At 42.0% G+C, this 144179-nt stretch overlaps 1 protein-coding gene across 3 annotated transcripts; it reads left to right on the top strand.

Moving 5' to 3' along the window:
• The first annotated feature begins 36654 nt into the window (after positions 1–36654).
• On the top strand, positions 36655–114267 carry LOC105276834 (MDS1 and EVI1 complex locus protein). Of its 3 annotated transcripts, none has more exons than XM_011334765.3 (8): positions 36655–37067; positions 84221–84592; positions 84911–85107; positions 99842–99973; positions 101518–101644; positions 107436–107535; positions 109947–110103; positions 110185–114266. In XM_011334765.3, exons 1-8 carry the CDS (start codon positions 37031–37033, stop codon positions 112177–112179), a joined length of 3117 nt encoding a protein of 1038 aa, XP_011333067.1. In that variant the 5' UTR covers positions 36655–37030; the 3' UTR covers positions 112180–114266. The 3 variants fall into 3 exon arrangements, with proteins under 3 accessions (XP_011333067.1, XP_011333068.1, XP_011333066.1); XM_011334766.3 differs by lacking the exon at positions 36655–37067 and adding an exon at positions 78631–79598 and having other exon boundaries at positions 110200–114267; XM_011334764.3 differs by lacking the exon at positions 36655–37067 and adding an exon at positions 78631–79598 and having other exon boundaries at positions 110185–114267.
• The last annotated feature ends 29912 nt before the right edge of the window (positions 114268–144179 follow it).

The raw sequence follows: 144179 nt of genomic DNA, 5'->3' as shown, positions 1-144179 counted from the left end.
TTCTCTGACATAAGTGTGGTGCCATTGAACCCGCCACGTCTACGGACCGCGTGTCGCGCACGACACACACGCACGCACGCACGCACGCATAAAACGGACAAATACTCGGGCAGATACCCGCCTGTGTCCCGCCAAGACGAGCGATAGTGCATACTCGTAGGCGTGCTGGATATCTTGGGATGGGACAACTCCGGAGGATGAGAGACCCTCCAAGGGGTAACGTAACAACGCAATAACTGTCAGCCGGGCGAAGGAGGACGCCAACGACCATGACACGACTTTTATGTGCCGTCGAACGCAGATCGAATAATATCGCTGTATCGTACGAAAGAAATATTATCCGCGACGTTAGGCTTTCAGGACCAGGTTATTTCGCGGGAGTGAATCTGTCTGTGAACGTGCTTTGACGACTGCGCGAAACAACCACGGCTATCGAGGACGATTATTATTGCTTTATGATACTGAATGCGATGATCTTGGCACTTGCGACGCTGGATATACGTGGAACCTGTATCAACAAATGATGACTCTCATCCGAGATAAGTTCTATTTCATCCGAGCGTTTTTAAAACCGAATATTGAGGAATTAAATTATTAAAAGCAGATGTTTGCAACAAGCTCTTGGCTTCATTCATTGGATATATTATGTATCAAAAAGGAATATCTACAGAGTATCATTTTTTAATTTCTATATTTACGCTAATCTTCTATATCTTCACACAATTTTTGTAAAACCACGGTAAATATTTTAGAAACATTCGAGAAAATCATAGTTCCATTCTTACGTTGCACCGTAAGGTGGTCTCGGCGTTAAACTATCTTCGAGTACATTTCATTGCGCGCAACCATGCAGCGTTAAAAATAAGTAATAAGACGTAAGGAGGGAACACTGCGCCCTGTTTATACGGCACGATATTATCTTCGAAGTATATTTAAAGGGCCGCATGGGTTTTCGCGTACAAACTTTCCATGGGAATAGAGGGAGCATCGCGGCAGCGGAGACTCGTAAAAAGCGCCGCGAACGCGCCGTCTTATGAGTTTTAAATCGTGAGTTATAACGCGGAGCGAGGAGCAGCTTAACTTTCTGGAAGGGATCCAAGTCACATTACCTCAAAACGCTTACATCGCCTATTCTGGGCAGCAGGCAATTTTACATAATTAGGTAAATAAACACAGAACATAACACAAAGCCCTTGCAATAAAATACGACGCCATAGTCTGCTATAAAAAAATTCAGTTCCTCACTTTTTTATCTGCGTGTCCACGATATGTGTATTCTCCTTCACGTAGCTATCCTAAAAACGTTTTTCAGACATTTCGCAATAAATTTGCTTTGCAAATCACAAACTAATTATGCGTTAAATTATACAGAGTCGTTTCATTCGCCAGGAGTTCGATGAACACAGAAATCCTTAATTTCGACCAAACTGGCAATTTATTTTATGGCAAAAGCACAACGTTTCGACCTTGAATTCAGATCCTTTCAAGTGATTAGTTAACAGTAATTTTTGATTGAAAATAACCGAAAAATTTTATCTGAGATATCATTGTCCTCGATAAAACAACTCTAAATATTCGCCCTATAACAAGACTTCTGATCTCACTTGAAAGCTAAGTGCACATCACGTAAAAAGTCTCGGAGTTAAGGGTTAAGTTTTCGCATCATGCGAAAAGGCGTTGCAAGAAAAACTCTTATTAAATCATCATACAAAACTGCGTATAAAACAGAATCACAATTGCAAATCAACATGATAGACGTCGCATTCTTGATTTGACGAATGTTGTTTTGGCAATTCTCGAATAAACGATGTAACATTTAAAATTCTTCCTCTTTATCATCCTCTATTTTTATCCCCGATCTAAAGTAACGCGAGACACAGACTCGCTCACAAGTTAACAGCGGGAGGAGAGGAGAGAGGCGAGGGACGGAGGAAACAGGAGGCCAGGCGAGAAAAGTAATCTTGTCTGCCTAATTATGCGAAATCGGCCACTGCGGTGACGTTACCCCGAGTTTGCGGTCCATGGACCGTGGTCCAACGATGTGCCCCAGTAATTTACTTTCCCGTGCTACTAAATCGGAAAAAGTAATTGCGCGCGAATATGGCACGGCAAAAAGAGGACCGCGTTTCCGCGTTTCAACGGCCGTTCACATGTACGTGCGTTTTAGCACGCTTTAGCGCGCGACAGCAAACCCGTTATTATTCAGGCAGATGTATTAGGAGTGTGATTTAGTTTTGAGGGTTTTGCAACGGATGGCTGTAGTGTCAGTTTGTTCCAATAGCTGTTTCCGATAACTGTTGTTTCTTACAGTCTTGACATTATCCATCACATTTAGTAGCATTATAGCAATAGATGCAATAACAGTCGTGTTTATATCATCGTAAAAATGCAACTTCCGAAACAGCATTTTCCACATGCGTTGCTTTTGTTTTTTAATCAAAACAAAACTGCCGCTGACGGTTATAGAATTCTTGTGGAAACTTGTGGTGATTCTGCCCCATCAATTAAGACGTGTGAATACTGGTTTAGACGCTTTAAAAGTGGTCATACTGATGTGAAGGACAAAGAACGCTCGGGACAACCAAGAAAGCTTGAAAATGCAGATTTGCAAGCATTATTGCACGCAAATCCAACAGAATCCACTTCAGAACTTGCCAGAGCATTAAATGTTGATCGTTCAACAGTTACGAAACATTTACATGAAATGGGAAAAATTCAGAAAGAAGGGAAATGGGTTCGACATGAATTATCGGAAAGTGCCATTGCGAACCGGTTGAACATTTGCATTTCGTTGATCGCCAGGCAAAAAAAGAAGAGTCTTTTGTCTCGGATTGTTACTGGGCATGAAAAGTGCATCTATTTTGATAATCCGAAACGCAGAAAATCATGGGTGGATCCAGGCGAACCATCAACATCCACTCCGAGACGCAATATTCACGGTTCAAAAGTAATGCTCCGTATTTGGTGGGATAGTGTACTATGAGCTGTTAAATCCGCATGAGACTGTCACGGCTGATCGTTATCGACACCAATTGTACAAGTTGAAGGAAGCATTGGACCAAAAACGACCAGCAATTGCGAGTAAACGACGGAAAGTGATTCTTTTTCGTGACAACGCTCGACTCACGTTGCGTTATCAGTGAAAGAAACACTATTAGAGCTTGAATGGCAAGTCTTACCGCACCCCGCGTATTCTCCATGCGATTATTATTTGTTCCGGTGGATGCAACACGCTTTAGAGGATACACACTTTGATAATTTCGAAGAAGCGCGAAAATTCGTCGACGAATGGATCAACTGAAAAGAAGAGTCATTTCATCGTGGTGGAATCCATCTCTTGCCAGAGCATTAAATGTTGATCGTTCAACAGTTACCAAACATTTACATGAAACGGGAAAAATTCAGAAAGAAGGGAAATGGGTTCGACATGAATTATCGGAAAGTGCCATTGCGAACCGGTTGAACATTTGCATTTCGTTGATCGCCAGGCAAAAAAAGAAGAGTCTTTTGTCTCGGATTGTTACTGGGCATGAAAAGTGCATCTATTTTGATAATCCGAAACGCAGAAAATCATGGGTGGATCCAGGCGAACCATCAACATCCACTCCGAGACGCAATATTCACGGTTCAAAAGTAATGCTCCGTATTTGGTGGGATAGTGTACTATGAGCTGTTAAATCCGCATGAGACTGTCACGGCTGATCGTTATCGACACCAATTGTACAAGTTGAAGGAAGCATTGGACCAAAAACGACCAGCAATTGCGAGTAAATGACGGAAAGTGATTCTTTTTCGTGACAACGCTCGACTCACGTTGCGTTATCAGTGAAAGAAACACTATTAGAGCTTGAATGGCAAGTCTTACCGCACCCCGCGTATTCTCCATGCGATTATTATTTGTTCCGGTGGATGCAACACGCTTTAGAGGATACACACTTTGATAATTTGGATGAAGTGCGAAAATTCGTCGACGAATGGATCAACTGAAAAGAAGAGTGATTTTATCGTGGTGGAATCCATCTGTTGCCAGAAAGATGGGAAAAAGTTATAGAAAACGAAGGAAAATATTTGGATTAAGGTATTCATCCATTATCATAGTTAAATACATGCGTTTTTGAGCAAAAAAAACCCTCAAAACTAAATCACACCCCTAATAGTTCGTACGTTCAAATAAGAATAACGCCGATCGTGGCATTTGGGTGTGCAGGAATTTGCATGCGAGCGCAGTGTCGAATTTCTCTAGACATCGTCGTCGCACTTGGTTGTGCGAAATCGTCGGAGGAACGTTAGGAGGAAGTCGTCGCGATTCTCGGGGCAACCGGTTGAGCCTTGCAAATGAGCCGAGGTCCCGAGGAACACTGACGACCCGCTAATTGCAAGCACGTGTAACGTCCGCGGCATGTTCAAACCTGTATCTGGCTCGGTGCGTCTCCGACTCTGCACTCGGGCACCGTGGCTTCGCGAGCTGTTCAAGGTTGCCAGGAATGAGACCTCTTTTATGTACGTATGCCTGTTCTTGTCATGCCTGGTGGAAATAACGACGGCAAGTAGGCCGCTTTATGCATAATCGTACGGCAAACATCCTTCGCGATACGTGTTGCGCGAGGGTTCCTCCTTGTCGCGCCACATCGCCTGTGTGGATTTTTATGCAAACGCACGGTTTTTTACCGCCGATTTACCTGAGCGATACTCGAGTAAACCAAGGGATTTTCGATCAGACTACGGACTAGGAAAAACACGCATACACGTGTGCGTATCGCGCGGCTTTCGATCGTACGTCGATTGTTATTGCATCAATTTCCCGTGTGCGGGAAGGAAAACAACGATAAAGCGATACAATGCAGACTGCAATCTATGACTGGCGTTCTGAAACTGTGACTCGCTCGCCTATTCCGTGTTTTGTAACTGTCGCGATTGCTCCTAAGCAAACAAAAGTATTATATAAGTTATGCTTCGCATTTGGACTTTTTTTGTTCGGCACCTGACGCAAGAACACTTTCCATAAGATTAACTCCATTTCCTGCTCTCAGTAAGTTTTTTTCTTTTTATTCTAATGACTTCTTACAATATGTTATTTTGTGTTATGTTGTTTTTTTTATTATTTTATTTGCGGACCTGACTATTTCACCCGAGACATGCGTATAATTTATTAAGAATTTATTTTGAAATGTTTCATACTGTGCGTTTACATTTACTTTAGCTCAATATTATATACGTTAGCTTAATTTTTATTGCGCGTGTTTATTTATTCTTGCTCAATCTTGAATTTTGTATTCTTGTATATTGTTACATGCGGCTAAGTTATTATAATTATGTCTTTGTGTGAGTTTTTATTTATTCTTGCTCAATATTGAATTTTGTATACTTTTATTTTTTCTTGCTCGATATTGAATTTTGTACAATTTTATTTATTCTTGTGCAATATTGAATTTTGTATATTTTTATACTATTACATCCGGTTAGGTTATTATGATTATGTCTTTATACCTTGCATACTTATACACTGTTACATGCGGCTAGGTTATTGTGATTATGTCTTTATGCCTTGCGTTTGTATCAGGGTTTGTATTTACTTTAGCTTACTTTTATTTTGCATACGTTGCGTTCGTATTTGCATCTGTCTTGCCTTAATGTTGTATTGCGTTCTTGGACTTTTTTACTTGCTATAAGCGTTTATTAAGTTTAAGTTACATGCGTTTAATTAATTTTATTAGGCTGTATCTTTATTCTTTGTGTGCAATCGAATTTAGTTGTCTTGATATGCGTTTATTAAGTTTAAGTTACATGCGTTTAATTAATTTTATTAGGCTGTATTTTTATTCTTTGTGTGCAATGGAATTTATTTGTCTTTTTTAATGACTTTAATCAGAATATTTGGTTGGCATAATGCCTTTTTTCTTTATCCTGCTTTCACTCGATTTTGAACTTTTCGGTTCTGGAGTTTGCGATTTGGATTATTGTATTGCTTATTTGATTATTTACGTTCATTGTTATCCTGCTTATGATCTTTTGTGACACTAGAGGGTAATTTCCCGTTCATTGAATAAATTAAATTATAAATATAGAAGAAAATCCGTACTCTCGAATTTTCGGAGTCGCGATATCCGCGTGACGTCAATTATATACAGCCCAGAGCGACGAAAATCTTGACTCGAGCTCCTCGGGTGGGAATTATATCAGCGTAGCCGAGCATGACGTTCTCATTTATGAGCCACAAATCTCGCAGCGGAAAAATTTCGAGCGGGCTCGTAGAGCGAGCGAGAGTGTGACACGATGCAACCCGATAAACGCGCGTGTGCTTGTATGCGTGCGTACCGTTACCACAGTCGCGGAAAATCACCCGCAGCACCCGGAAGATGAATCTCGGCGGGAGATCGCGCGCGCGACTCGAATTCCGCGCTGCGCTTCCGTTCGCGAGATCGGCGCGGCAGAAAAACAGAAAGAAAGAGAGAAAGAAAGAGGGAGAGAGAGAGAGAGAGAGAGAGAGAGATAACATGACACGCATCGCAAGAGTAACTCGCGCACTCACCTTGATCGTCGGTCCAGTTTCGAACGCTCACCCCCGCGTCGTGGGCCTCCACCTTGCACTTCTCCTTCTGCCCCTCCTCCTCTTCCTCTTCCCCCTTTGCCTCCTCACCTGCGATCAGCGGGCGTAGACTCGGTGACGGCGACGGCGTCGACGGGATACGCGGCAACGCCACGAGGAAGGGAACCCTGCCCCTCGTCGGTAGCGCGACCGGGTTATCGCGAGCGCGAGAACAATCCGTCCATCGGAGCGCGAAAATCCGGACCTCCCTCGCGTCCCCCGCGTCCCTCTCGCTCCGCCCGTGGCGACCCGCACCGAGAGTCGTTCCCTCCTTCTCTCTCGCTCTCTCTCGCTCTCGCGGTGTACTCCGGTACTATCGCCGTACAACACACGGAAAATGGCAGCCCTATTACACTCGGGCAACCAGTGCCTGCCAACTCGCGCACTGACACGCACTACTCACGGGACTGCTCCGCGGGAACGACGTCGCGCGGTCGCGGCGCGCTCCGGGTGCACTCGCGGGGAATCGCCGCGCACCGTCGCGGGCCGAGTCGACGCCGAATTCGGAGGAGAAACCGTCCGCCAACGCGAGCCGTTGTTTACGACGCGACACCGCGCACGGTCTGCGCTCGGTCCCGCGTCCCGTTGGCACCCCTGTGCACGGCCGCTCGCCAGCGCGGTGATTGGCGGCCGCGACGCCAGATGGCGGTACGCGCCGCGTTCAACTGCCCGCGTCGCAACGGCAAGTTAGCTCGCTGCATGCACGCGCGCGTTATCCGCGCGGTTCAAACGAGCAACTCGGACTCGAGCAAGTCCGGAACGCGTTGCAGATGATCCCGTCTGGCAAGTTTTTCGCCGCTTTTCTGAGTAAATGCGTCGTATTGTCTTCGTGTACACGTATGTCTTGACGCGACTCTTGTTTTGCTTAGGTAAGTCTTTCAGATCGCAATAACAAATTTGATTAAACAACACAAATTTGTTACGAAAGGTTGTTACAGGATTGTGTGACTCGAGGGCTGGTCAATGGTGGGAGCGTGATTTTATTCTTCCTCACGAGTGCAACAGCATTGAGATTTCAGGGTAATGTAATTTTTGTACAATATTGTTTTGTCATATATTTACGATTTACGATTATTATACTTGAGATGTGGTCCACTCAAATGTTTTAAAACACTTTCTATCCTTCTTTTTATTTGAAAGAAGAAAACAGACGGGAAATGTTTTGACGCATTCGTAGTGTTAAGTAGCTCGCCAATGATAGTAAAAGGCTATATGTACAATTAAATACGTAACGTATAAAATGCATAAAAATGTAGAAGAAGTACATGTTAATACTGTCAGTTGTTAAAAACCGCACATCACTATAAACGCGTTGATACTATCATATCGCGATAATACATTTGAAAAAGTGCGCTGCAATTTTAATATTTTTAAATAAATTTAATTACTTAAGAACAAAGGGATAAACAAAAGACAAAAATATTCTTTTCGAGAAACGATCGCTCGAATTTTACCATAAAATTAAGCGCAATGTGACTTTAATAAATTTATAGTAGAGCGGATAATGTATCGACCGAATTTTAGTAGTCCAGAATTATTATTTGTGATATTCGTTGTTTTATGTATTATAATATAAAATAAAATACAGAATAATTCGTATCGAAATTTTTTTGTTATAATGACAAAATTAATTTATTAAATAAATAATTATGTATTGTAGAGTTTACTAAATTTAGTATTATACGTAACATCTAACAGATGCCACTTGTCGTCGGTTTCTTCACATGAATCTATACCATTTTTATATCGCATTTATTGTAATAATTTTATGTTGTCTATATTTTTCGTAACAATATCAAAGAGCATTTTTGAATTCTATGACATATCTGTTTCTAAATAATATTTTAAAATATCTTTATACATACAGAACTACAAGAACTACTCTTTTAATAGTAAACTAATATTAACAACAAAAATCAATGTTAAGCAATAATTTATAAACAGTTCTAATTTTCCAGATTCAGATAAAAAAATAGACGTTTCTCTCTCTCTCTCTCTCTCCCTGTGTATGTGTGTGTGCGTGTGTGTGATTTTAAGATTTCTAAAATGAGATAATCTAATTTAATGCAATTAAAATGCATTAATTTGTTTCTCTAACATCGCCTATGTATTAATGTTACAAAAATACCAAAAATTGAATAAAGAAAACTGAGAAACTTTTAGACATTAAATTAATGTTTTTTTCTCCTGCAAAATATCAGCGTGACTTGAATTTGCATTAAAAGCAGTTTACTATTGGTTACTCGGCTGACAAAATGGGGGAGCATATGCAGGATGTGTTTGTCAATGTTGTTTAGGTATCGAAACGTAATCGAACCGGAGAACCTCGGGGGTCCCTCAGACATAACATCACGCGCCACGGGCCCTTTGTTAAAGTCTTCTCCTTACATCTCAGTTTTCTCGTTTTTCTTACTTCCGTTTCACTCAAAAACTTCAATGGCTTTAAGCTCCTCGAAGCTTGTTAACGTCTGCTCGCTTCAAAAATAGTACCTTGGCAAAATTATGTATTAAAATCTTATACATCGTTTTCACGGAAAACAATATTCATTAATTATAAGCATCATTGCTTTTTGGCAATCAAGTCAACGTTAGCGAGACAATAAAGTTATAGCTAAAAGTAATCGAAATTTTAATTTGAAATTCGTTCTGTGTATCTCCTTTTATTGATATTACAGCATATTATCGAAAAATTCATTAACAAATCATGTATCATATGAGAAAGCTAAAGCTCCGTTCAGGAATAAAGTGTATCTTCTCCGATCCAGCCATAATAAATCCGTTTATCATTCCATCTACCTAGACGTGGCATTACGTGGCTGGAGGATACAGAAGCGAGCGACAGAGGGTGGAGATGTGTGTGTGGGAGATGATGGGAATAGCGGGAGGGTTGACTCCGTGTTGAACCTTTGTAGCGACCTGCTGGTCGCGGCGATGGTCATTTGTGGGAGCTGAGCCAACTCCTCGGCGAGGGGAAGAGCGAGAGGGTACGAAATGTCTCTTGCGATCCCACAACGAGATACCGGACACGCTACGGCCCCTCTGACCCCCGGGTGATGTCCACCGCGACACGCCACCCCCGCCGGAGACGCCGAGATTGTCTTCGAGGGGGTTGCGCACAAAAGAACGTACGCGGGTACTCGAGGTACTTTTACCACGACCGCGGAAAGAATTGCCTCGACACGCAAGAAACTGCCTGTCCTTCACGAAGAGGAATACTGACTAGCCGCCCGTAAATAACGTCACGTTTAACATCGTTATTTATGGCGCCGCGTATGCGATTTACAAAACAGACGGACTGACAAATTAATGTTTCATGTAGCCCGGGGTGGCCGAATCTCGACGTTCATGCAAATCGTTAGCCGGTCTCGATTAGCTGTTGAATCTTGGTCTCTGAATTACGAGTATCTTATTTTTTATTGTTTGTAACAATTGCCCGTTTCTGCCTTTCTCTAGAAAGAATCTCTAATTATTTAATAATTTAATATCGTCATTTTTAAAGTTCTCTTACGAAGTTTCATAAGACTTTCTTTCTAAGAAACTATTTTTGCGTAGGGGTAGGTAACGCCTGAAGGAAGCGAAACACGTGCAGGGGGGGTGTTCCACCTCTGATGGTTACGCGCCGATGCCTCATAACGTTTCTGTCGAAGGTTCATGCCGACGAAAGCGGGTAAGATTCTACGTGCGAGGGACACGCGACTTCTTCCGGCCGCATTGTGTGTCTACCTTATGCTTCCCTTCCATTTTCTCACTCAGCTATTCTTAAATTAAATTCACATATATTTCTTTTCTGCGATTTTTGCGATATAAGAAATTGCGCTTCTTTTCCGAAATAATATCACAGTTATATTTACGTTTTCTAACGCACCAATATATTAAATATATATTTACTAATGCACCAATATGTGACACCAACAAATAGTTTATAGAAATATTTATATTCTCGAATAAAAAACTATACAGATAATATTATAAAAGATTTTATAAAAATGCAAAATTAGCTAATAATGTTTGATAACATTTTCAAGAGTAACTATGACAAATAATCGCAACGTGAATTTTTAGTGTACATAAATATCGATAATGAATTCTCAGAGTGCAAGTGAATATTGACGGGAGATCGTGAGATTGAATCTAGTTAGGTGTTTCGCTAGAGCACATCGCTGCTGCTGCATAGTCATAGTAAAGAGCAGGAAGACCGTATACCGGTCACTCGCAAGCAGTATGATAAGGGGCGCACATACTTGCCGTGAGTACCCGCTGTACTCGCGCGGGTATCGTGTAGGCACACTCCGGTATCAACGTGAGACACGGCAACGCAACTACTGGACATGCCACCGAGATCACCGGTCCGATATCGCCCGCTCCTATTTATGGTCACCGAGATTTCGCATTATTAGAGCCATTTACCGTTTTCGCCCTATAATATTGCGGCATATGCTCGCGCCGAGATTGCCAAGAGGCGCCTCGAATCGTGAATCGCGAATTTAAGGGTCGATAGAGGCCCAAGGTAATTTCGGAAGACTTAGAGCCTATCAGATATAAGTTACGTCTTAAGCCCAACTACCCTCGACCACGGCACAGTATAAAAGTACGAAGAAATTGTTCCGTACGTGATCTGCGTACTCGGAGGTAAGACTTGTTTTACCAAAAATGTCGCAATAACAATTGAATGAATATGTTTTTGCAAACGCGACAGGTATTGTGTGGACGTACATAACAATGTGCACGTCAAAATGTCTCCAATGATGATAGCTGCTCGATACGAAGTATGTAATGTATGATAATTGAATAAGGTAAACCTTTCTTTGTACACGAATAATTAAATACAATCGAAATTAAAAATTCACTTCGAGGTCTTGATAATAACTGTGTTGGTAATGATTATACGATTATCGTTCATCACATTTACCGTTCGACAAAGAAAATTACAGATGTCTGGGACGACACTAGTTGACAGTGTACCGTTATTACGTACAATTATATGTCGTAAGTTACAAAAAGAGAGTTAAGTAAGTTCGTTAAGTCACTGTTACACGTGCCACAAACAGAGAGGCTCATCCGCTTTCGCTGGAAACGATGACACTTATTCAAACACATTACCAAGTAAGCGACCCTCCATGCTACGTTTAGCCGTGACGATAAAATAAGAAGCCAAATAAGGGTGATATCCCTTTACGACAAATTGTGTCATTACGTGTCTTCGCTAAGCACAATTTTTAATGACCTTCAACATGACGACTATTAAATATGCTTGATAATTCTTTACAAGATAACTCTTTATCGATTAATATCCAGAAGATCCAAATTTTTATTATTTTGCAAAATATATTTTTAGTAAAATTTCCATTCATATTCATCAAATATTACCAAGTACCTTCAATACTCTTTCAATATTCTTTACAACAAATTTGCAAACATAGACCTGTTTATCAGTTTAATCTGTTAGCGAATTTCCTGACATACTCCATGCAAATAAGGCAAAATCAGCCTCAATTTTAGCGGCAGTGGCGATGATGGGAGATTCGGGGATGCCAACAGGAGAGCCGAGAAACCATCCATTTCTGCATTAAACCACGTTATCGCCAGCGTTAACATTCGTCTTCCAGGATGCATTGTCCTGCGAATCCAGCTGGGGCAAGGTCCTCATCCGTCTCCCATTCAGGATCGTGGGTCTCGACATTTCCGAATCTCCGAGGCGGTCCATTGTGCTCGGCCCTCGCGTTGCTCTCCAGCCCTTTCCTTCTCCTCCCGACCCCCGGCTGTTGCCCGTCCTCCTCTCGCCCTCATCGCTTCTCCTGTCTCACTTTAACCCACTCGGGTCTTTATACCGCTGCTCCGTTTCCTCGATCGTCCTCTCTTTCCATGCTCAGAATCCTCTCGGCCAGAGGTAATACGGAGCAGCCTCGAGGAGCACCAAAGGGGTGGATCGAGGGGGAGGGAGGGGGGTCGCGCTCAGTAGATGGGGTTTTTAGGGGTGGCGACATGGAATCCGGGAATTCGTGTCTCGCGGGGTAGTCTCGGTAGGAGCTCTATCGATTCTCAACCAGACACACCATCCTCCAAGCTGAGATATATCTCGCGCGATATATCTCAGTGTATATAACGCGTCTCGTCCACGATAACAATTTTGTTGCGTTCCAAATAGAACATGAAAAGTTTCAAAATTATCAATAAATAACTACTAAAGGTAGGAACAGTAGGAGAGAATTATGCAAATTTTGAATTCGCCGCTATTTGACACGATGCGACGAGTGCATTCTCGAAAAGAAAGATTTTGCAACCGTATATCGGCATTAAAACACTGCGTATCAAATAATCTGCGATCGAATCAACGGCAGTGATGAAAGGAGTAAAGGAAAAGTAGACGTAAAATAAAACTACCAGTACCGCGAAGGAGAAGCGAGAGTAACCGATAACCAATAAATTCCTCTTTAGTGCATGGGCCACTCGAATACCGCAAACTTAATACGGATCCTCAAATTGGCCATTCGTTATTTCTGATGCGTTTACTTTTCGCAAAAAGGTACTTGTGTCATTAATAAACCATTACGATTACAGTTCTTACTTTATAGATATACATCAGTAATCAACGTGAAAAGTGGAAGCATCCACATAAGAATTATAAAATACACACAGTCGTAAGTCGCAACATACACGTGACTAATAAAAACTTTCAAACGTCATTATACAGGGTGTCCCGGGTTTTAACCGACAAACTGCGGGAGCATATTCTACTAGTGGAAATAAGAAAAAATTCTTATATCGAGTTTGCTTAGAAATGCTTTATTACAAAGTTATAAACCAATATTGAAAAGAAATATCAGATAAGTAACAACGGAACATAGTGTAGAATTTGGAAGGTCGAAGATGTTTATGTTACGTGTATTCACATGTATTCATGTGCACTATGTTGAAACGATTCAGTATGATTGTTACTTTCGCAACAGTAGCTGTTAGATTTCAATCGTCGTGTCAACTAGCAATTACTATCAGAATGCCAAAAGTGTTTTCAAATGAGGAATACACCGATATTCATTTCGTGTACGGATTCTGTGACGGAAATGCACGAGCTGCCGTACGAGAGTATCAACGTAGATTTCCTAACAGGAGAGTACCAGATAGATTTAAAGCAACGAATTACTAATTCAGTTACTGAGATGCAACAAAATTTTCAGGAATGTCGTACCGTAACAAATTCTGTACTACGTCGATGTCTAGCTTGGATCGATGTGCAAGGACAACATTTTGAAATGCGTCACTAAATCATTGCGTAGATAATTTTTATTTTTGTGAAAAAATCCGTTGTTACTTATCTGATATTTCTTTTCAATATTGGTTTATAACTTTGTAATAAAGCATTTCTAAGCAAACTCGATATAAGAATTTTTTCTTATTTCCACTAGTAGAATATGCTCCCGCAGTTTGTCGGTTAAAACCCGGGACACCCTGTATATGATGTTTGTAATTCGTATTCTACGTTATTCGTGACCATTGGAACTATGAACATTTACCCTATATCCGTCTGCTCTTAACAGGAGGACGTCGATTGGGGATTGTAGAAGCAGATTGTGGGAAACGACGACGACGACGTGAGTATCAGGAGGAGGGAAAAGAAAGGTAAGGGAGGACCGCAATATCACAACGATAAATCCATCGAGAGTTGATCAGCCGACACTCTGCAGCCAGTGCACGTATTCTTGGCATATCCACTTGCCGTGACCAAGAAGGGACGCCATCTTGAGGATTTCCTCGCTCCACCTGCGGGGGTGATTCTTTATTGTTTCAATAAGCACGGTACAGGCCCAGTCTTATTAGCGAAATAAACCTCTCTTAACGGCGTTGCCGCGCACCGCTTCTCGCTCCTTCTCCTCTTCCTTCTCTTCTTCATCTTCTTTTTCTTCTTGTTCCTTCTTGCTCCCTACTGCTCGCAAGAGACGCGCGAAAGTCAAGCACGCCCGTGAGAGAGGAAAAAGCTTCTCCCTGGCGAAGACGAGAGAGATTCAGCGAGGATAAGAGAGGAGCGGAAAAGGGACCGAGGGATTCTTGAAAGAGTTCTCTTTCAGAGGAGTCCAAAGAGAGAATCGATAGGTTTTTCCGCGGGTTTCCATGGAGACCGCGAGGCGAATCGGACTGTACACGCGATAAGCGACGAAGACGTGGAAAGAGCATCGTCGCAGTAGCGTAAGCACCATCCCCTTTTTCGTTTCCCGCTGCCTTTTCCTGTTGGCGAGATTACATAAGTTCCCTCCTGCGCGCCGTGCGCGCACAATGAGACCGTTTCGCGTCGCAGACGTAATGCCACGAATGAACGAATAAATGTAACTTACCGTACAAATGCCATCACGGACGTTTCTTGCGGAAACATCTTTAAAAAGAAAAGAATATATATTGTTTGTTTTTAAATAAGAGAGTTACACTTATTCTCTAAATTGTTCGTGCAATCAGAGCCCTGAATGAAAAATTGCTTTCATTTCGTGAGAAAATATCATTCAGAGCACGTTTAATAAATGCCTGCATGAATTATAATTAATGTCAGCGATGTCAAAAGCGTTCCACAAAATACAAAATGGCGGTCAACTACAAAATTGCGCGGCGAGAAGTGAATCCGTTGAAGGATCCACCTATCAATCCTATCCTCTGCACTTATGTCTCTTTCATCTTAATCTTTTTTTCGTAACTAAGTGCGCGGCATCGTAACTGCCCTTGTTTGACGCGTGATCGCCATCAGGCCGAGCACAATCGTGCTTCAACGCATCGTAAGACCGGCCATTTTGCTAAGGTCGTTTCTCATCTTTTACGAGTTCGCGCGACACAGACGCCTAGCTGTCGTCGTCGCCGTGTGTCGTTTCGTCTCCCGCGAGAAACAATTGAATGTCCCCCGGTTTATTTTCGGAAGCCTTAATTTGATTTTCGTCCCGCTGGGAGAATGCACGAGAAAGACGAAGAATGAGAAAGAGAGAGAAAGCATAGGTAGGAGTGCAGAGAAATGAAACGAGAGACCGTAGTTAAGAGACGAATCTTTTGTTTCTTACCGCGTTTCTGCTTGCAATGGTCCTTTTGATTCAGTCGGGTTTCCCTGAAGACAGGATGCTGACGTTCACACCGTTCATCAGATAAACTGTAGAAATTACATCCTGAGGATAAAATTTATTTCGTGGATTTTGCACATTTGCAAGATCAACCTTCTTTTCATTTCAACTTCAAATACTTATCATTTATTATAAATATACTATTCTGCTTGATTTTTATACATTATTTAATTGAAATAACATACATTAACATATTTTATACATTATTTAACGCTATTAAGATGGATTTATTACAAGAATATGAGTGCTCGCTCGCGCGAGTGTCATTCATGTGTTTCTTTTAACAATTCTCGGAAATATCACTTTGAGTGCCACCCAGCAAGTGCGTAGTCCCGGCAGCATCTGATTCCACAGCCTGCGCAGTGACTGACGGCAAAAGAAAAACGAATTCTTTATGAAACACAAAACGTTGCGTATTCGAAAGAAAAGAAATGAAAAACATAAAAAATTCATTTCATAAAATTTTATAAAATTTAAATTACATCTCCATTTTATGGAGATACCATAAATCAATTTTTGTCGAATACTATAAAGAACCAATATGCTTTAGGATAATTTCATACAAGTTTACTGCCCAATAATAAACTGCATCTTCGAGCTTATCAGTCCAATAGATATTGATAAAATGGTCGCACATATCTCTCTCTGCACCGCGATCTGTAAATTGAACCACGTTTTCTAATATCCGACGTGCCGCAAAATATCCGCGTAACGTCTGCCATTCCCAATCTCGCGTTGCCCTCCTCGACATCCTTAACGACTCGGCCTGGATGCTGAACCTGAGATCAAACGGCCGCGGGTAAAAGACGAAATTCGTCACGAGCGGAGTGTCGGCTTAGCGGCAGCGATAGACCGGAAAGGTACTTCGCAGGCAGTGTCTCGCAATGCGTGTTTGTAGTGACGCGGCACACCGCCCTCAACGACACACGCACCTGTCCGTGTGTCGCGTATAAGTTTTACGTGCACGCGGGCACAACCGGCACGTGTATTGGTGTGCGGTAGCTTTGCCAGGAGTCAGTGACACCTCTCGCATCGTCGGTGGCGGCGACTGCGGTTTCTGGTAGCCATGGTAACCGCCTCCCTCTGCCTCCCACGTCCTCTTCATCCTCCTCCTCCTGCTCCTCCTCTGCCTTCTGAGGGGACTCCGTGCGCTACCTCTGTTCCCCATCGGAGTCCCCGTCCTCCGTCTCTCGTCGATCTCTCTTTCTCTCTCGCGAATCTCTCTCCTCCGTCTCCTCCTCCAATTATCATACCATCTCGCTCGGTCGCACTCTTCGTGGATGTCACTGCACCTCCTCCTCCTCCTCCTTTTCCTCCGGCTCTGTCCTCTCCTCCCTTCTCCTCGTCGCTCTGGCTTTGAATTCCTCCGAGAGAAAGACTGAGTTGAGGGAGAGAGGAAGAGAGAGAAGCGAAGAAGAGAAGAAAGGAGACAGAGAAGTGGCCACTGTTGCCAAGCCTGTCTTCCATTCTCTCTCTCTCTCTCTCCTTCTCTGTCTTTCTCTATCTGCCTCTCTTCTCTCTTTTCCACCTCTCTCTCGTCAGTGTTCCACGCTGGATACGCGCAAGCCGCGCTGCCCATGCCGTTGACGTTGGTGAAGCCGACGGTGTGTATGAATAGATGCAGCACCGTGTTACTGCCGCTGCAACGACCACTCTGCCGGTGCAGTCTCCGTTTCTCTTTCGTTCTCTTCCTCGCCGTCCCTCCGAACGTTCTCTCCTCCTTGTTCCCGATGTCTCTACTGCCTCTCCCGCTTCTCTTCTAGCATGTCTGCCATAATGGCGTTAGACCGTCACGGCGCCCAGTTATAGCGCGATGTACGACAGGATGTATGACTAACAGTTTCTGCTATTCTGGGAGACGAGCTCGGTGCCGACGACGTTAAAGGAGAATGTCGATTTCGTCCGGCAGCGAGAAGATTTCGCCAGCGCGATGTTTGTCGCGAAACTTGCTTATTGTCAAATTTCATCGCGTTGTAATCGAACCCGATGCGATATCGTCAGATATCCATGAACATTTATTCAGAATCGTTGTTTAATAAATTATTATTTATACATATTTACAGCTACAATGAAAGCAAATCAGATAATTTTATCTCTGTTTCTTAAATTATATTTTTCCCCAATGACTATGTACGTGCATCACCAATCTTTTTTATTCTGTAAAGTACTTTTTAATGTTGAAGCGCGTCATGTTATGAATAACATAAATAATGGTAAAGCCAGAAATTGTCGGGATAGGAAAGGCCTCCATTTTGAGTGATGCGCCCATTGATATGCGGAAAGAGAAATCATTGTGGTAGCGCGCGCAACCGAGGAGATGAGCAGAGATGCTTTCGCTGGACCAATGGGAAACGGAGGATGCTCCCCTCGGTCCAATCCTGGCGGCGGGATGGCACCACGCATTCACCCCAACTATCCCGAAGAGTCGAGCGACATAGGAACACAGGAGGACGGCTCTGACGGGCGAGGGAGGCATCGCCGCGAGTGGGTAGATCATCGACCAATGAGAAGTCTTCTCGACGGAGATAACGATGGGTCGAGTTATGCGCCGGAAGAGAATAGGAGAGGTAACTCAGCAAGGGAGCAAGAAGAGGAGCACGTGGGTGGGAGAAGATAGCAACTGACACCGCGCCAATCGTGATCGCGAAATCCCTACGCGTGTTCACGATGAGTAACCAATGTGCAACAAGCGATGATAAGAGGTAAAAGCGTAACGCGGCACAGGAAAGTGACAGTTTATTTCGTGAAAATATTAACTCATAAAAAGATATTTCCTTCCAGAATTACAGTGAAGGTGACGTGTTATCAGAATAATACATTTATCCGTCGTTAAAGTTGCATGGCTTCCATTATTCCTCGGAGTTAAGAAAATCAGAATAAATATTCTTCTTTAAAAGAGCAAAATATCGCGCCACCGGTTTACTCCTCTCGTCTTTAATACTATCCGCTTCACGTGTTAAATGTGATTTCGTCACAAGTATTGGGTTGTTCGGAAAGTTATTTCGTTTTTTCAAGGAAAAATGAAAGGCGGTTTTTTCATATTTAGAATAAATTTTATTCAGTGATGTATTGGCCATTTTGTTCCACTACCTTTCGCCATCTTTCTGGCAACTTTAAGATTCCACACTCATAGAAGTCCTTCTCCTTATTGACAAAAAATTAAAGCAAGTGATTTTTAACGTCTTCATTGAATCGAAGTTTACATTGTTCAAAGAATTTTGTAGAGACCGGAACAAATGGTAATCGGATGGTGCCAGATCAGGAGAGTATGGTGGGTGTGGTAGCACATCCCATCCAAGCTGTAAAAGCTTCTGGCGAGTGACCAAACTTATGTGTGGTCTGGCATTGTCGTGATGGAATACGACACCTTTCCTATTCGCCAATTCCGGTCGCTTCTGCTTGATGGCAGCATCCAATTCATCCAGCTGACGACAATACACTTTCGAATCAATCGTCTGGTTGCTTGGTAGTAGCTCGAAAAATACGATTCCCTTCCAATCCCACCATACAGAAAGCATCATCTTCTTTTGATGAATATCTGCCTTGGATGTCGATTGAGCAGGTTAATCTTGCCTGGACCATGATCGTTTTCGCTTAACACTGTTGTAAACAATCCATTTTTCATCTCCAGTTATGATTCGCTTCAAAACTGGTTCATTTTCTTAACGTTTCAACGATGAATCGCAGATGGTAATGCGTCGAATCAAGTCAATTTCCTTTAAATTGTGTGGAACCCAAATATCGAGCTTTGAAACGAATCCAAGGCGTTTCAAATGATCGTAAACGGTCGAATTCGATAAATTTAACTTTTCAGCACTTTCGCGTGTTGTTATGCGACGGTTTGCATCCACCAGAGCCTTTATTTTCCGTCATCAGCTTTAATTGGCCGTCCTGAACGTGGCGCATCTTTCAAATCGAAATTTCCAGTACGAAATTTCGAAAACCAATTCTGACACTGACGTTCACTCAATACATCTTCTCCGTACACGGCACACAATTTTTTTCTCGCTTGCACTGCATTTTTACCCTTTCGGTAGTAAAAAAGCAAAATATTACGAAAATGCTCACTTTGATTTTCCATGTTTGATGTGATGCCAAAAAACATTACTTGACAGATCGCAACACAATAAGATACTAAATGACGTCTGAAATGTCAGTTGTCAAAATATTAAACGAATTTGCCGCTTAGAGTAAGGTTAAGTATCGAAGAACGCGACTAACGACATCTCTTTATGAAAAACGAAATTACTTTCCGAACAACCCAATAAGAGAAGTCCACTCGCGGTTTCCGGTAGAAACTTTTGAAAAACCTGAACCCTGAGCAGCGGACACATGAATTAAAGTTGACGGTATTTCCGTTTTAGATCCTTCTGGTAGCGTATTGCTTTCTTCCTCGCGCTCGCGCTGTGAAAAAAGAAAGAAACAAGAATCTAGACGCCACTCCATCGTATTAATTGAACGTTTATACAGCAAGGAAGCTGAGGATGAAAACATGCCGGATTGTAAAATCAACAAACGCTACGAGCTTGATGCAAAGAGAAGATACTGCATTTTGTTGTCGCATTTATAACATTGTCGAATAATATCAGCCAGCCGGTATATCAATGGTTCTCTTTCTCTCTCCCTCTCTCTCTTTCATGGCAGAGCGAGAATGCTACCGAGGATGAGGTGGGATGGAAGACGAGGTGCGCGCGGCTCCTCGGAGGAGGATCAATAGAGACAGGGAGACGAGACCTCTTTCCCACCCTAGCTGCTCTCTTCTCTCTCCTCCCTCATCCCTCGGTAGCAGCGCTCTTCAGAGACCTTCCCTCCGAATCCTCTTGCGCGGTTCTACTTCTTCACATTTTCCTTCTTCTTCGTTGTTCCGACGATACTCTGCTGATAAGAATCAGAAGTGAAAGACGAAAATAACAGAATATGAAAGATTGCACGATACATTTAAATTAAATATAAATTACATTATTTAATGCTGTTGTTGGCAAACAAAGGAACAAATTATCTTAGTACTAGTCAATAATAATTTATTCAATCAAATAATAAAATATAAAAGTTAAGAATTGAAATAATATCAATATTCACATTTGTCAACTTACATGCGAAGCCAAGTGTCGTCGCGATTTTAAGACGACACACGTTTTCCACATCCGAAGAATAGAAGGAAAAAACAGTCGCTCTGAGGGGACTCTATAGAATCCGAGGAAAAATACGGAGGAGTGGGCTTAATGTTGCGTGGCCGGGATGCAAGAGCTGCCGACGGAGGCTGCGGGATGGCTTGGATGGGGTGGGAACGGAGGGAGGACGAACACCGCGGTGCAGGGGGGCTGATGGGAAGAGGAGGACGGAGGGAACCTGGGAGTCGCGGAGCCCGGTGGGTAATGTTGCGTGATGAGACGCCTCGCGGATTCATCGAGCAGAGGAGGAAAAAGGAGGAGAGAAGGGAGGAAAGGAGGAAAAAGCAGAAAGCGAGAGCGAGAGAGAGAGAGAGAAAGCTGGTAGGATGGAAAGAGAATGCGGCTGCGAGAAGGAGAGGCGCGGAGACTTGCTCCGCTCTAATTCTAAAGAGCACTCTCGTCGGACTCGCACCCTCTCCGCGCCGCCAACCCTGCGCCTTCTCCTTTTTGTCTTTCTCCACTTTCCGACCCTACGAAACGGGCGCTGCAGCGCGACGAAAATCTAACAGACCACCGGTAGCCGTGTCATGGGGATGAAAAACGCTCTTTCTGCGTTCTGCCTTCTTGTGCTCCTCGTCTGTCCCTATTCCTCTCTGACGCAGCAGAGCGTCTTGCCGTGATTTCCGGTCCCTCGTTTAAGCATCAGTGAAGTCGCAGAGCAAATAATTCCATCAGTGTTTTTGACGCGTCTTTGTTAAATCAATTCTTAACGATCAACGACAACGTATGGTAAATATAAAAAATGTTTTACGTAACAAAAAGGTTAAAGTTAACTAACATTTCTCTCGAAGGAAATTTAATCGCATCTAACTAGAAGATATATTATTTTTACTAAACTCACATGATGAATTTATTCATGAATTTTATAAAACAATGCAACTCGAAAGCAACTTATCAGGATACGCGTGATTAAAGATGTTTGTTCCTGTTGGCAGACCCGTTGATACTCACGAAGCAGAGAGTGGGCGTAAAGGGGTGGTGGTTCGGACTAGCTCGGTTGTGATTAATTTGAATCAGCAAATGCCTTCGAGGGTTTATACTGACTGAGCTGAAGGCATCGCCATGTCGGTTATATGCCGCGATTCACGAGAGAAAGAGGCAGACGGTTGCAGCGGAGAGGGATGAAGAGATGGCAGAAGCAGGGTGTACGGATATGTTCACAAGGGAAGGAAACATTCCCCACGTAAACCACAACGAAAAGCCAACGACAACCACGAAGCAACCCCCTGCTACCTCTCTTCGGGGACGATGCATGCACGGGGGATGAGATAGAGAGGCGCGGGTGGAGGGACGAGGGTAGAAGCCTCGAAAACGAGGAGGCAACAGGGTAGGAGAAAGGCAGGAGACCGTCTTAAATCACTTCCCGCTCCGTCTCGTTTCTATTTAGAGATCCGCGAATAACAACCCCCAGTGTTGCCGAAGGGGTGGGCTGATTCTAGTTTACAAATTCGATTATAAGTTGCGATTGTGTCTTATTGTTCCGCGCTTCAGGATCTTTTTACAAAATAGTTGCTGCCAGCAAAAAATCTTTTGCAAATTCATATTTATTAAACATATAAAAGCAATGTGATTGATTAATGTTTTTTTTAAAATTGCAACTAAAGTTTTATGTTAATTGTTGCTTACGTATTACGTATCGACGTAGTTTTTAATTAAAGAAAAAAATTACTTTGTGATTTGTTTATGAAATATGCCAGAAAATATCTTCTCTAAATGCAGCGTAAACTGATCAAGAAAGTCCCATTAATGAAGACTTTTTATGACCATTCATCTATTGGGTCGTCGGGAAGTTCGTGCCGATTTTTAATAGATGGCGTTGGAACATGTCTGAATATATCAATGTTATTGAAAACATACGATTTATATACATATGCTTAAAGGTGACATTTCAACGCATCTTTAGGAAAAAAGTTGTTTCAGATAAATTGATTCGTGTCAGTTTTGTACTCTTTTGAAGATGGAAGAAAACAAAGAACATTTTAGACACTTGATGCTTTTCTATTACCGGAAAGGCAAAAATGCCTCACAAGCAACAAATTCGATATGTTCTGTTTACGGAGAAGGCGCTTTAGCTGAAAGAACCGTACGTAAGTGGTTCGCTAAGTTTAGAGCTGGTGATTTTAACCTTAAAGACCAAGAACGCTCGGGCAGACCCTCTACTACTGATGATGACCAAATCAAGACACTGATCGAGAATAACCCGCGCTACACGACACGCGAATTAGCAGAGATACTGAAAATATCGAAAACCACTGTCCACGATCATGTAGTGAAGCTTGGTTACGTAAGTCGCTATGATGTATGGGTTCCGTATAATTTGGCCGAAAACATTTAATGGATCGCATTTCCATCTGCGACTCGCTGTACAAGCGCAACGCAAACGTACCATTTTTGAAGCAATTAGTGACGGGTGACGAAAAATGGATCATTTACAACAATGTAGAACGAAAAAGATCCTGGGGTAAGCGAAATGAACCAGCATTAACCACTCCGAAAGCCGGGCTTCATCCAAAAAAAGTCATGCTCTGTGTCTGGTGGGATTGGAAAGGAATCCTATATTATGAGCTCCTACCACACAACCAAACGATAAATGCAGATAAGTACTGCTCGCAACTGGACGAATTAAAGACAGCGATTCAGGAAAAACGTCCAGAATTAGCTAATAGGAAGGGCGTCGTGTTCCATCGGGACAATGCCAGACCTCATGTTTCTTTGACTACCCGACAAAAATTGTTGGAGTTTGGCTGGGATGTGCTACCTCACCCATCATATTCACCAGACATTGCACCTTCAGACTTTCACTTATTTAGGTCTTTGCAAAATTCTCTTAGCGGCAAGAACTTCAACTCTTTGATCGACATAAAAAACCACCTTGAGGAGTTTTTCGCCGAGAAACCTAAGAAGTTCTGGGAGAATGGAATCTTCCAGTTGCGTGAAAGATGGACAAAGGTTGTGAAACAAAACGGTGCATACATAAGTCAATAAATATTTATCGACATAAAAAAATGTTGCCTTTGAATTTTCCTTCAAAATCGGCACGAGCTTTCCGGACGACCCAATAGTTTCATAATGAAACATTTGTGATACTTATGTTAATACAGACGCTCCTTCGCCTTTTGTGGTCGATCGAATAATCAGATAGAAAGATAGGGGCAACTATGTTATACCTGTATAAATATGTTTGTTGTAAACTAAGCGAGAGATTTCGTAAATCAAACGATTGATCGATTTGTTTTCTCAGTAGTAGATCATTCTTTAAGCTACTCTTCTTAGAAAGTCGAGGCTTCCAGGAAAATTGCTAACAAGTTACTCTTCAAGTCATTCTCGTTATTAGATGCTTTTATACAGATAGATCCAAAAAAAATTGAGCTCATCATTCACTCATTTGTAGCAGCTAATTTAATCTGTCGTTGCTTCACTCTGGTGGAGTTCATATTCTGTTCATTATTATTTTGCCTCTCGAGAGGATCTCAAAACAAATGCGATCAACGAAGTCGATCGATCGATATATCACTCGTTATCGACAATAGCCGTTTTATATCTATATTATCGTTTACAATAATGACAACTGTTCGAAAGATTGAATTCTGTTTTGAAAACAGTCGCAATGAAACTCGAAACGCGCTGTTTTATTATACCGTGCGGACGCTCTTCGAAGAACAAGGGTGCTCTTTGTTGGATTTATTGCCACGAATACTGCCGGGCAATAGTAAGAAACATGATCTGTCATTCTCAAAATTCAATTTTCACTTTGATGTTTATAGAAGGTGCATAGCTACCAAATGAGCTACCGAATTTAAACAAAACTTTATACATTCATCCTTAATTCATCATGTTATCTTTAATTATTCAGACAAATCACGCGAGAGGGGATGCACACTAGAGTTTTCTAACTAACAAAGAAAAAATGAACAGAAATACGTTAACGACGATAACCATCTCTCACGTTAAACTGGAACAGGCGAGAAAGTTTGACATGAAACTCTTTCCTTGTTTTTTTGAATGCTTTCCCAGGGCAGTATGTATCATGAAAAAAATTGCAATGCCAATTAAATAAGAAGATACTTTAGAATTTAATTATAAATATATTACGTACGCATTTTCCAAAGTTTACTTAATTAATTCGTTTCAAAAAGTGTAAGAAACATATGAAAAGTTGCACGCTCAATAAATTATTTTGTTATACGTTTTTTTTAATTGATAAATTCTTTGCGATTTTTGACATTTCAATTTTATATCAAGAGAGCATTAGTCGCTAATGTTGTCCACGCTGCTTTGCAATAAGAAATATAAAATGCTTCGTGTTCGCGCATTTAATTCGTGATAACGTTGCGGAAAGTGGAAAATACGGGAAATATTTGGACAAAATAATAAACATAGATTCGTCCCTGGCGAGGCAAGGGTGTCGACGGACCTCTAGTGCGGTTCGAAACCTACCTCCCTTGGCCTTCCAATTACTCGCGTTTAGTTGCGTTTTTCCGCACGAATGCTCTCTCTATGATACACTCGCGCACTCTTGACCCACGCTTGGCTTTTAGTTACCCGACTCACACTTACTACACACTTACACAACGAGCACCCTCGCACTCGCGCAACTACACCTGATCCGACCATATGTGCACGCGCGTGCGAACTCGCGGCGGAACGCATACGTAGAACGTGCGACACATTGCACTTTCAGCAGCTTTACATGACGAAAGGTAATGATTGATCGGTTATGCATTTTGTCAGTCGAATCTTGAGTCGAACACCGCTACGGGGAGGTCATTAATTTTGTCGCAATCTCGTCTCGAATCATCGCGACCAAGATATTTTAATTGCGCGGTTCGCCTTTCCGTGAGCGCGGTTTCAAGGATGTTTTCAATACAAATACACGTTGGCGCACGATACTTACATTTTCCTGACTTATCCATCGACAGATGTTACGCAGAACGCCTGTAAAAATCAATATGTCACGGTAACATATGTATTAAACGCGCCAGAGATCGAAGATCCAAAGTGCAGTCATTACCTTAAATTACCGTAAATCCTTACCTTGCCTCGTGGGAGATACGTAGGTCCCCGTGTGTATCTCGCTGCGATAAGAGCAATGTTCTGGCGATAAATACACGATGCCTTTTACCCAGTCGCGTAATAATATAATGACGAAATATATTGTCTTGACCTGAAACACGGAAGTCACGCCATAGTTCTTTGTCCACCTTATTGAGCGCGCATAATTTGCGCCACGGAATGAGCGAGAGTACCCACGGCGCACACTTCGTCTCCTTCGAAACACTTAATCCCAACGTATCGCTAATGGGTTTGGAGAATACGCAAATTATTCATTCGCTCGTAATTAGATCGAGAACGGATTTAAAAAATGCCAGATTCTTCACGCCGAGATTAAGATGAGAATAAATCCACAATGAGGCGCGATTATCTTTGATGTATACCTGCGTTCGTGTAAAAAGATAAGCTATCGAGTTTATCACCCTTGTTTATTCAGTCTGCTCGGGCTAGTTATAAATGCATGGCGACTAAGGTCACATAAGTACCCCATTAACCATTAACCCCTGTAGGTTGTTTCAAATTAATAGTCATGCCACATTTGTTCTCTCTCCCTCTCTCTCTATCTACCTCTCTTTCATTTTCTCTATATCCTTTAAGGTATATTTTAACTTAATATCTCATATCGCATGATCATTAATTGTAACACATCTCTGTTAGCGAAATTATTCTTTTCCATTTGACGTTTGGTCCTCGTTTTTTAGATTTGCGCGTCATACTGTACCTCGTAAATACGTCCGTCACGCTTGCTCAGAACGAGCAAGGGTGAGATAGTTTAGTTACATGATGGCAGCGTGTACCGACGAATACTAATGAGGCTCTTAATCGCTCCTAAAAACGCTCGATTTTATAGTAACATTCAAGGATCCGGGGGATAACGAGTTAATTTAAATACGAAACATCAGAAGCTTTTAATCTTCGCGCAATATGGTCAACCAGGCAACCTACTTTTTTTTCAACGCTGATACACGCTACCTCATTCATATACATCGCAGCGAATATCCACGACGTATATCTTCGTGCTTATTGAACAATCAGATATGTTAACGAGGAAATGAATAGAATCGCTAGATTTCCAAAGAAATCGCGCAGAGATCGCCGTCGATACTCGTATGTACACTTATATCGTCGAATATGATCTAGATTTACATTTGCATGATTTCTTCTTCTGCCGCGCTAGACCGATTATTCTCTAATTTATTTATAATTGTGCTTAATGTCCCGCAGTCATTTTTCTCAAGTTGTTGAGCGAAAAAGATTTATTATCTCAAAATATATATATACATATACATATATATTTATTTTCGTAATTAACGTAATGATTTTTTTCTACATCTACTAAAGTTTTCCAAGCAAGATGTGTGCGGGAATTTGCGAATAATTATTCACAATCTTGATTCTGAAATTAATTATTATATTACTTCTGAGATATCTGGGATATAAAATTCACCGCGCCAACTGCAACGTAGAATTGCTTTTATAAAGTAACTCGCTTGCATGCCACTGCACTGGTCGGATCTCGGTCACCGCAGCTATCAGGGGCATTAGATATAAATTAAGTATGCACGAGAATTATACATCCCGTCGGATTCCTCCCAATTTCTCGCGTTTCCACATCGAGGACTGAATAACGCAGCTCCGAACGTCGCGATAAGCCCGTTACCTGCGCGAGTTTCGGCCGTATCGATTAATTAATAACAGTTACGTATTCGTGATCAGGAACATCTCTGATATTTTTTTGCACTCGGATCTCGGAAGGCGACAAGGGTTGCGCGTACATGGCGGCTCGCATGTCTCAACGAGGCGGTCTCCGTGGTCACATCAGTCTCCGAGCATGCGAGGGCTCTCGGGCTAAATCCCCGTAATATACACACAGGGGTACCGACGAGGTACTATCGCGGCATTATACAGACATACCTATATCCCAGCCCGATGACTGCTGATATGACATGCGACCGTCTTAGATATAGGCTGCACGACATGCCTCGCTCTCTCACTCATTCCTGCCGCCGTCACAATTCTCCGCCACCCTCTCGACTCACCCTTGCGCTCCCTGCCCCTGTCTTCCCGCTCGCGCGCTGCCATCGCCGATGGAAAATATGCAACTTGCACGACGTGCAATCCGCTCGCGTTTATATGTTCTTCGCGTTAGAAACGTAAGCGTCTAACAAAACCAGCAAGGTTGGATTTATTATTTCGATAGGATCGTCAACCCTAACCAGCGGACGTGCGGCATCTGACAAGTGCTTCTTAATCTTTTAATTAGTTATGATAATTTGTAAAAGATTTACTACGTACAAGAATTTAAGTTTGTTTTTGTTAACTTTAAAATGCTCTCTTGTTTGCTCTTGAGATTAGGATTTTGCTATTTAGTGTCCTCGCCTAGGAAGGTAATTAGCAGCACTGCATTGTTACAAGTAAACGTGATCTAATTCATCTTCCTCTGGTCACTATCCCGACGACGATCAGCATGCTACACGCACTCGAATAAAAAAAGGTTACGAGCTTCTACTCCAGTTATGTTAATATACGCTAAGAGTAAAAGCTCATTCTTCTTATTCATAGATGGTTTCCAGATAATCGCGTGTATGCGCGCACAACGGTATTATTCTACCATTTAATACCGTACTAACGGCGTATTAAGCATTGTTAAGGGGATGCAAATTTTCGGTAATGCGGTATGTTACGTTATAGCCATGCCGACACGTTTGCCGATAAATATTTCTCGAACGTTTCGATAAATATTTGAACGCTTCCAATGGTTACACTTAGCGATTATTGGCGAATGGACTTTAAAACTTTTAAGCATAGAAACGATAGCCAACCGCTCGGGAATTTCATGCTTCCGCGAAGTCGTACGAGGGCGGAAAGCAGAAGGATGTAAAAGCCGGTGTAAAGCCTCGTACAATCTTCAGGTAATGTCTCAAGTGGTATTGATTATTAGCGAAGGAAAGAGGACTCGTGGAAAAAAAGCGTATAACATTAGAGTAACGTACCAGTATAGTTCCACCAGTAAGTAAATAGTTCATGTATCGTTAGAAATTGCAGATTTACATAGATTTAGAAACTGCTGCATTTCTCCGCTACATATAATTAAATTCATCGACTATTACGTTGGAGTAAAATCAAATATTCAAGTAACGAGGATCCGCGTAATCAAGGAGACGATATCAAAGCAGGACAATACCGATAAGAGGTTTAGTGAACAAAATCCGCAAGTTAAAGAGTAACCAAACGCACGTTTCTCGCGGATCGATAAGGGTGGTAGGGCGGATTGGCCTTTTAGCTAAGGGTCGAGAAGGAAGGCGAGTGGTTTTTATAGCCAGCGGAAGGACAGGGAGGGTCCTGGATCCTTGGGTACCCTACTCGACCAGAGTATCCCTAATATACGTCATCCGTTAACGGCACCTTCACTCCGTCCCTTCACCAGACCATCTCGCTCTTTCGCACAGAAGTGGTCGAATTGACTTCCCTCCTCCCTTTTCTCCACGGCAATATCGAGATCGCGAGTGGTTGGTACAAGGCTACTCCGAAAACTGGCCCTTCCATTCGTCATCCTGGTGATCCTTGACCAAAATCGAATCATACGCTTCTTCCATATGAACGAAACGTCTTGCGAACGTCAATCTGCTACACTGTATTTCGACAGATTTGCTCGAGCCGATATCTTGAAGAAGATATTGCGATGCGAGCATTTTCCGGAATGAAATTTATATAGGATATATCGAGCTTCTCTGAATTTGTCATTTATTATGTATCTTGCGACGGCTGCGAGTAATAATTATACGTCCACATGTACCTATATTTTTAAGAATAATGCATGTATACAGCTATCTTTTGTACGTTAAACGTGACACAGGCTGCGCTCAGATCGCAATGAGTTCTTCGAGTCCTTTCTCTGGCATGAAGGTCGTAAAGTCCACGCTGGGAGGGCTCGTCAGGAGGGAGATTAATTGAATATACTGAGTACACAGCACGGCAGGGCCGCATGTTGCGTTCCGAGAAATCTTCAACCTCAAGGAACCGGATGCCTCGCCCACTCGAATGCATCAGATCAGAGCACGAAACATGTGAAATGCTCTTCCAAAAATTCACCCCCATTAGGTATTTACATGATGTAATTAAAATATCTATGAAAGTAATTAAAATATCTATATTCGAAGAGATTATTTTTCTTCTATCTACTCTTTCTTTCTTTCTTCTATTCTATTTTTTTATCAATATACAAACATCACACATATTATAAGACATTTATCATTTCTCATGTAACGAAGTAATCATTAACAAAGTAGTCATTTTGTAGAAAATGATCATACCTCCTGCTCGTTCGCCATATGTTAATGCAAAAGCAGGAGCACTTTATAAATTTGGATACTTGAAACTATCCGCTGCTTGCACGTTGATATATACCAGCGGTCAAATCTCACCCCCGTTCCTACGCCACTGACAAGCGCGTATTCAATTCGCATATAGAACGTGTACGCTCTCGCCGCACGCAGATACGCATACTCGGACGAGATCGCGTACACGCGTGAGTTGACCCTCACCAACACCAGCGACCAACACCTGCCTCTCATCGGCGAATGCATAACGTGACCAGCACGCACACGTAATACTATATCCATTTGAATATGGATCGCTTATAAAGTCACACATATCCTCCTTCCACCTGGTCTTCCCTCTCTTGTCCCTCCCTCTCTTTTTTCCGTTTCTTTTTTCTAATCTTCTCTCTCACTCTCTTCTTCCTCCTCCTCTTTCTTCCCGCTCGCTCGTGCTTTTTTCGCCCGTGCACGGGGGCGCGGGTGGAGCACATGCAGCGGGAAACAAAGAAAGTCTCGCGAAGAAGAGAGGTGACGCGAGAGGTGAAACCGGGAGAAAGAGAAGGTGAGTCGGGTTATGGGACGAAGAGAAAAATGATGTTGCGAGAGAGGAGGAGCGCGGGGACTGAGCGAGAGTATGCGAAATGGCCTCCGACGGCTGTGCGATGCGAGGGAATGAACGGCGAACTGGAGCGAAGATGAAAATACACGTTGGAGATTGCCGGATGAACTCGTCGGAGGAACTTGGCCGTACGTTGCTGCTCGCGGTGGAACGGTAAATATCAAGTACAATCATGATACTGGCGAACTATACGCGATTTGATTTGACTGTGGGATTTCTCGCCTGCGATTTACCCACCGCGAACGTCGCGCTACGTTAATGTGAAATATTAGGGGTGTGATTTAGTTTTGAGGATTTTTTTTGCTCAAAAACGCATGTATTTAAATATGATAATGAATGAATACCTTAATCCAAATATTTTCCTTCGTTTTCTATAACTTTTTCCCATCTTTCTGGCAAGGGATGGATTCCACCACGATAAAATCACTCTTCTTTTCGGTTGATCCATTCGTCGACGAATTTTCGCACTTCTTCCAAATTATCAAAGTGTGTATCCTCTAAAGCGTGTTGCATCCACCGGAACAAATAATAATCGCATGGAGAATACGCGGGGTGCGGTAAGACTTGCCATTCAAGCTCTAATAGTGTTTCTTTCACTGATAACGCAACGTCAGGTCGAGCGTTGTCACGAAGAAGAATCACTTTCCGTCGTTTACTCGCAATTGGTGGTCGTTTTTGGTCCAATGCTTCCTTCAACTTGTACAATTGGTGTCGATGACGATCAGCCGTGACAGTCTCATGCGGATTTAACAGCTCATAGTACACTATCCCACCAAATACGGAGCATTACTTTTGAACCGTGAATATTGCGTCTCGGAGTGGATGTTGATGGTTCGCCTGGATCCACCCATGATTTTCTGCGTTTCGGATTACCAAAATAGATCCACTTTTCATCCCCAGTAACGATCCGAGACAAAAGACTCTTCTTTTGTTGCCTGGCGATCAACGAAATGCAAATGTTCAACCGGTTCGCAATGGCACTTTCCGATAATTCATGTCGAACCCATTTCCCTTCTTTCTGAATTTTTCCCATTTCATGTAAATGTTTCGTAACTGTTGTACGATCAACATTTAATGCTCTGACAAGTTCTGAAGTGGATTGTGTTGGATTTTCGTGCAATAATGCTTGCAAATCTGCATTTTCAAGCTTTCTTGGTTGTCCCGAGCGTTCTTTGTCCTTCACATCAGTATGACCACTTTTAAAGCGTCTAAACCAGTATTCGCACGTCTTAATTGATGGGGCAGAATCACCACAAGTTTCCACAAGAATTCTATAACCGTCAGCCGCAGTTTTGTTTTGATTAAAAAACAAAAGCAACGCATGTGGAAAATGCTGTTTCGGAAGTTGCATTTTTACGATGACATAAACACGACTGTTATTGCATCTATTGCTATAATGCTACTAAATGTCATGGATAATGTCAAGACTGTAAGAAACAACAGCTATTGGAACAAACTGACACTACAGCCATCCGTTGCAAAACCCTCAAAACTAAATCACACTCCTAATAATAAATTGTCCCACGTATAATGCGAGAACAAGCCTCGTGCAATTTCAGATTTATAAGAGGAGCGGGATTTACGACTCGTTAAATGAATCGCAATGAAACGGTAATCCGAGCGACGCTCGAGCGGGTGGCCTCGATTAATCCGTCGCGAATCATCGATCAAGGATCTAAGAAGCGAGTCCAACCACACGTAATAAATATCATTTGTCTCGCTTCTGATTCCGCGCTAGATGGAACGTTTCTCCGTAGCGAGCGGACCGTCCGATACATTCGTCTGCTCGCAAACGATATCAGTACCCTAACGAAAGCATCCTACACAGTAAATAATAAAATGTTAATTTTAACATTTTTGGCATGTCCCAGAAAGTCCACTCTAAATTTTAAGTTAAAGTAACTCATTCGTCATATGTTACTTCTTGACAAACTAGAAATGTTAAGTAATTAACACAATACTTTACATTTATTTTTGTTATTGTAACTTTAAGTGTGATGTAAAAATAACATACAAAGTAATTGAAAACTACATGGAAGAGAAGTTACGATAACTCATCAGAAAAGTTGATAGAACATTTTCGTTCGTACAACATGAACATTTACTTTTTATGTTATATTAACACATGATAGTAATTATTTCAACTTAAATTAGTTTTGATAGAAACATTTAATTTTAGTAAATTTGATTATTTTATATGTTAAAGTTCATGATTATTTAAAGATTTACTTTAACTTCTTTTAGAATGTTAAACTGACTTTGTGACATGTTGATTGTTTAAAATTATTGTGTTAAAAGCATTTCAAATAATATTCCATTTCTAAGAGACATACACAAAATGTTAAGTCATGAAGTTAACATTAATGTAACATAAAATTGTTATAAAAATAATAACATATTAGTTGTATGTTAATTTTACATTGAAGTAGTAATCAAAACATGGCAACACAAGACAATTTTAACATATGGACGCACAATTTTTAACGGTGTATAGAGTGCGATATCGCGGTGTGTTCATACATCAATGGCAGATCTATCTCCGCGATCATGCGCGGAGATCGACGGAGGTCGCGGAAATTCTTGTGTAGGATTTACTTGGGAGCATCCGATCGAAGCTCTTCGAGGCCCGCGGCGGCTTATAATTTGGAATCTCGCGCGGAAATAGAATCGGCGCGAACGAGCCGCACGATTAGATCCTTTGATCTGGCAGCAACGAGTCGCGGCGATAACCGTACCCCTGGAAGCCGTCGCTCGTATTCGCCGTTTCTTCAACGACGCGGGGATACAGCGGCGCGGTCTTTTACGATTTTCCAGGATGAAAATAAACGCGGAGCGGCGAGGCGGACGGCCCGCGCCGCGATTCGCCGCGATATTTCTGCACCGCGCGCACACCACGACTCGAGAGCCAGGAACTTCGGGCGAACCGTCGACAATAAGCGAGTCGCAGCCAGTTCTCGTTAAAATAACGAGTCCTTATGATTCGCGAGGCTCGTACGGCGCTCATACGCGCGTAATTATAACGGGAAACGATACACCGGCACATTTCGGCTATTCCTGTTCCTTTCAGTAAATTTCGGCGCCATTTTCGTCGTGGATTCAAGTATTTATAATGCGAGTTCCGCAGGAAATGACATTCGTGTACTACCAAAGCGCCAATTCATCCGCACCATTTTGACTCATGAAATTAAATCGTTATTTATCCAGTTCACGATTGTGTGGAATCATTTTATGGACATTGTAGATTATTCGTGAAAAAGTTTCGAAACTCACGAATTTTTGTAATAGACAGTTATTTATTAACTATAAAAGTAAATTAACGAACAGCTTCGAAACAGCTTTATAGCGTATTAGGTTTATATCGCAAATTGCATCGCAAATTTGTACAAACGATATATTACTCTTAAACAGATTTTCACGTGATATTGAATCAAACAAAACAAAGGAGATGACTCGCCTAATTAATGACTTCCCTCTGATAGGAGCAAATGGTATTCTCCGACCGCATCCGAATGAAGGCGCCAACGAACTCGGCGGGATAAAGCGAGAGGAAATGAAAAGACGGTACGAGAAGCGACCGATCCTAGGTCCAAAAGGATGAAGGAGCAGGGCGGAGCTGCGCCCGGAAGGGTGCGCGGGCGCGTTTCGCGCCGAACGGCCGTTCGTGGGGTCGGAGGTCGCGTTCAGGTGCGACGAAGACGGAGAGGAGAGACGCTTAGTCGAGCAAACGCACCCAGAAATGCAAAGTCGAAGTGCTGGCGTCAAGCAAGTTGCTCGCCGAGGTTCGACGTCGTCGCGGCGTCATTTCGTTCGAGCGACTTCACCGATTCCTCCCCCACTCGAGTCCGGCGATCACGCGATTGAAAGACGGGCTGCCTGATCGACCAGGGTGGCTGGTGAACGATTCAGATATAATAATAAATTGTTCGAGATCGCTGAAAAAGTGTGTTAATCAATACGAATTGGCGGATGCCGTAAATTGTACGAGAACAGTGCTGCTACCGTTCATGGACAGTGAATACGCGGTTTCGGACATCGACCGGAATATCAATCGATACTGTTGTTTGCTGCCACGTGTTCGCCGACAGCGTGGTTGTAGCTATCTCTGGCGTAACCACGCGAATTAATAGCGACACGATTGCGAGACTGATTCTCGTACCGGCATGTAAATTGCGGTACATTAACATTTTGAGTGATATGCTAGAAACGTTGCTATCGTGTACAATTTTTTTCCACTTTCCTACATTGTTCTTTGCACGATAAAAGGAGACAATTTTTGGCAACTTGCTAAATCAATTGCACAAAAATTCATGTTGTGCGTTACATGGATAGGCAATTATGATTACGCTATCACAAAACTTAATAAAAATTCTTGGACGTCGCAAAGCACGAAATTCCCAAGCTACGTGATACCTTCATCGAACAGGAACGTTTATAATCTGTGCACGTGGGGAATACTTCGTATCGGAGCGCTACAGACTGCGCGTCAGCAATCGACAGCGATAGCGACTGGACACGAAGGCGTGAATCAGTAATCAGCATCGTCAGCAAACGAGGAAGCAGCCTGCGAACACCTGTTCCTAACGGATGCTGTCGCTCGTCCAAGCACAGACGTAAGAAGAGATGCTACGAAATTGGATACTACACGTACATCGAGAGAAGTTAAATGACGCTATATGTATAATACTTCAAACAGTACAGGGACTCGCGATAAACTAGAGTCAATCGCAACTGATTCTGAAAAGCGCAATGGAAACCTCTTTTCCCATATTTATGAATTAGCATACCGCAAATTGAACTTGCTCAAGCAAATTCTTTCGTCACGTAATGCAATCTGTAGAAATAAAAAAAACAATCGATCTTTCCGTAAAGTATAATAAACTAAACCGAGGCGGGACGATATCTAAAACTAGATAGTTTTAGACACGATTAGAAACAGAATTACGTTTCCCCGTTTGAAATAATCGAATATATGGTACACGAGGTGTTCTGGCTAATCCTAACTACTCCATCGATTTCAAATAACCCGTTTGCGTTTCATTCATGCTGAAACTTTGGAGGGCGTTATGAGAAGGAGTCATGACAATCGCCGTGCAGCAGGGCATGAATGAAAAGCTACGTCCAGGTGAGGAGGTTCTTGCGAGAGATATCGATCGAGAGCGCGATACGTCTCGTTATTGACGGGAGCGCGAGATACGAAGTCCAGCGGCTTCCGGCGTCTTCCGCCTCCGACGAGACTGCATGAACGGCCGACAGAGAGGCAGGTAGGACAGAGGCCCCAGGAGCGAAGAGGCGAGAGGTTGCGAGAACCACCGTGTGCACGGCTCGCACCGCGGAGGAGAGACAGCCGCTGATCATTGGTGGACAGCGGAGCCGGGTCGCCTAGGTGGTGGGGAAGCCACCAGGTCGACTCTGCAGGTGGGGAAGGCCGGGAGAAGGCTGAGGAGGAGGCGTCGTCGACGCCACTGTGGCGGTGGTAGTGTCACGGGCCATGGTAGTGGTACCGGTAGCGACACGAAGAGGAGGCAGAAGAGGGCGGAAGAGCAGGCGGTGTAACGACGGTGCGGCGGTGGCGTAGGAGAGGAGAACGGGTGAGGGGTAGGAGGGTGAGAAGAGGCCGAGAAGGAGGATTCGCGGGGAGTTCGGTCGCGGAGAGAGGGTGAACACCGCGGGGGTGGAGGACGAGGTGGCGAAGGAGAAGGAGGAGACGCGCGAAGGACAGGAGAAGCCTCCTCCGCGCTCTGTCGGAGGACAGATCCGACGCGCGTCAGGATCCCAGTCGGACGGACGGACGGGTCGACCGGGTTCTCTCTCACCGCCGTCGGATAAGCGGAGGAATCGGACAAAGAGGACGCGACCGGCGGTCGCGGTCCGCAACGGAAGTCGGCCGCAGAGCGCGGGCTATCCTCATCGACACCGCCGTCCGGTGCGCGTCCGGTACGTGCCCGTCCTCGAGCGTCGTGAATTATTTCTCGATCATTTCCGCCGAGATCGATCGAGGGTGAGATCCTCTCGTTCGCGCTACCGCTCGCGTGTCGCGATACTCGATTGGCGATCCACGAAGGGAGGGGTGGACCGAGTGTGACACGATCGACAGGATAATAAACCGGTGCGCAAACTCGCATGGCTCGGAGGACTGTCAGCAACATTCTTACAGTTAGTGTTTTGTTTTCGAATTCGCCACCCGCCGTGCAGCGATGAGATCCAAGCCGGTGGCGAGGAGATTGGCACAGGGTGAGTACTGTCCTTTTGTTCGTCATTATTAGCGATAAATATCCGATTATAGATGGATAATTATTTGAAGATTGACTAGAAAAATGTATATGTGTTTATTCGTCTGCGCATATGGAAAAGATGTAAAATATACATATATATAACTCTATGATTCTCATCTTTTAATTTAATATTATGCTCAGGAATCTATATAAAGCTGTATAAATATGCTGTGTTCTTTTCTATATATTTTATAATATCTTTTTGTATAAAAATTTACAGTTACAAACCTACTATATTTATTCGCAATACTCACTATTTACATATCTTTATAAGAGTGAGTTCCTAAATTATTCTCATTTTACGATGAGAAAAAAGATAAATGTCTCTGTGATTTCAAAATAATCATGAGCATTTAATATATATATTTATATATCACTCAAAGTCATTTGTGTGCATTTACCGTCTTGTGCAATGCTTTATAATTTTATTCACACGCTAGAAATATACAGATGGTAAAATGCACACGCGAGGGAATTGTAATTACTATTTAAATTGCTCGACGAATAAGAGCGTTAAGAACTCTCTCAAGAAATATGTCGTGGTTTTTAATTTCTCACATAAACTTTATGTATTACAAACGGTGTATGACATTTTCCACATTCTTTAAAATACCATGCGCGGTCTTTAAACAATTCCAATCTAGGTTCCTAATTATTACGAAAAATCTAACTTTTATATTTTCATTAATTTCCATAGTCAATGCTATGCAACCGCTCTCTCGCGAATCTTCACGATCGATGAAGGAAATCAGAAATGAAACTCGATTCCATCGCGCTCCTGGAAACTGCTATACTGAAACGGAAGACATTACAAGTCTTTCCGCGGAACTTATTTAACGAGGCAATAAAAGCAAACCATGGCATGGGTACTGTATAAAACTCATTTTCAAGACTTTGCCGTTGCAAAACGTACTTGTGTCTTGGCCAAGTCGAGACTTCGCGATATTATCCGTGATCATTCGACAGACTTTATTTTTGACAAATCAAGTTGCATGACGAACGTTGCAACACACACATAACACACTGTATCGAATTTTTTTCTACCGATAACTGCTATTGATTCTTTTCTAATCATTTCAGGCTTGAGGCATAAATTTGATAATTATATTCATATGCATATTTTATAACATTAAGAATTCCTTGCAACTGACTTTAGCAATTAGATTTGTTAATAAATTGCATTTTTATGTGGAAATAAATGTATATAGATTTTTGATCAAAGAAATTGCGTAATATCTTCTGCATTGAATAATCGTGCTTTTAGTGAGGAAATTCTGACAGAGAAGGTATAAAATTTTGTCGACAATGTCTCGTTGTCTCTCATTATCCTAATTCTCTACAATCTAATCTCACATGTATTGTCGCGACCAGCTGATTGGTCCCCAACAAAATCGACGTGGATTTATGATAACGACATGATGAACAACGAACGCGTCACTGTCCGTGATGCCGTTGGTGGTGACACAACGAGGACAATGTGGAAGACGAGTAGGCGGTTCTCGCGCTGGCGCACCAGCAACGTCGATATCATTCCTTCTTTCCTGTCTTGTCTAGTCACTCTGCTCGTCCTCTCGCCATTTCATTCCCTTGCCATCGAAAGTCCCGCCCATTCATGGTTGACACGATATTTTGTTCATGGTGCTTTAGTAAAAATTATTTGTAATAATTTCTGTATCAAGTTGAAGCGCACTGATATGGGAAAAGAAAGTTATACCTCTGTTCAAGATACATAATATTTGTACGAACGCTGTTTCCTCAATGGAAAAATGAAATTTTGCAAAGTAAATATTGGATGATCACGAGTTTGTCCAACAAAAGTGCGAATCAATCCCTCTTTGTACGTTGGTTAACAATGCAGCATCGCACGGTCCACAAAAGATTCGCTCGCGCAACGAACCAGCGTTAATTTATTGTTGCATTATGGATGGCGAAACAGCGAATTTTCGACGAATGGTTACAACAATCTACTGATATTTTCTTTGAACACGATGGAAGAACAATAATTGTGTAAAGACAGACACATTCTGTCTGTTTCTAATATAGACACGGACTATTTGGATTCTATTTATTATTGCTTCGCAAAATTTATTATTAACTCTGTTTCTGTGAATAAATTAAAAATGTGAAAAATAAAATGTATTTTTTCACACGCAATTAAAGCAAAATTATATATCTCTACGTTTTATATATACATATTTCATATATAAAACATATTATCACAATTAATTGTCCGTTGCCGCAAATCTTTTTGAACAAACTTTTATTTTCATATCAGTTTTATATATATTATATTACATTATTTTAATATTTACTAATGAAAAAGGAAATGTTAACAAGTAACGTATTTGACGGAATCGAATAACGTCTTGTTAGAGATCGATGCGGACCGTTAACGTTCCTCTGATGCGCATGATGCATTGTGCTCGCAAGACAAGCGGGAAACTCTGAAATGAAACTGATAGGAAGCGGAAAGAGAAGAGGACCCTCTCTCCAGACCGCAGGAATAATTGCGGAATCCACCTACCCACCGGGGGTTTGAAAGATGCATCATCCCATTGAGAGTCGCATCTAACCGCGGCACCGGAAGTCGTATCCGAGAGGAGACAAAGCCAAAGAAACACAACGCACCGAATAACGTGGGAGGAGGGTAGGGGGTGGGAGTTCTGTTTCATCGCCGCTTTTGTCTCGCATCCTGAGAGAGAGCACAACTGAATAAGGAGTATGAATAAGGAGTATGAATAGATCGGATGATCCTGAGGTAGGTCAGTCCATTCTCGTTCCGCGGGAGACTCCTGCTACCGCAGATCCTACCTCTTCTTCTTCTTCTTCTTGGTCGTCGTCTTCTTCTGCTTCTTTCTGTCCTCGCTCTGCTCCTTAAACAAGCTCAATTAAGGACACCTCTTCCTCGATGCGAGCGCGTGCATTTTAAAACGTGCGAACTCGCGCTTCAGGAATTCTCCATATTAATTCTTTATCTCAACGTACGCGCAATTCTTAAGTATTTCTCTAGGGAAAAATTTGAAATTTTTCAAGTAATTAATTTTTAAAATAACATGACGATTTACTTAGTTGCTAATTTATATGTCACGTTCGTCAATTCTGCGAGTTTCTACAATTTATGAGAAAAGCCGTGACTCTCTGCGTTTCCGAGCGCTGACGGTTCGATTTACTAAGGCGAACAAGCATAATGATAAGGACTTTTGCATAACGATAGAGCTGCAATACCCGCAGTACACACTGTGACACCATATCTCAACTATTTGCCAGCGCGTACTCGCATTTTTGCATGTAAAGACGCGTGCAATGGCTATCGGCGTCACGCGAAGAGAACACTTGGAACCTCGAAGTCGTCCTTTGCGTGAGCAAGCCGCGCGGGCGACGGAACAATTGATCAGCCGATCAATCGGTCACGGGCGTGCGATGTCTTCTCTTTTTCTATTACAACGGACGAACTTTTACGGCGTATTATATCAACGTAGGCGACGAACGTATCGAAGACGAAGCGACTACGGGGAGAGAAAGAGAAATTAATCGGATTAGAGAAACGGCTCAACAGGGGCGGATCTGAAAGGAACTGATGAAATTTTGAAGAACCTCAATTGCGAATTGCTCAATTGCCTAATTGCTTGATCGCAAAGTAATTCTGCCGAAAAATATTATATTCCGCCACGTTAATATACTACGACTTCCGGTATCTTCTTGTTTCAATTTTGCTTCTATTGCAGGCGTCCAGAATTTTTACCTTCGTAGCGCGAGAGACGGTCGTCCGCTCCTGCGATTTGAGACAATGCTGTTATCATCGGTACAAGTTCGGCATTAAAGAAACTTCTCGAGAGTCACCGCATGCAGCACGATTAAGAATTACGGCGCGATATATCATTCATGCCAGATCACAGATTGTCTCCCGTTTCGTTTCGCTGGTGCGGCTTTTAATTGGCAACCGCGTTGTATGCTGCAGGCTTCGGCCAAATAGTTTATCGCGGATCACGTTGTGTCGTGTGTGACAGGCATGCCAGCCAGTGCAACGCGTATTCACATTTTACGACACGACCTGGTGTCAATAATACTTAAACGAACTACTAGCGAGAATAGCCGATCGCGAATAGATCGCCTCGTAAAGCCGAGTATAATGAGACGAAGATGCATTTTCTGTCCTTCGGAAAAAATTATTGCGGGATAAGAACGCGGGATAATAAAGCTATATTTATTTTAGTAAAATAGAGATTTATAATGACTTGTAGAATTATTATATATATTTATCAATTATATTAGAATTATTATATATATTTTTATTATACAGATAAATAAATCTCTTTGTAAACTTGTTAAAAAAACGATCTGTTATTAAAAGACTTGGTAATATTTCGTAGTTTTAATTATAAATATGCTTTATATACGTGTAACTAACCGGCGTAAAAATTACGATATAGTTTAACAACTGCAATAAATAGGTAAGGTCGAAATATTTATAAATAAGAAGATCAATTCAACGGTAATTTCTTTTTCTCTCACGTGAATGTCAATGACACGATTTAACAGATCCCGGCATCCCGAATGGGAATTAAATGCTGACGCGGGTGAAACCGATGCCGAGCATAAACCGTCCGTTGAGGGTTCGTCAAATCGCGCAATGGGGTATCGATATCAAACTCTAATTCAACGTGACGTCACTTCTGAAAGAGTAGCTCAAACATTCATTGGCAAGCCGAGTGTGATCGATTCCAGCGACGCGAGCTGAAATGCCAGTACAATGCTTCCTCGAAAAACCGAGCAATTATGCAAAGTCCGATAGTGTAAATTTAACAATTATTCCCGCGCCTTGAATTTCTGTTTCACACTTTTCTCGAAATCTCCTCCCTCCTTCAGTCTCGGTGGTTTGTTCGCCAATATTTTCGCGAGTCAACTCGGAGTCTTTTCTTCTCGCGCGTTTACCAATTAACGTTCGTTTTGCCTTCGCCTGTCATTTGTTTGCCATTTCCGGCAGGGAATGCAATCAGTCCGATTGGAAACGAACGCGGCCAATCAGGCATGACGGACAAATACGCGCGGGCTGAGCTAGCCAGATCTCTATATGTTGCGCTTTCAACACTGACATGGATAATCGATCGTACGACGTTGTAGTATTTTCAGAGTGGTATGTCGTTGTGCGATCGTATTATAATATCTAAACTTACTTTCTTGACTTACGTATGCATGATGGAAACAATGCAATACGCATCTTGCATAAATTGCATGCTTGCTTAAAATACTACGCAATACTGTAATAATAACAACGCTGCTGTAACTTTTGCGCCACGCATCTATGAGCGTTGTACAAAAATTACCGCGTCGATCTTTCAATCGATATAATCTTTTAATCTGTGCACTTCGATTGCATTAAACGATTACATTTTCTGTAGTAGATTCGAATCGCGATATTCTCGTACGATATTAATCCGGACAACGTAACGAGCGAGTGTTGCTATTGGGGGCACGCACCGGCGATAAGGCGCCATTGTTCCCCCGCGACTCCGCAATTAAACAATTAATCATCTAATTAGACATCCGTCCTGCTTCTCCCGCGCCAGAACCTTTTGCTCCGCGAACGGCCAATTGTTTAACAAATACACACGCGTTAAGTTCCAGCATCGCAGTTTGCTTCGGGAGTTCCGCCAATCGGCGCTCGCCATCATCTCGCGTCTTACTTCAGATGCGATTGTTCAAGGAAATGCGGGGAAAACAAGATGAATGTACGAAGGATGCAAATTGAGTCATAACTTCCTGCGTAAAGTTGCGCAAAGCTGGTCAGCGCTGGGCGTTCTCGTGCTAAATAATCAGTCGATTTGAATGTGCACATATTTATTTAAACAATAATTTCTTTTTTAAATTGCTGAATGCAATTGCAGAATTTTCGACATTTGTACATGTTATTTTATTTTATTACATATTATTAATGAGATAAAGTATCTAAGATACGTGCATCGAGAAGATAAGTATTTGCCCAAAAAATGCGCGTTTAAAAATGTCTTTATGTATACGTGTACGTTATTATATAAAAGTTAAAACGCTATAATATAATATATAAATGTTAAAATTTATATATAATAATTTAGCCTGCTATGCACATACTTATTTAATATAGATGTGTTGTTCGCACATACACAGAATGGGTATGTGATCCACGACGCCTGGATACGAGCTATACTTCGTGCTACTCAGTCATGAAATTGCCCGAGAGGAAACACAGGCGCTTCAGCATCACTAGAAAGCTTGCTTAAAGATTTTGACAAACACAATAATACATTATATGAGGCAATATATAAATCACAAATATATTCGTATCAATATCTTGTAACAATACATTCGATATTTTTTACAAATAAAAGCAGCAGTATCAGAAATAACAAGATATATGTATAACAAGACTTTATTCAAGAGAAGATTGAAAAATCTGCAATTTTCTTTTACATATAACTTAAGGGACAGTGTTAAGTTGCTTATCACCTTCTGATAAAATATATTGATATGTTCACGAAATATTGGAACCAAAGTGACAAAAATCGCGGCTCCAACCCGGTAGCCAGATCTAATTATAATAATCGACATCGCGAAAGCCTTCAATCTTTGACTTGAAAGACAACGAAAAACAAAAATATGAGAAAGGCGAAAGAGAAGAAACAAGGACGGAACGTTTGAGTAGTCGCAAGAATCATTATTATTCCGTTGCGTTTTATACTCGGCTCGTAAGGTGGTACCGCTCTCGGATCAAGACCGCAGAAGAGTTAGCTGCGCTAGCTTCTGCGGCGATAATGCCGCCGATAATGGCTGGAGAATTAGCATCGGCGATGGCCACGTTGCGGTAATGGATGCGCATAACGCGTCGTGTCAGCGTGCATTATTGTCGACGAGGTTATTAAATCTCGGAATCCTCCTTTATCTCGGCCGGTTCCCGGTACGTCTCTCGCGCCGCTGCGACCATGAAGAGTGCCGCGAAGAAACGAGTCTTGGGCGGTGGACAACAGAAGGAAGAAAGAGCCGAAGAGAACCGTGGCGGATGAGCACGCGTGTCCACGCATGAGCCGCCGATCGTTAAAGACGATCCTCGTCGTTTTGTCTCGCCCGCTCGAACGATATTTCTCATCCTAGCTGTTTCTCGAAAAATTAATAGGCAGCCCAATTATCGCGCGAGTCGATCATTTTTACGGTATATCAGCGTCCCAAATAATAAGTTGAGAATTGCATGCTGAGAAAAGTGCCAGGGCTAAGAAACTATAAATTTATTGTTATCCGCGAATAAGCGAGATTTATGGATCCTAATGAAAAGACTAATTGTGTTCCAACAATCCACTCGTTCACAGTGATTACTCTTCCAAGAAATTATATATTTCCAACAATCTTTTATTATATGAAACAAGAACACTATGCCTGCTTATCTAGATTCGCAAATTTCTTATCGTGAGAGACAAGCTTGCGTTTGACGAGTCGATCCTTGCACGATCGAACGATAAGTACTTTCGACAAAACGAGAATAGAAAGGCAAACGTACGGAAAAGCGTTGTAAATGTACGAGTGTCTCCAAGTTAGAGTAGGGAGACCCGAGGGCTCTTTGGAGTGGCTCGCGTGTCTGGCGTTGCTTTACGAGTCTCATTTCCCGCGACGTCATTCCACCACGACTACCACCACTTACGCCGTCAACGTTGCCATCGCCTATGGCTGCACAGCGATCTCGTTGAACTGGGCCAGAATTCCGTGATCGCGATCAAGTCGACGCCTCAATCGGCCCATTGAGCAACACGAAACGGATGCCGATACAGATAAACGCCTTATTAGAAGCGACGACACCATCAACAGTCAACATATCAGCACGAATCATCATGCAACCAAGACTCTTGATGTTTAAGCCAGCATCTTACTTGCGCAATCGTGCGAGAAAGATAGTGCACTGAGCGATTGCAAAATCAGCTTCTGCGCGTAATTTAATAAACCCTATTCTCGTGGCTCTATCGATCGGCGTATTACCCGAAACGCGCGTAAGATTTCCCCGATGACAATCGGCTCGCGCGAGCGTGTACTCGGCTCTCGTGCAACATAAAAGTGTCTCTACGAGGACGGTGCCGCTCGTGCCGTGGTAGTCAGACCGAGAAGTAGGTAGTCGATGTAGGAATGACATGAGCGGTTATCTCAGTGGCCACGCGATATTGTCATCAGGGGTGAGAGGGCGTAAAGGTAGTTGCCGTAAAGGCGGGAAAGAGAGAGGGTTGAGAGGGTGGACGGGTGGGTGGGAGGGAGGGAGCTGGTGGGACGCGGTGAAAGGAACGAAGGTGAACCGACAGAAGAAGGTAGAGAGGAAAGAGAGAGGGCACGATAAGATCATCTTACCACCCTCCGGCATAAGTCGACAGTGGCCTTTCCCTGCCCTGACCAACTCCCTCCGTGACTCGACGGAGACCATTTCGACGATAGCGCACACACAACTTCGCTCGACCGGCGTGTTATCTCGCACGCGAATTAGCTCTACAGATTTTCTCCTTTTTTCTTCCTCCCTCTTCCGCCGCTTCTCTCTCTCTCTCTCTCTCCTTCTCTCGACTCACTGCCACCATCACCATCATCGAGAGGGGGTGGACTCCCCATCACCCATGCGCTGCCACTTCTGGTCGACGACGACGTTGCGACAACGCCGAAGAAAGAGGAAAAGTTCTCGCGCGCGCGCTTCATGCAACCCTCCCGCACACGATGCAGGCACCCTCCTCCCTCTTCCAACACGTCTATCGCATTAGCGCACTGCCACGTTGTCGGCTGCATCACGCTGCATCTGCATTGCATGGCGCGAGCCTCGTGATTTACGCGGTACCTTGGGAGAATCACGGCGCGCGATGCCGTTCATTGGAAAGCCGCAAGGCCTTTCTTTTAGCTGCGATTGTTGCTCTTTTGCTAAATCACGTCGCAAGATTAAGGTGAGAATTAACGTCGGCTTGCGAAAGGCTTGCAGCTACTGTTAAATGCTCCGCTTTGGGTGTTGATGTTCTTTCACATCACACTTAACGTTTTTGTGCTAAAAGTTTTGCTGATGTTTAACGACAAATTTGGTAAGTTTAATTATGACAAAGAGACTATTGCATAGCAATTAAAGATTGATCTTTCAGTATATTGTACAAAATATTGGGTTGGCCAAAAAGTAATTGCGTTTTTTTCCAATAGATGGACATACATGTTTTGAAATGTAACTAATTTTATTTTAAACCGCAAATTCATTATGTAGGTTAACAACTCACAGTTCAAGCTTGTTTTACAAAAAGAAAGTATACGATTTCGTTAACAATTGTTTGTTTGCCGTCGATTTCAAAATGGAAAATCAAAAAGAACATTTTCGTCATATTTTGTTTTATTACTTCCGAAAAGGGAAAAACACTGTGCAAGCTCATAAAAAGTTATGTCATGTATATGGCGAAGATGCTTTAAAACTGCGGCAGTGTCAAAATTGGTTTACTAAATTTCGATCTGGAGATTTTAATGTGAAAGATGCACCACGCTCAGGAAGGCCAATCGAAATTGATGATGACAAAATAAAGGCACTGATCGATTCCAATCGGCGTTTAACGACACGAGAGATTGCTGAGGATCTTAACATATCGAAATCGAGTGTTGAAAACCATTTAAAACGACTTGGATACATTAGTAAGCTCGATATTTGGGTACCACATGAGCTCAAAGAAATTCATCTCACTAAGCGTATTGACATCTGCGATTCTCTTTTGAAACGTGAGGAAAATGATCGATTTTTGAAACGTATGATAACAGGCGACGAAAAATGGATCGTCTACAACAACGTCAAACGAAAAAGATGGTGGAGCAAGCGTGATGAACCTGCTGAAAGCACTTGAAAAGCAGATATTCACCAAAGAAAGATTATGCTGTCAGTCTGGTGGGACTTTAAGGGTATTGTGTATTTTGAGCTGCTTGCAAGGAATCAAACCATTAATTCAGACGTATACTGTCGTCAACTGGATAAATTAAATGATGCCATCAAACAGAAACGTCGAGAATTGGTGAACCGCAAAGGTGTTGTGTTTCACCATGATAACGCTAGACCACGTACAAGTTTGGTCACTCGTGAAAAATTGTTGCAGCTTGGATGGGATGTGTTACCATGATGTTACCACATCCACCATATTCGCCAGACCTGGCACCATCAGATTACCATTTGTTTCGTTCGTTGCAAAACGCCTTGAATGGTAAAACCTTTACTGCTGATGATATCAAATCGTTGTTGGAATTGTTTTTTGCTGAAAAAGATAAGAACTTTTTTGAGCGCGGAATCATGAAATTACCTGAAAAATGGCAAAAGATAATCAAACAAAATGGACAATATATTGTTTAATAAAGTTTTTGTTTCCCATGAAAAATTCGCCTTTTATTTATATAAAAAAAACGCAATTACTTTTTGGCCAACCCAATATTTAGAAATATGCCAAATCGAAATTTATCATAAAACATTGAAACTACCAAATTTAAATATTTTTTTTAGTAATCAATTTTTTTATCAGCGTCCATTCCAAGTGTAATGTTTCCTAGACTAGACGTATCTGGAGAAATGATGTTCTCCGTTTCCGTTGTCGCAGCAGAGTCTCAAGTTTCAACCACTTTGGCTAAGAAAGAAGTCATTGGTGCAGAATCATACATGGATTGTGTTTAGACAAGTCTGAAAGATTTATCGATAGCGACGCGATTTTACGATCAGTCCGGCGGCGATACGTAACAGTCGTTTAAGTATCACGTTAGAAATATCGTTCTTACAGTTTTAAAAACGTATAAAAAGTAAGAAACGAAAGTATGCGATTCTCGCAATTAATTACATGGAGGAAGAAATTCATATGACATAAAAAATATCAATAATTACTATTTTTTATTATTATATTAACAAATATATATGAGACAATTATATTAATAAATATAATAATCATTTATTTCAATCATATTTTATAGATCAGAATCATAGAATATTTTCTGGTACGCTATTAATAACTCGAGAACATTTTTCCCATCATGACACTTCAGTAACTTGTGAGGGACACGTTGGATTCTAAGAGCTTTTGATCTAATTCTCGGTGTGCTTGTACTATCTTGAGTACTAAACTTCATTAGCTTCCATAATCTCACGGAAGTTAAGAAGTGGATGCTGAGAACTTATAAGGTCAAAGACCTCTTTCTGGGTTGCTTCCTTAATTAATTAGCTATTATAAATATCTTTAATGTTATCTACAAATGGTTACTGTGAATATTGTTCATTTTTTCTAATGTTATATTTTTATCATATCACTACTTCTAGATTTTTTATTACAAAGATTATCCGATGAATCCAATTTGTAAATTTAATTCAAGAATCGAAATTTAAAGACACTTTAGAAACAAATTATCCTTCGATCACGCAAACAATTTTCTTTTAATTTCAGCTTCATTATTTATCGTTAATAATTCTAATAAATACGGACAAAGACGTAAGATTGCGTGGCTTACATATTTTGTCTTCGATATCCCGATGAATCGGGACTCCACGCATCACGTATTTAAAATGGTTTAGAGTGACAAAGAAACGGACAAACACGTGGCCACGAGAAATGTGTTGCCGTTTCGAGGCACGTTCTCCACTGTTGCGTCTATTTTATCCTTGCGGAGCTCTGCGCGAGAGGGTAATGCTCCTCTAAAGCGTTAGGGATAACGCGAGCACCGTGGAATTCGATTTCGTCTGTCGTTTCTCGATTTCCACTTCTCGATTGAGCTTTTATACGCAGCCATGAACCGGCGCGACTTGACAATTCTGTCGTGCATTTTGTGACACAATCATACAGTTGCGTATCATTCCCGTGTAGAAAAATTAATAGGGTCTTAAAAAGTCCCGATTAATTTCCTCAATATTAATATGGCCCTATTATGGTATGCAACAAATATTTTTTCGGGACCTTATAAGGAAATAATAAAAAATATTGTTTTAATTATCTGTCCTATCGGGCCACGATGTGGCAATGATAGGGCATCCCTTTTTAGGGCATCCCTATTTATTCCTTACAGGGGCCTTTACTTCCTTATTAAGCCCTAATAATTTTTTGCACGGGTTGTCATGTAAAATATGTTTAAACTTTGTATAAAAGAAAGATGTGTATAACTGGAGAGTGTTAGATGAAAGAAGAAATGTTATAGGCGTGCTTCGCATGATTGTCTATCCACGTTTATTCACCTTTGTCGATTCATAATCCTTCAGGCAACTTCTTGATCTCTGGTCGTGTCACGTTCCGCTCCGATGACAGTCGGGAATAGACTTGTGAAATTGCTCTCGCGCGCCTTTCGCGTGCATATTACAATATAATAATGCACCAGTCACTTTAGATGACTCCTGTTCCTATTCTACGACACGTCCGCATGCATTCGACTATTGCTACTTGTCATGTTTTTAGATGATTACTCAATACAAATACGAATGGTGAAACGGAACGAGTTGAGACGTTTCTCCATGCACACGTGCATATCTTTATATGTATATCATTGATCTTCACGCTCCTCCGGCTCGATTTCACTTAAACTTTGTATGCACCGTTGAATAACGTGACTTTATTTTATGTTTGCAGTATCTGTCAAGAACTCCAGTAGTGCAAAACAAATATAAATAAAATGTAATTCAATTTAGAAGGAAAATAAAATAAATATAAAATAAATTAGAAATAATTTAGAAGGAGAACTAAATAAATATAAAATGAATTATCTATAGTATGTTATCTAGAGATAGTATATGTTATCTAGAGATATAGAGTGTATTATCGTTATAAATATGCAGTTCTCTTTCTTTTTATCATTTTAGTTGTTATTTCGCAGTTCTTCTCGTTGCATCGTAAGTGTTCACTGTAGGAAAATAGAATCCTGACGCAATATGTAATCACACGCATATATAAATATAAATAAATAAATGATTAGAAGCCGCGTAAGAAGGCCGTAAAGATACTCGGTTTATCGTCTGGCCAGCCACTGAACACCGTTCAATTGTCTCGACACGTAAAACAAATGGCTCTTCGTGGATTCTTTCAGCTATTGCAACTCGACGATCATGTCCGCAGGGCTTGATCGATCACGATTGTGAATCGAAATGAGAGAATATTAACCTTTCACGATTGTTCCGAAAGTTCATGCATTTTGAACATCAACTGTATCGCGTACTAGTGAAAAAATGAACATATTGATTACTTTACTGAAACTATATAACGAAATTTTAAGGCTTTGTCTCGATCGATTGTGAAAGTAAATCTTTGAACATGACCAGCAGATTTAATTAAACTTTTTATTGATTCTCTGATTCATTCCTCTCGCACTATCTCTCTCTCTCTTTCTCTCGTAACTCCGTTCACACGCCCGAGAGCCATTCTTGAAGAATTCATTATCTTTCGAACGGATTTCGCCGGACGCAGTCTCGGATGTCTTTTCTAAGCGCTCTTCTCTTTCCGTTTCTGTCCTATTCTCTTCTCAATAGCGCTCTCCTTATCTTCGTGGAGATTCGCGTGGTTCACTCCGCTCAATTGAATTCCACTATGGGAATCGTGATCGCCGGTCTCTCGCAGTTTCACGGACGTGTACGCGGCTATGTGTGCGAGTGATCGCGCGGACGCGCCTGCTATTCCCTTCTCTATGACAACTTCTTTATAGCAGAAGTATTAATTTATCTTAATTTATCTTATTTTATACCAATACCGCATCTTTACGAAAACACTAATTATGTATTGATCAATAGAAAAATTAAATTCATTAAATTCTCGATTTTTTATCTCGGACTTTGTTTTCATCCTAAAATGAAATTTCCGAAAAAATAATTCCAAGCTTTTTTCCGAATGCTAGTGCATGTATGTGCACACTCGCCCACGCGCAGCTCTGAATATTTATGCGCTTTTTGGGACGCGTGCACGCGCGTGTGCACCGCTTTCATGCCGTTTGTTCTCCGCTTGGGAACGAGCTGTCCGAGACAAAAACTGGCAATTTGAAAGAGGGAGAGAGGAAGAGAGAAAGAAAAAGAGAGGACGAGAGAAAGGCGGAGAGAACGGAAGAAAGAGGAGACGACGAAGAAGAAGAAGAGCAAAGATCGGCTGGTGGCGCGAATCGGGTTTAGGACTGTGTCAAATGACACTAGCCCGAATGCGACCGCCACGGTGTGATGGTCCCGGGAATCCTCCTACCATCGCCAGCATCCTCTTTCTTCTCTCCACGCAAAATCTTGCTCGAGCTCGGGATGAAACTCCGCAGGAGATTCGCGGAGGTCACAGGTCGCGCGGAGGTGCAAAGAGCACCGTGAGCCGCGGTACCAACGCCGAATTACACGCCTGCACGTGTGTCTCGCACCTCGAGATCTTCTTTCGAAATATCCCACGGCATCTATTCTCGCTCAAGAACACCCGCGCAGCGGTTCATGAGAGAGCTTTGCTACGTTAGGAAATTTTGGCGCCGGTGAAGCTTCCGCGCGTATTTGCGTATTCAGATTTTGAGACAATTTGGCGAGATCTTTTACTCCATGCACAAGAATAACTGCTTTAATGTAATTATAAAATTATTAAAGTTTCTTCTCGTCTTTGTAATTTTTCTGATGCTGGATATGATTCAGTATCATTATTTTTTTTAGTTTGAGTGATTCTTAAGACGTTGACAATTCCTCGTATTTATATATTTTAACAGTTTATCATATATTTTTAGTGATGCACATTTATTTAATTAACAACCACGCATATCGGGCAAACTCCAAGGAAAATGAGACATATGTGATCCTCCCAGGACACATGCATATCCTTACGTAATCGTAAACCTCCGAGGATGTGGGCGGGATGTTCTTGCATGACCAAACGATCGCGTTTTGAAGGATCGCTTCGTCGTGTCCCGACTAATCGACCGATACATTCGAACAGATGTTAACGTCCTCTGAATACAACTGTCCGACTGCTTCTTTCTGATTTTATTCGTCATTAACAGCTTCCGGAAAACTGAACGCAAAAGTGTACAAAAATAATACAGTTACATGTTTTCTGTTTTTCGTTAATAAGCATTGTCAATTACTGCAATAAGAGCGACTTATTGAACAGACTTTATTCGCATCAATTTACAAAGAGAATGACAATGACCGTTACCCGAATATCGGCGTTCTGCGGACCAATCTTTCATCATGTGTGGTGCATAGTTTCATATTATGTCACGCGACACTGTCAAACGTGTACGTGAATGGCATAGAGCGGGCGGACATGTGTGAAATTAGCTTAATCTTTGCGCTCGGATGACAATGGTGATACAAACGCGGTGCGTGTACGACACGTATCGTCCCGTGTACGGGGTGACAAATCTCACCCAGTCGACACCCCTGTCCCGCTGCTGTCTCCATCCCGTGTAAATACATTAGAGGATGATCCTCCCATTGGCGTGGATATTTTCGCGAAATGCACTCTCTAATATTTGTAATAAATAAATTGCTACTCGATCATTCTTGAAGGTCCAAAAATATATTTTGAACATAAATTCATCGACATCGGGCTTTACAGTTTCAAAACTATTCAATAAAAACAGCCATTTATAATATACAATATAATACGCTGCAATATTTCAATCTGCGAAGTATCAAGCTGTAGAAATAAATTTGTAAAATTAAACTTCGCTAAAATTAAATTTGGTTAAAAACAATTTCCATGTATCTTTTAATAATACAATCATAAGTGATACGAACCATTTCTACAACATATCATATTTAAATATTCAAGCAATTTCCACATGTATTATATCTAACATATATTATATTTGCAATTGCTTAGTCCGACGCCATTGACGAGCAGATATCGGCGATGCAGTAATTTAACAATGAGCCAGCTGGCGCGTGCTGCAGGGTAGGTTGCGACCCCTAATGTAGTTATATAGTGTACTTTCCAACACGGTCACACACCGACGCTCGCTGCACGCGCACACACGCTCACAGAGTTTCACGCGGTACGGCCGACAATGAACGGGGATGCCTCAGCCCTTTTGTCACGGCGGTTCCCGCGTCAATGCACACCGAGTCTCTCGCCTATTTTTCGATCTGTCTCCGTCTCTTTTCCGTTCTCCTCCGTTCTATGAGATCCTCTCCGCCACGTTTGCGCTGTACCGCAAACTACCCCTCTTTATCAGGCTAATTCGGTCATCGGTGTCTTCCGGGAATGCCATGCCTCGCATTTGTAGATCGTCGATTTGTCTTCTGAATCTCAACTTTGACTTATTGTTGAGAAATTCTACGAATTTATAGAATTCACAGAAAATTTTAGGGAATATCTCATACGATATCAAGATACTGAAATTCCGACGAATTATCAGCAGATGTTTAGAATAAGGATTTTGATTTTAGAAGGCAGTTTACTCTTGCAATTGTGCACCCACAGAAACGATTTCTGGACTTAATGCTATTACTCTTTAATCTATTATAAAATAAGATCGCTATAGCGACAATCATATTTATTATTGAAAAGAAGCATATTTTAATCTTGAATAGAAAATTCGAAAATCTAGATTCAAATAATCTTCGTGCTATCTCATTCATTTTCTCAGAAGGATTTAGATACAAATTTGTAGCAAGTTCAAAATATTCTTGATTTCAGAATATTGTGAGATCTAAAAGACATCTTATTCTATTCTTCTAAGAGAATTTGTAGAATCTACACAAAACGGCAAATATTTATGTGTTGCAATCGAAAATCCGGAAAGTGTTTCTGTTATTTACAATGAATAAGTGCAATACTCTACAAGAAATATTAAAAGGTATGGAAATGTCTTATCTCGAATCTTATTTCTCAAGTAAGTATATTGTATATACTTACTTACATTTCCATATCTTTTAATATTTCTTGCATTGTAAATAACAGAAACACTTTCCCGATTTTCGATTGCAACACATAAATATTGGCCGTTTTATCGGAATAAAGGACGCAGAAGCGCCGAGTCGACGAGCGACTGTGAGAAAATAATGCGTCGACATCGACAAAGCCTACTATAAAGTGGCGCTAATATCAAATTATTCTACATACAAGAATATATAAGCATAAATTTGTACATGTTACTCTTGTCTCAAGACAGTAAGACAATCTTATTTAATTCGAGAGAGAAGAATAGAAATTACTGATTTAAATTAAAAATTGTTTTATTTTCATATTTTTTATACTTGTAATACGATTAAATTAGTCAAGAATATTTTTCGTCTTGTTATCAGAAATCCTTTCTGAGGGTGTGCCATTCGATGTAAATTTTATGCCACGAAATTCATTCTCGTGATTCCGTCGTAGATATTACTGGCATGAATAATTGGCGCCGACAATGATTCCGCCGTGCGTCTTGGCGTCTCTCTCTTCCATCCCTCCGTAACTTTTCCGTCACCCCTCGGCGTCCCATGAGCGAGAGCAGCTTCCTACACCCGCCCGCTCCGAGCGTTATGATTAAGTAATAAAACATTTAGAAGTCCCCCTCGCCAAACTGAAAAACATCCCCCGACTTTAGCTTGGATGTACGTCTCCATTCGATCAGTCAACGTGCAACTTCGTACGCACGTACGCACACGTGTGTGCGCGCGATGAAGGGCGTGACGACAGATGCAACGGAACATATCTACCCTCGTCTGGCTGGGCGGGTCTCTCTATCCCTCCGTCATCCTCTTCCTTTGCTCGCGATCGCAGATAATGCTCGCGTCAGGAGCGGTTTGGGTCCAGATCGCGATCGCGAGCCGCGATCATCGCTCGGCGATCGCAATGGCAGCTTTGTCGCTGGCTGCACGCATTGTTTATTGGAAAGGCAACTTCCGGTGTGCCACTTTCGAGATACAAGATAAACCTTCAGCGATTGGACGTTAAATAGACGATCTCGTAGTGGCGAGTTACCGCCGCAATACTGCCAATCTGTGACATCGTGGAAACGCCAGTATACAAGCGATTCGATCTCGATAATAATACGTGCGATCCCTCGCGTATTTTTGTCGTCCTCGCTGTATAAAAGCGAGCAGAAGGGAAAGAAGAGTCTTATTTTATTCCCGCACACCAAGCTGCGAGACTTTATTAGGATCCCTGAAATTGCCAAATCGTACTCTTCCAATCGCTGTTCTATCATTTCGTCGTCGGACGAACATTATTGGCCCGACACGAGCAGCTATCGTTGCGTGTGCCGAGACAATGATACGAGTTACCGGATGCTCGTGCTTCCAAGCTTGATTTATTGGTCCCTCGAAGCTCACGGATTGCCCGTAATTCCAGTTATTTCGCTCTAATCTGGAAGTTTCGTTCCTGTCCAGCCTTCATCAGGCTTTCGCCCTGTGCCTCCTAATTTTCTCATCTCGATTTCGGATTCTTCACTCACAAGCTCTCTTGTGGTCTTGATAAAAAACATTGAGTTATTTAACGATAAAATAGTAGATTTCGATATCTTCTATTTTCAGTTCATACAGAAGAGGGAAAGTGCAATCTTCATTTTATTAATTTCATTTTATTATTAAATTATACAAAAAAGCATCATTTATTTTTATTATTAGTATTTATTAATTTATTATATTTTTCTATGCGATAAAGTTGCGTTTAAAAACTTTATGTGCAAAAATAAGCGTCGGTTTTCCCACGTAGATACTTCTAGCGTCGTTTTGTCTCGTCTTACTCCGTTATGAAGACCCTTGTTCTCCCCTCATTGATCACAGCAAAGACGCTCGCTCGTAGGCGGATCCTTGCTCCTAACGTTACGCGCGTCCAACTACGTCGAAGATCGAACACAATAGCGTATGGTTACCAACATCTGACCTCGTGTACAATGTCGTCATTAGAATATGAATGCAGCTACAGCTCGCGTGTCGTAACGGCACGCGACGCATTTCCATGCAGTCGATTCGATTCCGCGTTATCTCGACGCTTTCTTCCCGTCAAATCCTACCCTACGTGAGGAATAGCATTACGCGAAGGGTATGATAATTCTGGAATCACGCATATCCGTACTCTTTTCCTTGAGCAAGCTTAATTGCTGATATAGATAATAACAATTTAATTTTGTAATTTGTTTAGCTCATTTCGAAATGTAGTTTAGAATTTGTACTGTTATATATTCTGTTATCATTATTCTATCATTATGTCTTCCGCCCACAATCGTATCTTATATAATTAATTATATTTTTCTGATATCTCTGACTCGTGTATTTATTTTATTAATAAATATAGCTCTGACTAAAAATTAAGTTAATATTAATGCGTCCTCAGATTGTGCCTTACGAAATTCCACTTAGCTTTGCGGTCATTGTCATCCACCCACGCTGGGAAAAACAAATACGGCGAGAGCTTTTTTCGGCACACGGAAAAGAATGCAATCAAGGAAACGACAGATAGTGGCGTGATCGGTGTGGCGCCGTGCCGTCACTTCCGGCGCGGACGATAGGCTGACGCATAATTTCCGGTCCAAGGCCCGAGGATCCATCGATCAAACACTTTGGAACTCAGAGAAGCTCGTCCGAACATTTCAGAGATATCCGTCTGTGCCGCGTTCCGCTAGAATTTTGCATTCTTCAGTCGCGAAATGATGAATTTTCTAAGGACAAGGTTGGTTGCAGGCACGATTCTGTATGTAGGCTTGTATTTATCTGTTTTCACGTATAATATTTTCTTTTGTATATTCAATAAACAAGAACGGTACAACAGAAAATAGATAGCTCAGTATGAATTACTTCGGGATATAAATATTATATATAAAATTTTATTTATTTTCGCAAATTATATTTAGATGAAAGCATTGATTTACGATTTCCATCTGGAACAAATGAAAATATGATCAGAAATGTTACATATCGCATTACACGCATTATCTTTGCGTTTAATTGCGGCTGCATTTAGGAAGAGAACAGTAAATCACATTTCAATGTTAAATTCGTGCCTGTAACATAATTTTTACAGCGCATCGTAATCGGTTTTATTTGTTTTCCCGAAAATTCAATCGTGCCGATCGTAACACGCAGCGCTTCTACAAACGAGCATTTTATATGACGACTTTATTGACTTAGGGATGTGATATACGAGCGAGCCGGGAAAAAGGAGAGCCTCTCTCCCTTTACAAAATATTCCACTAACTTATCACAACCGCCGAGGTGGTGCCTCCTTTGCCGGTGCATCTCTCCGTTGAGAATGCTTCAGGCGGTAATTATTTGGAACCCTTTGATGAACGTCCTCCTGGACCATTCTGGGCTCAACGTTCTCAGGTTGCTCCATAAAGTACTCGGACATTCATTGGTCTTCGGACTACTTCAGTATCACCGAAGAGGCGAGCTCGCCTCTCGAATTCGAAGCTTCATTTCACGCCTGCTTGGTGAACAGCCGCCTCTTTAGGATCACTTCTTGCATCTCGCTTCGTGTTTCCTGTAAATCGCCGTGCTGTGTGCAGTAACGCAAAAGACACCATTTTTAATTCACAGAGACAATCAGAATTATAGTTGAACAATTTTCAAACGTTGAGCATTATTTGTAAGAAAAGATGGAAATAATGAGACTAATACGTTAATCTAAGAAACAAGGATACAAGTCATAATTTAATTAAAAATTAATTGATTCAGCGTGCTGTTATTTGCAGTGTTCTCAATTATCATAAGTGCTATTTCAAGAGATATCGATCGCATATGCAGACGACATCCATGTTATCGCTGATTCGTGATAGCGAAACGTGACAGATAATATGAGGACGTAATGAATAGTATCGAGATAAACGTACGGTCTCTCTCCCTTTCTTCTTCTCGTCGTCTATCCTCCTATAACTGGCGCCCCAAATTGTTCCTATCTACAGGAAGAAGGAAGTCTGGATATCAGGGAATGCCGATATTTCTCGCGGGAGAACAGTCAATTTCCAAAATCGGGACAAAAGTTGTATACATATATTGTATATAATGTTTTATATTATAAACATTTATGTTTATTTTATTGTCGTCATCAATATTATATATATTCATCTGATTATATATTTGTAAGTAGGAATATAGACACAGGAAAACGTGTACAATGCATTTTCTTAATAGTTTACATTATTACTGATTCATGACAGTTTTTGCAAAATTTCAGAGTATTTTATTAACTATATAGGGAGCAAGACTCGTTGCAATTTCCTGTTCCTCTGATTATATATAAACATTATACTATATATACTCTGGAAAATCCACTATTGTCATCGATCACTTTGAGATTCATTCAGCGATAAAAATGTCATTGTCAAAATATTTTTAAATCCGCCTACGTTCCAATTCTCTCACGTCACATTTGTTGTCGATTTAGCCAACCGTTCGAGGCGCCAGTTATAGGAGGATAGACGACGAGAAGAAGAAAGGGAGAGAGACCGTACGTTTATCTCGAGACTATTCATTACGTCCTCATATTATCTGTCACGTTCTTGCGCATCGAACGCTGCTTCCACCAGAACGAATTTTCTGGCACACATGGCCGTATTCTCAGCTAGCGGCGTCGGACTCAACGCATTGCGGACATTTATTAACCCGTGCACACACCTGCAACCACGCTCGCATTATTGCGATCCTCGTTGCGGCGCCTGTTATCGCTTCTACGCACCGAAACCTTTCTGTGAAATCGTCCCGGTTATCGGCTCTTTATCCGCCGACGCACTTCTTTACGGCTCCTCTTTGTCGCGAAGCCTCGCGGCGTCAACCGGACAATGCAGGTCATTAACTAAATAATCATCGGTCCCCAGACCGGGCCGAGGAATCCGGATGTCATTGCGGCTGGGTCCTCTTCCTCTTTATCTCCTGCTGAGTAAACAAGGGCCACGGATCCCTAAGGGCTTCTCGGAGCGGCTCGCCTTTATCTCGTCGGTTGTTTAGGCTGCCATCTCTCATGACACGTTTAGGCTCATCATGGTAGGGGTGATCTCACGCCGTACAGGTGGTCCGGAGATTAGAGGCGCTTGTGACACAAGACTCTTGGAGGTTTATCCGTCACATATCGTGCTACGGAGAGTCCGAAATACTATAATATGTGTTGTAATAATAACGACGATTTTGCTTTTATAGACCTGCATGATAATGTAATGACACTCTGCAAAAGCGATAAAATGGATTCATGAAACATTGCCGCAAGGTGAACCTTATGGTTGTGATGGTCTATTATCTTTTATGCAATTTTATGTATTATTAGAGGAGAATCCCCTATTATGAGATATGCTCCTAATATGAGATAATGGGGTTTCTGCTAAACTATTGAGCACCATCTGTTAGTTCCACCATGAACTTATTACTCTTGGTGTAAAATGTATTTAGTGAAAAATTCATTGTTCGTTATTGCGTTTAGCCTTTGCAAGAAAAGGTTTGTGAAGTTGTGAACATGTCAAAGGAACTTGAGGTTAGTCTTTAAACCTTGTTTATTATATAATAAAGAAATGGTTGACAATAAATTCAGTATGCAATGATAGAGTAGAATCGTAGTAACAGGAAAATACGCAATTTGTTGAATTGCTTAATTGTAGAGGTTAGATTTCATGATCGCGGAACCGCTAGGCGTGTGGCTCGTATAATGAGATATTCAGGGTACTCTTAATATGAGATAATTATTGCTCGAATATGAAGATTATGTAGTGTAATAAAAAGAAAGAAAATACTACTTAAGGTTAAAGAAAAGTTAATACGAATTTATATTACGAATTTTTGTGTATTTAATTTTTATACAGAGTGTCCCGGGTTTTAACCGACAAACTGCGGGAGCATATTCTACTAGTGGAAATAAGAAAAAATTCTTATATCGAGTTTGCTTAGAAATGCTTTATTACAAAGTTATAAACCAATATTGAAAAGAAATATGAGATAAGTAACAACGGATTTTTTCACAAAAATAAAAATTATCTACGCAATGATTTAGTGACGCATTTCAAAATGTTGTCCTTGCACATCGATACAAGCTAGACATCGACGTAGTACAGAATTTGTTACGGTACGACATTCCTGAAAATTTTCTTGCATCTCAGTAACTGAATTAGTAATTCGTTGCTTTAAATCTATCTGGTACTCTCCTGTTAGGAAATCTACGTTGATACTCTCGCACGGCAGCTCGTGCATTTCCGTCACAGAATCCGTACACGAAATGAATATCGGTGTATTCCTCATTTGAAAACACTTTTGGCATTCTGATAGTAATTGCTAGTTCACACGACGATTGAAATCTAACAGCTACTGTTGCAAAAGTAACAATCATACTGAATCGTTTCAACATAGTGAACATGAATACATGTGAATACACGTAACATAAACATCTTCGACCTTCCAAATTCTACACTATGTTCCGTTGTTACTTATCTCATATTTCTTTTCAATATTGGTTTATAACTTTGTAATAAAGCATTTCTAAGCAAACTCGATATAAGAATTTTTTCTTATTTCCACTAGTAGAATATGCTCCCGCAATTTGTCGGTTAAAACCCGGGACACCCTGTATAATCTGACTATGGAGGTTAGAGAAACGAGGAAGCGTCGACAGTGGAATCGTGAAGATTTGGCGAAGGCTGTGGCAGCAGTATTTTTATAAAACTATCTAATAAAGTTTTTTACTTGCAATACTGATGTATTTTGCACTTTTAACACCGATTTCTCGAGGTATCTTATATTAGGAGCACACTTTCTCGATCCTGCGTAAAGCTCTTTTTTCTAATTTTTTTAATTTTCAGAAAAAATAATATTTAAATTAGATTTTTCATTTCACCAACCTAAAGCTTATTAAATCCTCTTCAAGATAACGTATTAAATTTTTAAATTCTGCCTATAGATTTCCTTACATTCGGCAAAATCGATATGGTATCTCATAATCGGGGACTTTCCTCTATTAGCAATTAATTTATTAATCGTATTTAGGTAATTTGTTATTTAATTACTAGTGAATTTATTTCTATGAATATAGAGCGTTTATACGACCTTTTATTTTCAAACTTTTTAAAACACGTTATCTAATGTTATGTTTTCGATAACGCGAACATGTGCATACAGATAATCAAGAATGGATTGAGATGCAAAATCGTTTCGTACGTGGCAAGTGATATCTGAAAATCAGCGACTCGATTACCGGACCTTGAACGTCTAAGTCTATCTGACGTAATCTGTATTTTGTCAAACGGATGCAATTCCGATCATATCGAGTGACATATAAAAGCGACTCATCGACAGATAACAGATAACGATTTCATGAATGATCGTCGCAAAAAATATTTTTAGATTGGACAGCGCGGTGCGAAATGCGCGCACAACAGTATAACACATATGCGTACGTATGCGCCATGCTGTCATTTTTATTTCTTCTTTTGCCTCGCTATCATATCTTGCTCATTAGTTGCCATTACCATACGTTTCTCACTGTTACGGCGAGTTGCGGTTAGCAGCCACACTGCCACGCCGCGATAGAAATTTATCTTTAGAACTTAGATTCTTCCCTGAGAGATTTTATTGCGACCATCATTTCGTACTTGATAACATATGCATGATACGTATTTGAAATGATATTTTTATATTATATAAATAATTATACATTTTTGTGTTTTAAGCAAAATATAATATAACTTTCCGAAAAATTAATTTCGATGTGAATTACATAATAGCGAAATTTTTAAGCATTTCGAGATGCGTGTATCACGCAGGTCTTATATGGCACTTTTATCGGTTACATGTAAGTAAATACAAAAATTTAAAAGTTCCGTGAATCATTCGCAATGATAATAAAGGGTAGCCGAATAGATAGAAGCAGATATCGCAAAAGTGTTGTCGGCGGATGTGATTACCATCGGAACAGTTTTGGCCGATTCAGTAAACATTCAGTCATGCTGTCATGCTGTTATACGTTTCTGGATCCTTCCATTTGTGATGAATTTGAATAAGTGTGATTATCTATTGAATAAAAGTTATACAGTGCATTCTGGTTTTGCATAGTGTTCTATGGATGGTAATTGCACGTGTAAGTATAATATTCTGAATTTTGAAAATTTTGGAAATTCCGGAAAGGAAATAGATGAAGTAAAAAAAGGAATTTTTAATAATATCGAAATGTCGGTTCATGAAACCATAGTGGATTTTTAAGGAAAATGTACTTTGGATTGAGATTTGCAAACGGTGAAAAGTTTGTACAAGATCCGCGATGATTTGCGAACTTGATAACGAGCAAGTCGCATCGGTCCTTCTCCTTGTGATTTTGCGAGCAGGCCGCAGAATAATAGCAGAGAGAGCGAAATCGGCGGGGAACACGGGCCGTAATTCGTGTCGTTTCTTGTTCGGCGAACTTTACGAAGTGCCCATTTACCTTATCGACTCTCACCCTCTCGCATTTTCTCTCTGCGCCTCCCGTTCTCGGACTTTTTCGCTCTGTTTCTGTCGGCGCTGCGAGAATCGTCCTTGCCAAGAAGAACAACTTCTGGCACGCAATCTTGAGAAACGTACGTAACTCGTGCGCTTCTGTTCCGCATTTCGACAAGAAAAAGAAACGAATCCCACGCAGATATCTTAATAGCAAAAATAGACAGTCCAAATTTGTATTATCCTGTATTTTATTTTCATAAATTATTAAATAAATTACATATTTACATGGCAGATCGTATCGGTTTGGGGCACTTTAACGCAACATGTTGCAATCATGTTGACAGAAGGTGGTGTTCATATTTTCAAATAAGACATTTATAACTTCAATGAGACACCTACATTATCTGATATGTTTAATGATTCCATTCGTCGCAGTCTCGACAAGACAGTTTTCCATCCCGCAGATAGGATCGTATATATGTCTGTCACAGTTGATAAGATTACGCGAGAAACGTCCGAATCGGGAAGTGGGAGAGCAGATCTATTAACCGAGAGGGGCATTTCTGCGTAATTAAAGATATGCCACGAAATGCGGCGATAAAATTTGCACACAGTTTCGAAAGCTCCCGAAAAGTTATATTTAATTTCGCGTAAAACATTTATCACTCGAATTGTCATATCTATCAATGATCGAATACACACGAGTATAAGTCTTATAATCAAAGCTAGAAAGAGAAACCGATTCAAAAGCTGTTGCGGAGAAGAAGAAGCTTTAAATGATAAGCAGTCTTTTCGGTGAAAAAAATTCGAGCAAATAAGGACCAAACGAAGCGCGTACTTTCGCATTTCTGTCGCGTCGAAACGGAGAAATGAATAAACGCGTTCTTACGCGGCTGCCCTTAAGAATCTCCGAGATGCTTTAGGGGTTGGCATCGGTCGGCGACGACGACGACGTCGGAGGGAGAAAAATGAGTGAAATCCATTAGAGGGGAGATGCCGTGTCTCTGACCTGTGCCGATCTGTATTCGCATTCACGACATCACACATTCGCGCACGGGCACGTATATAACGAGCAGTTCTTGGTCGGTGGAAAATCGTGCGTGTGTATATGTGAAGCGCGACAAAGTATTGTAGAAATCCCTCAGCTGCCGCCGCGTGCATGGTGTTCCATGTCACGTGCATCGTTAATGCACTTTTCAGCTTATGCTTGCCGCCGACGCGCGACGTGTTAATTAGCGAAACGTTCGTCTGCCGGAATGCAAACTCGTATAATTGGCATAATGATGTAATTCTTGTCAGATACGGATTTTAATGTTGCGTTCAGGCTCCCTCCATTTCCCTCCCTCCACAACTCGCGTTTCGTGTGCGTACGAGCATAGAGGAAATTATTATTGTCACTTTTCGGGTTTTGTACCGCACGTATTTTTCTACGCTCGCTTTTTAGCCCAGACGAGCGAATCTTGCAGAATTTTTCTGTGATAAAGTTGGAAACAATTTTTTGGAACGTTGGTAAATTTAAGTTGAACGGTCATCGCAACATCATTTGCGAGTTAGTATTAGGAGTGTGATTTAGTTTTGAGGGTTTTGCAACAGATGGCTGTAGTGTCAGTTTGTTCCAATAGCTGTTTCCGATAACTGTTGTTTCTTACAGTCTTGACATTATCCATCACATTTAGTAGCATTATAGCAATAGATGCAATAACAGTCGTGTTTATATCATCGTAAAAATGCAACTTCCAAAACAGCATTTTCCACATGCGTTGCTTTTGTTTTTTAATCAAAACAAAACTGCCGCTGACGGTTATAGAATTCTTGTGGAAACTTGTGGTGATTCTGCCCCATCAATTAAGACGTGTCAATACTGGTTTAGACGCTTTAAAAGTGGTGATACTGATGTGAAGGACAAAGAACGCTCGGGACAACCAAGAAAGCTTGAAAATGCAGATTTGCAAGCATTATTGCACGAAAATCCAACAGAATCCACTTCAGAACTTGCCAGAGCATTAAATGTTGATCGTACAACAGTTACGAAACATTTACATGAAATGGGAAAAATTCAGAAAGAAGGGAAATGGGTTCGACATGAATTATCGGAAAGTGCCATTGCGAACTGGTTGAACATTTGCATTTCGTTGATCGCCAGGCAAAAAAAGAAGAGTCTTTTGTCTCGGATTGTTACTGGGCATGAAAAGTGCATCTATTTTGATAATCCGAAACGCAGAAAATCATGGGTGGATCCAGGCGAACCATCAACATCCACTCCGAGACGCAATATTCACGGTTCAAAAGTAATGCTCCGTATTTGGTGGGATAGTGTACTATGAGCTGTTAAATCCGCATGAGACTGTCACGGCTGATGGTTATCGACACCAATTGTACAAGTTGAAGCAAGCACTGGACGAAAAACGACCAGCAATTGCGAGTAAACGACGGAAAGTGATTCTTCTTCGTGACAACGCTCGACCTGACGTTGCGTTATCAGTGAAAGAAACACTATTAGAGCTTGAATGGGAAGTCTTACCGCACCCCGCGTATTCTCCATGCGATTATTATTTGTTCCGGTGGATGCAACACGCTTTAGAGGATACACACTTTGATAATTTGGAAGAAGTGCGAAAATTCGTCGACGAATGGATGAACTGAAAAAAAGAGTGATTTTATCGTGGTGGAATTGATCTCTTGCCAGAAAGATGGGAAAAAGTTATAGAAAAGGAAGGAAAATATTTGGATTAAGGTATCCATTCATTATCATATTTAAATACATGCGTTTTTGAGCAAAAAAACCCTCAAAACTAAATCACACCCCTAATAGATGCTCCTGCTTCATGACAATGTACAACGATCACACTCTCTAGAGCAAACTTTATACGTGCATGCCGCATGTTCTTGCGTCGCATTTGCAACAAAGATCCCTGGCGCACAGTGGTATCAATGGTGACGGGACTATACGATTATAATTATTATTCATTGGGTCGCGTGCGCCGCGCAATCGTATAATTCTCTCGATAGCGATTCTTTTTCTCTTCTGTTTGGACATGTGGTACGTGCTGCCGACACGAGATGATGTTGGCCGATCTCAGGACTTCCTGGACCACGGCGGATCCCTGTTCCTACCCCTACCGCAGCCGCTACTTCCACTACTTCCAACCACTCTTCTCTTCTCTCTTCTTTTTTTCAAAGAACCGATCGTCGAGCCGTTTTGTCCTGGTAATGCGACGATTGTTGGCGCGAGCCTTGAAACAAAAACGCGGCCGCACCATCTGTCGGATCGGCGGGCACGCGTGTGTGTGCGTGAGAAAGAGAGATGGCAGAGCCGCGGGAATGAAAGAAAAGAGCATCCATAAATGCGATCGAGGGATTGTTTTCTAGTGGCTCGTCGTTTAGCCCCCGCCATGATCCACCCTTTGCGACGAGAGGCGCACCTTCCTCCGCTTCCAGAGGATCGTCGATAACACCGTTTAGGCTCTCGATTGTTGATCCTTTGTTGCCCTCCGTATGTCTATGGAGGAGTTTGCTTGAAGAGCAAACTTCTTTCATGTGTGCAAAATAATCAATTGCGCAACTTTTTTGATTAACAATATCTAAAAGGACCAAGGAGTATAAATTAGAAATTTGTTTAAAAAAGGAAAAGAATTGCGAAGTCGCAATACTTTTTTATAATTTTGTTAAATAAGAAGTAACTCTAAGTTTCTCTGGCATGCATAAATTATACAAAATCTCTATATCAATGTTATTTTTGTTCTTCTCATAAGAGTATAAATGTTAATAAGTAAAAACAATCATTAGTAGATACGGTTTCGCATCAGGTTTGAATCTATAGTTACAATGCAGCAGAAACATATGCCCACGCATGAAACAAACACACGTGAACTTCTCGATCCTATCGACGAGTCGCCAATTTTGCAATGCCGAAGTAATTTACGATCGAAAGCACGACTTGATGAAGTTCACGGCAAGCTGCGGTTTGAAATATACGGGACACCCAGTAGGTGGTCGATCCATGCCTAACACGCACCCCGCATAACGCGTAAATGCGGTGTAGTAGCAGGGTCGTGGATTCTAGCAATTACACGCCCTCAAGTGCCCTCAGAGACGGAGCCCCATTAGGACGAGAGTCGGGGGATGTTTTAACACTGGCTGGCTCGATTTTCGAATTCGTGCGGAGCATTCAAGTTCTCGCGGTATCCCAAATTCGCCATTTTGTTTCTCTCCGAATAATATCTATTGATATTTTTTCATTTTTATATCGTTAATGAGACTGTCTTTAATAATTTTTTATTGATCTCATCTTTTCGTGCGTCTCTTTTTAAAATTTAAGATTTAATTCTAGACTTATATTTTATTATAGCTAAAATATAAACGAGTATATAACGAGCAGGGATCGGCATCAACGATATTTTCAGTAATATTTTCAGCTGTGATTAACAATTATTTTGATAATCAGTAATCAACTTTGAGAAATTTATTATTAATTGATTAATCAGTAATCAAGATAAGCAATTTTGCAATTGCTCGGTTAATCAGTAATCCGACCGAAAAATTTTTCAATTATTTCATCACTCAGTAATCAGTGTCAGATGTTCCTTGATTATTTAGTTGATTTTTTTCTGGATTATTTTCTTGATTATTTAAGTAGTTATCAGCGTACAGCACCAATTCCATACAGAAAAAAATGAAATTAACGCAATATTTCACTATTTAAATTATTTTTTTATCAGTCATAAAAAATCCTACTTCAACTGAATTTATTAGAAAAATATTGCGTTGAATTAATTTTTTTCTGTATATAATTGCTGCTGTATGCTGATGACTTAAATAATCAAGATACTTAAATAATCAAGAAAATAATCCAGAAAAAATCAACTAAATAATCAAGGAACATCTGACACTGATTACTGAGTGATGAAATAATTGAAAAATTTTTCGGTCTGATTACTGATTAATCAAGTAACAAAAATATTTTATACTATAATTACTGATTAATCGAATAATTAAAAAATTTTTCACTTTGATTACTGATTACTGGAGTAATTGAAAAATTGTTTATTTTGATTACTGATTAATCGAGTAATTGAGAAATTGTTCTTTTTGATTACTGATTAACCGAGCAATTGAAAAATTGCTTATCTTGATTACTGATTAACCGAGCAATTGAAAAATTGCTTATCTTGATTACTGATTAATCAATTAATCGGGAATTATTTTTTCCTGTTAAATAAATAATTAAATACTCAAGTAATATTAATTTATTATTAATATTTTGCCGATCCCTGATAACGAGTATATAATATAATATCAATATAACGAGTATATAATATAAACGAGTGGTCAAGTTAGTAATGTTTTTGCTACATGAAATACCCAAAACGTTTTATGTTAAAGTTGTCCGTTTCTTCAAAAAATAAATATAATAAATATAGCGATATTAATAATCGCAATAATCATCATCGCACGAGATTGTTTGATGTGTATCCGATTATATAATACAATTAATTAATTATAAATAATTAATTATAAATTACGGACCCGTTTGCCGACAGTTCTTATTTTCAGTCGCGATTCGGCTGCGGAAAAACATCCATTACGAGCTCGACTGGTCATGTACGGCTATAGATGGTTGTAACGGCGATACAGCGGCAAGAAGCTGCCATCCAGACTTCTTTATATCGTGTTGTCTTGCGTCGGTAGCGAGCAAAACCGGGAAACCCTCTCTGAGTGCTTCGCTATGTAAGCCATTTCAGTGAGCGCTGGGTATCGGACATTGGCATCGTTATATCCAGGTACACGTTCATGGGGTATTCCATGTACATAGATATATTATATCGCCACGGTCATGGCTAGGAACGATTAATCCTCCACGTCGAGACGTCATTGCCATCTTCGGTCTCTTAATCGGAAGTCTCCTCGAGCTCGGAATACGTGGCGATGACATTACTTGACGTCACAATGCACGGACCTAGTGCTCCTTCGTTTCGTCAGAGCAAGATTAATCGTCGAATGCACGCGAGTGTTATCTATTAGATATTATTAGATTTTATTAAAATAAAAATGTAATGAAACGTATTTATTAATCGTGGAACTACTTCCTACGCGTTTCCGAAAAGCAGGAATAAATCGGTTTCGTCGATAGAATATTCCGTCTTTATTATCTTCAGCGAACTGCGCGAGCAGCCTTCAACAACGTCCGTCACAGCTCGATGTCTGCACCACACAGAAAACAAGCATGAGACGAATTTTCGTGCATTTCCCCTCAAATGTTTAGCGACCGCTCTCGTCGTGGCTGTAAATTCATTTCGAGCATTACAAAACGAAGAGGCGGAGTAAAACGTGTCAGTTGCGAGGTACACCGGGGCGAAAACGACGAAAATAAGTACGTTCCTCGTGTTGAACGCGTTCGCTGCTCGCGTCGTTGCAGGTATGTCCGTTACGTCGGGATTGATCGTGCAAGGAATAAAAATATTTTTCGAAGAACCGGGCTCTGGATGCAGGTAGGACCGAACGCGCGAATTGGCATATGATGTCGCCTGGCCATTGGTCGATGGCACGATAATCAGTTTTTTAGCGCCGCTGCCATTTAGCGTCGATCGCGAGTCCCGCTCATAACGCGACAGGAGTCGTCAGAATGACAGAGCTTGATCAAAGGGCCAAGCCGGGCGTTTGATGTCTGATGCACGCGCTCCCGTTTCAACGGCCGGCAGCCGCCGGCTGAATTCAAATTCGCGATCGAACTTGAATTTCGATAGGACACCGTCGACTCGCACCGCAGGCTTTAACGGATATTTCGAGATCCTTTGATATTTCATATTTTTCCAGATCGACGTCAATGTATGACGCGGGTAACGAAATTTCCGAAAAACGATGAAAAGCTGGAATTGATGTAACGTTTCGGAACGTTATTGGGAACATATTCACTGCAGTCTGTTCGTTTTCAAAATGCATTTCCTCTTTCATTTTGCGTGCATACGAGTGTATGTTTCCTCTTTATTTGGAAATATTCCGAAGCGGAGGATTGCGTAACGAATGTCTCCGCGTTACTTATTCTCAGATTTTGCAGGGCGCGATCTCAGTTTGATGATCGTTCATTTCGGTACGACAACGAAATTGAATCTTCACCCGCCCTCATCGCGATTTTCTAATCTTTTGTTCGTGACACTTCGATCCTCATCAGTTATTTATCGTTCTCATTGTTCCCGACTCTTCACGAGGAACGTCGAGTGTCGCGGCTATCAAAATCGAATTAGAAACAAAGGAGAAAGGAAGAGTCCGTTGCGCACCCCTCTCTGACGATTTCGAGCGAAATATAGATTCTCGCTTATTGGCTAAGAGACTTTCAAAGTCCCGTGCTCGTCATTTCTCACGCCTCACAGATTGATCCTTCTCGAGCTTCAATTGAGATTTTCGAAAAGTGCGACGGGTTAACCGCAAACAATGTCTACGGAATGACGCGCGAACCCTTGAGCAGAGAAAATAGGAGGAACGTTCTCAACCTTTATAAACCACCAGGTTTTACGGTTCTTCCTCTATTTTTTGCGCATTGCAGCAATTCAGAAAAAGGTGCATCGACTTTTCGACCCCGGAACAAATGTTTTTTCGAGTGCGGTTCTATTCTTGTTCACAGGTAGTCTCATTGACTGCCACTCGATTAGTCTTCAACTTGTTACGTCACATCGTGTATAAATCTTGTGTAACGATTTTTCGAAAAGTAAATCACTAGCATTTCATTTATATTTGACGTGATTGTAATATCTTGATTATTATATTTTTTCATTTTAAATTGATATGACTATATATTTAATCTTATACAATTGATCATTCAATTAAGGATTGAAAAGTTTTAAAATATTTTACTGATTACTCAGATATAATTAGCAGATTACTTGAGAAGTTATTCCTTCGAAGGTTCCAATAGAATAATTAGAGAACGCATTTTTTTATCCAGTCTCGCATTCCTTTAAATAAATTATTCAATGTAACGTTTTTGTTCTTAAGACGCGCGATTTAATTTTGTCATAACGTATCCAGCGCGGGACGATCTTTATGAAATTTCAATTACAGTTCCATCGATGTCACCGCAGGGTTCCTCCAACCCTTGGCCCTCCAACTTCACGCCTTTCAATCTCCTCCCTTCTTACCCTTCGGCTCTGGCATCCGAAAATCATAGGATGCAACCGTAGGTTGCGAGACGAGCGCAATGTCGCCGCTCAATGAAAAGCATCTTACTACGATCGGCGTCTTTTCAATTGCGCCCTCGAAGGTCCCAAAGGGTGACGAGTTGCTTCCCCTAACATCCTCTTCGCGGGATACACTGTCCATCGATTACTCTTCCACAATTGCGGATATTTCGGCGGAAAGGTGCCGTTAGATCAAAGATATTCGATTCCCAGATGGCTGTCGTACCTTCATCCCTCCTTCCGCTTCGTCCCCCTTTTTTTCGCCGTAGTCGGACGCGGTCTTTTTCTCTCTCTTCTCTCTCTCTCCTCTCTCTGAATAGAATCACGAAGCTATTCTTCCAAGCATTGTGAACGGACTCGGAGGCAGCCTATTCGCATGTGATGGAACGACGACTGCCGGAGATATCTAGCTTCTTATCTCCGCCATTGCGAATCCGTTTGTTAGTGAGCGATGATCTCGCTGCTGACGTTCTACGTATAGATCCCATCGAATTGTCACGCATCCGTTGGCCGACAAAATAGACATGTGCGACAAAATTGTGAGACGGAGAATTTTGTTTAAATTATATTTCTTATTTCTTCAATTGCAGTCTCGTCTGTTTCCATCGATTGCGTTCTCCGTTTCTCCAGATTTCACAGGAATGGTCTTATTTCTTTTGAATTCTTATTTACTTTTATCAATCACCGAGACTGTTGTTTCGCTACAATTACTAGCGCTAAATATACAAATGCAAGCGTATCTTTGTTTGAATAAGCGCTTCGTAATTGATAGCTATCGGGTTTCGGTCTGCAGATAAATGGTCGCGACGCGAAGATCGATTGATGGCAATCTCGACCACGCGCGATTCGGAGAGAGACGAGTGCACAATCGGCCTGCATTCGCTGGACGAATGGGGGTGAGTGCGATGATCATCCGCGAAACGGCAACCCTCGGCGCTCGCTGTTTCTCGTATTTCCATTTTGTGGCGCCGTGGGGGTGAAACGGGGGTGTAAACGGTCAGATCGTATCTACCCGGTCGAGAAGTGGCCAGGCCGCCCTTCCGTCTTTCTCCCCGCTCGGCTCGGAAGAGGGAAAAAGAGAGAAAGTGAAGTCGCATGCCGAGAAAGTCGACGATTTAAACTTTCGAATCCGCTTTATCTAGCAGTGGCTCGATCCACCGGCAGACGCGGGGATGCGTGGCGATGCTGGAGCGGAAATTCTGGGAGGGACGGTCAGCGCGCGCGCGCGCGCGCACGCTCGCCATTGTCGGCCCCTTGTTTACGAGACGGGCGTGAGATTCCGCCGTAGAGATTTGATTCTTCTCGAGACGATTTATTTGGCCGAGGACCTTCGCGCATATACACGCGCGGGCATTAACTACGGCCGATATCCGGGGCCCAGGCGAGATTGGATTGCTCACGCCGCGCCGGATTTTTCCCGCCGGATTCACGAGCGCCGATGTATTCCCGAGGAGAGTGGAAAATAAGAGGGTGGCTTTTTGCAGCGCGCGCGCGATACCACACGAATGAATTACCTGTTGCCTTAAATCGTTAATTGAGCCTTTCTGTTCCCCGACGTTGCCGTATTTACGACACAGCAGTAAACGATACATTGCTGTAATATCTAACTGGAAGCCTCATTTATTTATCGCATTGAGTGCGCTGGGATGTTCGCAGTTTCGGTAAAATCGATGAGAGCGCGGTGAAGGCCGCGAAAAGGGGGAAGAACGCGCAAACTTCCATTTTTCTTTAATTACGATGTTGCGGAACATAGATTATGACGTTTGCTCGCGCTCAAAAACATCTGTTCCCTTTCCTTCCTCGGACGAGTTCTACCCTTGCACGGTTTACCCCGCTAAGGACCGATATCCGCAGGGGTTTCACCCTTCGATCTGCTCCTCTGCGCGCGAGAAAACGTCGATCGTCAAGAATTTGTCGAGAGCGTGCGCCTCGTTTAAACAGCCCGAAGGATGATAGTCTGATTATAATAGAATCTAATTGTTCTTGCTGATCTTTCGGGGTTGCTTTGTAAATTAATTTCATATTATCGATATTGTTACATCAGACTGATGGGACTGTCATTTAATTTATTATAGATTGTGTAAAAAACTAAGAAATTCGCTCTCCCTTAACTTTTGTTTATGGATACGTACGCTATTTATTTATAATATAAAAGCATCTTTTACAGGCGTAACATAATATTGTTCACTTAACAATCTGTCGACACAGACGGAGGAAACTCTCGCAGACCTTTTATTGATACTTTCGCAAAAAGGGTCACGAAGTAAAAGCAACGCCATGATAACTGCAGGGAATCGAGGGATCTCGCTGGTAAAACCAAAAAAGAATCTCCATCAGAGGCACGGCCTTAATTGCTATAAACCGTCTTACCGGTGGGTTGATTAAAACCGCCGGCAACTTTTTCGCCGGCTAGAAGTTACGTGAATTCGCGTCGTCATCTTTTTGCGTAAGAACGGATGAATGAACCGGCGGGGTCGACCGGCCGGTGGACAAACCAACTGGGGGGGCCGCCAGGAGATACAAAATTAATGACGGACACGAGATAAAATTAATTTAACGGCGAGTTGCGCCTGTGAGCTAGCCGGAGGCTGTGTGCTGAAGCCTGGATCACAATGGCGCAATGGCCTGCCCGGTGGGCACAGCAAACTCCGCACACACCGCTACTTCGGCCGCGTCGTCACCATGGTGTATGCCAGCAGCATTACCATCGTCAGTCAGCACGCTACCACTACCTCGCGCTACTTCACCACCATCAGAACCGGGGGTGCGCGCGCGCGCGCGGGTAGGCCACGCTCGAACCAAAACATAATTAGCCTGCATTGTTAATGCATCAATATTTGCACGCTGTCCTGCCTTCCAGCCGCGGCGTGCGAGCTACGCGCTTTCCAATAAGCTCGCACTTTGTTGCACCCGATATTACGCGAGTATATCGCTGTTGATTACCGGTCGATTTTTCTGTCTCTTGTTCTCCTACTCCCTCTCCCTCTCCCTCCCCCCCCTCTCTCTCTCTCTTCTTCTCCCTTTCCCGGCTCTCTGCTTCTCTCTTGCTCGCCCACTTCGGTGGACGCTTACCTGGACACACGCCAACGTGCACCGCTACCCCGCTTGCGCGGTGTAAACTCGATGCACAAACCCACCTGAATTAATCGCAGCGCAGTCGTGAACTGACGAATCGCGTGCCACTCGGGATTAATTCATAAGCGAATTTTCGTTCGCCACAGAAAGACGTGTGCTAAGCGCCCTGTGTAATTTGCAGCGTTAATTGCAGACATTTTCATTGTTAAGGATCAAACGGCCATGGTGATTACCTTGCAGCAGCATTAAAACGAAATCGAGCGTCAAATAAGTTGCGTCAAGATTTTTAGTGCGATTGTTCATTCTGCGATTAATAAAAATTTGAAGAACATTAATGTTAATCGCCATCTTCTGAGGAGACAAATAAAGTATACGGGAAATAGGCAACGAACAAATAAGTGGGAATAACAATGCCTTTATTTGAAAATTGAGACTTGAAAATATCTCGAGTCGAGTCGGAGCGTTGAGTCCGTATAACTTCGACATACTTAACACACGCTGCAAAGCTAACAGAAGCGATGAAACGAGGGCGTTGCACGGGTGAAAGAGGGCTCAACGTATACCGGATTTTCCCTACTTCACCGACTTCCGGTTGCTCGCGTGCCGCAATTCTATCGCCCACATCTGGAGATCTTTCCTTCTGCCGATCTTGGCCGCGTAACCCAATTTCCACAACGCGAGTCTTTTCCGTCATTGTTTTAATTATTACTCGTTCCTTACTCGTTGTTAAACGGTTGATCAAATATCGCAGTGATTTTTTAACGGCGGTCTATTGATTGATTCACTGTACAATCCGTTTTCACAACTTTGTTTAATTAAATTGAACGCGCATACAGTCAAATATGGTATAAAATGTAAATCTTTGAAATGTAACCTTTGATAAATCTTGACGAGCAAATATAGAAATAATTTCGGACTGAGGCGCAGCAGGACAGGGAGCTATTATCTTACTATTTCGCAAATTCTGGAAGATCGGTTAATTGAAATTAAAGAGAAGACTTTCTGCGTAAAGAAATAATCGCTATATCCGAGAGCGACCTTGAGTCGAGTCTAAAAATCGTTAAGTCGAACGAGCCTCACCAAGGGGGTCGACGACGACAAGCTGCGGAGTCTATCGAGACTCGGAGGGCGTTCCGCGCGCGAACAGGAGGAGCCCCGTGGCACAGGGTCTTCCGTTAGTTCGTCTTCCGGTGACTTCCGGTAGCCTCTAACGAGGGACAATGCTCCTGGTGCACGCTGTGCACGCGGCGCACAACAATCGCGTCTCAAGTTCCGCCAAGCGGGAGGGCGGTGCTGCCAGTCTCGCTTTCCTCGTCTCCGCTTCCCATTCTTTCTTCTTCCCGACTACTTACGCCGCATAACGTGGCTCTCAATGACACATTAGAAGCCAGCGCAACGAAAGGCGAGATCACGTCGTGTGCGTGTACAGCATCCAGACGCGAGAGAAATCGGGAGAAAGAGAGAGAGGGAAAGGGGGAGACGCGACTCTCGACTCGAACACAAATTATAGACTCCTGGGTCGACCGTTGACGCGACTCGCCGACTCGTAGATTCGCCATTCACTATTTCGGCCACTCGGGATACGAGCTCCCGGTTATGTACTCGTGCTCGTTGTTCGCCAGGCGCGCGCGGCAATCGCATTCACGGACACGCACGGCTCTCGAATCTCGATCCTTTTCAGAGGATCGCGCGCGGCCCGGCCCGGCCCGGTCTCGAGCCTCATTCTCTTCGCTCGGTGTCTTTGTAGGGAGACGCGCCAATCGCTTCGGGGTAGATCGAGGAGTCGAGAACCAACGCGAACTTACGGGAGGCCACTCGAGCGCGAGACGATTGTTTAGTCGCCGTAGAGGATTGACTTCTTTCTCCCGTTCTGCTTCTTCAGTGAGTCAGTCGCTTTCTGCTCTCTTCTTTCTCTTCCTCCGCCGGCCACTTCTTTCTTGCACGAGACCGTTAACGGTCGGCGGACGCATCGCCGAGCAATCTGCTCCCGTTCTCTCTTTTTCTCGATGTGTTGACAGATTCCCAATCGAACTCCGGGGGATCGTATAATGAGACATTGTACACTCGAGTATTGTGCGGATCCAAATGACGGATGTTAAAAATTCCTGCAAGTCCACTCTCATTCGAGCAGTTGTTCCGCGGCCTCTAATAAAATATATATATGTCCTTTAATCGAAAATATCGCAAAATAATATTTCACAGAAATTTGTCGCAACGAAGGGATAAAATTTGTTAGAATAGAAACAGCACAATATATCGGATTTTAAAGAACGTTTAATCGCAAATACAACGTAGGGTGTAAAATACTATAATTAAAAAGAACTGGATCCGTAATTCCGTAACGTCAATCTTTCATTAAAACGCACAATCCAAGAGCGCGACGGGAACGAGGTGAAAGCGTCTCTATCTGTCGCTCCATCTTTTGACAGTGGCAGTCGGCGACACGCCCGCAAAATTGCTTCTCCGGCCTGCAACCTCGGTCGCGGCACGGGAGAGACAATTTTTCGGGGGCTGTGAAAAATATTAATAACTACGGTGCTGCAGAGTAAAGGACGAAGGGCTTCCCCAGTAAGGGATGGCATGGTCGGGCGGTCGTGAGTGGTGGGTGAGGCAGTAGACCGGGGGTATAGAGACGAGGGGGTGGCAAGTGTTTCTGTCAGTTTAATAGCTTCGCGCCTACCTACCTCCTCATCCCAACACCCCTTCGCCCACCCTCCTTACACCCACAGACTCACTCCACACGCGCACACTTTGCCGCCGACATTACGGCATCGTCACTCCACGTGTCAGAAGTTGCGCCAGACGTAGGAGGTTTGCTTAGATCTGATAACCCTTTGATATTCCCGTTATTTATTGCCCTTTCTCGTAGTTAGTCGGTGTCAGCACACGCGCGAAAATCGATCGGGGTCGATCCTCGGGCAATCTCTGTGTCACGTTACGTGAAACCACAACGGTGCACTTGTTACATGCGCTTAATTGATGACAAAAGGTGTGCAAGACTTAATGCTGTTTGAAAAATAGCGCGATTGCGCGGTGCTAACTATTTGCATAGTAATCACGAAATTAAGCGTTCCGCGGATGCACGTTATGTAGGTAATAATAAATATCTAATTATTACTAAAGCTAGTGTAATAACATTTAATTTAGTAATAATATATAAATGTTTTAATTATAAATATTTGCTAATTTTCTAAATAGTGTACACGGGCCACAGAAATAATGCATTGCAAACGAATATTGCATAAACATACATATGTAACCGTTGCGATTTTTAGTATTTAATTATATTTATTATATTATTTACCGCCGCGGAACCATGTGTAATTAAATTGTTTAAAACTTTATTATTTATGAATTTCACTACTTTGTCAAGTTAGATTCACGTGTGTCAATTGTATATTTATATACAGCCAATTGGTAATTGCAGCAATTATTCCGCCTCTCTTGCTCTATGATCAAAGGGACCGTAGAATAATAATTTTGAAAGTTGGTAAGAAAACTGGTCGACGCAGCATTCTTGATTTGTGCAAGGATACGATTTCCGGCCCGTTGGAGGTGCACGGGGTAGGTGATATCAACATCCGAGGTGGAGACATTTTTATGCCGGTGTAAATCAAGCCCCTTCAGATATTGCGCGAAAGACGAAGTCGACGCTGAATGAACGAAGGGTACCGGCATTGCCGACCGTAAAGAATGATATAACTGCACGCGACACATGTCTTCCCGGCTGCAAAACACAGTCATATCGTCGTTACTGCCTCCTTTTCCTGCGCGCCTTCGCCGGCTACCAGAAATGAAGATTTGTTTCGGCGTCTCTCGGCACCGTCATATATTCCTGCGTACTTTTATCCGCGGTCGTCCTGATTTTATGGCGTTCGTGCGCGAGATTTAAATCATCGTGCCCGTTCACCGCCGAAATAAGCCGACAAGCAAACACGGACGAATAACCCTCGATTATGTCTTTTATTTCTTTTCCCTTCGAAGAGAACGATGAGAAATTCAGAAAAAGAAAAGAAAGAAAGGTGGACTGCACGCAACAACGGTGCGCGAGTGGACAAAAATCTCTTGACAATTTATTTAATTCCAGTATGAAAAAATTGTGTCATTCCTGGTACATTTTTGTAACACCAGTCCGAGTGAAAAGCAAAAAAAGAAAAGTGTGCACGAGGGTAATTGAAGAAATGTTTCCATCGTTTTCTATTCGTAACGATTTTCGAGAAAACCGCAAGTCTCGTTTTCGGTTAAGACGAACATTACCTATTCATAGAAGATATTTTTTTAATTAAAAAGTAAGACGTAACAATGTGAGAGATTGACGTGTGTTCGATGCTCTCCTTCTCCGGTTGACTTCGAAGTCGTTTCGATGGACAAATCAGTGAATTGTGGAGTGCGGTTTAAAAAAGAATCGAGAATCGGGAGGTTTGTGACAGCTACTTTTCGCAGTGAAAAAGTGGTCACCCTTGTCCAATAAGAACTTCGATGGCTGTCCTGCTGACCTCGTCTCCGCGTGGGGTCTTTCTAGCCTTACGTCCTCATCGAGGCGCTTTTCCGCAGAGACTTTTTGCGAGAAAAAATATCTCAGTACGTTGACATCTTACCAGGAGGCTACTAACAAAATCAAAATTTAACAGTACCCTATATACTTGATACGTGAATTCACTAGCAAGAAAAAGTGTAAGATATCGATGCGGAAATATAATACATGTCAGAGGTACGTTTCAATGTTATCCAGATTCAAGATGAGTGTCGTTGCAATGTATAAAAACGCTGCATTGTATTGACACTATTCTAATTTAAAAAAAAGTTTTATATTTAGAGAAACATATATAAAAATATCTTTAATTCTTAATTCTTAATAAAGATTGCTTACATTAGTTGTCTGTTATTCTTCATATTTCAGATATATTTTTAATGCTAAAGATTAATAACTTTTATTTTATTTTGTCTTATTTTATAATTTTATATCATAAATACTAAAAATATATTTTGAAACATATGTTTTATTGCACTGCATGTTAAAATTTAATCTCTTTGGATAAAACACACAACTTTGGATAAGACACGTTTCTCGATTGCATATAAATTTATTATTCACATATAAATTTATTATTCACATTTGTTATTTCCTTAAAATCGTCACACATAGTTCTTCAGGGCGTCCATTAAAATCGATTCTCGAGTTTTCGGGAAAAAAAGAAAGGATCCTATGCTCGACTTTGACATTCAGCTACCGCGAAATCTCCTTCGTTATCAGCGTCACGTTACGCTACCCCCTCCCCTGTTATCCCCCTCCCCTCCTAGCGTTCTCTCAGACAGTCGCATTACACTCCACCGCCAAAGCACCGCGTCCCTCTCACTCGCTCTCCCGAGGGATGCTGTAGTCGCCTTGGTGGGGACCCCAATGCGATAGGGGTGGCTCCGCCCGTGAACCAACCAGAAATCCCGCTGGAAGCGACCCGCCACACCCCGTGAATCGTCCCAGGGATCCCGAGAGAACCCTCGTCGTGCCATCCTCTTCTCAACAGATTTTGGATCCTCTAGTCCGCCAAGGGCCAGCTGACACGGAGCAGCGCTCTTCCCGTTGTCCGCTTCTTCCTTCAGTCGCCCGTCTGGAAAGGTTCGTGTTAATGCGAGCTACCCCCCGCGTCTACCTGACCCCTTGAAAGGGTCGGTGGTTCGAGTTGGAGCGGCGTTCTCGACTGATCGATCGGACGATCATGAAGACGTTCGGTCGAGCAAGTTCCGGTCCACCGACGTCGTCGTCCATCGTTCTCGTGATGTTGACGTGATCTCGTACGAGGAGACTCTTGTGATGCCGGTGTGTCGGGAGTGATCCGAATCCTCGTCCGGTTCAGAATCGTTTTGAGGGATCCGAGATTCTGGATTTGAGGCAGGTCAACGATGAACGGTCTCGATCTGTCCCGGTCCGTCGTGGATTGCAAGATGAACAACGGTAAGTCGAGGTGCTCGCAATTAAATTGGTGATAGACCAGGAAATGTTGGAGACGTTAAAGTATTGCTTGGACAACGACGATAACTAAATCACTCGCGATTTAATGCGTTGTCGGAGCGAAGGTGAAGTGCGCGTGAGTCGATAAGACGAAATTCTTGATGCATGATGCTATGGAAATAATAATGACGATGTCACGTTCACAAAAATGATTTTGAGTTTACGACATTATTGAAGGTATTTCTCCTTTGGAATCAAGGACTTAAATTTAATCTTTATATACTTTATATCACAAACTAGATTTAATTGTTCTAATTCTACGAACAATATAGTGCAGCTTATGTATAAATCAGTAGTCTGACTATCCCGTTCTCGATTATAATGTTACGAAAGCAAGATGACAGAAAACGAAAAGTTGCTTTAATTAACTTTGAATAAAGTGAATCTAATCAGCACCAGATAGTGTTTCATGCTCGATAGTATCCGCCGTTACTGCTTGGCACTTTCGAAGAATTCGGCTTGCTGAAGCGAGGAGAGTACTCTCTCGTGCTCGATTTTGTGCAAACATCGGCAAGGAAGCTTAACCGCAGCTTGTCCGGAAACCAGACTCCGGAGATTCGATCTTCTGTCCAATTTGGCCTGCCTCGGTCTGGCAATTGCGCGACGCGCTGATAATGTTATCGACGTTTCACGATACTGCTCCTGGCCGCAGGATCCGACCACGTTGTTCTTCTAATTAACCCCGTCTGCGCTAGTCTGCGCCCCAGTAGGGAGATCTGATATTGTCAACGAGATTAATCGCGCCATCCGCAATGGAGCCTTCGGGAACCAACGTCGCTCTCGCGTCCTCGTGCTGTACGGGGCGCGTTAACGTTCTCCAGAGGATCCTCGTATCGCCAGGATGTCCTGTGCGGTCACGCAACGCGGTCTGCACGAGCGCGAACGTAGTCGCGGTGCAATCGCTCTTCCGACATCTCTTTAGTCGCCAATTTGTTTAATTATCTTTTCCGGAAGCCATGCTTACGTTTCTTGAATCTAGCAGCAGTCTCCACGTCCTGCTTCGCGGGTATATAGAGCGTTATTCTAGATTTTTTTCGCTTTACAATCGCTACATGTCTTGTAATTAAGACGTCGCTAATTGCTAAGTAATTATCGCAGATAATTGACAGAATTAAGTATTACGAAACGAAATGAAGCTTGCATGTCACATAGGATAACAATTGTTCTATTGGAATATCTGCAGGTTTGTAATTTTAACAAATAATATCAAATACTATTGATATGAATTATTTTATTTATTTTCTATCTAATTTCACAATATAAAATTCATTTGGCGATATCTAGATCGTACATTTGGCCACGTGCGTCTACTTAATGATAGATTAATCCATCATTCAGCTTGATCGTTTGTTAAACCCTCCGATCGTGAGACGTCAGCCGTCTATATATTTGGCGCATGCACTGGCAATCGATAAACGAACTCACCGAGTATCGCACACGCGCATCAATCATTGATCACAATAGACCCGTGCGATGCAAAAGAGTCATTTGCTTTATAACTCGCTAACTACTTCATCCCGCCATGGATAAACACATCTCATTATTTTCACAGTAAATAGCATGCTGCGCACAATGCCAAGTGATAGAATAATTTTCATTAGCTGCCTATCTACATCGCCCAACAATATTCTAATTATTATTCATTGCCTATAAACTAGCGCTTGGTGCTCATGGAATTTCATGTATAGAATCGAAATAGAAATATATAAAATAAATAAAAGTAAAATAAATATATAAAATTAAAAAAAAGACGTGACTCTTTCCAGTAGCATAAAGAGAAATTATTTTTCAAAAAAAGGCGTTAATACGACTTTTTTAATTTATTATCGGCATTGATGGTTCCATCATATCTTTCTGGACCAAACCGCTATAAATAATCGTTGAGCGTCTGTGGAGGCACTCGTCGATCGATGTAGAAAAAAAGACTCTTCCCACGATGAAATCGCTTGTATACCTAGCTGTACTTAGAGCGGCACTTCGCTCTAATCATCCTCTGAACCTCTCGAGCTGCTATCATCAGGGATAATGTCACGCATGGCTCAACAAGTATACTTGTACTTCTGTCAAGGGAGAAAATACTCTCTTGGCACTTGTATCCCACAGGAGTCAAAGACCCCTGCTTTCGAGGGTTTTCCAAATATTGTTGTTGTATCATATCGGCTCCTCGTGCGAGAGATTTGGAGTGCACATCCAGCGTGCCCTCGTGCGATCAGGTCTCTTCTTCTTTACGATCAGCTCATCGGCCGCGAACGAGTATCCGCTAAACTGTGTTTATTCTGCCGATTAGGACCGAGTTGTCGATGGCATTACTGTTATACTTCTGTGCTACTTTCATGTGCATTTATGATCGCTATCCTTTTTCTCTTTTTTTATAAAATAGCTCTGTTAAATATTCACAACGAATATTTAGAATTATTTAAACGTTGTTCCTCTTTGTTGCTTATTTTTTTATCTTTTCTAATAAAATATAGATAAATTAATTTATGTTTTTTTTTAATAATTGCAATCGTTTACGTCCATGTGCAAGTGTGTACGGCATAGTAATTTAAGAATTATATATCAGATGTATATCAAGTGATCCCCATATCAGATTACTAACGATTTCTTTCTTTCTGTTAGCCATGACACATCAATATCGACACTCGTAGACGTCTTGTCTCTTTGAGCTTCGTGTCGACAAGCACACCTCGCAGGATCACCGTTTACTTTTACGACTTGCCCGCACCGATGACTTAAGTCGACGGATCCTTAAGTCTTTGTTTACTCCCTCGGTTAGAGTGGAATTGAAGCCGGCGTCGTAAAATTGATATTTTTAACGTTTTATTGCGGTACGCGACATGAACCACTTTCACATGTAAACGTATCGAAACGATATCTTCTGCTTCTCCTCGCCTGCCTCCTCCCTAATTAATTTAATTTTTATTTAAAAGAATAAGAAAGAAGCGTGTGGAACAAAAATCAAGTTAATTAACGCCGTAACGCAAATATCGAGAAATTAATCGTGAGAAAATCTCAATCGTAAAATTCTAGTGCTTCCTTCCCTTCTCCTCCGTCTCCCCCCTCGACTATCTTCCTCTTCGATACACCTGCCAGTTTGTCGCTGAAACGATCATTTGCTTAGTCGCCGATTCACATGAAACTCTTGCTGTTTGCAGAGGACTCTCGATCTTCGCAGGTTCCTCCGCAGGCTCGAGAACGCGCGCATAAAGTTCATAGTTTGTTCTTAGATGTAGATAGACGATACACCGCGTCTGGAAATCTTTCGATTCGGAGATAAGGCCGCCATTAAAAAGGGCCTGTCTCCAGCTAAAGCGAGTTATACAAATAAAACAGATTCTTGCATGCGTTCCTTTGTCGCTTCGAGTGTGATATATAATTGTTGCAAACAGATAATAGACGCTAAACAAATTTATAATTTTTTTGAAGGAATAAAAGTACAATCAAACACATCCAAAATGCATATATGTACATTATTCTTAATTAGTCTTATTGTTTTTAATATGTGTGCTATAATATTGTATTTAACGTAGTTTTCGCGACGCTTGTCTATTAACGCCTGTCCAGAGCAACAAATTTACGATAATGATCGCAAGTTTCATATACATATATAACATGAGACGAATATTTTGCATCGGATGACGTCACGATGCATCAAAACCAGCCGACAAGAGGACAATAAAATCCTTATCACGGCAAACATCCTCGACTTGGGTGTCACTGCGTGCACGCAGCAGCTGCGTCGAAGAAATATACTACAGATAGTGTTCTCCAATTGGTACTTGTCCTTCTATGCTGAGAATTTTGCGTTAAATTTATTTTGCCCTAGACTATATACCTACATGTACGATTTTTAAACATATTAAACAGTTCTTGCAATACATGATATAGATAGAAAAAAGAAAAAAATGAAAAAAGGAAAAGAAAGTGCAAGTAACGCGTAGCGTATATGAAACCAAAGTAATTTATAAGGAAGGATAGGACGAAAGGAGCTGCATAAATAAAGTCATTTTACCTCTCGTGCGCAATCATTCACAATTTTCCGACCTTCATCGAGACGTGCAGTTTACACCGAATTGCGATCTTACGCAACAAAACGTTCGTACTTGCGTTTAATATCAGAACCGCGATTTTATTGCGAAAATAGCCCGAGCTTCTTATTTCTCAGAAATCACCAATCAATATGTCACAATCAGTCACGTTCCGAAAAGACGTCTCTGATTATTGTGCTGTGTGGAAATTCTTCTCAGCAACCTGGATTTCCGCGGATACTAATAATGTTACCAAGATCGCAATATCGAGACTCGATATAATCGTTCAACCACACAATATCTGTAAAAAAATGTCTTCATAAAGTTAAATCAATTCGCTATAATAATTAAATCAATACACTGTACTGCTGATCGCTAATTTGATTAATATTTCTTTTTAACTAAAAAAGATTATTCAATTAAGATTGTCGCAGTTGTGAAGATATGATCACAAATGAAAGATGAATCTAGAAAATATTTATTCAAATCTCATCAATTACAATTTCTTTGAGAATCTCGACATTTTGTATTTTTCAGGAAGCAGTGACGAAGGCGAGTCGACATCAGGGGTGACAGGCGGGGGTGGCAGCGGCGAGAACGCGGAAATGGAGGAAAACGGATCGACTCGCACGAGCAGCAACAGCAGCAGCAACCTACCTGTTTACAGGGATCTGAAACCACTGCAGGCCGGAGGCGCACATGAAATCCCGCAGGATTATAATCCGCAATCGAGGACCGCGTATCAGCAACACGGATACTCGCCAGGGATGGATCGACAGCGGAACTACGAGAAGGAGCATCAACCGTCGCCGTCTTCCAGGGAGGAAGACAGAAAGTTGTCCTGGGACTACAGCGAGAAGACCACGCGGAAGGAATACTCAAGGTCACGGGATTACGGCAACGAATACCGTGAGTTCTGTACTTCTGCTGAGAAAATACTGAAACGTGTCAAAACGTGTTAAAACGCTTGCGATATTTATTTTATAATACTACGAGTTACAAATTATGGAAAGTATTAAAAATTTCTCAAACTCATGTTCAAATTATCACTCGACTTAATTTCTAAAGTGGATCTGTGATCTCTGCAATCAATAGAGAGATGATGTTTTTAAATAAAAATAAAAAGAAATTACGAAAAATGAGGAAAATTCTCACCGAGAAATATAATGTTTGATATTCTAATTAGATATTAGTTTGATATTCTAATAAAATATTTTGTTTATGTAGAGGATACGATAAAGCAGGAGCCTAAGGATCAATCGAGTCGCGAATGGGTGTCACCTGTGCCGGAGGTCGAGGTCGGCGGTTCGGCAGCCGGAGGTCCGTACGTTCGCGCACGCAAAGACATCCCTCGTGGCGCGAGATTCGGCCCGTTTCTCGGCAAATGGGCGAGCGAACCTTTCAACCCCCGTTACGCGTGGGAGGTGAGTCGTACATTTCTCTCGCGATATATATATGAGTGTGTATGGGTGTGTGTACGTGTTTATCGTTTCCTCCAGCTTTCGAATTCTCGAACGGAGGCAGCCGAAGCGCTCGTAAAGCGTATAGGTCGGTGCTCGATCAGTTCAAACCGACCTTTTAAAGCGAAAGATGTTTGCAGCGCTCTCAATGTTGCGAAATAGTCTTCCAGTGCTCTCGCCCTGTGACTTTTGTCGGTGCCAATCAACGCGACGAACATTCTTTTCGATTCCTTCTGGCAATGAAAATTTACAAATACTCGTGCAGCATTGCACAAGGGACTAATATAAGAGTGAGAACACTTCAATATACTAAAGAAATCTAACTAGGTTTTAATTTTCTAAGAAGTGAAAAAAGGAATATATTTTTTTTCAACGTTTTAGTAAGAATTAGGTAAGAATCTTTCCACTAAATTGACTAAATTATTGATAACGATTAAAAAACATTTCTTTCTAAAATATTTTCATATAAAATATATCTTTTTAAGAGTATTTTTGGATTATTTTAACTAAGAAAGGAAGAGTTTTCTTTACTCATCAGTTCTCCTGATTCCCTCAAATAATCGTGATCTCTCCCCTTATATACCACACGTCAATAGCAAAGCGTTTATTCGAGGCTCACGAAGATTCACACACGAGTCTTATCCGATATCATCTGATCGATTCCAGATCGTCGTGGAACCGTTTGAAAGATGATCGATCTGTTTATGGTTCGAATTCGGTGCAGGAATGTTCCGTTTCGCGTCCGAGTCGATGTCAGTGGGTTTTCTATCCTCTACTGCCATAATCCTGGGTATTATCCGGCAGATGCCGGCAAAAGTGAAGGAGAGAAAGAGAAGTGCAGATAGAGTTGTCTCTTTGCTCCGACAGCAGCCACCTGGTCGGCTCTTTCGCCAAAGGTGTCATCCACGTTGACAGATCTGTCAATTGGATCGTCTCGGACGACTTTCCCTTTCATTTCCTCCGAAATTTTCAGATTCCTACGGAATCTCTTGTAAGCGCATGCGTTGGACCGCGCCTTCCCAAGTCGACCGTAAAATCAGCGTTCGAAGTCAGAATCTGTGAGCCAGCCCGTGAAATTGTCAACGGATAACTCATGCTTTCCTTGTTCCATAATAATTCTGTTTGCGTCCTATTCGTTTCACATTGTTAGAATATCATTGCATTCATTTACATTGAACTTTTTAATGTATTGGGTTGGCAAATAAGTTGGTTCGGTTTTTTAAGGTGGAATAAAATACAATTTTTTTGATACACGAAATAAATTTTAATCAATTATATATTGACCATTTTTATTGATGACTTCTTGCCATCTTTCCACCAACTTCATTATGCCGTGTTCGTAAAACATCTGAGGCTTATCGGCGAAAAACTAATCCAGGTGTCTTTTGACGTTCTCTTCATCCTTGAAGATTTTTCCGTTCAAAGAGTTCTGTAACGACCGGAATAAATGATAATCGGAAAGGGCCAGGTCCGGTGAATACGCAGGATGAGGCAAAACATCCCAGCCAAGACTGAGTAATTTGTTCCGAGTTGTCAATGATGTGTGAGGTCTGGCATTATTGTGGTGGAAGACAACACCTTTTCGATTTATCAATTCTGGACGTTTTTTGCGGAGTGCTTGGTCCAATTTTATTAACTGCGAGCAGTATGTGGTTGAATCAATCGTTTTGCTTGACGGTAACAGCTCGTAGTAAATGACACCTTTGAAATCCCACCATACGGAGAGCATGATCTTCTTCGGATGCAATCCTGCCTTCGAGGTTGTTTGTGGTGGCTCGCTGCTGTGTCCCCATGATCTTTTCCGCGTTACATTCTCATAGACGACCCATTTTTCATCTCCTGTCACTAACCGCTTCAAAAATGGATCGTTTTCTTGACGTTTCCGCAGCAAATCGCAGATGGATATGCGAGTGGCCAAGTTGGCCTCGGTTAATTCATGCGGCACCCACACATTGAGCCGAGAAACGTATTCCAGTTGGCGCAAATTGTTTTCTACGCTTGTATGAGATATATTAAGTGCTGTAGCAATCTCTCGCACCGATTGGGATGGATTTTTATCGATGATAGCTTTGACATTACTTGAATCAATCTCGATCGGGCGACCGGAGCGAGGCGCATCATTGACGTCAAAATCTCCAGAACGGAATTTGGCGAACCACTTTTGACATACGCGTTCTGTTAAGGCATCATCTCCATAAACACGGCATATCTTTTTATGAGCCTTTGCAGCTCGTTTGCTCTTCTTGAAATAATAGAGCAAAATATGACGATAATGCACGTTATTTACTTTCATTTTTACAGCTACGCAGCACACACAATATTGATGTTAGTCAAACCAAAATTTACAGAAAGGTTATGTAAAACATGTACTTTCAAATGCACTCTGAAGTTGCGCGATAGTATCGAGAAAAACAAGAGTGAATTGGAAAGAAGTTGCACCGAAGCAAAAACCGAACGAACTTATTTGCCAACCTAATAGTAATGTTTTTTTACGCTCTTTCCTTGAAAAATTACTGACACGCATCGAGAAAGGTTTTTAAACCTAGCTAGTGGATTTGTAAATTTGAAAACTGATCGGGTACTGGCCCAGAGGGTGTGATAGATATGATAGCAGCAGCGTTAGCGCATGTCGCACTGACAAAATGTAAATGGCGCCATCCATCTAACTGCCGACAAAAAGGCAGCCGGGGCCAACTGTCGGACCGGCGATTACGGGATCGATTAAAGCCAAACTACCCCTTCGTTTCGTCGGGCCGATCTATCAACCCCACGCGCGTAAACGTGCGAGCGTGCAGAGGGAAAACATCGCGAGAGACAGTCGGCCGCGATTTCTCACGTCGATCTGTGTTTATTCTGAATGCCGCGTTGACAAACTGAGCCGCAAACCGAAAGTCACTTTTCGAAACTATTCATATCTTTCATCGAATCCCGGAAGGAAACACTAAAATGATCCACATTGCAATCAATATTTTATTTTCTGATAAAATATATCGCAAAAATTATAAAGATGTGTTTTATTATACAAAATATAAATACTTTCCTTAAAGTCTTAAATGTACGAATATAATAAAATCAAAATAGGACGGCTTATGTGGTCGAATTTCCATGATAATATCAGTAACGAATCCTTGAGGCAGTTAGCAGCCCTCACGGATCTTTTTTAGGAGCCGAAGAGCAAAAAAGTTCCCTGTCGATCAATTCGTACGTTATCCCCCGATCCTAATCCTTTTCTCACATCCTCCGGGAAACGCACCGAAGTTTCCGAGACGCGAAATCAACAGGGGAGAACGAGAACCTCGAAACCGAGATTTGCCCCAAATTTCCCCGGTGTTTACCCACTCCGAAATTTCCCGCGGCGGATCAGAAAGTTTTTATAGGATTGTAGAATTTAGAGTAATCGTCCCAATATAATAAAATCAAAATAGGACAGCTTATGTGGTCGAATTCGGCCCAAACCGATCCTCTGGTTAATTTAGAAGTATTAATGTTTTTAGCAACAAACAAAATCTCATTTTCATCGATAGCTACATTAATAATGCTGCTCTAAAGTATTAAAGTCTGAAATTTTTAATTTCTTTAACACGTAAATTCCGCACATACATTTTTACATAGCTCATTATTTTCATAAAATACGCAAAGGCAACACTTCAGTCTCGAACTGCAACAAATATTTTATGCGTTCTACTTTCCCTTTTTGTGTAACATCAGAATTCGCGCGAGAGAACGTACCAGTCGCTTTCACGAGGGGTTGAATTATTGTCGGGATCGAAATCCGGGAACTGATTGGATGCCGATGGAGTTTAGGTATCACCATTACATCACCTGCCGCGAAATTTCTACCTCGTTTTCCGTATCTTTCGGAAAGGGTGAGACAAAATACGAGAGGAACAACCGTGATAGAGGCACGAGGGGGTAAGGTCGGGAAATTCTCTCCTCTCCTGATGTTTCCTGCTCGGTGACGCGTGATCCGCAGGACGACCGACCTGTGGCGTGCCTGCGTGGCGACTAAACCAATCTAAGGCTTAAGTTCACTCGGCCGAGGAACCCCTCGCGTGAAGGCCGGGCTCCAATTTGCCGAATAATTTCGAGAACCCAAGTTAAATGATCAACCAAGTTGCGTTTATTGCGTGGCGGCCGGTATCTTGGCAGATACGTTTGAAAAATGATTTTGCTTATTGCCTGCGTGCGTAAGAATTTATCTGCTTTTTCTCTTATGTAGCGCATATATGTGTGTACGAGGAGCAATATGTGAGCTGTACTAAACGATACATTCTGGTGAATATTATTTAAATGTACATCGAACGAATATTCTAATGAATATTGACATGAAGCAATTTTCAGATTTTATTTATCACATACTCAAATGTTTATATTTAACATACACATATTTTAATGCATGCATGTTATTTACAATGCGTTGAAACGCGAGTCATTATCGTGAAGGATTTTATAAATAACGTAACAGAATGTAAGTATCAGTAGTAGTAATAATACATGAACAAATATGATTAATGGTTGCATCTGGTTAATTTCAAAGTAATTTTTAATCAACATTAAATCATATATCTATGTATCTATAAATCATATATTTGTGAGCATTTATATATCGTTTTCCTAAAATCATTCACGAGATCCTCCTACTCTTCCGGTTATACGAGGTGCACATTCACCCTACTTAGCATTTTCCTTCTCGCTTTTCTTCGTCTACATATTGAAACCCGCGGCGCTTTTTCCACGTGGTTGCCGGCAACCCCTCTCGAGGTCTCTTGACTCGGATTGGAGACCGTCCGCCTTTCGGCGCGGCCACGTGGGAGAAAAGGAGGATCGGAGCACCGCTTGTTTTTTATGTTGAAGCAGCCGCACGCGCCTCGTCGCCCATACGGAACGCTTTTTCGCCAAATCGGTTGGAAAACTTCGCTATTAGCGACATATGGAACTGACAAATTATATTAATGGTGATCCTCGGCGAAACGTGCCATCGTCAAATGCACGAGTTCTATTCCGCATGGTCGATGCACGACGTATGACGTTGTGATATCGATACGGACAAGCGATTCGTTCTTTGTTTCGTTTCCAGTCTTCGGAATTCATCGATTCGCAGGAACGAAGATTCCGTTCGAGAATTGTAGGTGGGATGCCATTGTCGGGATTAGATTAAATAGTCCATCCTGAAGTAGGCATTTTAGACAATCCGCGCGTCCGCCGCTCGAAACCTACAATAGAGTACATCGGTACCTATTATCCGCGGACATTGTCCATGCGAACTGGTCCTTAGGGCGTTACTGGAGGTCAAGCCCCGGAAGTGATTCGACAATGAGGCACATTATGCTCTCCCGCCTCCCCTTCCTTCACCGTCTTCTGTCCTCCTCGACGGCCGGGCTCTTATTAACCACCTTGGTGCACATAAGTGCAACGTGATCATTTCCCTTCTGCATCCAGGACTCGCATTTAGGCATTTCAGATCGATACCCGAACGGTCAGCTGGACTCTCGCGCGTTCACCAGTTCTCAAGGCGTAGGGTTACGATCCGCCTTGCGAAAAATTTCCCGTATTTGAATTTGAAATAGGAGAAAGAAGCGTCGAACGGTGAAGTGAAGCGAGGATCCGTCGTGCGGGATTCGAGGCGGTCGAGGAATCGAAGAGAGAAAGGGAAATGCGGCAAGAAACAAGTGACAATCAGTGACGCGGGGATCTCCGGCATTGTCCGAGCTGTCACGCGTCTGACGAGGCAGAATATCAAAGGATCCCTGTCGCACGTCATGGTCATCTGGGCGAATGTACATGTATACACCGGTCAAGAAAGACGTAACAGCCATGTAATACATAGCTACGGCACCCTGAGAAATCACACATTTATTAGACGACGCATTAATTCCATTCCTTGGAACAGTATAATAGAATATGTGTGTTTTCTCAAATGGTTACTCAGGATAATCATCTACCTCAAATGTTTCATTAAAAGTTTACTAATTGCAAATCAGGGTGAGAGAAATTGATTACGAAAATCGTTTTTGTATTTGTGCGACAATGCATCCCAAAATATTTCACGCATCAAGTGAATACGCGTTAGGCAATATGTTTTCTTGCTTGCAAGCTACGATCCTGAGATTGACCCGTGAATGTCGCAAGAAAACTTGCACGAGAGCGACTATGCGTGAGACGGAGGTGTCCGAGTGACTCGTGTAACATGATGTAACATCGCCGAAAAAGTTTTTCTACAAAAGCTTGCATGCACCGAGTGGCACATACGTTATTTTTCGCAAGGGCGCGGATGCAAGGGCAACCAGGCTAACTAGCCCTTTTCTCGAGGATCGGGTTTTTGATTGACGGGTTTCGCCAGGTCCCGTTCGCGCGAGCACCTTCTCGCATTATGTTAATAAAGATATGATATACCTTTGTGCCACCCGTGCCGTTAAAGCGCATATTTTGACATTTAAATTTACTTGCCTTTAACTGCGAACAAATCTCCGGCGTTCGCCCTTTCGTTTGTTCATCGAGCGAGCGCTCCGTCGTAACTTGAAAAGAGACCAACGCGAAAATTATGAATGCCACGCTGTTGCACGACATCGATTTGTATTATATTAATTCCTGTTTTTTCTTATGTAACGTGTGCATTATGTTTAATCACATTTCTATATAATACTTTCTAAAACTAGAATATCCTGTGGATTTAAGGGCGTGGCAACGGTGTGGCAAAAGTTGATAATATTTCAAATTTCTTTATAAAGTTATGACATTCTAGATACAAGAAATGCAAAAGGAGAAGAGAGTGCAAGAAATTTTACGTATAATTGTATTTGGGTAATAATTGTATTTGGATAAAAATGTTTCTCAACATCATGGACGTTCATTGAAACGATTCTTTTCAATAAAATCGTTTACGTGCGCATCAAGAGGCCATATTAGACTCCACTAAAGCTTAACTATCTTCTCTCTCTGCCAACTCAACTGTAAGTCCAATTCCCTGCTTTGCACCCCATCGCACCCTCAAGCGTGCCGTTTCTCTGGGGTGGCAGCGGAGGGTGATAAATCTCGCCTGCTCGTTACCCCACTATCTGTCGATAATAGACATAACCGACACGTGTTGCCCCGTCGTCAGGCTGACCTGGGTATTCCATATGGTGGGACGAGTCATCAGGATCATCAGTGTCGAAAGACATGGTCCTTCTGATGTTTCTGATGTTTCTGCTCCGATCCACTCTTCCTAGATGACTGATTCTGCAGCTTTATTGTTTTAAAGCTTAAATTTAAGGTGTTAATATAATTATCCCGCAACTGATTAGTTTTATTTGTTATTATCCTGTTTTAATTATTTCATAATTAATTTGGCAGACAAAATGTTTACACACACCGAGAAATACAGACACGCTCGTTTCTCTCCGATTAAGGTTGTAATATGAAATTCTTTCGCACTTATGACAGCAAGCAGGGCAATTGGCTTTTCCACGCTTTCACAGCCACTATTCCAATTCTGTCGTCGCAGTTGGGGTGGGCTTGCGGGGTTGATGGCGCTACTCGATGCAGGATAAGGCCTCCGCATGTGTAGGAAGCCGTTCTTCGTCTCTCTAGGCGTGGACTTAATTGAACTTGTTCGCCAACTCATAACGAGAAGTCGGGAAAGTGCTCTCTCGGTTATAATTTACGTGAAACAATCGTCGCCTTTGATGTGCCGACGATGTCCCGGGAACCATTACCTTCCAGCTTGCTTGGGCGAGAGAGCTTTTGTGTAATTATGCGCATTCAAAGACAAACTTAAGAAATGTTAAGCAATCGTTGCTAATAGTCTTCTCGCGCGCGACATGACCTGTCTTTGTGCACTCGCACGAGCACAAAATCAAGCGAAAAGAAGGTGCTGATTCAAGTCGAGATAGAAGCGTGCGTTTCCAAACCGAAATATTTCGAGATTTCCATAAAGCGGCTTTACTTAATCTTAGATCAAAGATTGAACTAACTTTAGTTTCTAATTTTGGATAGTTTAATGAATTCTTGTTTTTCTTCGAATACACAATTATATAATTGTGTGATGCAACATGAAATTTTTGATGAAACTGAAAGATGAGTACGTTAAGTCAAGATTAATGTTGCTTAAATTGACATTCGATGAGACGTATTAAAATCATACTTAAAATTATAAATCATACAGATATCTATCAACGACATTTATGCAATATTTAAATGTTAAATAACATATATGTTTCGAATATATATTCCTCATTGATGAGTACAGCATCGAAGCTTCAGACGCGTCAATCAGACGGTAATTTCTCGCTGTGTGTGATTTCGATTGCACCCATGCAAACCTACCGCGTTTAAAATGTAAACCCAATTTAACTCATGAATCGGCCAATCAATGGTGGTAATTGTTTTGTCGCGAGAGGAAAAAAATACGTTCATTCGGCAGCGACACTTCGAAATGCAGGCTCGGCTGTTTGATCAGACCAATGACCATCGCGGGAACCGATGGAATTACGAAGTGCATCAACTGGCGGCACTGATTGAAATTTTTCCGCAGCGGAATAGTAATGCATCGAAATTATATACTACGTCGACTAACGGGCCGAGATTGAATTTAATTTTTCGTCACGTGACAAAACAGTGGCTTGTTCAACGGGTGGTCGCATGCTCGACGCACGACAATACACTTGCGAGTGTGCAAAAATCAGTTTCCAAACGTCGACTCCCGATGGGAATCCAATGGGAAAATGTACGCGGCCACGACCTCCTGTATCCTCCGCCTGTTTTCACACGTAGGTCCACTTAGTTCGAGATTGCCGGAGCGGAGGTTGACAGATTGTGTGCATGCGAGCACGCGGGCTTGCTACAATGACCGAACTAATCTGGTCCGGCACAGGGAGGTAGCCTAAGTTCAATATACACACAGGAATACACTGCAGCCCAGAGGCGTTTCGTGTGTGCTTTCCGCTATTGCCCTGCATAAATCACACCGCCCCTGGCTAGCCCTGAGCTTTGTGAATCGCGTCGACTTAATTGTCCCGTGTGCTACATGGAAAGGATGAAGGATCTCGGTCTACGAGATGTTCATTTAGCAATCTCGCATGGTAACTGTCCATTTTCCCTGTCCTTTTAGACTCTTTATCGGTATTATTTATTTTCCTTTCTCATGAAATTCTGGATCTTTTATTATATAAACATATTGTGAAGAATATTTAGACTCAGCAATTGATAATATCAGCCGTTAGGATAAGATATGAGAGAGATATGTGAGATAATGAAATTCATTTATTGGGAAGAAAGATTATCATCATTCTTTGTTATACTGAGAGCTACAGCAGGCGAAAACTTGTTTTGAAGGTTCAGGCTGCGGATTGGCGAATTTTGCCAAATTTTCTGGCGGGTCAGCCTCTCTAATGATCGATCATATAAGGGGCTGGCAGTGACGCGACTCGGATATAATTTATACCGCTAGATACGTCGAGGGTAGCTTCCCTTAGAAGTTGTGCTGCAGAGAAGGCCAGCGTGTGTATCGGGGGTGGCATCTGCTGCGCGTTAGACACGGGTCGGAGGGCACCGTTTGCTCTGTCATTACTTGCGTTACTTTCCCGCCGCGAGTCAAGTGGGTCAAGTATGAGTACAGAATAATATATGCAATCAACGAGAAATAGTTCGTAGTCGATAGTCGAATTAGAAGTCGCAATTGCGTTTTCATTAAGATTGCACGCACTCATCTCAGCACCATCAAATTAACTGATATGCATTTTGCATGCATTTATAACATTTTTATTTACATAATGTTCCGTCGACATTCTTAAAATTTTTGAGATGTATTAAATACGAAATTTAATACATCTCGATTAAAATTACGCATCCCTCTTTTTTGCGTATTACAAGCAAAAAATCCAAGTCCGTCAAATGCAAGCCAGCTGTTGTACAGACATAAGTAATTGTTAACCCAATCGTGGAATGTTGTCGCAGTCTTCCGAACGAAAATCCATTCGACATCGTTCGTACGACGATCATGAAGTAACGAAATTATTCGTGCAAACGTGTTCCTCCGAATCATATAATTTCAAATCGCGAGACACACGCAGAGGCGTATAGGCGCAGGTGCGTGGTAAACTCTAATCAAGCGAGAACGAATCATTAAACCAATTAACACGTCATCCGTGTGATCTCGCCAGGGAACTCGCAGTAATCGTCGAGAGGTTCGCGCGTCGCAGTAATTTTCACGGATTCGGATTTCGGACTTGGAGAGCACGAGAGGCTCGCGCGAGTGCGAGGGGGATGCAGACGATTCCTCGGGATTAATCAAGCGTTAATTAAGACGAGCGGCTGCCTCTCGGGCGTCTCTTCTCTCTCGCTCCTCGCGATGTCGGCAGGAAATTAAGCAAAGATGTCGCCGCGCCTAATGTCTCGGTCGGTCGTAAGGATCGCGCTGGCTGGCGCTACGTGACGTCTGAACTCGTAAACAGCTCCGTTATTTAGGGGATGATAATTGACCGTTTCGCTCACCCCCGTCGCTCCCACTCGACGAATTTCCCGAAACAGTGGAAAGCGCGTTTGACGACTCTGGGAAATACACCGGTGCGCTCCGGCGCAGTTGACGTTTACGAGAGGCGATCTCCCTTTCTTTTCGTGCTTTCTCTCTTACTCTCTTGTGCTCCCTCGCTTCTTTTCTGTCACAGAAAAGGGATGAAAATGAAATTCGATGCGCCATTGTGTTGCGTCACACGAGCATAATCTCACTTACTCGCTGTTACCTCCCTTGATGGATACCGTGCACTCGTGTTTATTGTCCAGCGAGGTATTAACAGTGATCAATTATTTTGTTCGATTATCATGGCGTTTTTAATAAATGGCCTTAAAAATAACATGATATCAGCATGCGAAGCAGTTAATTTATTCAGATTTGTTACGTGGGTATATACATCGATAGGTATAACAAATATTAAGTAATGTCGCACCTGAAATGATTATTTCCTAAAGCTTATAATCTGCGACAATCAGATCTTCTCCCTCTAATTTTTTCAATAAAATTTGCCCAGAAAATGGCGTCGACACGGGTCCTGCGAGTCGGTCAAGTTGCGGGATGGATTTTCTCCGCGAGAGAGGGAGGACACGCTGTGTCGACTAAAAGCATTTTTGCGTCGGCCATCATGGGGCTATCATCCACCATCGATTCGTTTTATTCATAACTTTCGCCAGCCGTTACTACAATCTTCCGAGGACACTTTCTATTTTATCTGTAGGAGAACTTTTAAAATGCTTTTTACGATCTTTTATCATTTCTCTCTCTCACTCTCTCCTTCTCTCAACGTAGATTTATATTAACTTGTATTTCAATGTAACAAAGAATATTACTGTATTATTTTCTTCCAAATTTGCTTGTATTATTATTAAATAAAAGGAAATTTTGAAATATGCGATATTATTCGGATATTAGTTAATAATATTGAACAATAAATAACGCAATAATATTTTACCAAGATATACATACTACATTTGAAGAACTAAAATAACAAAACTATATGAATAACTTCACACACATGGACAGTTTACTTTGGAAATTTTGCTCATACGTGAGGAACACAGATACATAAATTTCCATTGCATCACCACAACAGATCGCGATTGATAGCACATTATACAGTTCCTTGCGTCGCTAAAAGTTCTCTAACAACAATGCAGTGCATCGCCGATTATGTGGGACCATTCAGAACGAGGCACGAAGATCTGTCGCGTTGTCTGGCAGTTCCTTCTTTCTCGCAGGGTATTTTCGGTAAAATCTAAACGGCCTAAGCGACGTAGGAAAACCTTTCGTAGGCTTCGTTTTGTTGGAGGTGTGAGGTTACAAAGGGAAAGAGGCGATCGCGCGTTTTGTGCAGCGGGACAGTGACGCGAGCCCCATGCCGAGCTATGAAGATCCTCCGAACCGCGTGTCCTGCAGATCATCCACTGGACAGGATAGTATCGTACTGTGCCGTTACTTATCCGATTCTTCGTCCTTTCATGCGTCTGACCAACGCATGAAAAACCTCTCGGCGAGATGTGGCTTGCTTGGTATATTCCGCTTGTTTCGAAAAAGAAACAGATTTATCGAACTTTTGAATTTTTATCCCGAAAAAAAGAAAGATTGTAGGCTGATTAACATTTTTTAAGACTTGTACCTATAAAATAACTAACATACAAACATTTGATATTAATTCTTCTTTTCACTATCATTCTGATTGGTCTGTTATTATGTGATGATATGCTTATCAATAACTGTTCGCTTAAATTTTAAGAAAATAATATATTTTTTTATTTCGTGGGAAATGTCAGATTTCTAAAATTACAAAAGTTTTTTTATTGATCTGGGATGGCCTATTAAGACGTTCCGCGCTTGCGACGATACATTTCCGCAGTATTATAATTTTCCGTTTGCATAGAATGGCGCGGCACGATCACGGGAGATATTCACGGCCAGACAAATCTGTCCTACGAATTGTTAGCACATGTCCGTGTATGCCGACAAAGCGGACGAAACTTCCCGCTGGGTCGTTAAAGCCAGTGACGAATCTCTCTTTCTGTATCTCAATTTTCTTGACAAATGTCGAAAACGCGTTCAAAAACTTTCCATCTTTCCCAGGAGTGCACGTCTCGTAAACAGTTGATACAATTATCTAACAACATTAAACAATGTTTATTAGAATTTAATATAACGTCTCTCTCATCGTTAAAATTATTATTGTTGCTAATCGAAAAGTATGTAAACTCCTTAATATATAAATTGCAATAAATATAAATTTCAATAAATCTAGATTAAAATATATCTAATTTATGATTGCCGGATCACTTTTAATTTATTATTAAAAATTTTGAAATATCGAAATGTGTGGATTGGATGAAATAAAAATAGCATGATGTGTTTCCTATGATACTTCAATTTTTATAGATCGTGACAGCTCAGTTTTCTCCCTTTGTTGAATAGTTTTTCATCGATGTTTGCTTTTTCTCATGATCTGTCATTCTCCGCAAACAACCCGCTCCTGCGCCAATGAGCAAGTTAGCGCATCACTGTCATAGGTGAGATCCCAGGACAGATCGTAATCTGTCGTGTAACATAGTGAGAAGTCCCATTGTGGTGCCCGATTCGTGCCCATCTCCCAAGAACGCACCTTAACGGTCCCCGGTAGCAAAGTAGCCATTATGATCATCGGCATCGATGCTGCCTTGATTCCTTTTCATCTTTCTTTGGCAAATTGTCCCGTTTTCTATTGGGTTATTCTAAATAATTACAAATTTTTTAACCGTGCTACCTGAACTATCGTCTCGGGACATCATATTGAAAGTGATACATTAATTTCCATTCGCGCAACCTTCTCAGATATTTGTTTATATATTCCGATATATATGAACTTCATCAAATCATTTTTATAAATTTTTAACAGACGCTTATTTTGGAATATTATTATTGCATTAGAAAAATCAGTTTTAGATTTATAAATCTAAACTTGGGCTACACAGTCTTATCTCACAAGTAACAAGATTGCTGAAGACTGCGACGCGATAAAATAATAATAATGGTAGAAATGTATTCCGTATGCAGGACGGTGTTTCTCTACAAAAAATCAAGATAAAAGCTAAATAAAAGGCTTACACAAAAGAGTAGGCAGATGAAGGCTCGAAATATGAATCGAGAAAGTGCGGAAGGTTCGTGAATGAAAGGGAAGACCCTGAAAAGTGTCGGAGCGGAGTAAATTTCTGGCGGCTCGCTCAATATTTTCAGGGAGCATGCAAGGATTATCCATGGGGCGTAGATCTTCATAAAGCTTTCAGCGGAGAGACGTCTTCCGCTATTTAGAGCATACTTCGACCGGGATTACTTACCTGTGGAATCAACGTTTATCCACCTGCGAGATTCATTGATTTTTATGGGCGTGCCTAGTTGCTCCCATAACCAGCAGGTGGTGTGAGCCTGCAGGTCAAATCCTGCGAAAGTATGAGCAGATACGACCTCGATAAGCTTCTCGAAGAACGCAAAGACAGCGCAGGGGCATCAGGACGATCTCGCTTTGATGAGAGGTCGATGATACCGTCGCAGGTTGTTCCTGAAAATGCGCCTCCGCGTTCTATTGAGAACCCATTTGCGGTGGAAGTGCAAAACGTGTTTAGCGTACGAGATGAGGGTGACGCGGAGAATATTCGTAGCTTCCCGTTGGCAAATGGGGTGTCCAGGAACGACGCCGGCGAGTCGGGGCGAGACGCTTGGCCGGTCAAGCGTCGCGGGGCATCGAGGCCGCGCGAGACAATTGAAAAAAATCACTTGTCTCGCCCTAAAAGTAGGGACACCTCGCAGGGATGCTGGAACGGGAAGTCAGAGCAGATGCAAGGGTGATGAGAGGGCGATGTCCGTGAGCGACAGTCCGTTAAACGCAATGTTTCGGCTCCCGAAACGTTGCGGTCTCGCCGCCGGAAATACACGGTGTCGTTTGGCGCACGTGCACCAATTGAATCGCACTCGAAAAGTAATTCTGTCGCACGATTTGGACATATCGCGCCAATCATGCACGATAGAATCGTACTGGAGTATAAACCAGATCGATTTTTTAAAACAAAAAACAGAATTTGTTCGTTATGTTCGTGACATGATTGCGACTATCTTTTAAGTTAGCAACCACATTTAAAATTGTTCATATTTCAAATTTTTCATTGCATCTTTTTATTGTATTTAGCGATATGCATCCCACTTTTATTCCAGGTTCGCGTAGCGGGCAGTGGAGTGAGAGGGTGGTTGGACGCGTCCCACGAGACAAATAACTGGCTGAAATACATTCGAAGTACTACTAGCCCGCACGCGGTAAACATGCGACATGTACTCATTGGTGGTCAGGTAATGAAAATTCAGTAGTCAAGTAATGCAATTAAAGCTTCAAGCTTAGCGATATTTTCTTGTTAATGTAGAAATGTTAATGTAGAAATGCGGTAAGATGTCAGAGCTTCTGCCTCGTTTTAAACCAGCTTTTTTTATTATGCTTGGTACAAATTCCCGGACTCACCCTCTGTTTAACAAGCATTTAAACGCAACTGACACCCGATCGACAGTTGCAGTTACTAGGAAACGCAATAATTACTCGGCGCCAGGCTAGAGCTGTCATTCGTTCTGCATATGTCATCGATTGTTAAAAACCTCATTAATATTTCTGAATACTTATATTGTTTTCCACCTGCCTAATCATCTATTGAAGTAACTTTTTATGTGTAGATGCATAAACATATGCATAAATCTTCCTATAAACTATTAACTTGACTTGATGAAAAATATTATGCTTGTGCAATAAAAAGTTTAACATTTTATTGATCATTCTCTAATAAAATAAAGAATACTTTTAATAGAATATTTTTTAAACATATATATTTATGAAAGAAATGTTTCATAAGAAAAGAATTTTGGTAATGTTTGCTTGTTTGAACAATTTAAGCAAATGTGAAACATATATGTTTTCCAATCAAGTAAAAAGAGAAGTGTTAAAGAATAAAATTTTATATCATCGTCATCGAAAGAACTGTACCTACACGTGATTGGCCGTCGAACAGACGTTATAAGCGGAAATGATGGAGGTCACGGTGTCAATTTAGGGTCGAACTCATACTCCTGTCCGTTTGGCTCTTTCTCCCTTTCTCTCTTTCTATCTTTCTCACTGTGAACCGTGGCACATGGTATATGCGCGATGTTATGGGCGCGTCGTAAGTTACATGTATACAGGGTGTTTAGTTATTAAGTCACCCCACGGGGTCGTTTCACTGACTTCCTATACGCCCTCTCGCAATCGCTGTGGGAATGGGGGGAGAGGCGCAACGTTCTATCAGTACCCTGCAGAATCGCTATCGTAATGACGCTCCGGGCCCCGTGACGACACTATAAAGATCGTTTCATGGCTTCCCGACGCTACCGGACTTCATTGAATCTCATGTAGATTATGTGCCGCATGAGAAGGGACGCTTTGTGAAACCAAACTGCTGATATATCAAATATAATGATAGATTTGTTAATTAGAAAAAAGCACTACGTCTGCTGCGCTTCTGCCCATGATACTTCTGTCTTTAACAATATAAAAGCATTGCGATAAATGTCAGTTTATAGCAGCAAGAATTTATAAAATATTGTAAAACTGTTGCACTTGTTATTTTGTAAAAGATTTGTCCATATCAATTATGTGTTTGGCAGACAACAATAATTTGATGAATAAAGGATTGTAAAGTTGGAAATAGTAACATGTTACTTTTATAACATATTAATTTTGTACACTTAATTTTTGAAGCATAATCTTTTGCGATTTAAAACAATTGTTTATAATTAACTGAGAATATTTCCAAGAATATTACTAAAAGGTTCGAGAATTGAATATTGATAAATGTCGGTCTTGATGGTCACAGATGGTGTACGAAGCTATCCGCGACATCGTAACGGGTGAAGAGCTTCTTCTGGGTCTTCGGGAGCCGTTGCAACTGCAGGACATGTTGGGTGAAAATACGACCGAGGACAGAAGTGATCGAGAGACTGGTGAGTGTCTTACTTCAGACAATAGCCTATCCTATCTATTTAGCTCTTTCTGCAAGCAGGGCATTGTCGAAGCATTCTTATTATCTACCCATTCACTACGCAGTTTAGTTGATAATACGTAATAAAAAATATTTTAACACTACAGATATTTTAACAATATCTACTAAAACATTAAAAAACATAATAAAATAAAGATAATATTTAACAATTGATAAGATTGACGCATCTATTTCGCACAGATTAATTAAAATAGTACGAAGAAAATTATAAATAAATAAATAATATAATAAATGTACAACATTATATTTCGGTATCATGGAATACAGTTGTGTTTAAATAAATGAAGAAAGAAAACAGAAAATACACAATGGTAACGTAATGAAATAGAATTCAGATGGCCAGAGCGAGATATCGGCGGCAGCGATCGTTTCGGCATGGCTTTACGACTTTCTGTGCCGATACACATCGCGCACGTTGGCGGCTCGTGCGCGTACAATTACGCGTATGAACGCAAATGTGAAGGGCAGGTGTTTTCCGAAACGACGAATCGGGGGCGGACAGAGGGTAAATCGTGGATCGTTGTGTGCACGAGCTGCTCGTCATGCACCCTTGACTTTGGCGTGATTCACCTGGTCGACCGTTGCGTATTAACCCCGGTCCGGTAATAAGCGCTGATTATCTGCAGATAGACGTGTCCAAGCTACATGTCGCCCTGTGCCCCGTGTCGCTTCGACTTTTGTCCAGGGGGACCATCCTTCTCGTCCGTTGATGTGCGAAGTAGCACGCAAAATACTGCAATCCCAACTAGTTAATGGTTTTATTTTTCTATTCTATATTATATAAAATTATATAGGTAATATAAAATAATGCCGCGTGGTATATTATAAATTATAAATTTATGACAAATCGCACTGTATATATGTATATATAAAGTACAAATATATAATATATACAGTTATATACGTTCCTTTACGCGCGCGCGCGCGTGTGTGTGTGTGGATATGTGTGCAGTTAATATATTAATTATATTTTCTCTCAACTGAATTTGCGAATATTCCACTTTTTAATACCTAAGTTCGTCACCCGTTGGAAAATATATATTTCCAAGATATAAGTCTTGAAGCAAACACTTTGCAGTTATTAACACTTGGAATGCCCGCTTCAATCAGCCCGTTTAATTTAATTAATCGATCGCTGGATTTCATTATGCGGATTATTGCGCCATTAATATATTTGGGACGTTTACGAAGAAGGGTAGCGTCTACGTGCCTGACTGTTCAACAATTATCTGGTTGTAACTTCTGCACGATGGTCAGAATCTGGATGACGACTTGGTAGGGCTGAATTAGGGCCGGAGGGTTATATGCGTTACCCAGATGTCGCGGTAATTAAAACCGGGCTTATTGTCGAAGTTCTGCCATCGCAGAATCTACGGCTAATTCGCCGACAGTTTTTCATAATTCCGGAACCTCGTAAATGCGTCCTCGCACATCGATATGCCACGTCGTACTAATACGCTCATTAATTAAATTTTCCCACTGATTAAGGCACTAAAGATAAATTCCTCTTGGTAAGACGTCATTTCTGTAAATAAAATTTTAATTTCCAAATCTTCTGAAAAATCAATTATCTTGGACGGTCACATTTTTAGATATTATATAGCAGAATCACGATAGAGCCAGGTCTAAAAGGGAGATATAGTTTTATGGGGTGACTTTAATAGCGAAAAGTTACCGTACCAATTAAGTCGAGCCTACCGATAACGTTTATTCCCTTTAATTAATTCGGGGATTAAGAATTTTATTCGCGCGACAGAATAGGCAGATATAGGGGTGCGTCGGTTAGAAAGTATTATTAATAATTTATATCATTGATCATCATCACTAATTACATTATTAATATTTTTTTCTCTCAATTTTTAATGTCCATTCCGTAGATTTTTGTTCTGTTGGTGAACGTCCATCTACTGTCATGCATTAAACGAGATTAATACCGACTGTAAACGGCGCAAGAGTGGTGTTGGCGTTATCGTTAATCCGGTAAAGCCATTTTTACGAGGGAATCTCCGACAAGCTGGTGCGTGCAGCAGAAATAATGATGTCAAACAAACGATGTACGCTCCGCTCCAACCCTTGCGAGGGTTGCATCTGCGTCTCTCCCTCGGACGGATCATTTTTTTTGCGGAGTGAGACGGCGGCGAGGGAGAGCGAAGGAAAAAGACACGAGAAGAATCATTTTAACACGCCTACGTGGGGTGCGCGCGAGCATTCAACTGGAGTTGAATGTTAACTTAATCTCGTATATCAGACGTACATACATATAACGAATATTCATATTAGCAATTTTTTATATTTCACTCGCACGTGGCATTTAATTTATTTTATCAACGCTAACTTTTTGTAGATATCTTCTTTTCTTTTTGTAAATATACATTTTCTTTTTTTTTACGTTACGTTATACTTTGAAAGACAAAATTTTGAAGTTATCAAGAATATTTTAATAACTACAATGGAAATAGATGTCAACATCTTTTATCATGCAAAGTGAAAACTTAACAAATGAAGATAACGTCATACGCGGTTATCACATATTACAATGAGCAAATACACTGAATCAGGTATCTATTATTTTAAACATTTAGAAATGATGTCTGTCGAGGTAAATAATTATGTGTATGTTAATTATAACATTATAGGATTTTTTTCCCAGACACTTTTGGACTTACGTCACGGATCGAGTTTCGGTAAAATGCGATTGTTGCGGACAGTTACGATGAATTATGGCGGTGATTTTCTGTGGTGGTTGTTTTTCTTGTCGTCGTTTTCCCTTTCCTTCCGCATCCGAGAAACACGCCTGTACCATACTTGGTGTGTTTTCCGATAGCTCTATTAGGGTTGCGGATAATTTATAGCCAACTATTGTCTATTAACACGCGCATAACCAGGTCTCAGGGACGATCAAAAAAAAGGGCACGGGTCAGAATGGGAAAAAAAGGGGTATCCGCGTACAAAAGGGCACGCGACACTCTTTTCTGAGAGGGTGGCATACTCCGTGGCAGGGAGGTGCGTGTGACACGTTACAAACCCCATCTGATTCATCGGACTAATGACACGTTTATTTGACGTTTGCTTCGAAATCGCTACGGTTGCGTGTGACAAATTTTTACGGAAAGATGCAATTGATTTTCTAGTTATTCCACCGAAAGAGAAATATGAGATTTATTTTTACAAAAAATTAAATTGTCTTGATATAGAAACAATATATTCCCTAGAAAAAGAAAACTTTTCTAGTTTTTAGGAATATATAAATTTTTAGTCATTTATATAACTATTAGATTTCTGTTTTATGAAAAATTATTATAAACGTAGTTAAATAAAAATCTTATTTTCTTATAATCTTATAATCATATGTATTATACTATTTAATTTATGTTTTCGCAAATTAGTTTTAGATATGTATGTTATTTTTCCAATTATTCTGTAAGTTTTAAATGTTTTGTATTGAAAAATAATTGATGTCTATATAATTTGTGGAGAAGCTATATTAAATAAGAAACTAACAAATATAGATCTACTTTGACATGCCCATCGATTTAATTTTTACTACTTTGGTCTGCGAATCCGCGTCACGATGCGACAAAAACATTGATTTCCGTTACTTTTTCCCATGCAACTGCCAACTGACTACTCGACCGTAGGGAGTTGCCAGTGGATCCCACCTGTTGACTTTCCGCAACGTGACTTTGTTCCTGCTCCTTCTGCGCGGTAAATTAACATAATGCTTTCAACTGTCTTTTCATTAATCTTGGAGAAACAATCGCTTGTGAAAATGCAGTACACCTTATTCACAAAATATAATTTTTCAAAGGTAAAAAAATTGCTATAATATGTTATGAAAATGTCTGAAAGAATGCAAACTATTATTGTAGCATTTGCAATCAATGTTTTAATTTTTCTCGATATACGTAATTAAAATATCCATATTATTTTACTTACAAATTTTATTTATGTATTATGTATAGTCAAGTGTGCATTCACATTATTAAACAATTCTGTACTGTCTTGAAATTACTCCCAAAGTTATTTTAGCATTTCTGTCTTGCCGCTACTTATATTATTGTTAAAAATTATTTTGCACTTCTTTTACGTCAATTAGTTATATACTATTGATTAATTATTTAGATGTAGTTTGAAAAGCTTTTGTTTTTTACTTTTCGTTTTTTTGAATACTGCATTTGGACGGTACCGTTTCGAGGGTGAACTCAAAGTCGACCGCATCTTTCATTGTTTAAATTCACGGCGTGCCGCTACGAATTAGTCGTGCAGAGAGGAACGATTAACGTACTAAGGGGAGGTCGGCATGGCGTTGGGCGTAGTTGGTGGTACGGGGGTTGTGCCCGTTTCCCATGAAGGTCCGTTGGGGGCCATCGCGCGACCATATGGTCGGAACAAGTGTAGTGGCAGATTTAAATAACCGTTGGAGGTCGGATACCGTTCAAACTTGAACCGAATCGCGTTATATACTTATATACTTCCGATAAGAGTTAAATCCAATTTCTGAGTAAATTTAAACTAAGTTTTGTCTATTTTTTTCAGCCATTTTCCGTCTCTTGTAACTTGCTTTCTTACTAACTCTGCATCAGATATCTCATTATTTGTTTTCAGAATATATTTTGCGTGAGAGCAAGATTGATGTATGTATGCGCGCGCGATGTATTTTAAATAAATAAATTTTAAATAAGGGAGTTTGATAAAAGTGCGTCGTTCTGTGCGTCGATTGATGCCGATGCTGAATCCGTTGATAATTGCACCTTGTCTCTTTCATGGGTCTCTGATTTTACCTGCCGTTGCGTTCTGATATTCGGGGATGGAACGCCGCAGGGGGGCTGACGAGACTCACCTGCGATTGGCTGACCCCCAACGTTGCTTGTACCAATGGCAAGCGATTTCAAACACCCCCGCTTACGTTTGCACTTACCGGTCGGTACCGCCAACTAACTAACGAGAACATCATTGTGTCTATTGTCTTCGTGATCGCTCGTGTGTCGGATCGTGCTTGTTGAGAAGGAAAAGACAACGTAGTGATAGTGACGTAACTCGCATCGCATTGTGTGACGTTCGCGCGTTTTACAAGCATAAAATCGTCTTACAAATAATAGATGAAAATCAATATTTTGCAAAGAAATCATTGATTAAAGGGTAAATATTTTGTAAAACATATAACACATTATTATTATTTCAATTCGTTAACTTGTTTATTTCACTAAAACAGTTATTAGTTATTCATCATCAGCTATGTATCTTTGCAAAATAAATTTGTGATCAGGAAATCACCGCGATTCCTTTTAACAGCTAAAATTTAAACTAATAATGAAAAAAACAAAATAAAATATTAAAATAAAGATAAAATCAAGATAAATACAAATGCGAAAATTTATCAAAAGTTTCCACTATTTCTGCGAAGCTAGCTAAATCATCGTTGAATCTGACAAGAACGCCAAAGTCTTCCTTTTGTAGATCGGACACGATACTGCTGCTTTAATTTAATAATTCAGGAACAATCCGCGCTAGTCCACTTGTCACGCCATTCCTGTGGCCCTCGCGCGGTTCTGGATCACGTAATTCGCCCACACCACGACGGGTCACGTATCATCGTTCGTAGAGGGTTGTAATTTATAGAGCTACGACCGCTCGCGCATACACATAAACCGCGATCGAATTGCGACTTTTGCTCGCGCTATCGCCAGTACGTCGGGAACACTTGTGATCTGTGTTGCATTCGTTATTTACAGCTTCGCAGCACAGCGGTACCGTCGATGAGGACAAGGAAGACGAAGAGGAAGGAGAAACGAGATGCACCGTCTGCGACAAGCCGTTTCAGGATATTGAACTGTAAGCGTCATCATTGTTTTATTTATTCAACAATAGATTGAAACAAAAAATTCTTTCTCGTGGAATAAATTTTATTTTTAATACAAATTTGATTTATGAAAGGTTTCAAAATTACTTATTTTCTATTCTGTGTATCCAAAATTTTTCGTGATATTCATAATAAGCTAGATTGAAGATAATATAGATTATTATATAATAGAAACTTTTTACTTTCGTTGTTGTACTTTTATTACATAATTTACAAAAATTTTATTGGCGTGAGTCAGGTATCGTTCTCCATTCGAAAAATCGGTCATTAGTGCGACGATACAAAGCGTGAATCATGAAGGATTCATGGCACATCATTATACACTTTCGAAATCGGCGACGATTATGTGCGCGTCACACTGTCGCGGATAGAAATCGAGAGACATGGATTTCATAATTTCAACGATATTAAAGTATTCGTCGCGTCCGTCGATTTCCATTATTAGTTAATCGATAGAATTCAAGGGTGAGTGCCTAATCGCCTTCAAATCTCGGAGCTGGTAATCGCGCTCGCGAAAGCTTTTTGTCACGCAAGCGCTCTCTTTCGAACTTTCGAGCCCTGAACATTACTTTAAGACTTATTTTTCATTGCGATTGAATAAGATGCCTAGTCAGCTTTCATTCCGCCTCGAGACTGTGTCATCGTCTTTGATTAGAAAGCAATTAACACGAAAATGTACAAAATAATGCAATCTAAACTTGATGTGTTGTTTATCAGTCACTTAAAATTTTTATAATTTTATAATACGTAAAAACATAACTTAAATTAGATGCTTAAATCGATGCTTGAGACGATAAATCTTCTTAGATTAAGGGGGGAGCCTGCTTTAGAACGCTGAAAATAAGGTATATTTTACGAATTGTTTTTGGAGAAACTATACAGCGGATCATTATAAAACTTTGATGCATTTATTAGTACATGTTTAAAGATAAAAAAATTATTTTTTGATTTGAATATATCGTTTGTAGAGGTCGTCCTGGAGAAATCTTAGTGCAGCCGCGTCGCCGGCATTGCAAATTGGTGAGCATTCTCCTGCCTCCAAATTTCGTCTAAACTGAAAAATTGAAATATGTTCTCGTTATTTATGAATTCCCATCGTCGATGAACCAAAGAGAGAAGAAAAAAGTTGAAAAGTGCCAAAATGGTGGAGCTTAGAACACAAAAGTACGATTTTTAGGCAAAGTTTTTGAACTTTTTCATGCAAAAATAATTGTTTAACCTAATGTTTTTATGAATATTAAAGGTTCATCGACGATGGAAATTCATAAATAACAAGAAAATATTTCAATTTTTCAGTTTGGATGAAATTTGGAGGCAGGAGAATGCTCACCAATTTACAATGCCGGCTGCACTAAGATGCCTCCAGGACGACCTCTACAGACGATATATTCAAATAAAAAAATAATTTTTTTATCTTTAAACATGTACTAATAAATGCATCAAAGTTTTATAATGATCCGCTGTAAAGTTTCTCCAAAAAAATTCGTAAAATTATACCTTATTTTCAACATTCTAAAGCAGGCTCCCCCCTTAAGATGATTTAGGCTTTGATTTAGATAAATTCCTAAAGATCAATTATCTCATCAATAGGGAGAGACAATGACACTCTCACGCACGATACGTTTTCTCGGTCGATGTTAACGATGTCTCTCGCGGCAGATTCACCTGTTGTGGGGCGTTAAACCCCAGCTAGGATCCGCAATCGGGGGTGTTAAAACCACCACCCTCCGCATACATCATCGAAGGCGTCGCGTGCTCGCAGCTCATCTGGCACGGCACACCGTCACCATGAAGGCACTATCTCACCACGAATAGGTTTCACACGATGCGTGTGTTCGGGGGTGTAAAATCAATGCTGCCGCACACTACGGCATCCCGCGTGACGATAACCCGTGCCTACCCCGTGACAACCCCCTTAGGACGGCTTTTCTTCGTGACGGCGTATGTTTGCGCGCGATGGCCGCCCTCTTCTTCGGGGGGTGTGCGACCGTTATTACATGAGAGCCGACTCGCCACCGTGCAGCCGAAGTCACTTAGTCATCATCCGAGACTGCGCGCGGCGCAGTCTTTGTCGGTGGAGGTCGGTTACCATATCGCATCCTGCCTACTCGGCGCCTTGATTAAACTTTAGGCGGTACATGAAATAATAGACAGTAATGTCTGCAAGTAATTATCGTGTAAAAAGATCTCATGGATCTTCCAAATTACGTCAATTGTCACTTTACTTATTCCGAATGTGCTTCAGGAATACAAGCATTCTTCATGATTTTCGGCATCGTACTGTTATGGACCGTTATATTATTCTTTCTTACATTCTTTTTTGTTTAAAAAATTGATTGTTCCTACTGCACTCAATGGGACGTTCGCACAATGTATTTTCCAGGTTGGACAGCCACTTGGTGACCTGTCACAGATACCCAGCGGAGCAACACCGCTGCGAGAGCTGTCCCCGTGCCTACGCTTGGCGGCCCCTTCTGGTGCGACATCGCGCAATCGTTCACGGCGACCTGCGAAACTATCCGTGCGAGAACTGTCCGAAGGTAAGTTTCAGATTCACGCTCCACTCGCCAAAACCAGACAATTCTCCCGATCTGATGGCATCTTCAAAGTATCGCTAAAAGTCGAACATCCGGCAGGTCTTCACGGACCCGTCAAACCTTCAACGTCATATCAGAACGCATCACGTGGGCGCCAGGAGCCACGCTTGCACCGAGTGCGGCAAAACCTTCGCCACCAGTTCCGGTCTGAAGCAACATACCCACATCCACAGCAGCGTAAAGCCGTTCCAGTGCGAAGTCTGTTTTAAGGCATACACGCAGTTCTCCAACTTATGCCGGCACAAGCGCATGCACGCCGACTGTCGCATGCAGATCAAATGCATTAAATGCGGACAATCATTTAGCACAGTAACGTCATTATCGAAACACAAGCGATTTTGCGACTCGACCACTCCGACCGGTCCGCCAGGAACCATGCCTCAGTTACCGACGCCAGCGACAAACCCCTTTCTGGTGTATCCACGGCCTCCTGTCAGTCTACCGGGCGGTTTACCTTTCTACCCGTCCAGTCTGATGGGTCCCTATCCGGGGATCTTCCCGAACGCGCCGAATTTCTTGAATACGCCTCTACTTTTTCCTCCAAAAATCGAGGAAGCCGAGAAGAGTGATAGTCCCAAGAAGGAACGTTTCACCCCTCCAAGAGTGCTTCCGCAACACAACAAAGTCTCTCCTTCCACAGCGGAGGAGGCTACGTCCACTTTCAGGCCGTCTCCGGCCAGACCTCCGGTGCAACCGACTCCGGAAAGTGACGATGATCACTCGAAGCGACGAGAGGCGATCAGAAGCAGCGAGCGGAAGATGGAAGCCGAGAGCAGCTCAAACGCCTCGAAGCAGGAGACGGCTGAGCAACCGTTAGATTTGAGGGTGCAAACTAGGAAGCAGGACGCCAAAGCCGTGAGCAGGAAGAGTCGCACCCCATCGCCTGTGTCGATCTCGATGGAAGAGACTCCCGCGCCCCCCGACCTTCCGAAACCTGAAGAGGAGGTTGCTCCGCCGCCGATGGAGCTCGAGTCCAAGGATGTCCCGAGCAGTCCGCAGCTGCGATCCAGCTTGCCAGCCGAGAGACCGGCCACCAACACACCTCCGCACATGGCTTATCCCCGGCCGATACATCCGATATTCCTCGAGACAATGTATCGCGGTCCAGCAACCTTTCCAGGGTTTCCTGGCGCACCGCCACCTCCCGGCGCCACCCCGGAATCCAGACTGATACCGCCGCTCCCACCGTTCGGTCCACCGCGCGGACTTCCTTTTTTAGGTTCGCTTATGAATGGGCTCAGTGGCGCTAGGCCGGGAGGAGGGTTCGATCTTCTTGGTCGGCCGCCGCTGAGCGCGTTCCCTGGTGTGAAGCCGTTCCAGGAGGCCGTGATGGCGCCCCATCATCACCATCATCACCATCATCATCATGTCCACGGCAAGATGAAGGACCGATATTCCTGTAAATTCTGCGGCAAGGTGTTCCCCCGCTCGGCCAATCTGACGAGACACCTGAGAACACACACCGGCGAGCAGCCGTACAAGTGTAAGTACTGCGAGAGGTCTTTCAGTATCTCGAGCAACCTGCAGAGACACGTGAGGAATATTCACGATAAGCAGCGGCCGTTCAAGTGTCCGCTCTGCGAAAGGTGCTTCGGCCAGCAGACCAATCTGGATCGACATCTGAAGAAACACGAGGCCGATGACGGCAGCGGGGTGGTCTCGGTCGCCGACTCGCCCGGCAGCAGCAACGAGAACGAGCGAGAAGACAGCTACTTCGAAGAGATCAGATCCTTCATGGGCAAGGTCGGCTACGGCGGTGAAAGCGGCTACGGACTGCCCCATCACCCGGCCTACATTCCCAATCGCCTGCACGAGATGAACGAGACCAAGATGGAGGTTGAATACGACGAGGACGAGGACAGCGAGGAGGGCGCGTCTCCTCTGGAAGAGGCAGACGGACTGTCGCCGATGGAGGCGAAAGAATCGCCGTCGCCGTCTCAGTACGACCTGAAGCTGAGGGAAAAGCAGGAACTGCTCAATAACAATACCGCGGAGCCGGTGATCGAGATCTCGACATAGCCCAGAGGTCGGTCTGGCTGATCCGCGATCGCGTCGAGCTACAAGAGAAAGAGAAGGACTTGTCTTCACTAACGTACAAAATTGTCGGGGGCACGATCGTCTCTCAGGACTCTCAATCTCGACGAGGTTACCTTGGGGATGACGCCAACGCGGGATTGCTCAGCTCAGAACGATTCGTACGCTACACTTCGATCTTGCAGAATATCAACCCTTCGCTTCTGCAGGGCGATTCTCGAGTATAATCTACACAGTGGGTTGTTCTACACAATGATCGCATGATGGTACCATAAACCCACGGAAGACAGTCTGTAGTAATAATTACCCGTCGAAATGTTCGTTCCGGATGTTTTCGAGAACGATAGTCGGAAAGGTTTCCCTGAGGCTTATACTTGTAAAATAGGTGCTCTGTGAAAACTGCAAGTGACTCGGCGAGCGTAGCGAAGTCCCCGAAGATGTCAGACCCCTGTTACGGAATCCTTTTTTACACTCTCCACGTTTGTTTGCACTAAGGAAGCGTCTTGTAAAGGAGAACGATTGGACCAGTTAGTTCCACTTTCACGTTATGCATAACGGAAGCTCTTCTATAATCTAGTTCTATAGTTTCTATACAGACTCGTTATGAATGTACACGCGTACGTAATTAAATATCATCTCCCCTGTCCCGCCATTCCGCTCCTTTTTGCTCTTAGCATCGATATAGGAAATGCGGTACTCTGTAATATTATTTATTGCTACTCTATTAACGAGGCGTTAATTTATCGTTATTATCACATCGTCGTTCAGCAAACGTGCGTCCCAGCAAACTGAACGAAATTTTGTAAACTGTTAAACGGCTCGCGCGGATGTATCCATCTCGATCGATGATCCAATCACTGACGTTCGTAGATCTTAGATATATCTACGTGTGCGCTATTCTCGACTGGTTTGTTCGTTCGAGCGACAGTGTCGGTTGCACCACACCCGAAAAGCGGAGCGCTCTTCGAAAGTCAGAAGTTAAATTGTTGTAAAATTCCTACTGTAGGATGATTGTAATTGCTACAGTCAACTCGAATCGTGAACATGTCCGAGATATCGTTAGATTTTGTTAGAACGTAGTTGAATAAAAATGGTTATACTGCAGAATATTGCGAAGGAATCGCGCGACAGTAAGAAAACGATCCATTCGCTGGATTTCGAGATTTAGAGAATTAGTACGCATGAAATAGGAGAAAAGTTTTTGCATCGCGTTCGTCTATCAAATCTGATACACGCTAATGCGCGAAGTTAAAGGGACAAAGAAAAGGAAGAAATTAACGGAGACGCGCGTAAATTGCCCGTTACGCGAGCGTAACTGAATGTGTATAATTAAACAATTAGAGAGCAACGCAAAATCTTACGAAAAACTGTACAAATTTCCATTAGGTGATATATAATATTTGTAAAGAAATACGAAAGAGGAAAAAAGTTTCTGCGATTTTTATTAATATATATATATATATATATATAAATATATATATAAATATAAATATATAAATACGAGATTCTATAAGGGTTTCTCTCGTAGTAGGCAGAACGAAAAGTCATGTAAGCGGACAACGAAACGTTCCTCGCGTTTCCGTTACTCGATAAGAATATTAAGATATGTGTCTCTCGACGTGTCATCGACGTGTCGTAGAAACGAATAATGATGCGAAATAAGCACAGCATACGCGTATACATGTGTACCAAGTACGCTCGCAATTAAATAAAAATAAAATCGAAAGAAAGAATATATCGTTCGTTTCATGATCACCGAGTCGAGGCTTCAATTGTTTTTTCACGTCAAGATTTTATGAATACACATTCAATATATCTCTCTATCCTCTTTTTCTCTCGCTCTGTCTTTCTCTCTCTCTCTCTCATACACTTTCTCTCTCTCTCCCCCCCCCCTCTCTCTCCTCTACTTCTCTTTTTCATTATAGACGATAATTAAACGAAATGAATAAGCGTAAATATATTGAACGAATTACATAAGGAAAACTATATTATGACGCTGTCTATCTATACATATTGTATAAAAGCATTCTGTATAACTTCATTATAATTACTATTAAAATATTACACTTCAAGTTAGTTACATAAAAGATAATGTCACCTGTCGATACTCCTATGCCTTACATTCCTGCAAACCGATAGAATTAAATAAATTACTGTTTTGTTTTTGTACGCATTACTCAGATTTAATAAGAGAGATTGATGCAAGTAAAATGGAATACCAATAATTAATTATAATATTAAAATAATGATCATAAAAATAATAATAATAAATATTGTTTACGTGTTGTTTTTCGTTTTTTGCAACACGTGATGTGAGAATTGTTAGCATAATAAAATATTGTTAGTATTATATAATAAAGCATTTCTTAATTTTTTTTTATTAAAAAGGAAGAGGAGTTACAGCCAGCAGGAAGCTATTTGGCCGCGGTCTAACAACAAAATTGCAGGATATATCACGTATAGCACAGGGATATTAATACTTACATAACAAATAAAGAGAGTATATATGAAAGCATTTCTTTAGCTCTGTATTGACTTGTGCTGCGCTCTGGTGCAGCATACTTTGAGATAAATAGCTTGGCACAGGTATTACAAATAATTAAAAAGTGGATTGCAAAAATGATAGAAATAGTCAAAAGATAAATGCAACAGTGCAATTGATTTGATTGCATTTTATAAAAACATTTTGAGACACGCGAACCGCAGAGACTTCTCTTATCGACAACAAATAAGATCTGCTCTGCTCTAAAGGCAAGATCTCGCTGCAACGTCGATCTCCGTTCACCCTCGGAACGCTAGATCACGCTTCGTCCTATTCCACTTTACGTGCCAACTCGCATAGCTACAGTTCTTTTTAAAAATAACGTACTATTTTCTATAAATTATAAAAGAACAATAAGAATATGAGCAACATGAGATCACTTCCTTTCCGCAATTTTTATTTATCGATTTAGATTTTTATCCTGCTGCATATTAAAATATGACTGCCCGCACTTTTATCAATCTAACATTACAAATAAACGGTTAAAAAATTGAGAAACAAACGTTGCTAAAATGAAGTGAAGCTCTCGACCGTCCTTCAGTAACTGAATTAATTGACGGGCGACCTGGCGTTGAATTAATGAAGGTTGAACTTTGCCTGTGCATACGCTACAATCGCTTGAATTGATCCTCGACGCCCACTCGATCCGACGCATTATCGTATCCCATTCGATCCCATTCAAGTCTATCTGTTCTGTTCACAACAATGTTCGCACGTGCGCCACTCAAATTCTTCTTATTGCTGAATCGCCGAAGGAAACACGTGAGTATCGTTGCGATCAATTTCAGGCTGCGATCATTGCCATTTTAGTAACACCGTTTAATTAACCGTATTGCATTGTGAGATGTACATTACAAGATATTCCCGTATTACTTTCGCGAATGTCGGTTGCACGTAAATGCTCGTACCAAAGAGATAACATCGCCAAGAAGCAATATCGCAAAAGAGATTGAGATAAGATTTTGGTTCATGCTTCAAACAATCTAATAATGGTGAATAATACATATTCTCCGTGTTCTATTATTTAATGTATTATTATTCAAAATATTACAGATTAGAATTACAAATTCTATTTTACAAATTCTATTTGATTTAATTAAGATTTATATGGGCAAGCAGAAATTGTGCGAACAATCAAAACTAAAATTGTCACAATCAAACCGCAATTGTAGGTGCTAAAAAAGATTTTAACTATCTGAGTCTTTAACTGTCCGCTAAAGAGGAAATAGGATCAAAACGTTCGACAAATAATATACCAGTGCAAGTTGAGTGATTGAAATTTACGCAACGACAACCGCGTTTCAGATCTTGTTCGTTCATATAATTTTGAATACTTAAATAATTTAGATAACTTTCTGGTTACAACAAAAGAGTAAATGCGATTGCAGAAACGAACTAATTCTGTCAAGCAGCTTTAGAAAGTTCTCTCTGCCGTAATCCGTTACTCTTTTCTTTTTTCATTATTTCGTCCATTAATTTACGATTGGCAAAAATGTATCGTTTGTCGCGTTGATTAAGCTCGCAGCTGCGTGCGAGAAGAACATGTTTCAATCAACAGAATTGCAAGAAGCTTAATATGACCTGTTGCAAAACAAGAGTTTTTCGTTGCATTAATGAAGAGGAAGGAAGCAAGATAATCAAGAGAGAGAAAGGAGAAAGCAGAGGATAGAATTTTGAAATACCAGGCATGATTTCGAGTTTTGTCAAAAAGGAAAACATAAAATCACAGAGTCCATTTATATAATTTGTTTCATTATCACCGGAATGCACATAAAATTCGAAACACAAGCGTAATAGAGGTGAAATTAAGCGTCTAATTTTATGCGTGAAAAACGCGCATAATGGTTCTTTTATATTTCCACCTTCCTCATAAAACAAGACAAGAAGGTCAGAAAAAGTGATCAGACGGAGCATTGCTGCAAGAGTGCATCTAGAATCTTCCTCAAGAGAGAGAGAGAGAGAGGTTCCAGAATTAAATGCACATTTGAAATTTATTTAACTAAATTCTTATATTTTACAACAAAACATAAATTTCTTCTCCATGTGTGTAAATTGTTCCATGATATTTGATGTCATGGAACAATCCATTAATTTTAATCTTCGGATGAGTATTTATAACGATCACCCCTGATCATATATCTTCGTAAAATACTGTAGCTTAACTATATTTTGGGATTTTGAAGGAGGACCATGGTCCCCATAATTGCCCACCCAAACCCACCTATGCCATTGGCTTTTCCATACAGTAAAATCGTTGCAGCCGCTTCGTACCGGAAGCACTCGCGCGGCGCTCTCAAAGTTCTGATGACGCGATCGATCGCTAGCAGATCTCGATCGATCGCGCGCGGGAATGCATAGAATGCAGACGGGAAAAGGGAAAAATGGAGGGAACGAGGGAGGAGAGGATTTCTTTGTTCCCGTTCGTTGCGGCAAGCAGCCGGGCGGCTCCGGTTTGTAGCTCGAGAACGGAGACGGGAGTATCGGCGATCGGCTGCGAGCTACAAAAGAGCGGCTCGAGAGACAAGCGCGAGTCAACCTACAACGGCATCGATGAGGCAATAATTCTACGCGCCAACGAACATTATTGCCAACGTGACGTTGACAAAAACGGCCGAGCTAATCACGAAATTCCACGCGGTCTCCGGTCTCGGCGCGGACCCGCGCGCATTTAGAAAGTGGAAAAAATCGTCCTGGCCGATCGATCGGCTTGCGCTGCGGGTCGACAGAACGTCCGTGCGCGCGCGTCGCTAATAATGTGCTCCGTTATCTATTATCTATGACCGCACCTTGATGAGGATTTTAATTAACCCATGAGCCGGCGGACTTTCCTACCCCGGCGTTGCGCGAATCAGGCGATTCCGTTTTAACTGAACACAGATGAGCATGATGAAATTTCGCTCCTCTATGCGTAACAGAGATTTCAACGAACCGACTTGCAAGGCCGAATCCTGCGGGGAATTGCGAGAGTTATTTAAATTGCATTAACAAGTTTTAGATGATAAATTTAAAAAAAGGGAAAGTTGGCTGACGACGCAACGCGCGTCGCAATGTGCAATCGATCTGCTGGCGATCTGCACAGATACCGAAAGAACTATAGCGCAGGCTTATCATTGGACAGATTAATAGAGTCTCCGCGAGCGCCTGCGATCGCGCGATATCGCCTCGCTCGAATAGTAGACTCTCCTTTTAGGACACTAACCGACCGGCTATCGAGTCTCGCCCGCTCGTTTTTCTTATTTCTCATCTCGGCACGTCGCGCGTCTCCTTTCATTTTAACGCATGATCGCACACCCGATCGGACCGGCGCAACACACCCACCGATCTCTAATCCCGGCGTGTATGCTGTAGCAGAAGTATAGATCCCGGGTTCGTAGATCGCGGAATAGAAAACGAATAGTCCGCTTGATGTGCACGGCTATCCGTTTACAAATAATTTTCCGGCATGACAGCCGATAAATTATGCGCTCGCGGACGAAATTATTTTCACCCGATGAATAATGGAATAAGTAATAGCATAATAATACTAAATTTACGGTACGGCCCGTCAAAAAATCCACGCCGCTCCGATATATCATTATCGTGATAATCAGCGTCCACGTGGTTTCACGCTTCCCGAGGACTCCAAGAGATCCGCGGCGTCCAAGCGTGCCGAGCCATGCGAAGGATGCTGTCGGCATCCTTGAATATTTGCGCGATATTTTATTAACTGATTGGAGATGCTCGCGCAATCAGTTTTACATACATCATACGATTGTTACAAAAAGTTGTTACGATTAACATCTTCTTCTGCGCGGATATAGTTATATAATTAACTTGAATGCCACCTACGATAGTTTTTTCAAGATATATATGTATGTGTGTGTGTCTATGTAGAGCAAAACTTTTATATTTATAAAATATTTATCTACGTCTTCGCAGATAAAATTTTTCTTTTAAGCTTATTTTAATTTTAAGGAAAGAAGAGAGAGAGAGAGAGAGCAAACTTGAAGAAATTTTCTGCATTATTCTTATTTTTATTATTAAAGCCGTGAGCACCAGCAGGGACAGCTCTTCTTGTTACTCTTGACCCTTTTATTTTCACTATTGAATTTTCTCGTACAATAAAGAAGAACCAATTAACACTGGCAGGCATGCAATATTCACTTCACGATTGCCTGATGACTCTCCTTTGAAATCAGCGATGCAAAGAGGATCATGATATATGATTAAAAGCCGATCATGTCAGAAAAAGATGTTCGGTTGATGTCGCTGACTCAGCAAATTTACTTTACAATACAATGATGAATTGGCTGCAAATTCGTTTCCAAACTAATGACGGTTATTTATTCGCAGTCGCGATTATATAGAGAAATAGAAAAGTACGATGTGTTTTCTTCTGAGAGATACATCGCTCAGATTGAAATCGGATAATCGATCGCATGATTCGTGTTTTGATACTTCTCTAATAACAATTGATATGAAAGAGATTTACATTTTCACGAAGGAAAAGCATCATGCACAGTATAATTTCAGCATAGCTAATATTACATGGTAATAAATAGAAAATACGAAATATAACAATACATTTTTGACAGCTACGTTTTGCGATAGTGTATCAAGGCAGTTTCACCTATTAATTCGCAGCACAGAAGTTTCTGCTGAAGAAAATATAGAAAACAAATACCATACAATTGATAAACATGATTGCGACGATGCAGAAGAAGAAGTGCTTTATATAACTGATCTTTTTCCGGTTAGCAAGTAGGCGGATAAAAGCACCTTGACGATGAGCCAATCGATGGTCGCACGAGCGTACATCGGAAAATTTCCATTGGCAATTGCGCCTTATCATTTGCTCCCGATCGATACAAATAATTATTATTATCGGCACAGCGCACATCTGAGCGTTATTATCTTCCTGAGAATCCTCCGACCCGCCATCACGAGAGAACGATCGCGTTGTCCTCCACGCCTAACGATAACAATCTTCTGCGTAGGCGGATTCGACGTTAATTGCGATCCAGCTATCACAATGGAAGATACGTATCTGTCCATGGCGTCTCTGATAAAGCGCCGCAGTAAATCACGTGAGCCGCGATGCCAAACGTTATTTATGCTCCATTAAATGAAAAAAAGAGCAAGTCTTTATCACGCAAGTAGAATTCCTGTTTAAAAGAAAAATATTTTTAATTCGCAATATTTGCATTTAAGCAAACGCTGTTACAAGTTCGAAGTACACGTGACAGTGTGGGAATCTTCGAATCGTTATTAGGCGGATGTCTGGCATATGGGCACGTATTTGCCTATGTATTGGGTCGTCCGGAAAGTTCGTGCCGATTTTTAATAGATGGCGTTGGAACATGTCTGAATATATCAATGTTATTGAAAACATACGATTTATATATATATACTTAAAGGTGACATTTCAACGCATCTTTAGGAAAACAGTTGTTTCAGATAAATTGATTCGTGTCAGTTTTGTACTCTTTTGAAGATGGAAGAAAACAAAGAACATTTTAGACACTTGATGCTTTTCTATTACCGGAAAGGCAAAAATGCCTCACAAGCAACAAATTCGATATGTTCTGTTTACGGAGAAGGCGCTTTAGCTGAAAGAACCGTACGTAAGTGGTTCGCTAAGTTTAGAGCTGGTGATTTTAACATTAAAGACCAAGAACGCTCGGGCAGACCCTCTACTACTGATGATGACCAAATCAAGACACTGATCGAGAATAACCCGCGCTACACGACACGTGAATTAGCAGAGATACTGAAAATATCGAAAACCACTGTCCACGATCATGTAGTGAAGCTTGGTTACGTAAGTCGCTATGATGTATGGGTTCCGCATAATTTGACCGAAAAAATTTAATGGATCGCATTTCCATCTGCGACTCGCTGTACAAGTGCAACGAAAACGTACCATTTTTGAAGCAATTAGTGACGGGTGACGAAAAATGGATCATTTACAACAATGTAGAACGAAAAAGATCCTGGGGTAAGCGAAATGAACCAGCATTAACCACTCCGAAAGCCGGGCTTCATCCAAAAAAAGTCATGCTCTGTGTCTGGTGGGATTGGAAAGGAATCCTATATTATGAGCTCCTACCACACAACCAAACGATAAATGCAGATAAGTACTGCTCGCAACTGGACGAATTAAAGACAGCGATTCAGGAAAAACGTCCAGAATTAGCTAATAGGAAGGGCGTCGTGTTCCATCAGGACAATGCCAGACCTCATGTTTCTTTGACTACCCGACAAAAATTGTTGGAGTTTGGCTGGGATGTGCCACCTCACCCACCGTATTCACCAGACATTGCACCTTCAGACTTTCACTTATTTAGGTCTTTGCAAAATTCTCTTAGCGGCAAGAACTTCAACTCTTTGATCGACATAAAAAACCACCTTGAGGAGTTTTTCGCCGAGAAACCTAAGAAGTTCTGGGAGAATGGAATCTTCCAGTTGCGTGAAAGATGGACGAAGGTTGTGAAACAAAACGGTGCATACATAAGTCAATAAATATTTATCGACATAAAAAAATGTTGCCTTTGAATTTTCCTTCAAAATCGGCACGAACTTTCCGGACGACCCAATATTTACCTGTGCGATGTGCCTACATATTTTACATACAACCATGAGGAGCGCAAATGTCGAGAGATTCCTCCGATCGAACTGGAGCAAGGAGTATCGGGCACGCGCATGAAAAAATGATTTATATCGTGACGTATTTTCCGCAGTAATACGAAGACCTAAGCTCAAGGCTCAAGGCTCAAATCTCATTGGATTTCTCCGAATCTCCGTTTTACACGGTACTACGATATCCATCAACATCGTCGCTGTTTCTTCATCGTCATCGAGTAATTTTAATTCCCCATCAGACGTTTGTGTTGCGTCTCCTATCAGTGAATGGCGCGCACAGAGATCAAAGTGGAAATTATCGTGAATAGAGAAGCGAATAGTTCCCGCGGACGCACACACGGGTACAAGCGTGCACCGTCGCGCGCGCTCACTCACGTGTACAATGTCTCGGATCGTCGACCCTCCCCCACGTAGGTATCGATAGGCAAATGTCAGGGGATCCCATGAATCGCATCGCGATCGAGCAAGGGAGAAAGGAGGAACATAGGAGAGAGAGAGAGAGAGAGAGAGAGAGAGAGAGAGAGAGAGGGAGAGGAAGACAGAAGCGGAGAGAGAGCATCCCATTCACGCACAAGAGGAAATATCGAATCTCATCGGCGACATCTCCGCGCACCGGCGAAATGTCAGGGGAGATCTTTCACGATAGAGGTGCGCGCTTTGGACCCGAGGAGATCCCGACGGGCTCCGGGAGGAGAGAGGCGGACGAGAGGAGGAGGGCTAACCGGGTGCCTGGCGGATAGATAGATCGCGGGAGCCCGTGCCGATAAATCGGGGACCGCGAAACCCCGGGGGTGACGAAAAAAACGTCGGTGTCTTACATAAACGTACCACGCCCTGCTGGGGCGCGTTCGGATGTGTCGTGCACGTGCACGTGAATGTGTATGCGTGTTCATGCGTGTATGCGCGCTCCCGTGCCGTCTGTGCGCTCCTCTCGGGGCACGTCGATGGCTGCTGCGTCGATACGCGTGGCACCGGAGGCCTCTCTGTCCCGTTCCGACGTAGTCTCCGGCGGCGTAACGTTCACGTGGGTGTTCGTAGGGCACCGGAACGAAAGTCCACCGACGGCTGGCTAAATCTGCGAAATGCTTCCCGAGATTCCATCTCGACCGATCCGGCGAGCCGGCCTGGTATTTCCAGCGTCCGCGCGCGCGAGCGTTTCTGCCGATTACAGGGGGTACGTACACGCGGGTATATCGGGGAACGAGTATCGGCGCCGATTCGTTAACAACCGCTCCGAGGCCTCGTGCCTTTAATCGAATTGTTACGTCCGAGCGTAATTTTGAATCTTGAAGGACTCGGCCGGCGTCGTTCCAGTTGCGACGGTTTCTAATGGCCGTAATTTTAGGTGGTTAGATGCGCCATTATGCCGGGAACTAGGCTGGCTCCCGCACTTAAAACGTGAAACTAATTGCGCGAGATGACAGGCGCGCGTACAGACGCGAAGAGGAAAAATATACGCGCGAGAAGATTATTCCGCGTTATACGCGCGCCGTGTATTAATAACTTTGCTATCGGGTTCTGCATTTTGCTATTACGTGACTCAAATCGCTTGGTTTTCGTCGGATGTTCCCCGGATATCCTGAAGAAACCGTCAGTAGTACGGTAGTAAGTAAAAATAAGTGCAACTTAAGGGGGTATTCTAGTGTAGCATGTCAGAAAAATCGAATTTTTTTTTGGCATATTTTGCAAGTATATGGTATGGAAAATATGTCTGCGAGAAGATTTATCCCGATTCGCAAAATTAACAAAGTAATAGCACCTAATAGAAAATAACCTCTGGCGCGCGCTCGGCGGTTGGACCGCGCGGCACACAACAAAGCATTGTGTTAGTATTTTAGATAGGATCGGAAGATCGTTATTCTTTGAAGGTCGTACATTTGAATTGGAGCCTTTGTATAGTACAGGTTATATAGTACAATGAATCTCTAAATTCATTGATTTGGACTTTTGCTCCAAAACATCTCCATGCTGGCGTGAAAGTTGTTGAAATAGCAACATTCTTGGCAGTTATAATTTTCAATAAAGGATTTATGCCAATTTTCAAACTTATGAACGTGATGGGAGTTAGTATTGGTCAGCAAGCGGTGATGTACGCAAACTCCCGGAACGAAGCTCGTATCACCCGCTCGGAGCGGCGCTCCACTAACTTCTCTCGAGATCAGAGAATGAATCGCAGGGAAGAGAGATCAGCTCTGCAGGACTTCTACGAACAAGAGGAATGTCCCCTGTATGGCCCTGGACTAGCCGATTGATCGTAAGTAACATTATCTCTATGTAATCAGTATGAAAAACTTTAAACGTGTTTTTCTCGAAACCATGTTTTTCAAATTGGTTCCCATGATATCTCAAAAACCAGTTAATCAATTGACTCAGGCTTTTGCACACATCTTCAGTATATGTGTGGCTATAGCCCCTACCACAATCAAGTCGAAATATTGTTTTTTGGAATTTCTACAGCCCTTCAATGGTGAAAAAAATGGCACAAATCGAAACTTAATTTTCTCAATGAAGTCATGTTTTAAATTTTCAACATTTTTTTTTCGTTCTGGTACCTGCTATAGCCACACTCATACTAATTAAGAATCTCTTTGGTTTTTTTGTTTCAGATGAACAGAACAGCTGAAATCATGGGAACCATGGACCAACTTCTTTTTTCATGTTCTTATTTAATATCATGTGCAGCGCTTATTTATAGTTATTGTCTACTACAAAAATTTGGAAACATACACCAAATATGTATGAATAAGCAGGGAAAACCCTGCCTCAAAAAACCTTATACTTTTTTCAAAAAAAATTCACCAAAATAGCATACAAATTCCGCTTTTACACTAGAATACCCCCTTAAGTAATGCAACAAATGCATGCAGTATAATTCACCTTTTTTCTCTGCAAATTCTTTTGAACAGAAATTTGTAATATTTACCAACATTTTCATACGTTACTTTTTCTTTAGAACAATCAATCTATTTTGTTTGGATACAAAAACGTTTCATCAATAAATTTCTAACAGCAAAACTGAGACTTTTAATTTGGCTTACTTTGCGCGGTACTTTGGCAGTCGATGAAAGAGGATTTATGTCGTCGCGACATGTCGGCCTCGAAATTCGACGATGTATTAATCCGGCCGATGTTGCGAAAGCGAAATTAAACGTGCTTTCTGATCGACAGAAGGTCGCTTCGCCAGCTGCACAAGGTTTCCTTCTCGGACCGCGATGAACCGTACGATGACGGAAGATTTCCGTGCGATCGAGCATGAAAAGTAGAGCATTCCGCAAAATGTGTTTCTAATCATTTATCGTATGGCGGCCGTCATGCAAAGTCGTTTTGCCACCGACCGAATGAGACATGACGCGTTGATGGCTATCGATAGATAACGCCATTTTCTCGGATGGATATTTTTATTCGCGAAGAGCGATTCTTTCGTTTGACAGGAGAAAGGGGCGGCTTCGGTGTACGCACGGCGTTACTTTCCTTTAATACTGATCGTTTTCCAATAGCGAGACCGCGCTACTTCCGCGACGTACGCATGGGTCTCTATGAATTATGGAAAGCAGTCGTTACCGTTGCCTCGTTATTATCGCTAACATGCGCCAATTATGTTATCACTTTTCCCGTGCTTTCCTGCTTGCTCGGGCCGGCACCGAAGATGCGTGTTCCTCTGGAAACGTCAGTGTAGACAAGTACTACCCTATCAATTACATTATCGGGTCAAAGCTCACATTACCTGTTTCTAGATAACTCTCTATTTCCTCCCCCGTTATTATAATTACTGTTATATCTCATTTCCGATTAATTACGAGGCCGGACAGCTTCCCTTCCAGCGGAATTTTTGAGACTCTATAAAAACCGAGTGCAGATGATGCTTACCTGAAAGAAGCTATTCCAGCATTTTATATAAAGTCTAATAATTATAATTATTAATATATAATAATATATAATAAAACAACATAGAAAAGATTTTAGCAAAGCACACGCTCGTTCTTCAGTTTCTGCCTGTTTTCTCTCGAATCCCGCTTTTTCGCGAGGATGAACATCTCGCTCGCAGAATGCACACTTATCATTGCTAGTCAGGCTTGTCGTAACTTGTGAATTCCTCGGATTATTGGGGCAATTGCACGCTGAAAATTGCCAGCATCTCATCCTCCCGATAACTGTATCAGGCTGTGTGTACGCGTGTGGCTCGTGTTACCACTTGAGATACTTCTTTACTCTCGCTACCGTTACGTTCTCTCCTAATAAAAGTTTCGAATGCGGTTTGTACGCTCGTGTACCTATTTCTATCGCGTACCTACGCGTCTGGCCTCCTGGGCAATACGGCACGGCGCTTACGGTTCTTCGAGGAACACGAGGATCCTGCACGCGTGCCCGTTACAAAGAGTACACGCCTGAAACCACGATGTAACAATGGGATCAGCGATAATGGTTTCGTTTCTTCTGATAGTCATCATCTCGCAAAATTGTTCATTCTTGTTATAGACAGATAATCTTAGTTTCGTTTCTTTTTTAAAATAGCTATCATTTGTTTTATTAATCGAAAGATTATTTATATTCTTATTATAGATAAGTAATTAGCCATAAAGATACGAGTTATGAAAGTGAATAATAGAAATAGATAAAAGTAAAATAGCTTTTAGCGATTGACATTTTAAGCTTATTGAAATCAATATTCTCATTGCGATTGATACGTTTTAGAAGAAAGGTTTAGAAAAGTTACAATAATATATGCGAGAAACAGGTGCTCTGCTTTTTCTTCCACGAGTAATTTTTATGATACATGAAATTCCCGAATAATAATTCATGAGAAAAGTAGCAATTAATGTATGCTCATACCCAGTTCCCGATCACGAGTTAGATGTTCCTAACGACCGTTGCAGAGCGTAAAATGTTGCTTTCTAATTATAACAGAGCTGTGTAATTACACAAGCGACTATAAAAGGAGCAATCACATACTACATCCATTTAATATAAATTTCAGGTACCTTTGCGCGTGTATGTGTGAGGGGTATCGATAACGACGAGTGCCTGCACTCATCCAGAGTAATGATATGCGCGATCATAAAACCAGGCATAATAAATCCGGTAGGATTAATAAAAATTATCTTTCCGCGTCGTATATATAAACGGTATAAACATTCTCAGTGAGTCTATAACAGCAAAATGCTCACTGCGATGATGCGTATGATCGTAAAAGAAACAAATGTTATCTTACATTAATAAACTCTCAAAGATGCGGAGATAATAAAAATGATCTTTTTATCTAAATTAACGTAAAATATAATATAATAAATAAAAATATAAACAAAGAGGGAGATAAAGGTAGAATTCATTTGTGCGTAGAAATTTTTATGTATTGAATTGTATAATATATAATATATATTCATCTTGTTTATTTAATATTTTTGATGACGAATATATATTACAATCCATATTATTAAATTAAAAACGCTAAGAAAACGGGACCCAATACATGCTTATATTTGCTTAATGTGACTCGAAAAGAATAACTCCGAGATCGATCGATCAATCATAACGGAAATAATGAAAATATCTCGCTTGATGCAAGACCGCCCATTTTGCAGTTGCATAAGAGTGATAAAACGCATCTACTTCTTCGCGCGTTATAATCTACGCTTGCTCGTAAAACACAGAGGTGGAAAGAGATACGAGAAGCATACACGAATGAGCGAGAGACGTGGCGTACTAAACGCATATCGCCCAGGTGGGTCATGCGTCATACAGCTGAGAGCCCGTCCCGATCTCTAACGGAGTGCAAGCCGATGATACAGATGCCGAGTGAAAATAACAAATCCTGTCCTACGTTATCGAGCGTTTAATATTCCGCTCGAATGCGTCCACTCGTGATCACGTCGTACGTTACGCGAGAGAGTTGGTAATCCAATGCATCTTTGCTTACACCGTGGATTCATTTTCGCTCTCGACCACGACGGAAATCGCAGCCAGCGCAACTGTAAAAAGGAACACGATGTGTTAACATAGTGCAAGAATAAAATAAAATAATCAAAACCGAATGTATAATCATTAACGGTTTCTTATTACATTTCTTTCATCACTTACACCGCTTCGTGCGAATATCAAAAATATTCCTGTACAAGAAAGCAAGATTTATTGTTCGCCAATGATATCAATATTCAGTATACGTGGATAGAAACTTTTACTATTTCATCTTTCCCGGACATTCGACTTCCCCGTTCTCTCCATCGAGACAAGGAGAGGCTGCATTCATCCGCGCAACGCTCCGTCCGAGCGGGTAATAAAACGTTGCGTCGACGTCACCGGCTGGTCGCCGGCGATTGCGTAATCTCGACGATTCAGGCAGAACGCGTTCATTTTTCATCCGCGGCAATCCACCCTCGCTCGCTAGACGCGAGCATGGAAGGCGGCGCCGACGACGACGGCGATGGCGCGAGGCACGAGGGAAAGGGACAAGCTCGGACGACGGACGCGCGCGATGAGGTGCGCTAAACGCATGTCACTTAGGTGGTCGTTGCGCGAATAGACGAGAGAGAGAGAGAGACCCGTTTCTGGATCTCGATCCGGAGTCGAGCGACGGCGGCGAGCACGCGGACGACTCGTCGTTCGCGACTATCACCAACGCAACCGAGAGCCCACACCGACACTCTCCTCCGACGATCGGTCCAGTAACGCTCTCGCAGATCCCAGATCTCGCAGCCGCGAGAATGTGTTGGTCGGGCGTGGTCGCGGTGGCCATGGAATGCGCTCACTTTCACCGGGAGCGCGGATCGACGGGGACGGAGAGGATATGGTAGACCCGCGGTGACCGAGGGAGAAAGAGAGAGAAAGAGAGTTGCAACGGCGCAGGAGGAGAAGAGGACGAGAGGAAAAAGGAGAGAGAGAGGACACGGCACCCAAGGTGCACGCACACGAGACACACGGCGCTGCGGCATCGGGCGCGACGCAACGCGCGGAGCGTACGGAGCGCGCAGATGTGCCCCGAGATCTCGAAGCTGGGTCGATATCCGATCATCTTCGGGAAATTCCCGAAGCACCCGTCTCGCGAAACCTGAACGAGTCGAATTTTAATAGGGCGCGTATCCTTTTGAAGATGATGCTGGAAGGATATCGAAAACGGCTGAAATCGACGCCGAAATCGGTTAGAAAGAACGCTAAAAGCGATACTCGATGACTTCCCGCAGACTGCACGCGGATGCAGAAGTAACGAATTAGGAGGCTAACTCTCTGAACCCGCGTATTTGTTGGTCGGTGTAGCGATCCGTTGCACACGGGGATGATGCATCTTACGCGGCGATGGACAGCGTCTGATTATCCGATGAATTACGGGTACACTATCGGGCAGTTAATAGGCATCTTGCACTTCCGTTGCGCTGAAGTCGCAAGTTACCGGAGCTGCTGCCTCGTTGAGGCCCTGGTTCGTGTCAGGTGCAGCTGCAGCTGCGAACTCGCGCGCCTCTGAAGCCGCAGTCTCGGCCCGCACACCGCAAGTTGCACCGTCAAATGAATACGAATCTCCCGACGAAAATTTATGTAAGCCGATTACCACGCCGCAAAGACTCGCCGATAGGATCGTCTTCATCCGTGCTATCCAGTACATCGTAAATTATAATTCATCGCGAAGTATCGCCGAATTTCTTATCTGCGAAACGCCAAAAACGACACGTTCCCAAGTCACAGGGATATAAGTATCAATTTTATGAAATTGCTCGTTTAAGCAACTTCTGAATTTCTGAGTAATTAATTCGATCGATATTTTTCAAGATGCTTTCGTCGAGAAAGATGTGGACCAACACGCGTTTTTTTCGTTTCAAATATAAATAAATATGTTGAGTTATTAATGTCTATTGTTATTCGTATCACTGTTACTACATTGGGCTTGCCAAAAGCAATGAATTATACGAATCCTCGAGCTGAATCTCGACTGATTCGAAAGTATCGCGATGCTTTCGGGACCACATGCGAATTGTCAAAAAGAAGAAAACGAGGAAGAGCACGTTGAGTTATTCGGGCTTGAGCTTTTATTGCGCCGAGGTGTAACGCTCCTTTCGTACACGCCTCGTAAAAACACGAAGGATTTATGAGCGCCAGGGATGGGCAGACACGACGAAAAGCGTAATTAATCGCGGGCTACCTTGTGGGAACAGACACAAGTGATCTGCACGACTTAATCGCGCGAATACGAAAATATCCACTTGCAAATTATTGCTAAAACGTAACAGCAACATTCGAACTCTGCCAAACATAGTGTAATCCGATTCGTTCCTTAATCCCATTTACTCGCCGCTGCTTTCGAGCCATAAATTATTATAACAACGCTTTCAAATTTTATTTAGTTTATTTCGAAATTTCGAAAATTGTTATCGGTTGTTTGAAAATTGTTGCGAAAATTATTACCGGTGTACACCGCATAACAAAATCCGGTTTCACTCAAAATTGATCAATCCCACTAAAAAACCTCACAAAGGAGAACAAAAATACTTCAATGTTGTCATGCGATAAGAGAATATGCATGGGAAATATTTAGATAAAATACTCAAACTGAATTGCTTGTAGGCTTCTTGGCTAGTTAACAATTTATTTTATATTTAGTTTTGATTTTTATAATAAATATTATTTTTAACTTTTTGTTGCGTACATGTTAGGATTTTGTATGTACTTGGCGTATTTTTTTCACTTTTGTGAGGTTTTTTTAGTGGATTATATTTTATCCATAAACCCAACAAGTGTGTGTACTTGACTTCGCTTTTATACCTTTTTTGAAAGTAAGGTTTTAACGGATATACATAACTATATACATAACATATATGTAAACATAAAGAATGTGCAATTTAAAGAATATAAATTTAAAAAATTCAATTTTCTTTATATTTACATTAAAGTGGACAAAAGAATTTTATACAGCTCAATACAATTATATAAATATATAAATCCCTAAAAAACCTTTTTAAAAAAAGAAAAAATATATACGCCAAGTACATAAAAACTCCCAACTTGTCAAAACTAAATATGAAATAAATAATTAACTAGCCAAGTATCTAGAAGCAGTTTGAGTATTTTACCCAAACGTTTTCCATGCATACTCTCTTATCGCATGACGACATTGAAGTACTTGGCGTGCCCGAATCACATTAAAACGTCCTGTCCTACCTATAAGAGACACAAAATCATTTGCGAGTCGTTATTGAAAATCACGAAGATACAAGATACAATACAAATCATATTAAAAACTCTAAAAACTGAGACGCATATATGTTATAATCCAATATATAAATCTCCATAGAGATATAACCAATAATTCGTCTTTATTTTGATATACCTATATTCATAGATACATGTCAGAATAAATCAAAATATTAGGTTGTTCATTAAGTTCTGCGGTTTTCTCGATAGATAGTTTGTCCATTGCAAAAAGATAGCATGCATCGCCTGAACCGCGGATTGCCGCATACTCCGTGACAGGTTAGACAACGCTTGACATTTCGCCAGAGTCTTTGTTGTGTTTTGACGTGTTGTGTGTACGCGCTATTCATTGAAAATGGAGGATCAAAAGGTGCATTTTCGGCACATTTTGCTATTTTTCTTCCGCAAAGGAGTAAAAGCGACGGACGCACAACGTGAGATACGTGGCGTGTACGGGGACTCGGCCATAAGCGCTGACACTTGTCAGCGTTGGTTTGCGCGCTTTCGTTCCGGAGATGTGAACGTCTCCGATGCTGCTCGCTCCGGTCGTCCATCCACCACTGACGACGACCAAATCGTGGCCGCAATCAAAGCAGACCGACACCTGACGACGCGGGAGATCGCGGAGCGCTTCGACATCGCCCATACAACGGTTGCGCAGCGATTAAAACGGCTTGGGATGTCGAAAAAAGCAGATGTTTGGGTCCCTCACGAGCTCACCGAAAAGAACATTTTGGACCGCGTCATGATCTGTGAATCCCTGCTGAAATGGAACTCGCTGGAGGCCTTTCTCAAAAGGGTGGTCACGGGAGATGAAAAATGGGTGGTATATAACAACATTCGACGCAAGCGGTCATGGTGCGGTCCGGGTGAGTCGTCACAATCGGTTGCCAAAGCGGATTTGCATCCGAAGAAAGTGATGCTGAGTGTGTGGTGGGATTGGCGAGGCGTCCTGTACTTCGAGCTGCTTCCGCGCGGTCGGACCATCGACGCCGAGAAGCATTGCGCTCAGTTAGAAAAATTGAAGCATGCAGTGGCGGAGAAGCGGCCGGAATTGGCGAACAGGAAGGGCGTTGTCTTCCACCACGACAACGCCAAACCACACACTGCTTTGGTGACCAAGAAGAAGTTGAAGTGCTTTGGCTGGGAAGTCATGCAGCACCCATCGTACTCCCCAGACCTTGCGCCGTCGGATTACCATCTGTTCCGGTCACTCCAAAACAATCTCGACGGGCAGCGCTTTAATTCAGTGGACGATATTCAAACGTACTTGGAGGACTTTTTCGCGCAGAAGTCGCGCGACTTCTACAAACGCGGCATTATGCCCCTTCCAGAACGTTGGCAGAAGGTGGTCGATCAAGATGGACAATACATTCTAGATTGAATAAATGTGTAAGTACAATAGATTTATGTTTTAATTTAGGGCAAAAAAACCGCAGAACTTAATGAACAACCTAATAAAAGCGAATTACCGGTTACGTCTGTATTCAGATTTGAGCGGCTTATCGCCAATGATGCGAAGATTGCGAAGTCACCCGAGCGAGAGTGAGACAGAAACTCATATGTTTATCTCCTTTCTACTGTTCGAAGTTGTTCGATATCCCGAACGCATACTGATATGATACGTAGCTTGTCGCGAAACCACTTCGTCTGCATGCTATCGCGTGCTATCGCATGCTACCGTGCACAGAATTTGACATCATTCTTTAAACCTATATTTTAACCAAATTTGTGTTTTTCATGAATTACCTTCCCTCCCGAGGGCCCACGTTTTAAAAAACGCTCAAAAATAATCTATGTAAACATGTAATAAGGAATGTAAGTAATGATATGTGTAAACTATACTACATAAAGGGGAGGGGGTATACTTCAGTTAAGCCAAGGATTTTATCAAAGAAATAGCAACACATGCTACAATTACTTACGAGAGAATACTTCTTCTATACTCCATCTAGCGTCAGAAAGTGGATTTAATAGGACTCTGTGTCTACATAGCTTTCGTGTTCCAATTAGGTTTTTGTTGCAAATATTTATGTATTGGCAAACATCAAAATAAAAATACAGTATTTATTATTATACAGGGTGGCCCACATAACTCTTAACAGCTGAATATTTCGGAAACTATTTGTCAAATCAAAAAGTTGTTCATGAGAAAGTTTTATGTATTCGAGGGGTCTTTCTAACTACATAAATATGAAGTTACCCCCTGCCCCTGGCAACAGTTTTTTCGCACAGAGATAACAATGAAGTCGGGGGATTACTTTTAATTAACAAAATAAGTCAGGTTCTCGCCCTCTGCCGGACCCAGAAATGGTCAATGTAGAGCTGACAAGAAAATTTTACTTTTTTTATTTTTTTCAATATTTCTAAATTTGTTTGTTTTTTTCTCTATAATTGCATATATACTAACATTTCTTATAAATCTGATTGCACTGTTATAAAGTACATTAGAATCCATAAAACTTTTACTTGAAACTTTTTCTTATATGTTTTATTGTTTCGACGGTATTCGCTAAGAAATATAAAACCCGATTTTTTTCAAGAGGGTGTTTCACCCCCTTAATGGCAAAACGGGCCGATATAAAAAAATATGTATCTCATATTTTGACCTAGACAACAACATATTCAAAGCTTATCAAAATCGGCGTGTGAGACTTGGGTAGTGTTACTTATTAGTCGCATGGACCGCACGCGTCCGCGCACGTGCAATTACCCGCTTGTCGATAAGCTCCCCGTAATTTCGTACGGAACGCTCCCTTTCCCTTCTGCCCTTGCTTTTTATTCTCCTTGGCGACGCGCCGGTCACATATACGGGAACGTACATTCGCCACGACTGTTCCGCGGGAGATCGACACGCGGGATATCTGATGCACGAATAAGCAATTGGCATTTTCCTGAAATAATTGCATATTATATGGGAGTAATTTTCACCCGCGGCCGTTCAACCGTGAATACGAATGGTCGCTGTCTTCGACGCTCAAATGCGATCGACGAACGGGTGGCAAGCGGGAGGGAAAAAAAGGGAGCGATACGGCGTTGCATCATATCTACTGATAATTATATCGCGGCTTCGACGGCCACGCCACATGAATATCAATCTTTCGACGAGGACGCGACTTTGCGTCACCGTGTCCGCGATAATCGGCTGCTTTTTTCATACCCACGGTTGTACAACCGGCACCTCGATTTTTGCATGGTGTGGAAACGCGAGCGAAGCGAGCTTTCGTGCACTCGCTAAACTCAATCGTTGGCGATGAAACGTGCGCGATAGTGACATCGCTACAATGTACTCGAATTGTAGCATTATACGAGCGAGACCGGACGCTCTTCGCCGAAATTCGTGCCGACAATCTGGCGATCTACATTTAGGCCTCCCCGTGGCACGGTAATCCTGAAAATCCAACTCAAATCGTGAACCTGAAATCTGACAACCGGTGATTTGCACCATGCCTCATCGTGAATAAGAAATATCAATCGAGCAAAATTAAAATGTACGCTCATGAATAAATCAAACGGTTAAAAATCATCAGAAAACGGGATAATATTCGGCTGGAGCGCAATAACCGCAAATGCGAGGCTCGCTTGTGCCGCGCCATGCCGGCAAGGAGTCTTATCCTTTCCGGAGTGAAGCGTGGCGACTGCAGCTGCGGCCAGCCGTGGCCTTCCCCAACGTCATCGGCCGGCAGCGCGGATACTTGCACTTTCCTGCGGTGCTCCGGTCGGAAAGGCTAATTAAACCGCAACAAAGAGGAAAGGAGCCGCGAGTGAGCCTGGCGACTGGCCGGGATTATTTATACGACCCGCTCCCGCGAAACCAGTTTTGTATAATTCGGTTCGTCGTCGAACGGTACGGCGGCGCAGCAGAGGGATATCGAGAGGAGCGATCGCGTTGCGCGCCCGTTTAACGCCCGAGAACTCGCACACGCGCGAATTCCCGAACGTTTCGCGTCCCGTTTCGCTCCATCTTCAACGGTACTTCAATACTTCGCGGACGCGCGCGTAAAAAAAGAAACGCGCGACCCGTGAATTCGCACTTGGCGAGAAGCGAAACGTATCATTTCGATTATTCGTGCGATTCGTGCTTTCGATCGATCACCGCCGAGGCGGGGCACAAGAAAGTCTTTCCGAGGAGAAGCCGTCTGCCTCCGTCTGTGATTTCCACTGGCATTGCGTAATCGAGTGCGCTCCGCGCGTAGCGTATAATTTGCGGCAGGATCATTTATATTTGTCGATCTTATTTATTCGTCGGCGCGCGGCGTCCTTCGCGCGATAATGCCGCGATATGCGAGCGAAAAATGCGGTATATGGCCCGACGAAATTTCCGACGGCACTTTCGACGTGCGAAGGCCATCGCGGGAACCGCAGAACTCGCGCGAAGACGGGCAATGATCACGTTTAAGAGTCATCGTCGTCGTCGTTGGGGCGCACCGCAAAAAGCCGCGTGTGTGCCAACGTCTTTCTTAAATTACACGTCCATTACGACGGGATTATTGAATTACCAGACGGACGCACGGCATTGCGCACCCACGGGCGGGCCACGACCGCCGGTGCGCTTCAATTTCGAAAGGGAAAGAACGAGCGAGCGAGTGCGCGTACATGCCGGTGGTACACGCCTCGTACATATTATAGTTGCCTCCAACTAAACGAAAACGGGACCCCGATCGCGGACCCCGACATTCGACCCCCGCGTGGCCGCGCGCGTGTTTCGCAAAGCGCAATAAGTCTTCTCTTAATTTTCGCGCGATCCTGCCAACGGGGCCTCTATCCGACGCGATGGGCGTGAAACGCAGTAATTGCGGTCGGGCCGAGTCGGGTTTACATTAACGGCGCCTCATTGCGATTTGCGACGCGGCCGATTACCGGTGCGGTAACGATTATTAAGCTCATGCTCGCGAGGGAAAAGAACGCGCGCGATTAATTACGACGAGCGAGTGGAAGGATAATTAAGGGCGTGATTGAGATACGTTCCCGTGCCTGATTTATTTTCAATCGCGCGACGAGAAGGGGGAGGAAAGGGGAAACACGTTAATCAATTTTAGACATATTTATTTTATATAACTTTCAATATATCTATATCTCCTTTTTAAGGTACACCAGAGACGCGTTCCTCGATTGATGCGAGCAATGCACGCCGTCCCTCCTCTTTCCTCGCGACTTCAACTCCTGAATAACGTCGGAATGCACTCGCACACAATGAAAGTATCCCATTAACGCGTACATCGCGCCTCATAGCCCGTACAACCGATTCACTCGAGAGATATTCGAATAGTACATTATCGCTCGCGCCGTGCCGCGCTCGTGTTCCATTCGTAGTTCAGCCCGAGGAGTGGATGAAGTACCGTTATGATTGCGCCAGAACCGCGCGAGCGCTCCGTATGCGCCAACTACTGTCCACTGTTATAATAATCGCAGTAGGAAGAGAGATACCGCGTAGCGGAATTTGCGCGGCCCTTGCCCTCCGCCTTTTTCCTACGGCAGATGCAAAAGGGTACGGTATGTGGGACGGACCCGTATCTTCATCTCGGAACATCCTCGCGGGACTTCGCGGTACGAATTTGCCGATCCGCGAGATTTTTGAAGCTTCTGTCTTTTGCACATTGCAGCTGTCTCTTCAGTCGTCTTCATGATGAAGAATGCTGAAGCGATGACATGTTAGATATTATTAGGTGTATGCAAAGTATTGAGTTGGCCAAAAAGTAATTGCGTTTTTTTTTATATAAATAAAAGGCGAATTTTTCATGGGAAACAAAAACTTTATTAAACAATATATTGTCCATTTTGTTTGATTATCTTTTGCCATTTTTCAGGCAACTTCATGATTCCGCGCTCAAAACAGTTCTTATCTTTTTCAGCAAAAAACAATTCCAACAACGATTTGATATCCTCATCAGCAGTAAAGGTTTTACCATTCAAGGCGTTTTGCAAAGAACGAAACAAATGGTAATCTGATGGTGCCAGGTCTGGCGAATATGGTGGATGTGGTAACATCATGGTAACACATCCCATCCAAGCTGCAACAATTTTTCACGAGTGACCAAACTTGTACGTGGTCTAGCGTTATCATGGTGAAACACAACACCTTTGCGATTCACCAATTCTCGACGTTTCTGTTTGATGGCATCATTTAATTTATCCAGTTGACGACAGTATACGTCTGAATTAATGGTTTGATTCCTTGCAAGCAGCTCAAAATACACAATACCTTTAAAGTCCCACCAGACTGACAGCATAATCTTTCTTTGGTGAATATCTGCTTTTCAAGTGCTTTCAGCAGGTTCATCACGCTTGCTCCACCATCTTTTTCGTTTGACGTTGTTGTAGACGATCCATTTTTCGTCGCCTGTTATCATACGTTTCAAAAATCGATCATTTTCCTCACGTTTCGAAAGAGAATCGCAGATGTCAATACGCTTAGTGAGATGAATTTCTTTCAGCTCATGTGGTACCCAAATATCGAGCTTACTAATGTATCCAAGTCGTTTTAAATGGTTTTCAACACTCGATTTCGATATGTTAAGATTCTCAGCAATCTCTCGTGTCGTTAAACGCCGATTCGAATCGATCAGTGCCTTTATTTTGTCATCATCAATTTCGATTGGCCTTCCTGAGCGTGGTGCATCTTTCACATTAAAATCTCCAGATCGAAATTTAGTAAACCAATTTTGACACTGCCGCAGTTTTGAAGCATCTTCGCCATATACATGACATAACTTTTTATGAGCTTGCACAGCGTTTTTCCCTTTTCGGAAGTAATAAAACAAAATATGACGAAAATGTTCTTTTTGATTTTCCATTTTGAAATCGACGGCAAACAAACAATTGTTAACGAAATCGTGTACTTTCTTTTTCTAAAACAAGCTTGAACTGTGAGTTGTTAACCTACATAATGAATTTGCGGTTTAGAATGAAGTTAGTTACATTTCAAGACATGTATGTCGATCTATTGGAAAAAAACGCAATTACTTTTTGGCCAACCCAATATTTAATCTATTTTTTGCACTGTTTTCTCTTTAGGTGCAATACAATTCAGTCATTAAAATATTTAGCTTCGTCTTTTACATTGTTCTATCATCTTTCGCGTAAATTTCGGATTCCTTTGCGAGAAACTTTCCTTTTTCGTATTTCAGCTCGAAAGTACTATCCAGTTACTACATTGATCGGAATAAGTAATCATCCGGAGGTGTTAAGTTGGATAAGTACGCCGCGTGCGTAAAATTTGCTGAATACGAAAAGCATGTATAGCTTTTCATATTTGCTTATCACGTCCAGTATCGTTTTCTGAAGTTATGTTTAAATCATGACGTTTTTCCAACCAACTTTCGATACCACCTTTTCAAAAAAGACGAGAATATATTTGAAAGTTGAATAATATCAGATTGAAGAAAAGAGTAAAACTTTTGCGTACACCTAACATATCTCGCGAATCCGTTTCGCGCACTCGCCCTGTTACTGCGAGCGCGCAAAGTTCCACTTTCGTACGGATATGCAAAGCGCAAACGAATTTACGACCGTAACCAGATGTGTTTGCATATTGACGACGTGGAAATGCCAGCTTGCAATCGACGTTTTCTCGCGTCATGCGGGAACATTATCGCTCGCGTGTTGCTGGACGGCTGGGGAGACGCTCGCTCGGGTGGCGGAGTGACGCCAAAATTGCCGTAGCAGTAAAGGAAAGGTCAGAGCGCTCGTAAAACTAGCGAAATATAATAATAAAATATATAATGCGATGCTCGTAACGCGCCGAATGTAACTTGGCCAAATATTTGACGTTAACGTCGAAGCGGCATTCATCGAACGCGGTTTTCCGAATATCGATCACGATCTGCTTCTTGGAACGCAATCTGTTTCCTGAAGCAGTCCGAAAAAGATGCAGGAAAATCACTAACAAGGGAACCTCGCGAACTCGAAAATTCTGATTTTGATAAAACTTTATGTACATGTAGGGGGAGTTAATAGATGAATTTAGAAATTTTCCGTTGCGGCCCAAAAACGGTTTTAAGGGGTGAAACCACCCTTCATATGTAAGGCGGCTTTTTGCTTTTCTCGATATATCTCGAAAAAAATTCGACATATCGAAAAATGATTTATACAAAACTTTCATAGTACAAACGCCTCTATTTAACCACATTACTAAAATTTTTTAAAAATAATAATTTTAAAAATTAAAAAAAAAGTAATTTTTAAAAAATTTTAGTAATGTGGTTAAATAGAGGCGTTTGTACTATGAAAGTTTTGTATAAATCATTTTTCGATATGTCGAATTTTTTTCGAGATATATCGAGAAAAGCAAAAAGCCGCCTTACATATGAAGGGTGGTTTCACCCCTTAAAACCGTTTTTGGGCCGCAACGGAAAATTTCTAAATTCATCTATTAACCCCCCCCCTCTACATGTACATAAAGTTTCATCAAAATCAGAATTTTCGAGTTCGCAAGGTTCCCTTGTAAAAGGATCAAAAATCACGTCAGAGTGCCCATCGCTCCGTTATTCGTTTTTCGATCTCCGCGCGCGCGCAAGCATCATGGGTTGTTTTACCGCCAATTCGCTGCCGCAGTTTCTCCAGGAGCACTTTTATGGGCCCATCGGTTCGCAAGTTGTAACACTATCCTATCATGGGACAAGGAAGAGGCGCGCACGCCCAGTTCGCGTTCTTCTTAGCGGGACTTCTTTTTCTGCTGACGTCGTTGCGAGAGTGCGAGAGAGGAATGGTGATGTCGATGCAATCATCCGATGTCGTGGAATGCGAGATCTTGGCAACGAGGCTTCTGGGAACGTATCCTCCGTTGATGTTCGCGTATCTCCCAGCTAGAATCAGTTGGATTTTGTAGAAAGCGACCCATCCCATCCGCCGGTGGATAGCCACGCTTGCCTCGATAGCTAATAATTGTAGTTACTCCGCGCATTTTCGACATTTCTAATCATCAGCAAGCAGCATCGACGATATACCAACCGCGCAGCTATCAATTATTAAATATTCCGCAAAAAGAGTTCGTTTATTGGAAAGCATCGGAAGCTGATTAATCCAGTTACAGCCGACTATTTTCCTCAACTATCAACTATCAGAGAGATATCTTAGATAAAGATCGCGGATCGTCATAATCTTGCAAACTGCATCAGTTCCTGATTCACAGTAAACGTCCATGTAAATGGATCTTCAATTATCCACGCGAATGGATTTCTGCGGCTGTCAGAACGAGATACCGGAAGTCGTATAAGAAAAAATACCGAGCATCATTTGCGAACCATCGAGAGCCCATGGAAGCCGATGGAACGAAACCGCAGAGGCGGCGGATCGCTGGGACTTCCGGGCGGCGCGTATCGCGATGCATATCGCGCTCGCGAATCGGCCAAGAAGTAGCCCCGGAAGTGAGCTCGACTCACCACCACGTCGGATTTACCTGGCGAGAGGTAAGAGTTGCCTGTCGGTGCGTGAGCCTCTTCCTGGCGGCGGACGCGTTAATAATTTAATGCTATCTCGGGCGCCGCGCCGACGACGAAAAGCAAAATGAAAACTCGCGCGCGGTGAGGGGAGGCGAGGGAAAGGAGCTGCGAAGAGACGCATAGTAAAAAGGATGGAAGGAGAAAGTTCCATAGCAATGCGACTACATGCTCGTCGATTATGCTAGTCCGGTTGTGAGACATTTTTCATTGCAGTTTCCACGACAATGGGATTTCTCTTTCGCGCGGATAAAGCAGGAGCGATGAACTTGCGATATTGATATTGAGCGTAGGACTGTAATTGTCTCTTGAGCGGCGCTGTACAAACGCAGTATTTTATTTTTCAATATGACAGAGTAGTTTGACAAATTCCTGCTTATATGAAATTGTTATTGGGTTGACCAAAAAGTAATTGCGTTTTTTTTTATATAAATAAAAGGCGAATTTTTCATGGGAAACAAAAACTTTATTAAACAATATATTGTCCATTTTGTTTGATTATCTTTTGCCATTTTTCAGGCAACTTCATGATTCCGCGCTCAAAAAAGTTCTTATCTTTTTCAGCAAAAAACAATTCCAACAACGATTTGATATCCTCATCAGCAGTAAAGGTTTTACCATTCAAGGCGTTTTGCAAAGAACGAAACAAATGGTAATCTGATGGTGCCAGGTCTGGCGAATATGGTGGATGTGGTAACATCATGGTAACACATCCCATCCAAGCTGCAACAATTTTCACGAGTGACCAAACTTGTACGTGGTCTAGCGTTATCATGGTGAAACACAACACCTTTGCGATTCACCAATTCTCGACGTTTCTGTTTGATGGCATCATTTAATTTATCCAGTTGACGACAGTATACGTCTGAATTAATGGTTTGATTCCTTGCAAGCAGCTCAAAATACACAGTCCCACCAGACTGACAGCATAATCTTTCTTTGGTGAATATCTGCTTTTCAAGTGCTTTCAGCAGGTTCATCACGCTTGCTCCACCATCTTTTTCGTTTGACGTTGTTGTAGACGATCGATTTTTCGTCGCCTGTTATCATACGTTTCAAAAATCGATCATTTTCCTCACGTTTCGAAAGAGAATCGCAGATGTCAATACGCTTAGTGAGATGAATTTCTTTCAGCTCATGTGGTACCCAAATATCGAGCTTACTAATGTATCCAAGTCGTTTTAAATGGTTTTCAACACTCGATTTCGATATGTTAAGATTCTCAGCAATCTCTCGTGTCGTTAAACGCCGATTGGAATCGATCAGTGCCTTTATTTTGTCATCATCAATTTCGATTGGCCTTCCTGAGCGTGGTGCATCTTTCACATTAAAATCTCCAGATCGAAATTTAGTAAACCAATTTTGACACTGCCGCAGTTTTGAAGCATCTTCGCCATATACATGACATAACTTTTTATGAGCTTGCACAGCGTTTTTCCCTTTTCGGAAGTAATAAAACAAAATATGACGAAAATGTTCTTTTTGATTTTCCATTTTGAAATCGACGGCAAACAAACAATTGTTAACGAAATCGTGTACTTTCTTTTTCTAAAACAAGCTTGAACTGTGAGTTGTTAACCTACATAATGAATTTGCGGTTTAGAATGAAGTTAGTTACATTTCAAGACATGTATGTCCATCTATTGGAAAAAACGCAATTACTTTTTGGCCAACCCAATATATTCTTTATTGGCAAACATTATCTTGGTTCTTCTTCATAACAGTAATGCTGTAACAATACAAGTCATCATGACTGAAATCAAACTGAATAATAGGTACATGTTACCCTCGCAAGAAGACTTAAAAAGAATTCTTCATGCAAAGTTTCCGCTTCGCATTACGAAAATAATTTCCTTCAGCAGCTGCATGACAGCCGGAACTTCCGGAAGTCTTTCACGCGCGCGTGCGCGCTAATATAATAACATCGTACGCGCGCGAAAAGGGAAACATCACGATAAAACAGGCGCGCGGACGGTCTTCCAGGAGGAGAACGTCGCGGTGATGGTGGTGGTTGTGCTGCTGGTGGACCATGAAGCAGGATGGTGGATCAGTTCGCGGAGAAAGGGGAAGAGAAGGAAGAGGAGGTGAACCTCGAGGGACCGAGGCGTAATCCGAAGCGTAGATGCATCGATAGCAATCGACGGCTATCCTGCTCGACCACCGCTGATCTCCAGGACATGTCTGGGCTGGCACATACGTACGCACCCGTCCGCCGATTCCGCCTTCACCCCCTTCGCCTCCGCCGTTCTACGCACACACCAACGCGCGTTCTTGTACTCTCCCCCGGTGTCCACTCTCGCCGCCCTCTACTGCTTCTCTTCCTTGTGTGTGCGCGCATTATCTAGCTCGGGAGAGAGAATGCGAGCGGACGTATGGGCGGTCTGGTCGCTCTCGACGATGGCCGAGGTCTTCAAAAATGCTGTGAGCGATCTGTGCAGTGCCGATTCGAGAAGATTTTCAGGACTCGGAAGAGGCTTGGACGAATCTAGAAAACTGAATCAACGTACATTATTTTTCTCTGTCTTTGAGACTAAGCTGAAACGAAGTTACCTAGATGATCTCGAGGAAGATCACCTGAATGTTTCCGTTGAGATATAGATCAACGTCAGTAGAGGCCAACGTTTCACCGGGCCGATGATGAAGCGTAAAATATTTCAGCAGCGCAGTCTGACGTAATTTTCACGGCGTGTAACGGAAAGGCGGGGTCGCGATGAGAACCGCTGCTTGGGAAGCGGACTCTCGGAGCACTTTATCTCCGGAGTCCGGGATGTGGGTCGCGACTGCCGCCCGCCACGCGAGCCTCAGCGTGCACCAACACTATCTTAAGGCTGCTCTACACCTGGTTTCTGTTCCGCGACCGATAGGCGCAATGAACGTGAGCAGCGTCACGCTCGGGACACGCTTCGCGCTTCCTCGAGTACGTCCCACGAGCGTTGCGATCACCTGGACCGCGCGAGCGAGCTATCACCTCCGCTGCCAGGCGCAAAGATAACGGCGATCGTTATCATCGCTATCGCGGTATCTACCCACGTAGCCGGCAGGACGCAAGATTCGGAATTTGCCAGATCCCGACTCGTAGATCCCGGCTCGTATTTGTTCCGATCGCACAAAGGGAAACTTTGTTAGTGGTAATTTACCACTGGTGCATCGGGTCGAGGAAGGGTCGCGCTTAGATATTCTCGTATCTTACCCGGGCTCGCATTGCGCTCCGGGAAAGATCGAACGAAGCATGCGATGTGGCAAACGCGAAACCGCGCGTTGCGTGAAATTTGCAAAAAGAGAGGCCTGCCTGACCGTGCACGTCCGATACATTATACAACCATCTTCGGCTTTCGCGCGGGATAATCGGCGCGCGTGCGGCAAATTTGTGCGCTGCGTTATACCGCCGCGCCGATAGAGAAGAGGTTCGGCCCGCCGCGGCTTCCCACTTTCCAAGCTGATGATCGACGGTCCACGACGTGCTTCCCTCGCCGTCCCGACGAAGTGGCCGCAACTTGCAATCAGCGACGAGGGCAGATTGTCGATTTATGGGGACCGTCGCGCGATCCGACGCGCGATTCATTCCGGATGTTTCGAAATTTACGCGCTCGCACGGGAGACGGCGTGAAATGGTAGAAACGCCGCGCGCGATCTACGCGCGCAATTTTCAGGAATTTTAATCGGCCGTTTTCCAGAATGTTTACGAGGCAGTAAATCGCGACGATAAAGTTCCGATTTGTAATCGCGCGACGTGGGATACGGTGTCTAAATCGATTGGCCGTGCGTGATTTCTTACGTTCGAGCAGCTACTGGAGGTAGATTCACGGTGTGTGGATGAAGTAATTATGGATAAATGTTATAATTACGTGTGACTATATGTAGAAGGGCTGGAATAATATAATAATATAGTAGTGGTTACGCAGACTGTATTAATAATTGAATTATTCCAATTATATGCCGAATAAAAATAAGACCACGGTAATATTAGTCGATTTACGTAGGATGGTGATTGTAACCAATAAAAGCTTCGATTTATAACATTACTATAATATTACGCTATAAAAGCGATATCGTCTCTGACCGCGAAATGATCGCTTTTTCGTACCGCCATTTTAAAAAATTCGAGCTCTATCGCGAATATATATCTATAATAACAAGAGTTTAGTTGTTTAATGATTGGAACGGGTTACAAATTGCCGGATATTTTGTTAGATGATAGCTTAACGATGATT

Source organism: Ooceraea biroi, chromosome 2, assembly GCF_003672135.1.
Source record: "Ooceraea biroi isolate clonal line C1 chromosome 2, Obir_v5.4, whole genome shotgun sequence".
Taxonomy (NCBI): Eukaryota; Metazoa; Arthropoda; class Insecta; order Hymenoptera; family Formicidae; genus Ooceraea; species Ooceraea biroi.
Note: the sequence above shows the minus strand (reverse complement) of the source record. Positions and strands in the feature narration are given on the sequence as shown.

What these genes read in the sequence shown, in the direction of transcription:
- LOC105276834 (XM_011334764.3), top strand. Translation starts at nt 79,547, where the DNA reads ATGAACGGTCTCGATCTGTCCCGGTCCGTCGTGGATTGCAAGATGAAC. An exon ending in ACCCCCGTTACGCGTGGGAG is followed by an intron (nt 85,108 to 99,841) that starts GTGAGTCGTACA and finishes CTTTTATTCCAG; the next exon opens with GTTCGCGTAGCGGGCAGTGG. An exon ending in CCGTTTCAGGATATTGAACT is followed by an intron (nt 107,536 to 109,946) that starts GTAAGCGTCATC and finishes TGTATTTTCCAG; the next exon opens with GTTGGACAGCCACTTGGTGA.